Below are 143,015 nucleotides of genomic sequence, written 5' to 3'. Positions count from 1 at the left end.
TCACCGGCCTGTGCCTTTGTGCATGGCCCACAAATTTTTTGCAGGTGAAACATCTGGAACCCAGGAGCAGGACCAAAAAGACCCACCTGCTAAATTTATCTGGGTCAGGAAGCTGTGGAAGACCCAGAAGCGTAAAAAGTAACAACGAGAGCACCTCCGTACCACCAGGTAGACTTTGTCCTACATACCTTATCCTGGCTCGGATCCCAGTTTCTAACATCCTCCGCCCTCCCGTCCACAGTCTCGCTCTTACTTTCTCTTCCCCCTCGCTTTCCTCTCGCCATTTTCCATCACAGTTTGAAGGGCGAGAACGTGCTCTATATAATTAAGGAGGCCGGGTGGAAAACGAGGTTCCTTGGTGTAGGCAGAGGTCTACAAACACAACATCGCGGCCTCGTAAACAGTTTCTACAGCTGCAGCGCCGCACACTTTCCTGGGAGTAGGCCCCGTTTTACTCAGCGGGGCTGACGTTGTCTTATGCCTACCTAGTTCTAGGTGTGGCCTCAGCGTGGGACCCAGGTTACTTAGAATCACTGAATCCCAGAATTGGAAGGGACCCCCAGAGGTCATCCAGCTCAACCCCCTTTACCCCATATATGCCCACTTGATTGCGTCAGTCTACAGAACTGGTGCTGCTACCGATGCCAAGTAATACCTGTTCTGCCCTTGCAATAAACCAGTATTTTATTTTACAGTTTGGAACTCCATCAAGCAGGCATCTTCCCCATACGCATCTCACCAACTGCTTTAAACATTTCTGCCTGCCTATCCAGACTGATAAGTGCTTTATCCTCATTTTAGCTTTCTGTTAATTTTAACTATATTTTGATATATTTTTTTGAAATACCTGGTTTTTCAAACGGTCTTTCATGGACAATGTTAATATCGGGTGTTTGTTTTTTGTTGGTAAACTGCTTAAGCGTTCTGTTTGCAGTCAAGCAGCAGGTAAATTTTATCGAACAAGAAATAAACGAGAGCGTGTATAGGGTTACGTGGCGCGGGAGGTTTAGCGTGCAATTGTGCCCTGCGTTGTTCAAGCACTTGTGGGACCTTCGTTCAATGGGAGGGCAGAAATTAAGCACCCAAGAGGCGGTCAGGATGCCCTGCGATTCCAAAACACACAACAAAAAAAGCTGCAAAATGCGGTATAGTTTGAAGAATTAAGAATCTCGCCTTTCATAGCAACGTGCAAACAACCTCGCCAAGTTTCTATCCCTTAGAGTTGCAACAATATGATTTGAACGTGCTTCATAAAATGTAAGGAAAAGGAAGGTTTACTTTTTACCATACCTGTATGTGGTGGACATATAAAGAGGTAAAAGCTTTCTGGGAAATGATATATAATGAGTTAAAGAAAACGTTTGAAAACACCTTTGTTAAAAAAAACAACCAGAAGTTTTTTTTATTGGGCGTAGTGGGTAGAGAGATACCGAGACAAGATTAAATAATTGTTCTTATATGTAACGACGGCAGCAAGAATTATGTTAGCCCAACGATGGAAACAACAGGAGTTACCAAAAAAGAGTGGCAGGTGAAGCTGGTGGACTTTGCGGAACTGTCGAAACCGACGGGAATAATTCGGAACCAGCGAGACCAAGCATTCCAAAAGGACTGGAACAAATTTATATTATATTTGAAAGACAACTGTAAGCAATTACCAACATTAGCAGGGTTATGTGAAGATTTGTAAGATGAAACTGCTACCTATTCAGGTTGAGTAATAAAATATTTAGGCAATGATAGGAAACAAAGTGAAATGTAAAGATGTAAAGTTTAGTTTTGTAAACCATCAGACAAGAGGGAGGGAAGTCATTAGGCTCAGCTGAGCCAAAAAGATTAAATAAATAAATTATTTATTTATTTATTATTTGTACCCCGCCCATCTGGCTGGGTCTCCCCAGACACTCTGGGCGGCTTCCAACAAATATTAAAATACATTAAAATATCACAGATTAAAATAAGAGGGTACGATGTTACGTAATGTGATTATATGTAAAATCAATAAAAGTCATTAATTAAAAAAAAATGAATGTGCTTCATAAAAAATCCGTGTGTAAAAACTCAGGGCAGTTGCTAAATGCGGTGTAGCAGTTCTGGTGATGGGATTATCACCAGGCATGAAGAATCTAAGACCCTGGGGCCAAATGAGACTCTCCATGCCCCTCCGTCTGATCTTTGGGACCCACCCTGGCCATGCCATTCCCCAGTCCTGCTCTGCACGCCTCACAAATGCTTTCCCACCTTGCAGAAAAACATCCTTCAACCGCGACAATGCCTCTTAGTTGCCTGGATGGAGATAGGTAAGAATGTGTGTGTCAAAAGGAAGAGTCACAGCTGTTGCTCCACACACTATTTTTCGCTGGTCCAACTCACCAGCATGCGGCCCCCAGAATTTTCCCGCATGGGGAAGGATGCTGCTTTTGGGGCTGCAAAGGGTCCCCCACTCCTGGACCAGATCTAGGAGATCCAGGTTCAAATTCTCAGGCAGCCATGAATCTCAAAATGGGTGACCTTTGGCCAGCCGGTCTTTCTCAGTCTAACTTACCTCGCCGGGGTTATTGTGAGAATCAAGTGGGAGGGAAAACAAGTGTGCTGCCCTGAGCGCCTTGGAGGAACAGCAAGATAAGAATCAACGCAAACAAACTTTGCAGCAGGAGGAGTTTCAGCACATTGGGCCTGATCGGACCAATGGCTAGTAAATGCGGAATTGTGCAAAACGGAGAAGAGGAGGAATGAGCTGCTCAAATTTAGAAGCAATCTGGTGATTTCTTTAATTCAAATCTGCACCCAGAAAGATCTGGCTTTCTTTGGTGTGGAATTTGGATGTTGTTGTTGTTGTTGTTGTTGTTGTTGTTTTAGAATTCTGGCCAATGTTGGATTTTCTATTACAAAGAAGTTTAGGCAGGGAAGAATCTGCAAAATCAAGTCCTTTCGCTTTCATATAAGAAAACGTCGTAAGAAGTCATCTTCTCTTAGTCCCTTAAAGCAGAGGTGGACAGGCTTCAGTCTTGCACAATCTACTTTGGGATTATTATTATTTTTACTAGAACCTTGCAAAAGGCATGCCATTAAAATTAAAGAACTCTCAGCCCAAGAATCTGCCGACAATCAGACATGAACTGAGATGATACAAAAATCAACCACTCCTCATTGCCTCCTGCCTGCCTGTCCATTTTCCACACCTGCCCTGCATTCTTCCTCTCAGCAGTTACCGATAATTGTGCGGGAGGGGGAAGAAATTGGGAATCGGAAATCCCTTCCAATCTACCGGTACTTCAGATCACTCAGAGATCTTACCAGCAGAACCTGATCTGCATTCAATGCCGTGGGAGGCTACTGAAATAGCTTTCCCGGTGCTATTTCTGACCCAAAAGTCTTCTGGCTTCTATCACCTGCAGGAAAGGCCTACGCTTGAATCCCGAAGAGATGCTGCAAATATGGACGGTAGAAATTTGTCTCCATCGCTGAATTTGGATACTGAAAAAAAGCTTCACCTATTGTTGAGTGGGTTTCAGGTTATTGAAGGCTCTAAGGCCAAATTTGGCCCTTCAGATGTTTTGGGACTGCAACTCCCATCATCCTTAGCTAACAGGACCAGTGGTCAGGGATGATGGGAATTGTAGTCCCAAAACAGCTGGCGGGCCAAGTTTGGCCATCACTGCTCTAAGGCACATTGTCCAACCTATCATATTGCTCTGACTGGGTAGGAAGGGATAGCTAACTTCTGGTTCTCCAAATATTGCTGGATTACAACTCGCGTCATCCCCAGCCAAAATGGCAAACGGTCAGAGACAATGGGGGCGGCAGTCCAAGAGTATCTGAAGGACTACAGGGTAGCCACTCCTGACTTACATACAGCACAGTCTGGGGACTGAGAAGGAATGTGGGTGACGTCACCGGCACTAGCCAATGCGGCCCCTTCTATAGCTGGCCTTTCCTCGGTTTGTTGAACTGAACCACTCTGAAAACTTGTGGAATTGGATCAGGATACAAAAGAAGAAGCACATTTGTACGGAACACCACAAGGCTGTCTCCAGACCAGATACACGGATCTCCAAAATGAAACACCGGCCTTCATCCCAGCACGTGAGACTTGCAGGAAAAGTAATGGACTCGGCATCTACAACAACCAATGCACTGGGTGGCAAAGTAAGGGATGCCTCACGGCAGGAACAGGTGTGAAATCATTTGTCCATAAGAAGCCAACTTCTCTTTTGCCGCTCGAAAACACGCCGCCTTCCTTTGACTTCCCTTGAAGCGATTCTGAGCGCAGCGTGATTAGTCATTTTGGCCTACGCTTCTTTAGATGAACAACGGGGGTTTGCGGGAAAGCCGCAGCCAGGCCCCGCTTTGGGATCAGCAGCCTACGTATCGCTTTCTGAGAAAAGCAAACATCATGTCTGGAGTTTCTGCGCAAAGAAAATAACTGAGATGAATCCCATATTTCCTCCCGGGGCTCACATAATCTATTTTCCAGAACACGTGGTGAACAGAAAAGACATTCAGTCTGATTCTCGTGGAAGGGGAAAGTTTGCAATTTAATCGCACACAAGGTTTCCATCGCTACAAAACGCCCCGGGAACAGAGGCCGCTCGGTAAAACTCCAAAGCCGTATTTCGCCAGCTCAGCTTTATGGGATACGGAACCCCGAGAGAAGAACAGGAGAAACTCTTGGTGGCCTCGTTCCCTTCTGGGCAACATCCCAGAGGCTACATGCCATGGTTTGGCACAGTCAGAGGCAAAGGTGAGTGCAGCAAGGGATGAAGATTCTCTCTTTGTGCAGGGGACTAGCGTCAACACATTCACACATCCCTCTGAAGCCTCCATCCAGGGAAGCAAGAAGCATTAAGTAGAAGAAGAAGAGTTTGGATTTGATATCCCGCTTTATCACTACCCGAAGGCGTCTCAAAGTGGCTCACATTCTCCTTTCCCTTCCTCCCCCACAACAAACACTCTGTGAGGTGAGTGGGGCTGAGAGACTTCAGAGAAGTGTGACGAGCCCAAGGTCACCCAGCAGCTGCATGTGGAGGAGCGGAGACACGAACCCGGTTCCCCAGATTACGAGTATACCACTCTTAACCACACCACCACACTGGCTCTCAAGTGACTTCAACTTGGGCACATTCAATGTTTAAAAAAATGGGCTCTGTGCATAGGCACACAGACAAGACCTACACTGTCCTTACTTCTCAAAATGGCGGGATATAGGGTGATTATTATTACTATTAAATTTCTATACCGACCATCATCTGAGGCAGTTTGGAATATGAAAACACCAAGTAGGTACCATAATATCAAAAGCAACACACACACACCCTGTTTCAAAGGCCACAGATGGTTTTATTAGTCAAAGGCCTGGGAGAAGAGGAGTGGTTTTGCCTAAAGATATGCAGTGAAGGTGCCAGGCGAGCCTCCCTGGGGAGAGCATTCCACAAACAGGGAGCCACCACAGAAAAGGCCCCGTTCTCGTGTTGCCGCCTTCTGGAGCTCTCGCAAAGGGGGCACACAAAGAATGTGTACATGGCAGCTCAGCACAGTGGATTCTGTGTGTGTATCTCGGTGGTAGGGATTGGCAGGAGAAAAAATGGTTTGTTTCACATTTTTTAATATGAACTTACCTAATTTGCACTTTGCAAACTGGCCTTATACCATTTAGGGCTTAAAAAAAAAAAGTACCACCAACCAGCATTTGGGACAAGTGTGCACAGGGGATTTCCCCTCTGCTGCTTGTGTGTCACTTAACATCCAGAGTCTTGGATGGGATGCTTCAAAATTCTGTGTTTGTTGCAACCCAACACACACAAGCCCCATGAAAACATTTGCATGTGTGTCAGAAGCGGGACGTTTCAGCCGAGGAGGGGAAATCCAGGCGTAGTTTCAAACCCATGAAATAACACACAGCCCGGGGGGGGGGGGAAATGCCTGCAATCGGCACGTAACAACGTCAACCTCTGTTTGACAGACCGCAGAAGGGCCCACGTCCCAAGCTAGTCCAGCGGCTATTAAGAGAGCCTTTCCCTCTTTGCTTCAGGTTTCAAGTTCAGTCAGCCTTCTGCCCCCACCGCTGTCTGAGTGGATGCATGTCTCCGCAAAACAGCTCCAATGGCCTACAACATAAAGCATCTCTTTTTAGCACTTGCAAAACACAGCGCCAGTTGTGGCTTTCTGAGCACTGAAAACCAAGACACATCGAGGTGGAGCGGGGCGAGGGGGGGGGGAGAAAGACCCAAAAGACACCACTTTAATGGAGAGGTATATAAAGGAGCCTTTGAAATCGACAGCAGCACATTCTCCTGGAAGCCGCAGGAATCCCACCGAGCTCAGAGACGCCTTCCACCGAAGAGGTTTATTTTTCTGCGTTTCCAACACAGTCCAAATCAATTCTCGCTTTGGCACAACGCAGGCGAAACTCGTCGCGGCACGTCCGTCCGCTGGCCAAGCAGCGACTATATTTAACTGTTTCGGAAGTCCAACCTGCCCCTCGTGTGTCCCTAGGGCCAGGAGGCGGTCTTAAAACACACATACAAAGAAACAGCTCTGGGAAGAAGCTGGTCAGGTGTGTCACATGTGCGAAGCAGAAGCCTTGCAGGTCAGAAAAAATGATCCCCTGCTACGGGAAAGAAGCTGGAGAAAGGAGCCGCAAGCAATTGAACCTGGGATGCCACCATCACATCCCAGAATCCTCCCAATGCTGTCAATCACTGCCCAGAGAGCCAATCTGGCCCAACCTGTGTTCTACTCGTTCTGCTTTTGGACTGTCTGCTGGCCAGCCATCAACTCTGGCCCAGTTTTCACACGCTAATACCCCATCCTGTAAAGGTGAAAAGGTAAAGGACCCCTGGACAGTTACGTCCAGTCAAAGACGACTATGGGGTTGCAGCGCTCATCTCGCTTTCAGGCCGAGGGAGCCGGCGTTTGTCCGCAGACAGCTTTCCAGGTCATATGGCCAGCATGACTAAACCGCTTCTGGCGCAACGGGACACCGTGATGGAAACCAGAGCGCACGGAAATGCTATTTACCTTCCCACCACAGCGGTACCTATTTATCTACTTGCACTGGCATGCTTTCGAACTGCTAGGTTGGCAGGAGCTGGGAAAGAGCAGCGGAAACTCGCCCCGTCGTGGGGATTCGAACCGCCAACCTTCCGATCGGCAAGCCTAAGAGGCTCAGTGGTTTAGACCATAGCGTGTAGAATTCTATCAGTTATATTTTATCTTCACAACTGGAATGAATTTCAGGAACCAAAATGCTTTCTCTGTGCAGCCTGAGCAGGAGCTGTCACCATTAGGAAAAAGAGGTCGGAATTAATAATAATAATAATAATAATAATAATAATAATAATAATAATACCACCTTTATTGTCAATGTACAACCTGTGTACAATGAAATTAACCGAAATTACTACTACTACTACTATTACCCCACCAGATGGGTTTCCCCAACCACTCTGGGCAGTTTCCGGTGCATATAAAAACATAATAGGTTAATATATATGTGGATTTTCCCTGGACAAGTGACTTTTCTTCTTTAAGCTCTCAAGGTTCTTAACCTAGCTCGAGGTTGCCATCTGCTTAACTATCCAGATGCTTAACTGATAATCCATCACAGTCAGTCCATCGTTGGAAAAATAAGACTTTAGAGCCATCTTACCCCAAAATGACAACTAGAAAGTCCGTTTGGGCGACTATAACTTTGGTTGAAGGAGCCATTTGGCAACTTGCTCATATATCCGAGTTTCTAACACTGGGAGAACACCAATGACGTGGAGAAACGGAGAAACCCTCAATAATCCCAAGGGAGCCCACCCCTCCAATAAGCTCCTCTCCTAGCCTCAAGAGTGAAGGGGCCAGGAGACCCGGGAGGAAGCACAGAATTGCTTTAGGAATTCCCAGTTGGCTTCCAGAGGAGGGTCTGCAGAGGAGGGGAAGGAAAGTCCAGTTGCAAAAAATGACCCAGCAGCTCATCAGAGAGAGAAGATGCCGCTGGTGAGAATATAAGTCTGGGTAGGGAAGTTGTTTCAGCCTAGGGACCACATTTCCTCGCTGTCAAATTTCCATGGTCCACGTAACAATGGTGCTTGGGGTGAGAGGCAAAAAAATAGGGCAAGAAGCAAAAGTGGGCAGAGCAATTGATGTGACTTTAACCTTTGTACAGTTGACAGTTTTGAAAAACACGCAGCCCTCTCTGTCGCCAATCCAGGCAAGCAAGGGGTTCCAACAGGGTCGGGACTCCACCTGGGTCTTGTACACCTTCCCTACAATTGGGTCCACAACCGACTGAGATCAGAAACAGCGTCCTCACTCAGGAGAAACCCAAAAAACAAGCGTATCCGTATAGCTGAGGTCAGCAGCCCAATGACACAGCCCAAGAAGCAAGGTCTTTGAAAGGTCAGTAGTACAGAAGATCAGTCAATGAAATTGAAGCACGGCTCAGAAGAGCCTTGTGACCTGAAAGACATTCGTTCCAACAGCTAGCAGGCTTCAACTGAGAGGCACAGGCTGCAATCCTAAGGCCACTGACATGGGAGCTTGCCCGGAAAGTGTCAAAATCCAGTGTATTCTGAAGGACTTCCGAGTTGACACGGTTAGGACTGCTCTGCCCTATAGTCTGGTGCCTCAGGCCCCACCCAAAAACAGCTGCAAGCACTTAATTCTGCTTTCATCAGTCCTTTCCTCCCAAGGAATCCCTTACTCATGAGTCGCTCCGTCCCCTTGGGCTTCAAGACACACGTTCCTTCATGATGTGGCCAATTGACTTTGGCCTCTGTGGCATCTACATTCTCTGAAGCTGGGAGGGATTTTTTTCTGCCACAGGTGAGTCATAGACCCCCCCCCCCCCCGGTCCATGGGTCCTTCCACAGCAACAGGCTTGATGAGAGCCAGTGTGGTGTAGTGGTTAAGAGCGGTAGACTCATAATCTGGGGAACCGGGTTCGCGTCTCCGTTCCTCCACATGCAGCTGCTGGGTGACCTTGGGCTAGTCACACTTCTCTGAAGTCTCTCAGCCCCACTCACCTCACAGAGGGTTTGTTGTGGGGGAGGAAGGGAAAGGAGAATGTTAGCCGCTTTGAGACTCCTTCGGGTAGTGAAAAGTGGGATATCAAATCCAAACTCTTCTTCTTCTTCTTCTTCTTCTTCATCCGGCTGCAAACCATCCTCAGTGCCAGAGTTGGGGGACACCATCTGTTCCCCCAGGATCTCCTGGCTCTGTGATCATTCTGGGTCTTTGGACAGAAGAAGAGTTTGGGGTCAGGCCAGGGCCTGGCAGTCTCCTCTGGACCCATGCAAGGTTAACAGCTCCTATTGACCTCTAAGACATCGAGCTTGCTTGCTCCGGTTCCCACATGGACATCCCAAAAGCTGAGAAACAGCACATGACTGGCAACTCAAGAACGTAAGAGGAGCCTGCAGGATCAGGCCAATAGTCCGTCTAGCGCAGCATCCTGTTCTCACAGCAGCCAGCCAGATGCCCCGAAGAGAAACCCACAAGCCGGGTGAGAGCACAAGAGCACTCCCACTGAGCCCAGTGGTTTCCGGCAACTGGTCTTCAGAAGCGCTGTTGCCTCCAACCGTGGAGGCAGAGCATAACCATCATGGCTAGCAGCCATTGATAGTCTTCCCCTTCATGAACTTGTCCAGTCCTCTTTTAAAGCCATCCAAGTTGGTGGCCCATCACTGCTTCCTGTGGCAGGGAGTTCCATAGTTTACCTAGGTGCTTCATGAAGAAGCCCTTTCTTTTATCTGTCCTGAATCTTCCAGCATTCCGCTTCATGAGATGTCCCTCAGTTCCAGCGTTACGTGGGGGGGGGGAGTCTTCTCTACCCAACTTTCTCCAGGCCATGAATAATTTTGTAACAAAAAAGGGCCTTCCCGGTGGTGGCCCCTTGCTTGTGGAATGACTTCCCCAGGGAGGTCTTCCTGGTGCTTAATTTAATGTCTTTTCCCCCCTACACCAGCCATATAGACTTGTTTATTCTCACCAACCTTTTAGTTCTGATCCTTTCACCCTTCAGCTGTTTGACTTTGTGATCCAATGTTGTTGGCATGGTTTTCATCAACCCCCCCCCCCAGGGTTTACACTGACCATTTCAGTGCTGTGTTGTAGACTTAACACCCTACGGGTTGCATTATATCTTGCCCAGAAAATGCTCTTTTTTTTAGGTGACTTATAAATACAGTTTTTAGAAAGCAGGTGGGGTGGGGATAGGGTAGCCTAGAATCTTTGTTGGACTGAGATGAACCAAAAGGGTGCAGAAGTTTCCATCCTCTGTTGCAGGAGCTTACAATGAAACCAATTCCTATTACAGGGCTGGTACCAAGATTCCAGCAGGATTCTTCCCTAGTGCCCCACAGAAGCTCCTTTCTGCTGAAACAAGTTCCGATGCAGAACTGAAGGGGTGTGTGTGTGTGTTTGTAGCACTAAGAATCCAAGGTTTTAAAATGCTCTTTTCATACTGTGTACGGAGGTTTCGTGTGTCAGCTACTGAGTAAGAGATCACCTGCGAAGCCCAGCACCCCCACCTCGATTAGAGGAAGGTGGGATATAAAGGCAACCAATAGATATAAACCAAGCAACAGCTACCCGAGTGCCATACCCTCAGCCATTGGCTGAGCTGCTGTGATGTCACAGAATGCCCACCCTCAAACTAAATATCCATATTCTAAGCGAATGTGCTGTTTTGTGTGGCGAACTGCCCTACGATCTTTGGGTGGAGGGCGGCGTACGAATTTAATTAAATCAATGCTATTCTTAATTCTTATTACTTCATTTGCATGCCGCCCTAGTTTGCAGCATAAATAAATAAAATGTAGCCGTTCCAGCTATTTTTTTTCCTCTCCTATGCCCACAAAGGGATCATGGTGGTTATATATATATATTTGGGTGTGTGTTCAAAAACGACTCCCTGCTACACTATTTTCTGCATTTGTAATGGATTTTAGCCAAATGCAGTAAATGAATTGATTGGAATCAACCACTATTCTCAGAAATGTTTGCGAGCATCTGGTTTTATATCTTCTTATGTTCTGCCCTCTAAAAAGGGAGGGACTTGTCGATGTACCTCTTAAGAATGTAAGGAGAGTCTGTCTCCTGGATCAGGCCAATGGCTCTTCAGGTCCAGCATCCTGTTCTCACAGTGGCCAACCCGATAGGTGCCTTTGTGAAACTCGCAAGCAGAATCCGGCCACAAGAGCACTCTCTCCTCCTGCAGCTTCTAGGTCGTTTCTCTCCCATATATTGTAGCGTGGTCACTCACTTTTAGTTTTGGGGAAATGGGGAAAATGGGAGCTAATTCTGATCCTCATTTGTTCCCCCCTCATTGATCCAGAATAACTCCCACCAAACACTGCTAGTCCCTCCCCAGCACCTTCATTAAAAAGCAGATTAAGACTCTCCAGCCAATACTTACATATCACGAACTGAAAAGCACAGTTTCCCTGCCCTTCCTTGACTTCCCTGGCTTATTTTGTTGCTTTAAAAGGTATCCGCGATATGCCACAAAGCAATCAAACGTGTGTTAAATTATCCGGAAGCTGCATCCAGCTGAACTAATAATGGAGTTTGAAGTCTTTAGTGCTGCTGTCCAGATTATCTAATTGCTTTGACTTCTTTTCCTTGAGTTATGTCAAAAATCCGTGGGAAATGGCAAGAAAACAAACAAGCAAGCAAGCAAACCCTCAGCAAATTCAAAGCCAGATTTTTCTCGTTCCAATTTTCCCAGACCTGTGCAGGAGATGGGATTTGTAGATAATCGATGCACAAGAGTGGGGAGTGGTTTTGATTACAAGTGCTATATATATATCAAGAGTGAGGGGTGTGAGTTGAGGGCCACACCCCCTATTTCCATCCTCCCTGTGTTGTCAGGTTGACACCCAACAGATTATCCACAAAATTGGTGTTGGCTGGGCTGGGATATTACATGCCAAGGCTCACGAGCATGTCTGAAATTGACCCGCAGTCTTTTGTTTTAAATCCAGATCTGTGCAGGAGTTGGGGAAAGAATTCTGCACACGGGCAGGAAAAGCGCTCTCTCTTCTATTTTTATTATCATCACTCCCCTGTCACAGGGCTGGATTCCAGCCTTCAGGACAGGTTCGGAGGCTCCTATTCAAAACGAATTTCCTGGACTGGTCCCAGCTGCAAACGCAACACCTGCCGCAGCAATGCCAAGCTCTGCAGCAAACCACTTTCGAACACATCTAAAGTGATATATAAATAAATAAATAAATAAATAAAACCCTCGGAAGCACGTCAGCCTGGTTTGCAGGAAACGGTGCAGCCCCAAAGTCTCTCTTGCATACTGCTGTGTATGCAGATTAACTAAAGTTACTTCCCGGAACGCCCAAAAGTGAAACTTTAAGTAAATACTGTATAACAGACAATTCACACACACACACACACACACGTTTAAAATGTAAAAAAAAAAGTGTTCTGGTCTAAGCCAGAACTTTCCCCCAAGTTTAGAATACTTTGTGCTAAGCAAAATACACTCTGTACATGCACAATGGGCACACACTTAAAAAAAAAATATTTCATCAGAATTTTCAGAATTGAACCTGGAACTTCTGGATAGGGGCTAAGGGGTTCCAGAGCAAACAAAGTTACTCATATTTTAAAATCCTGCTTTCATAGGATTAAAAAAAAAATCATGGATGCAACCTTTATAGAGTTTTAGACAGGACTCTGGAAGCTTGTGCCACCGATCGCTATAGTTAATCCCAAAATTTTGCAGCTCTCGGACTCGATCTCAGCCACCATCACTGACTTAGCATTTCATAACCCAAAAGGTCACTGAATTACGGTGAATCAGGAGAGGGCTGGGTGGCTGATCGCGGAATATCTGGCAAGCTTTTTTTTCGGAGCGGCGCGCGTTAAGAAAACTATGCTGTACTATAGTCTTAGGAGCCAACAACACGAAACAGGAAACGCGGGACGAGGAGAGGAGGAAAAAAAATAGTTTTCAGAAGAAGCAGAAGGTGGAGTCCCAACAAACTTCGCTCGATCCCGCAGCACTAAAACCCCCCTCCCAAAAAAACCCCACACACAACCAAAATCAACCACCCCTCCATCAAAGTAGATTGTGCAATGGGTGGCAGAGGAAAGATATTAAGCCCCTATCCCCTCCATGAAAAGGTGCAATAAAGAAAATAAATCTTGCCTTTTTTTCCTTTTTGCAAGAAGCGGAGGGAAATTCTTACGAGGTCGTCCTCGCTTCCGAGGGCTCCATATCCGATGCCTTTTCCCCCGCTGCCAAATTTGGAGAGGAGGCGCGGAGGGAAATCGACTGAGACGGGGGGGGGGAGGTCCCCACTCCGCACACCAGGATGGGGAGGGAGGGGGCGCCGGATCGTGACTTCTTTTCGCCTCCAAGTCCCCTCAGAGGTCCACGACGGATGAACACCACACCCCAGGAAAAGAAGAAAATCCAGAACTTGAGTGCCTTGCCTTCCCCAGCTGCAAAATCCTGATGCAATATGTCCGTGCGCACCTCTTCGCGGAAAGAGGCGGCGGGGGGGGAGAGAGAAACTCCGCTGCAACAAGTTTCCTGCTTGTACGCAAAGAAAAGAAAATGAAACACTGGAGAGAAGGTGGAGGGGTTAAATAGCACACACACACCCCGTGGATCAAGCCCGGGTGGGTGCAAAAAAAAAAAAAAAAAAGATGCGAGGATTTAATAGCCAAGCGCCTGGAAACTTTTCGCTCTCCCGGGTTCGTCCCGCACAGCTGCAGAGCGCAGCTCTCGGCAAAGGGCTCGGGGACAAAAGCTACAGGAAGAGATGACGGCAAAGGCGAAGGCAGCCAATAGGAACCCAGGAGGCTTCTGCGGGGTCGGAGCTTTTCGGATCCGGGCGCTGGACCCATTCCCCCCCCCCCCTTCTTCTTTCTTTTTGCAAGTTCTGGAGTGAGAGATCACGCTGCTCAGGTGGCGCCCACGCAAAGCTGGGATTCTCTTTTTGGGCACCCCTCTAAAACCTGTAGATATTTATTATTATTATTTCAATCATCATCATAACAATTTTTTATTATTTACTACACCGTCTGCCTGGGTTTCCCCAGCTTCTGGGCGGCTTACAACAAAACACAGAGGGAAAAGGGGGAAATAAAAAAATAAATCAATACACATAATTGTCATCAAACATTAAAAGCTTCCCTAAACAGAGCTGCCTTCAGATTATTATTATTATTATTATTATTTCTACCCCGCCCACTCTGGGCGGCTTCCAACAAAAGATTAAAAATACATTAAAACATCAGTCATTAAAAACTTCCCTAAGAAGGGCTACCTTCAGATGTCTTCTAAATGTCAGATAGTTGTTTATTTCCTTGACATCTGATGGGAGGGCGTTCCACAGGGCGGGTGCCACTACCAAGAAGGCCCTTTGCCTGGCTCCCTGTAACCTCACTTCTCGCAGGGAGGGAACCGCCAGAACGATGGGGGTGGAGGAGACGCTCCTTCAGGTATATAGGGCCGAGAGGCCGTTTAGGGTTTTAAAGGTCAGCACCAGTACTTTGTATTGTGCTCAGAAATGTACCAGGAGCCAATGTAGATATCGTAGAATCCTATATTTGAAGAGTTGGAAGGGACCACAAGGGTCATCTGAGAACCTTTTTTGTGCAATGTATGCTTTAAATAACAATAATCATAGCTAATAAATCCAAATCTTATTTATTTATTTGCATTTGTGTCCCGCCTTTTTCCTCCAAGGACCTCAAGGCGGCAGCACACACAGTTCTCCTGCTCCCTGTTTTGTCCTCCACAACAACCCTGTGAGGTAGGGTTAGGCTGAGAATGAATGAGGGTTATCCTAGGTCACCCAATGAGCTTCATTCCGGGAGCCTAGTGTTGTTTGGGAAAGCTGCTCTCCTAGGTCAACACTTCTCTGCACTGGCTCTCCTAAATGCTCCGAATGTAGGTGAGTTAATCAAGATTGAAAGCGGAGTTAGATGGCTTTTACTAGGAACCAGTGAAAGAGGCTTAGACAAGTTCGTGGGGTTTAAAGGCTATGGCTGGACTGTTCCTCCAAGGCGGAAGGAAGTCATGCTCCTGAATTCCAGTTGCTGGAAGCCGCAGGTGAGAGTCCTGCTGCTCTCAGGTGCTGATTGAAGACTTTGCACAGGTATCTGGTTGGCCGCTGTGAAAACAGGATCCAGCAGGGATTTTCTTGTGCTATTCTCTGCATGGCTACTCAAAAGTAGGAGACTTTTGGGAGGCGCAAGCTTAGGAGCATCTGGATCGTGCGAAACAAAACCTCTTCTTTGTTTTCTCAACGAAAGTAGAATGTTGCTGAAATTTTAGCATTGGTAAAAAAATAATAATATTCCTATTAAATAGTGGGTGGACATAGCAGACGACACAGCGATTCTCCAAGCAGCTCTGTTTATTCTCAGGCTGGAACAGAACTGAACTGAAGGGCTCAGTAGCCTGTTTATATAGAACTCAGCTACAAGCAACAGTAACAACTTTCTGTAGTTACCCAATCCCTGAACGTCACTTTTCAATCCCACATTTGCATGTGTGGACCTGAGTGAGAACTGCAGCAGATTGAACTACATGCACACACCCCTAGTGGCCTAGGGTGAGAACTTCAATACATAACAATTCCTTTAAGATTTGTAACCTTTAATAAGTTTACAAAAGTATGGACATTCATGCAGAACATTCATAGGGGAAATCAGAGCTGTGTTATAACAGAGTCGGAACAGTTTCTTTCGAGCTCTTCAAAATCATTCCTTTGATCACAGCTTTTCGCAACCTGGAAATAAGCATTATCGCTTAATTTTGCAGCTCACACGACTGTTACAGGCACCGGGGGGGGGGGAGTGAACAGAACAGGCTGCTGTAGGTTTTGGTGAGCTGGCCATTGCAAAGATATATGACGCTGTGCCTTTAATGCAAAACCTTTTCTTTTCTGCAGGAAGTGCCTGTCCCAGCCCAGCAAGGTTCCTGTCCCTGTCAGTTGCATCTGGCCAAATATTGCACAGTCCCACAGTTTATTCTTTCAGATTTCGCTGCTTGAAAATTCAGACAAGGGTCCAGGAAGATCCTTGCTCCCAGAGGCCCCCTCCTCTCCCGGTGCCTCTGGCCTCAGAGGAAGCACAACTCGCGTTTCCTTTCCCGCAGCTCCTTTAGAATGGCTTTTCCGGTATTGTTTGGGGTCTGAGTTTAGTGGTGCGAATGCCACGTATGTGGAGACGACTGGTGGTTGGCTGCAATACACTCTGCCTTGCTCCACCTGGCCTTTTGGGAAGTAGCAACAATGCTGGAACACACAGCTGGGTTGCAATAAGCTTCTGGTCCCCTCCTGCCTCTGCAGTGGGGGTGGGGGTGGGTGGGATTGCAGCATTGGGCCATATCACCGGGGCTTAGCAAAATCTATTATTATTAACATGGACCACTTATAGAGAACAAGACGTACGTATAACAATGTGATAACATAATATTGAATATAAACAGCAGAATGTATCATCTGATGTAATAAACCAGAAATGGTAGCTGAGGGAAGTCAACAGGGAGGGGGGGGGACTGGCAAATGTATGTTTAACAATAATATTGGATCAGTTACAGGTGGGTAGCCGTGTTGGTCTGCCATAGTCAAAACAAAATAAAAAATTCTTTCCAGTAGCACCTTAGAGACCAACTAAGTTTGTTCTTGGTATGAGCTTTCTTGTGCGCACACTCGGCCCCTGAAGCTAAATGTGGCCCTCCAGCCTCATCTATCTGGCCCTTGGGAACTCTCTTTGGCCATGCCCCCTCAGCAGCCCTGCTTGGTGGCCCCTGCAGAGCTTTCGCCTGCTTCAATCACATCCTTGAACTGCGATGAAGCCTCTTGCTTGCCTGGTTGGAGAGATTCTGGGGCACAGGGAAGGAACCGCTGACTTTCGCATTGGTGGGATGTAGCCTTAACTGTAGTCTCGTCCATTGCTCTGCCCGATTTTGGCTGCGCACGCAGCCCAGGAGGAAATCCCTCCCTGGGCTGAAGAAAGTTGCCTGGCCCGGCCCTACTGTAAGAAATGTACAGTGCAATTTTAAAGGACACCCCCCCTCTCTCTCTACACACACACACACACACACACAAATATCTGAAACAAAAAAAAAAATTCCTTCCAGTAGCACCTTAGAGACCAACTAAGTTTGTTATTGGTGTGAGCTTTCGTGTGCATGCACACTTCTTCAGATACACCAAATACGTGGTTTGAAAAGAGCACAAACTTCTCCGCTGCAGCTCCTCCTTTGACATTGGCCCGGAAAATACGTTTCCGCCAAATCACAACGGCGGCAAAGTCCTCGGTTTCCGATTTGTCTCCTGCGCGTTGCTGCCTGTCCTTCCTTCTGGCTAAGCCCTCTTTCTGAGAAGGTAGAGCTAAGCTTTCAAAGACAAACGGCAGATGCAGTCTGCGGACGAAAGGAGTGCCGGAGAATCGTCTCCTTTTCTTGTGGCGGCTCATTTCTCAAAGGGAGAGAGACAAGCCCTGGACATGGGGTAAAGAGGCCTTTGAGCTTGTTTTAAAGGCCCCCAATCTGCATGCTTAAGTTTCGTGAGGTTTTGCAGCAGCAGAGGAGGTATAAACTTGCATAGGAAGTCTGTTCTGGGGCAAGAAGCCAGCACACTGGTTTAGGCAAAAGCCAGAACTGATCAGAGAAGTGAGTAGTTGCTTGTGATACCACCTTCTCTCTCTCTCTCTCTCTCTCTCTCTCTCTCTCTCTCTCTCTCTCACCCTTTCAGGGCATCTGTGCTCCCAACAGCTTCAGTGTTTAAGACCTTCTGCAGAGTTCCTGGAAGTTTTTGAACAGAGGTTGGAAGGCCACCAGTCAGGGATGAGAAGGATGCTCAGCCTGCACATTTGTAAATAAACTGAAGTATTACCAGTGGCTTATAACCCTTCAGCACCCTCTTTCCAAAGGAAACCATGCCTGGGTAGGCATTGCACCTCTGGAACTCCTCGCCCCTTGAAAAATTGTGAGTCTCAGACGATATCCCTAAAGACAAGGTCAGAGTCTTTTTTTATACGCAACAGCGGCCACAAGAGTACTCGTGGCCAAAAGTTGGAAGAGCGAGGAGACGCCCTCAATGTCAGAGTGGCAAATTAAATTCTGCGAATATACTGAACTAGCCAAGATGACAGCGTCAATTAGAATGCAATCAAAACAAGAATTAAGGAAGGAATGGAAGTGTGTGGAAGAATATATGGTACAATATGACTTCAGTGGAAATCTTTGGATAAGTACTGATCGAATTCATTAAGCTAAGATGCAGTGATTCTAGAATACAGGACTGATTAATGTGATGAATAAATACGAACACAATGATAGAGTTTTAATGTAGTGAGAAGGATATCATGCAAGTGGGTCGGGGAAGTCACATGGGTATTTGGGTAAATGGTGAATAGGGTATAGCAAGGGGTCAGCAAACTTTTTCAGCAGGGGGCCGGTCCACTGTCCATCAGACCTTGTGGGGGGCTGGACTATATTTTGAAAAAATAAATAAATGAACGAATTCCTATGCCCCACAAAGAACCCAGAGATGCATTTTAAATAAAAACATACATTCTACTCATGTAAAAACAACAGGAAGGCCCCACAAATAACCCAGAGATGCATTTCAAATAAAAGGACACATTCTACTCATGTAAAAACACGCTGATTCCCGGACCGTCCGCGGGCCGGATTGAGAAGGCGATTGAGGCCTCCGGGCCTTAGTTTGCCTACCCATGGGGTATAGGGTTAGATGTGGGGAATCTGTAAACTTAATATACAGTGGACCCTCGGGTTGCAAACGTGATGTGTGCAGGAGGCACGTTCGCAACCCGCAGCGTTCGCAACTCGCAGCGCCGCGTCTGTGCCCGCGCAGGTCGCAATTCGGCGCTTCTGTGCAAAGTGTGATTTAGTGCTTCTGCGTATCCGCGAGCGCCGAAACCCGGAAGCAACCCATTCCGGTACTTCCGGGTTCGGCGCGTCCCTAACCCGAAAACGCGCAACCCGCAGCGAGCGCAACCCGAGGTATGACTGTAATATATGTTATGTACAGTGCTGAAATTGTACGGTAACTAACATGTAATATGAATTTAATAATAAATACAGGGGGGGAGGAAAATTGGAGTGAGCATTAATAGTGCCGTTATTTGTAATACTTTTAAAAACATAGTTGCAGGCCCTCCAAGCAGTCCCAGTTTCTGATTTGAGCCCGGAATGTCCCTATTTTCACTGGTAAATTATTGGAGGGTATGGAATTATGCGACCCTGAGTCGAGATGAGTAACTATACAACCTTTATAAGACTTCCAAAGGCAGCCCCGTATAGGGAAGTTTTTTATTTTTTTATGTTTTTTTCCTATAATAAATTTTTATTGTTTTTTTCAAATATATCAAATTACAGCCAATTTAACATCTAACACAAATTACATTATCCATTGCTCTGCCGAGCTACGACTCCCCTCCCTCTCGTCAGCAGGTTTTCTAGTCCATTCTCATCGCGCAGTTTTTACCACTTCCCTATTAAACTATGTCAAAGGTTTATTCCAGTCCTACTAGTGTTTTTAAACTTCCTCGGTTCAATCTTAAGTATTCCACAAATTTACTCCAATCTCTTCGAAACCTCGAGTCATCCTGGTTTCTGACCCTGCCGGTCAGTTTTGCCAATTCAGCATATTCCACCATCTTCGTCTGCCACTCATCAATCGTTGGTAATTTCTGTAATTTCCACTTTTGGGCAAGCAATATTCTTGCTGCAGTTGTCGCATACATGAACAATCTTTTTGTCCTTCTTAGCTATTTCTTCTCCCATCAAACCCAACAAAAAGGCCTCAGGCTTTTTTGGAAAAAGTATATTTAAACATCTTCTTAAGTTTGTTTATATATGTTGCAAACCGCCCAGAGTGGGCTGGGGCAAGCCAGTCATATGGGCAGAGTATAAACGTTAAAATATTATTCTTATGGAACAGGCCATCCCAATTTTCATCAGAGAAATGTTGGAGGGTTATGTAGTTACTAGGTAAATTTCACAGATAATTATATTTAAGCTCCCAGAGTTTCAGTGGTAGGTGGCTTTCCCTTGGCTGTTTTTCCAAGTATTGTCCCTCCCCCCCCCCCAACTCTCCTCTTTCTCCTTGTAAAAAAAATAAATAAATTGTTGGATAGAGGAACAAACCCTTTGCCCCCTTAATTAAAACCAGTGTTCTCTAAGTACCTCCGTCTTCTGCTGACCACTTCTGCCTCTTGATTCCAAACCAGAGTGGCTCTTATTTTACCTCCCAGCGAGGAAGTGGGAACATATGGCTTCTGAGATAAGAGATTTATGTGTGCCGTCTGTGGAGCAGAGCGGCCACTTTCCACACAAATCCATTTATAAACTAAATTGTGCGTAAGCGGCCCGTCGGCTTGTGATTGTTTTCTGTGGTTTTTCCGTACCGCCACTCGGTTCCCCCCATAGCACACATACACACACACCCCCTTCACCATCCTATTTACAAAGGGAAAACCTCCAAATTTCCTGCGGGGAGATCATTTGGAAGCAAAGGGGGATTTGTTGCAAGTGAGCTGGACGTCAGGTGCTCGGGTTAGTTAAAAAAGAGCAGGCCAGAGTCAAAAGTGTAAGCAGCGAGTTGTAGGACGCAAAAAACCCCGGAGAGGCTACAAAGTTTAGGGCTTTATACAGGAGATGCAAATCCTGGTCCTTTAATAAGGGTCTCTGTGGGGCAACCAAATGACAGCAGTGATCGCAGTTGTAATATAATTGCACTAACTACTTTCCCCACACACCCTAAACAGTCTTTAACATTGCATTTTAGTGAGCTATGTCCCGTGTGCAGGGGCGCCTTAGCCATAGAGGCACCATGTTCTGGAGGGCGCCAGGGAAGAGGTCCGGGGGCCACGTCGGCGGCTCGGTAGGGGCGGCAGCCTGCCCACTGCCAAGGGGAAGGCAGGAGGAGGCAATCGGTGGCGGAGAGCCGGGCGATCAGCCCTCCATCCTTCCCTCCCTCCACCCGCCCCTCTCTGGGAGGCGGGCGCGATCCCCGGTGGCCGCCCCTCCTCTCGGCGCCACAATTGGTCACCGGAGCGCTTCTCCAGCCTGCCACTGCACAGGACTGGAGGAGGGCGTGGGGCGGCTGGGAAGGAGCCCGAGGGGTCCCCGTGGACAGGACCAGTGCTAGAGTTTCTTGCGCCCTAGGCAGACCACCTTCTGGCACCCCCCGCCGCCTGCCCCCCGCCAAAGAATGCTTTGGCGGGAGGTGGGGGGTGGTGGAGAGGCAAGCAGCAGTTTCTCCGCTGTAGCGGAGAAGCTGCTGCTCGTCCGTCCTGCCCCCGCCAAAGCCTGCTTTAGTGAGAGCTGGGGGGTGGTGTAGGGGGCAAGCAGCACCTCTCCGCTACAGCGGAGAAGCTGCTGCTAGCCTGTCCCGCCCCCCCAAGCCTGGCCAGCACCCCCTCCATTTTGGCGCCCTAGGCAATTGCCTAGTTCGCCTTAATGGATGTACCAGCCCTGCCCGTGGAAGGGATCCACGCGGAACGCGAGCAGCAATCAATGCTGGCACCTATTCTCCGTGCCCGCCGCACGCCCAGCTTTACACCTGGAACGAGATCCTGTGTGGAGAGGGGGAGGTGCAGACCTCCTTGCCGGAGGAGTCGCGCTCCAGCTGCTGCCCACCCGGAGGGAAAGGTGAGCATGGGGGGCACCGGAGGGATCCTTGCACCATGGCGCCAGATAGGCTAAAGACGGCCCTGCCCATGTGTCCAGATTCTACATGCAGATTATTCTGGATTCCGCAATGTGCAAAATCTTGTGCAAAACTGCACGTCTCCTGTTAAGCGCAGATCGTGAATGCTACTTCTGCTGGCAATGGGAGAGGTGAGGAGTTAACACAAGGTTTTTAAACTCCGCCTTCTGAGTGCTGCCCCTCTCTCGCTTCTTAGATCTCACTAGGCACTGCACACATTTTCAATCAAGCCTCTCCACAGGCAAAGGAGCTGGAAAGGAACTTGGTTTGTGTGTGTGTTTTATGCTAAGGCCTCCACTAGACTGTGGGTTTGTTTGTTTTTTTGTAAATGCATTCTGCAACATCTGATGCAATAAAAGTGCGCACCATCCACGTATCATTCCACTTTGTTAGCTGTTCTGCAAGACTCCCCCCAAAGTCCAGAGGGACACTCTTGGATTCTATTGCAGCAAAAACAGGAGAACCTTGAACATTTGTGGTATAAATGGATTTCAGCAGGAAAATATGGGGCATGCACTGCTTGGGAAAAAAGAAGTGTGCATGCACATGAAAGCTCATACCAATAACAAACTTAGTTGGTCTCTAAGGTGCTACTGGAAGGAATTTTTTAAATTTTGCTTGGCCCTGAAAGTTTTGGAGCTGCAAGTAGCAGCGAAAATCGCACTTAACCACCCTGAGCACAAATAATCGTGAATCATTTCTAATGCAGGTTTAAGATCGTCAAGATGCGGTGAGGGGGGATGCAAAGGAATGAAAAACACACAGCCTTGATACGAGATGGTTAGTATTTAAATCTTGCAAAACAAAGACATTGCTCCAAAAAAGGGGGTATTGCTTGTCCTTCTTGACAGCGAAGCCTGCAGAAAGAAAGGACCTAAAACCCAGAAATGAAATTGCATCCTTCAGCGACACCTACTGGTGATTGCCTTTTGACAAAACTTAACCCGTAAACCACTTCTTTGAGCCAGTTCACATATGAGGTTTTTTGCTGCCTCTTCATTTTGGGCTGCAGTCAGACATATTGGGAAGCAGCTAAGAGGAATGTGTTGCCAAAGTGTGTTATTGTGGTTAAAATGGGCACGTCCACCTTTTCTACAAACTATACCCCAGGCATAGCTGTCAACCTTCCTTATTTTTGCGGGAAATTCCCCTAACAGTACTATACCATAGACTATAGTACTGATAGGGGAATTTCCCGCAAAAAAGGGGAAGGTTGACAGCTATGACCCCACAGAGCCTAGGGCTTGCTGATCAGAAGGTCGGCGGTTCGAATCCCCGCGACAGGGTGAGCTCCCATTGCTCGGTCCCTGCTTCTGCCAACCTAGCAGTTCGAAAGCACGTCAAAGTGCAAGTAGATAAATAGGTACTGCTCCGTTGGGAAGGTAAACGGCGTTTCCATGCGCTGCTCTGGTTTGCCAGAAGCGGCTTAGTCATGCTGGCCACATGACCCGGAAGCTGTACGCTGGCTCCCTCGGCCAATAAAGCGAGATGATTAAAGATTCCTGCTCTTATGCTATCTCATAATGATAGAATTGTAGAGTTGGGAGGGACCCTGAGGAATATGCAGTTGTCCCACACAGGGATAGAAGAAGAGGAGTTTGGATTTGATATCCCGCTTTATCACTACCCGAAGGAGCCTCAAAGCGGCTGACATTCTCCTTTCCCTTCCTTCCCCACAACAAGCACTCCGTGAGGTGAGTGGGGCTGAGAGACTTCAGAGAAGTGTGACTAGGCCAAGGTCACCCAGCAGCTGCATGTGGAGGAGCGGAGACGCGAACCCGGTTCACCAGATTACAAGTCTACCACTCTCAACCACTACACCACACTCAGCAGAGAGGAGCCTTTCTGAGCGTCCTTGGGCTAAAGGCCCCCAATCATTAGTGCAATGTCAGAGGTGATGGCCTTAATTTCCCCCGTGGTTGTTGTCCAAATGAACCTTCCTAGCCTTCCCACAATCACGCACACAGTTACATTGCCCAAATCAGGCTGTTTTATGGTAAGTCATTAGTCAAACCACCTTACGTCAGATGTGAAAAGCGAGTGAACAAAGGCAGACTTTTAAGATGAGACAATTACCTCCCCGATGAACAATACAAATATGGTAGAAGTGTTAAATATAGCTCCGTTGCAAATAGGAAGTCTAATAAATCAACAGGGATAGAGGAAACATGAATAATTTTTGGTTTTTTTTTTTTAAAAAAAAGAATGCTTAAACTTACTCTGTGGCATTTTGCAAGAGGGTGGATGTTCAGACCCATAGAAGAATGAGGACAATATCTAGGATTTAAACAATACCAAAATTTTGGTTAACGATTTGGCATTTGACATATCCATTCATGGCAAGAGATTTACGGTGAGCAGCTTCCAGCAAGGCAGTTGTGATAGTCTTTAAGGTGCCAAGAGACTGTTCCTCGTTTTTGCTGCAACAGACTGACACCATTTATTATGGCGTAATCTTGCCATGTAATCATTGAATGTTACCTTGAGTAGACAGGGGTATGAGGCTCCATCCAGACAGCACTTTATTCCATTTTCGTGACATTTCCTCCCTCAAATAATTTTAACATTTTATGTGATCTTTCACATGGCGGAAAATCTAGCAGAATCTGGTACACATTCTGTGTTAACTGCTTCTCGGGGGGAAACCCCATTAACCCAGAAAATTGTGGGGCGGAATTGGGGGCAGGATTCCAGAATGCAGCTCTTTCCTGCCTTCTTCCTGGGGGAACAGAAGAAGCATGCATGTACCTAGAGAGCCAGTGTGGTGTAGTAGTTAAGAGCGGTAGACTCATAATCTGGTGAACCGGGTTCGCATCTCCGCTCCTCCGCATGCAGCTGCTGGGTGACCTTGGGCTAGTCACACTTCTCTGAAGTCTCTCAGCCCCACTCATCTCACAGAGTGTTTGTTGTGGGGGAGGAAGAGAAAGGAGAATGTGAGCAGCTTTGAGACTCCTTTGGGTAGTGATAAAGCGGGATATCAAATCCAAACTCTTCTTCTTCTTCCTGAAGGGCAGTGACACGCCCAACGACGTCTGATGTGTTGTCACACCACAAACACTGCTGCGAATGAAACTCAGCGCAACTTGGTGGCACGTTGATCAAAAAGTCACATTCCCAAACACAAGTAACACAGTACAAAAGAAATATGAGAAACTGCATCAGAATTGAGAGAGGCACAGTCCTTGCCATCTTCTTCAAAATGGTCAAAGGCCTGGAAACGATGCCTTATGAGGAATGGCTTAGGGAGCTGGGTATGTTTACCCTGGAGAAGAGAAGGTTAAGGGGTGATCTGATAGCCATGTTCAAATATATCAAAGGATGTCATATAGAGGAGGGTGAAAGGTTGTTTTCTGCTGCTCCAGAGAAGCGGACACGGGGCAATGGATTCAAACTACAAGAAAGAAGATTCCACCTAAACATTAGGAAGAACTTCCTGACAGTAAGAGCTGTTCGACAGTGGAATTTGCTGTCAAGGAGTGTGGTGGAGTCTCCTTCTTTGGAGGTCTTTAAGCAGAGGCTTGACAGCCATCTGTCAGGAATGCTTTGATGGTGTTTCCTGCTTGGCAGAGGGTTGGACTGGATGGCCCTTGTGGTCTCTTCCAACTCTAAGATTCTATTCTATTCTATTCTATGATTCATTCTATTCTATGATTCTTCCTATTAGTCCATCGGGTAAGCTTATTCAAGCAGCTAAGTATAGGAAGGCCCAGGTAAGCTTTTTCAAACAGGTAAATATAGGGAAGGCCCAGTTACTTAACTGGAGGGCTGAGTTACACAAAGGCTTCATAAAGCTGTCAGACTGCATTAGTTTAGCTCCGCAGTGCAACCAACACTGTAACATTGTCCATCGTTGTAGGATAACAGGGACAGCTGTCGCTTGATGGTAAATGCCAACATGCATGCAAAAGTATCCACGCTGGGCATTGCTTCCCATGTCCAAACATGACTAAATATAAAACTTCATTGTGCAACCATAGGCTCTCGAGGCCGGCTTGAATGAACCAAATCAGCGTCTGACTAGCTGGTGAGTCACCCAGTTGCTCTGAACATTTTAATTATAGGAACAATAGAATGGAAATCAAGGAAGCTCTGAACTCCCAAAGGCTCTCTGAGCTGCCATACTTTGGATAGCTGAGCCACACCTCACTCTTTAGCCCCTCAAAAAGGTTTCTTTGGGGAACATGTGTGAGTGAATTATCTGCCTTGGTGGAAGCTGTTCTCTGTGTTTCAGGAAACGTGCAGAGTTGCAGCAGGCACCTGCCCCTGCAGGATGAGTAATCTCGGCTCACAGAAGTCTTTCCCTATTTAATGGGAATTTATTTCCGGTGACAGCACACAATTTGAGAGGAAACCGTGCCGCAACTTATTTAAGCAACCCAGCTGCAGCCACCAAAGCATCGGTCTGCATACCAGTGAAGGCAGCATAAACTACCCCTCTCCTTTGTGTTTACACTCTGGTTGTGCAAACAGAATCCCTGGAATCCTTTGATCCAGGGATGGGGAGCTAGATCTGGCTGGCCCTAACCCTAATCTCCTACACTGGCCAAATTTGGCAGGTGGGTGGAGTCAAAGGTCTTCAGGTGGTAACACACTAAATAAATGAGGGGCCCCAGAAGTCCACCTTGCTTAACATTTTTGGGTTTGGTAGGCCCAGTTTCATCATTCTATGCTGCATCATGCATGTACAAAATTTTCCCTAATTTTCAGCCACCCACCCTTAACTTGGGAAATATAAGGAATTGGAATTTTTTTTTATTCACACCTGTTACTTGGACATGTGAGATAATCCAGCAGAGCAGTTCTAATCAAAATACGAGATGCAGCAGATATTTTAAAAATGTGATCTGTCGTGGAAACCCCATTGAGGATAAAAGGAGTCCCCATAGCAGCTCAAGCTTCAGGGGCCCCGAAATGTCGTCCGCCACTGCCCAAAAACGCACTCTTCCATTGTCTCCCGACGGATGCCAAGAAATGGGGCAAGTCATCCCTGCAGCCTTTGGGGACCCTCATGCTCATTCTGGTAGGTGCGTGGGGGGGGGTCCTAGACCTTTGCCCCGCCGTCCTGTCCGGAGGAGTCCCATCGCACAGCCCCACTTTGGCCTCTGAACGCGCCAGGCGCGCGGCTAAAGCACGCCACCCCACCATCCTGCGCCTCTCCAGGGAGTCCTGCAAAGGGTGCGCCGCTGAAAGAAGCCGGGTGCGGCTCCTCCCCTGTGGGCGGCGGGGCTTGTGCACCTCCCGCCCCCTCTCAGTGGAAGGCCGGGGCGCTACAGCAGGCTCCGATCGCCCCCATGGCCGCACTGAGGACAGCCCTGTGCGTTTTGCGGAACGACCTGCGCTACCACGATAACGAGGTATGGGTTTGGACAGTGCGCCCTAGGCGCAGCCAAGCAGCAGATCGCGGGGAGGGACCCCCCCACTTCAATAACGCCAGAGCAAAGCAATTGGGAGAGGCATGGGGAGTCTAGGAGGGGACCTCGGTGCGGGGGAAGGCGGGAAGGAATGGCCTTCGGCGGCCTTCAACGCGCCCCGCTGGGCCGCCAGAGCAGAACCTCTCCAAGAGCCTCGCCGGTCCGGCTTTTGCGCTCCGGATAGCGCGGCTCCGAAGTTTATGTAACTTTGCAGCGGGCGCTCGAAGCCCCGCCTCCCCCATGTGCTGCTTTTGAAGTGCCCGTGACGTCACGAGCTAAGTTATCAAACAGCGCGGGGGAGGAAACAGGGCGGGGCTTGTTAACAAGCGCCGGGACCAAGGAGGAGGCATAGCTGCGCTTCCACTGAGCAAAAGCATCTTTGAAGCGGAACCGGATAGGATGGGTGTGTTCATCTGCTGAAATCAGAAGCATAGGGTGCCGCCTTATACAAAGGCGGGCCCTTGGTCCAGCTAGCAGGGCAGTGTGGTGTAGTGGTTAGAGCATGGGTAGGCAAACTAAGGCCTGGATCAGGCCCTATTCCTTCTAAAACTAGCCCGCGGACGGTTCGGGAATCAGCGTGTTTTTACATGAGTAAAATGTGTGCTTTTATTTAAGATGCATCCTTGGGTTAATTGTGGGGCATAGGAATTCGTTCATCCCCCCCAAAAAAAAATAGTCCGGCCCCCCACAAGGTCTGAGGGACAGTGGACCAGCCCCCTGCTGGAAAAGTTTGCTGACCCCTGGGTTAGAGTGTCACACTAGGACCTAGGAGACCAGGGTTCAAATCCCCACTTGGCCATGATGCTCACCGTGTAACCTTGGGCCAGCCGCTGCTTTCCCACCATCCTAACCCTACCCCACAGGGTTGTTGTGGGGATAAAATGAGGAAGGGGAGAGCTGCTGCCAGTCAGTGTTGACAGTACTGAGCTAGATGGACCAATGGGCTTGAGTGTTCCTGTGTTTCTGACGCTAATCCCATCTGTCCCCGCAGGTTCTCCACTGGGCACACAGCAACGCAGACTTTGTCATTCCTTTATACTGCTTTGACGCCCGGCACTACGCAGAAACCCATTACTATCAATTCCCCAAGACTGGCCCCTATCGCCTTAAGTTTCTGCTGGAGAGCTTGGAAGATCTCAGGGAGACGCTCAAGAAAAAAGGCAGGTGTGTGCAGCCTCATCAGTGCAATTTTCGAAACCCGTTTTTGTATACAGCCATACCTCGGGTTGCAAACATGATCTGTGCGGGAGGCATGTTCGCAACCTGCAGTGCCACATCTGCACATGCGTGTGATGCGATTCGGTGCTTCTGCACATGCACATGACGTCGTTTTGCACTTCTGCGCAAGCGCCAAAACCCAAAAGTAACCCATTCCAGTACTTCCGGGTTCGGCGCGGAGCACAACCCGAAAACACACAGCCCGCAGCGTTCGCAACCCGAGATATGACTGTACTTCGTTTGATGCATTTTGCTGTTCCGCTGTCAGCTGCACTTCATCCGCTAAATGCTCTTTCTAGTACAGTGGCCAGCAGACCAGAGAGATAGGCAGCCTGGTCCACTCCTGCGCTCACAACTTTAATTTGATCTTCAGGATTTAACTGATGAAGCTTCACAGCATGGTAATGTCTGCAGGTGAAGCTGCTGTGGTCTAACAACCCTTCTTCCTAGGCAACTCTGGGTATTGTAGCTCTGTGAGAGGAATCGGGGTCTTCTGACAACTCTTAGCAGCCTCGACAAACTACAATCCCCAGGATTCCTTGGGGGAAGCCGTGGCTGTTTAAAGTGACACGGTGCCGCTTTCAGTGTCTTAAGTACAGATGTGGCCGCGTGGTTTCAGTGGGATCGTGCTGCTGTTTAATTTTCTGCTGGCTTCCTACTTCCTCCGTAGTAATCTGGTGGTGCGAAAAGGGAAGCCGGAAGATGTCGTCTGCGATCTGATTGCCCAGCTCGGTTCCGTGGCTGCCGTGGTATTCCACGAAGAGGTAAGGAAAGATCTCCCAGAGCTTAAAACCAGTGATGGAGTATCTCTGGCCTTGGGACTCCAACTCCCATCAGCCCCCAGCCAGAATAGCCAATATAGTGGTACCTTGGTTCTCAAACTTAATCCGTTCTGGAACTCGGTTCCAAAACCAAAGCTTTCCAAAACCAAGGCACGCTTTCCCATAGAAAGTGATGCAAAATGGATTAATTCATTCCAGACTTTTAAAAACAACCCCTAAAACAGCAATTTAACATGAATTTTACTATCTAACGAGACCGTTGATCCATAAAAGGAAAGCAATAATCAATGTACTGTACTATAAAATAAATAAAACAGTATTGTAGATGATAATTATTATTTTTTAAAAAAATCTTACCTGCACTGATGATAGTCATTGTTTGAATAGGGGGCTTTTATCCATTTCCGCAGTCACACAATCAATCAATCAATCAATCAATCACCATCCACACAGTCACAAAAGCAAATTAACTGAAAAAGCCTCAAAACCAAAAACGCAAAATAAATAGCAAAAACAAAAGCACCAAATATAAGCTCCAATGCCACCTCGGAACACTGCCATCTGAATCTGAATTACAATGGGGGGGGGAATGCAAATTAGCAGCGCAACAGGAAACACAGCATGCTTGTTAACTGATGTGGTTAAACGATATGGGGGGGGAACTTAGACTGAGTTTTAGCACACATGAGAAACTTAAAACAAATCCTTATTTCCTCCAACATGCACAGTGTGATTTATTGCTGGCTCGCTCCTGCAGTTGTTGCACAGATGGGAGACTGTCTCTCTCTTTTGCTTCCTGCTTGGCTCTAGGCGACAAAGGAAGAGCTGGATGTGGAGAAGGCGCTGCTGCAGGTGTGCTCTGAGCGGGGGGTGGTGGCCCAGAAGTTCTGGGGGTCAACGCTCTATCACCGGGACGACCTGCCCTACAAGCACATTTCCAGGTGAGCTGAGCCCCCAGCCCTGACCTTATAGTCGTGACAGGGAACCTGTAGCCCTCGATATGTGAGTGGGGTTCTGTTTTGCAGGTTGCCCGATGTGTACACCCAGTTCCGGAAAGCCGTGGAGTCCCAGGTGAAGGTCCGGCCTCTTCTGCAAATGGCCACTCAGCTGAAGCCGTTGCCTCCAGGGGTGGAAGAAGGCAGCATCCCCAAAGTGGAAGATTTTGGGATGCAAGGTAGGGATGGTTCCGCCCAGGATTTTTCACTGTCCTGGGATACTCTTCCACCAGTGTTTATGGTAGAATTTGCACTTTTCATGGACTTCATAGAATCATAGAATAGTAGAGCTGGATGGGACCCAAAGGGTCCTCTAGTCTTACCCCCAAAGGGTCCTCTAGTCTGACCCCCAAAGGGTCCTCTAGTCTGACTCCCTAGAGTGCAGGAATCACCGCTAAATCTCCCCAAGTCAGCATCTCCATGATATCATTAGAATGGTTTGTCGGGGACAGGGACACGGCTGAAGAACTAAACGGGAGAACTGCAACATTTTGTTGCAAATCCTGCTTTGTCTGACTGGGTAACCAATTCCTGAAGGAGCGTCTCCACCCCCCATCGTTCAACCCAGACACCAAGGTCCAGCTCTGAGGGCCTTCTGGCAGTTCCCTCACTGCGAGAAGCGAGGTTACAGGGAACCAGGCAGAGGGCCTTCTCAGGAGTGGCACCCGCCCTGTGGAACGCCCTCCCATCGGATGTCAAGGAAATGAACAACTATCTGACATTTAGAAGACATCTGAAGGCAGCCTTGCTTAGGGAAGTTTTTAATGACTGATGTTTTAATGTATTTTTAATCTTTTGTTGGAAGCCGCCCAGAGTGGCTGGGGAGACCCAGCCAGATGGGCAGGGTAGAAATAATAAATTATTTTATTTTATTTTATTTTATTTTATTTTATTCCATCCGTCCCCCCCATTGCAGGATTTGGAGGGTGTTTTCAGGGCAGCAATCCCACTCTTCCCCCCCCCCCCCGCTTTTTGCTCAAGTTGATTCTTCCCCCTTCCCCGGCAGATCCGTTGACCGATCCCCGCACTGCCTTCCCTTGCGGCGGCGGAGAGACCCAGGCCTTAAGGAGGCTGCAGTATTACTTCTGGGACACGGTAATTCATAGAATTGTAGAGTTGGGAGGGGGCTTGTTTTGGTTTTGGGAGGAGGGCAGTGGGAGAGACACTGCTTTGCATTCGGGAAGGGGGGGAGGCAGCCTGGCTTAGCCCCCAATATCTCTAGCTGGAAAGTCCATGTTAGCAAGGTTGCAGAACAGTCCTGATCTGGAACCCTGGAAAGATGCTGCCAGCCCGTGCAGAGAATACTGGGCTCGGTGGAACGATGCCCTGACTCGGCGCAAGAGAGCTTTACCTGCTCATCCGCCCGTCTGTCAGGGTTGTGTGTGTGTGTGTGTGTGTGTGTACGCATACACACATGGAGCGTAACTTTTAGTCGGGGATTACAGAGCCCCGTTCAGCCCAAGGGCCGCATTCCCTTCTCTGGGCGATCTTCTGAGGGCCAGAGGCAACAGAGGAAGACTAGCTTGAAAAGCCGGCTAGTTTCTATGCACACCTCTCTGTCCTTCAAGAGGCACGATTCGAATTCATGGACACATTTCGGCGGGGCCAAAACTCTTGAGGCATGAGTCCAGTGGAAGGTAGTGGTCAGGGGAGAGTTTTGAGGGCCAGATTGTGGCCCTCAGGGCCTCTCTATCGCACCTCCCCCCGGCCTGAGATTCTTCACCTCTGGTTTCGTGAAACGCAGTGGTGTTTACTGGCTGCGGGTGCCAGCTTTTGGGGACCCTGGTACTGCAATTGTTTTACCGTATTAGTTTTGTTCTTCTTGACATTTTACTGTTGCAAATTACCATGGCGTTTATTTTTTAAATGAAAAAAATGGCGCAGAGATTACCTGTTTAACTATCATTGAGATCTTGGTCACGCAACACACACACACCCCCAATTAATCAGGCTGCAAATTGTGTATGTGTTAAAAAAATGATTTTTATTTAATAAAGGCAATATGAAAGTGGTGTCATAGAAGAGGCATCTCCCTCTTCTTTCTCAGACAGGCAGGAATGCCTCTCCTAAGATGGTCTGGCCTGGACAAAGCAAACAGGGAAGGCTTTCCCTGAGGTTGAAGTTTTGCTAACTCACTTGCACATTTCTGCAGATTTATTCGATCAGTTAGTTAGCTAACTGAAGACCTTATGGCTTTTGCCGATCTCATTTACACAAACCTGCCCGCCCACCCCATACAGTGGTACCTCAACTTACGATTTTTTCGACTTACGAATGAAAAAAGTGCCCGCACGCCTACGAATTTTTCGACATCCGAAGGACATCTGTTGGCGGTTTTAGATGGGGTTTACTCGACTTACGAATTTTTTTGAATTTTTCGTTTCCAATGCATTCATTCCTATGGGGAAATCGCTTTTTTCGACTTAACGAATTTTTCGACCTACGAAGTCGAGGTACCACTGTATAAATAAATATTGTAATGGAAGCCTCCAAGTTTCCCACTGCGTAACTCCTGATCCCGGCCACTAGAGGGCTGTCTTAGATGTGGAAATCTCTGCCTCAGAGGTTATATTCATAGGTTCGATTTGTCCTACGCTATTCATTTTGCAATCTCTTGCGTTTATAGAAAAAGTGTTGTTGTTGTTTTTAAAGCACTTTTATGTTTCCTTTCCTTTGAAATGCCTGGCTGTGTACGCCCATTTGCACAGAACCTAGTCGCTTCGTACAAGGAGACCCGGAACGGATTGATAGGAGTGGATTATTCGACCAAGTTTGCGCCCTGGTAAATGTCTTCACGCGCTTAGGATCGGGTAATCCTGTTTCAGCGACATCCGCCTTTTCGGTGGGCAGCGCTCAGCGTGCATCAAAAGGTGGCTTTGGACAGAGAGCAGCCTGATTGCCTATAGATATTGCCTTTTTTTGCCTGCATCCATGTCAGTGTTGTACGAAAGGCCACAGGAAGGTCTGCTTTGCGTAACCTCACAGCTCAGAGTCACGTGATATGCAAGTAACAGAATGCCAATCGTGGTTTTCGGAGTTCATTTAATTAAATATGAACTGGGATTTAATCAATGTGAGTGGGTGGTGGTAATTGAGCATGTTTAATGCCTCACATTAAACACTGGGTGTTCTGAGTTCAGGTCCACCACCCAAATGATGGCATTCCTCAGAGATCACGTTCCCTCATGACATCCTTGATTTGTCTTCTAGGCTGGCTCTGGGCTGCATCTCGCCCCGGTATATTTACGAGCAGATCCAGAAATATGAAAAAGAGAGGACAGCAAATCAGAGCACCTATTGGTAGGATATGAACGACATGGCCTGCTTTGGAAACATTAACACGGGAGAGAGAAAATTATCCTCTTGTGCATGTTCTGCCTTCCGACTCCCCCTCCCTCTCCCACCCTCTGTTTCTTAGACACACACATACACCACCCTGCTGCCATTGGCTGAGTTTCTGTGATGTCACGGAATGAGATAACGGACATTCCGACAGTGCGGAATGTGGGTAGTGCAGGTTCTGGGAGGGAAGTGAAAAAAATCAGTTTTAAAGAAAACCCTCACACAAGATGCCCGCCCCTGATGCATTGGAGGTTTTAAAACAGAAGTTTAAAAATGTAACGTTTATAATTTGTTGGAAACCGCTCATAGTGGCTGGGCAACACAGTCAGATGGGCAGCATATAAATAAAAAATATATATAATTATTATTATAGGTTGGATGGCTGTCTGCCAGGAATTATTTAGCCGAGATTCCTGCATTGCAGGAAGTTGTATTACCTGTGTGTGTTTGTGTGTATTTTTTCTCTCCCAGGGTGCTTTTTGAACTGGTGTGGAGGGATTACTTCCGATTTGTGGCCCTGAAATACGGCAGGAGGATTTTCTTTGTGAGAGGTAAGTGAGTGAATTGCCTTTTCCGGTCAATATGGTGGAAAGGAGCCAGGCCTCTTTCTTGCCTGGATGGAGAACAGAAACCTCTTGACTCGCAAATGGCTGGCACCTGCCACATCCGTGGCCACGCCCACTTTTGCTTGTGCCACGCCCACTTCCTGCAACTGGCCCCTCCCACCAGGGGCATGTGGCCTCCCAGAAGGTTGGCCAAGAGGGGAAGCTACCCTCGGGATGGATAAGGTCCCTCATCCCTGATCCAAACACAAGGAAAGAATGCTTCCTTCCCGTTTATTCCTACCGTGTTTCTCCTAAAATAAGACACCGTCTTATTTTTTTTTTTGCTCAAAAAAACACAGTATGGCTTATTTTCAGGGGATGTCTTATTTTAACCGTGTTGCATCGGTACGCTGCATAGCCACGCCTCTCCAGGCTGTTTTAATGGGAGGTACCACGTCACTATGGCTTATTTTTGGGGTATGGCTTATTTTTGGGGAACGGCTTATATTTCGCAAATGCATAGAAATCCTGCTATGGCTTATTTTATGGCTATGTCTTATTTTAGGAGAAACAGGGTAGGCAAATATCTTATCAGTTAAAAGAGCAATTAAGACCCACATGTTTTTAATCCCCCAAGGAAATGCAAGGTTTGCAGTGCAGTCCCATGGCTGCCTATACATCTGTCTCCATTAGTTCCTGCTCTCGGGTTAAGTGTGTTTTGCATTGCAGCCTAAGTGTCAGTGCTGTGCCTGAACAGGATTCCTTGAAGATGGGAAATCCCAGCTGCCACTTCTGGAATAGAAACCCCTTGCCATCAGACAATGCCCCCTAATGCCCAGCAAATCCTGTCTCCCCCACATAGGGCTCCAGGATAAAGATGTTCCCTGGAAGAAGGACCCCAAACTGTTTGACTCTTGGAAAGGTCAGTAAACCATTGAGGGGCGGAAGACCTTCCTGCTGCCACCTTTGCCATCGCCTGCTTCTCCTCCATCATCATCTACCCCGCTCATTCCAATGCTGATAATCGCTTTCTCCTTTAATTCCGATTTTCACTCCCCTCTTCTCATCTCAACTGGCAGGGGGAGGTGCCATTTTGTGGTTCGCCTCAGGTGCCAAAATGTCTTGAGCCGGCTCTGGCCAGCCCCTACCATTAGGCAGAATGAAACCAGTGGAGGTTGGTCCATTAGAGAGTAGGTTGGTCAGAGTGAGACCTCCAGCATCTCTCCCCACACCTGCCTGCCTTCTTACATACAATCAGTCCAGGGGGCGGCCACGGACCCTCAGCTTCCTCCTCCTTGATCCATGTAGGAAGAAAGGAAGGGAGGAAGATGGGGGAAATCCACTTCTGGTAATGCAGAGGGAGCTTGGCATTCATTTCCTTGTTGATTTGTTCCCATTAAAACAGGCATAGGCAAACTCGGCCCTCCAGGTGTTTTGGGACTACAACTCCCATCATCCCTGACCACTGGTCCTGCTAGCTAGGGATGATGGGAGTTGTAGTCCCAAAACACCTGGAGGGCCGAGTTTGCCTATGCCTGCATTAAAAAGCCTGTTTGCAACCCTGTTAACTCAGGACTTTTGCGTTGCAATTCCGCACGATGGAATCTGGGGCAGCCTGCCGTTCATACAGTTATGTACTGCAGGTTAGAATTTAACACGGCATGGTGGTATATCGATCAAAAGGCTGGAGGGCAACCTTTTCCATAGCGCAACAGGTACTGCAGTGTAAACAGAACGTTAGAAAACAGTGTTATTACCAGTAAAATGGAGGCAATAAGCCTAGTGTTTGTTGCAGCCTGAGTTGGCTCCGCCCACCGTTGGCTGTGGCTCCACCCACCGTTGGCCTCCTTATCTCCGGCCCTACCAGACCCAATTGGCACCAGCCACCACAGAGTGAGACAACTGCCTTGGGGAGGGCAAATGCTGCAGAGCAGCGGGTGGGTGGCATTCGTGCCCCCATTTCTCCTGAGCGCCCCTTAAGCTAGGCTACCCTCAGGTGGCTGGTCCAACACCATCTTTCAAGTAAGATTTGAAGTGTTGGTTCGTTCAGATTATGTAGGTGGGGAAACCAAAATGTTAAGGCCAGACTATAGCACAAAAGCCTTCTTTCATACAGAACAAAGCAGTATCTCTGTCCAGTCATAACTTTGGCTGCGTTTGCTACGGGTTACGAACGCGCCGAATCTGGAAGTACTGGAACGGGTTACTTCCGGGTTTCGGCGCATGCACAGAAGCACTAAACCGCGCTTTGCGCATGCTCAGAAGCGCTGAATTGCGCCGTGCACATGCGCAGATATGGCGCTTCAGGTTGCACTCTTTTCATGTTGAGAACGGGCCTCCAGAACGGATCACGTTCGCAACCAGAGGTACCACTGCATTTATACAAGGGTGTCTGTGTGACTTCTTGCTCCCGCAGAAGGAAAGACGGGAGTTCCCTTTGTCGACGCCAACATGCGTGAGCTGGCTGCCACGGGCTTCATGTCGAACAGAGGGCGCCAGAACGTGGCCAGTTTTTTGACCAAGGATTTGGGTTTGGACTGGAGGATGGGAGCCGAATGGTTTGAGTCCCTGCTGGTGAGATGGGAGCAACTTCGTTTATAATAGTTTAAGTCCAGCTGGTTGCTGGAATTTGCCCTGGGTTTTGAGACGTATGCAGGATCGGAATAAGTTCCCAGGGGTCGTAGAATGGTAGAGTTGGAAAAGGGACCCTGGAAGATGGTGAGGAGGGGGGTGGGGTAAAGGGATTTATGAGACTTTTTAGGAAGGCTTACCATGATACTCCGACGTCAGAGGGTAAAAAGGATTTGGAGAATGGAAGAAATATTTAGGTTTTATGAAAATGAGTTGATTATAATATGTTTGAAGTTGGAATTAGAAGTAATAATAGCAACAGCTTTACTGAGTTAAGAGAAGAAAGGATATAAGAAGTTAAGATTTGGAATGTGATGTTTTATTTGATAAGAATAAGTTTTGTGATATAAGATTTGTTGATTATAATTGCCAGATTAAGATTAGTTATAAGGAGTTAGATTTTACAATGTTACAAAGTTACTAAAGAAGATTCGAAATGAACGCATAAGGGAGGGCGAGAGGAGGTCCAAAGTAAGATTTGGAAGAATTGAAGGATTTTAAGTAATTGTGTTGTTTTTGTGTGTTGGTGTATTATGTTGTTTTGTATGGGATGTGGGTATTTGTAATTGGTTTAATTTGGAAAATCCAATAAATTTTTGTTTTTTTAAAAAAGGAAAGGGGACCCTGATGGTCATCTAGTCTAACCCACATGAGTCTTTGGAGGAAGTATTGTGGAGTGTGCACAGCCTCACAGGCACCGTGGAGATATAGTTGTGTGTGGTTTATTTTTTTATTTATCTATTAGAATACTGTATTATAAACGGCTTAATAAAGATAATAAGACAGGCTTCCTCAAACTCAGCCCTCCAGATGTTTTGAGACTACAATTCCCATCATCCCTGGACACTGGTCCTGCTAGCTAGGGATCATGGGAGTTGTAGGCCAAAAACATCTGGAGGGCCGAGTTTGAAGAAGCGTGTTCTAAGCGGTAGCCACCCAACTGGGGTAAAGCCGGGGCGGAGGATGTTTTATTCAAAGAACTGCATAAAACATATCCTCAGCTGAGCACCTCATGTCATGCACAACTGAGAGGTCAAGATACCTTCCCAAAATCCCTTGGAATCATCAATGCAACTTTAGCAAATTGGGAGTCGTCTCAGAAAAGGAAGAGGATTGCATTGAATATCTGATCAAGCCCCTTTTAACAAGTCATTGTGATATATATAGATATATATACATATGCATATATCTGTTTTCTAAATTCAAGGTGGATTATGATGTCTGCAGCAACTATGGCAACTGGTTGTACAGCGCTGGAGTCGGCAATGACCCGAGGGAGAACCGGAAATTCAACATGATTAAACAAGGCTTGGATTACGACAGCAACGTAGGTTCTTGCAGGGAAACCCTAACACTGAACACCACACATTATCCTGCTTCCTTTGTTGCATTAGGCTGAAGCCCAGCTTTATGGGATACCACCAGGAGTAATGGGGGGAATTTGGTATGTGAGAGGCGTGTTCTCTTAAACAGCCCAGCAAAACTGGGGAGGGGCAGTTAGGAAGAGAAGGAAGACCTCCGTGGCAGGGCATCTTTTTGGAAGCGTGTGAAAGGCCCCAAGTCCAACCTGTGACATCTCTTAAGTAAGACTGACAGTGAGAAAGCCAGCATCTCAGGATGAAGGCTAGGTTAAAACCCTGGAAGGCTAGCTTTCCATTTGCAAGGAAGTGTTGTTGTTTTTTTTACTTAATGGGCAGAGTACTCAAATAATGTGATTCCACTTTCCTAGCCAGTTTGCACTCTGGCACAGAGCAATCCGGGAAAGTTTATACCGGGTATTTTTCTCTGTGTGGCTGCTCTCTGGTGGTAAGCGCAGAGGAGCGTAAAATAGAGCATCTCTGATGGCTGCGAACGTACTGGTGGCTGATAGCCTTGCTGCCGTTATAAGGAGCTAACATACTGATAGAAATTATCTCTCCAAAGCCTGGCCCTATCTGTGGACCTAAAATCTTTTAACTGCAGGTGCCAGGGGGCGGATTTGAGACCTTTGTGTGTACTCTCCTGCTGAGCAACGTAGAGTCTGAGTGAATGAGCGTGTGCTGGCCTTGAGTTGGGGGCTAATGCCCCCTGATCTTATGAGCCCAATACATGTGTCCGTGCATCGGCTAACGGGCTCACATCCTTTAGGATGCTGGGTGCAGATCGTTAGATCTTTCAACATAGTGTTATGAGTTTGGGGTGGGGCAGGAGGGAGTGGACTGTATACAGCAGGCACCCCCAAACTCGGCCCTCCAGATGTTTTGGGACTACAACTCCCATCATCCCTGACCACTGATCCTGTTCGCTAGGGATGGTGGGAGTTGTAGTCCCAAAACATCTGGAGGGCCGAGTTTGGGGGTGCCTGGTATACAGACACCCTTCTAACCCCTGGATCCAGCAAGGGTTAAAAGGTGAACCGGGCTAGTTTCCTGGGTTCAGGCGATAGCCTGGGCAATGGGCCATTAAGGGAAACAGATGTGTGTGGCTCTCCATCAACTGGCTGGTTGTTAAAGGGTAAAGGTAAAAGGACCCCTGACCGTTAGGTCCAGTCGCGGACGACTCTGGGGTTGCAGCGCTCATCTTGCTTTATTGGCCGAGGGAGCCGGCGTACAGCTTCTGGGTCATGTGGCCAGCATGACTAAGCCGCTTCTGGCGAACCAGAGCAGCAAACGGAAACGCCGTTTACCTTCCTGACGGAGCGGTACCTATTTATCTACTTGCACTTTGAAGTGCTTTCAAACTGCTAGGTGGGCAGGAGCAGGGACCGAGCAACGGGAGCTCACCCCTTCGCGGGGATTCGAACCTCCGACCTTCTGATCAACAAGCCCTAGGCTCTGTGGTTTAACCCACAGCGCCACCCGCATCCCCTGGTAGTTAGAAGACGGCAAAAGCAGGAGTTGAGAGTTGGCAGTGATGTGACCCAGAAGTAAAGCAGAAACCAGGAGAGAGAGTCAGAACATGATGTTTGATTTGTTTGAATTCACGGCTGTGACTAGGGGAGAAACAAGACCCATTTGGTGATGCTGTGAACCCCTTCATCATAGGCTCAGGTTTTTTGTGTGTGTGTGTGTGTGTTTATTATGATTATATTTATTCAATTTGTGTATACCCGTAGATCTCGGGCGGTTCACAACATAAAAGTACAATATAAAAAAAAACACAAAATATTCAATAAAAATAAGAGCCAAAACAAACCAACAACCAACCCCCACTCCCACAACACATTTTTAAAAGAGCATCTGATGTCATTCAGCCAAAGGCCTGGTTGAAGAGGAACGTTTTCGCCTGGCACCTAAAGGTGGATAATGAAGGTGCCGGGAGAGCCATCCCACAAACGGGGAGCCACTGCAGAAAAGGCCCGTTCTCATGTTGCCACCCTCTAGACCTCTTGTGGAGGAGGCACATGAAGGAGGACGATGGGTCGGTTCGTATGGGGGAAAGGCAGTCCTTGAGGTTATCGCGGTCCTGAGCCATTTAAGGCTTTATAGGTCAAATCCAGCCCCTTTAATTTTACTGAATAACCCATCTATCCTAAAGACACTACGGTCTCCGCTGTTCCTCATTCCCAAAGGAAATGCGAACCCTGGGTAAGCGCTTGGTACCCCGGAATCTCACACCTCTGAGATTGGGGTGGTGGCGTGGTCCATTCAGTTCAGTGCTATGTCTCTGGCCCTCCAGGGTTTCCCAAAGGCGACATTCCCAGCCCTACTGAAAGACGCCAGAGATTGAACCAGGGACCTTCTGCCTGCCAAGCAGGTGTTCTGTCACTGAGCTGCAATCCTTGCCTCGCCAATAGGCAAGGACCGGGCTGAATTGTTTGCCTCTGCAGGGAGACTACGTCCGACTGTGGGTTCCGGAATTGCAGGGCATAAAAGGAGGAGACGTACACACCCCTTGGGCGCTGAGCACCGCTGCCCTTTCTCAGGCTGGCGTGAGCCTCGGGGCCACCTATCCTCTGCCAGTCATCATGGCCCGGGAGTGGAGCAGGCACATCAACCAGAAACCGGTATGTGCTAAGTTAGTCTAAATCTTAGAGAGCCAGTGTGGTGTAGTGGTTAAGAGCGGTAGACTCGTAATCTGGTGAACCGGGTTCGCGTCTCCGCTCCTCCACATGCAGCTGCTGGGTGACCTTGGGCTAGTCACACTTCTCTGAAGTCTCTCATCCTCACTCACCTCACAGAGTGTTTGTTGTGGGGGAGGAAGGGAAAGGAGAATGTTAGCCGCTTTGAGACTCCTTCGGGTAGTGATAAAGCGGGATATCAAATCCAAACTCTTCTTCTTCTTCCTTGCCTTGCCCTATGCATGGCTGAAAACCGCCCTGTGATCTTCGGATGAAGGGCAGTCACAGTCTATATTAACTTTTGAAAAGACCCACCCTATTCTAGTGACTGCAAATTGTTTTACCTGATTTTTAATATTTCTCACATTTGCATATCACCTTTTACTCCAAGGAGCACCAAGTGGTGTACGTGGTTCTGCCCTTTTATTCACAACTGCCCTGTGAGGTAGGTTAGGCGGAGAGGCAGGGAATGGCCCAAGCTGTCATCCAGTGAGCTTTGTGGCTGAGTGGGGATTCGAACCCTGGTCTCCCAGGTCCTAGTCCAGTACTTTTAACCATTTTACATTGCTGTAACGTGCTTTAGGACTTTCTGGTGCAGGGCGGGTAAGAAACCAAATTAAATAATAATAATAATGGTAAAAAATATAACAATTCCTGACTGTTTCCCTCTTTCTTGTAGAACAGCCAAGGTCCCTCTCTGAAGGGAAAGAAAGGTCCTTCATACACCCCAAAGCAGCACAAAGACAGAGGAGTGGATTTTTATTTTTCTCGGAACAAAGACTTGTCTTGAGGAGAGTGGCTGCGGTTCCCTGGGGAAATGACCCGGAGGCGAAGGGTCCCAACGGGCATCTGCTACTGGGTATAGCTGGTAGCCCTTTTTGGACCTTCAGGGGCTGGGAAACCTGTGCTGTGGTAGGCAAAGCTATGTGTGTAACTTGAAGGCTTGCAGAGGCAAAAGCTACATCAACTGAAAATATGGCTTTCCCTGGAATCTTGCTATTTTGTCAAACTTAATATGGCTGCCCCTTTGTAAAACAAACCGAGGGTGTCCCTCCGACTGATTTGTGGGAGGGATTCCTGTGCACTCTGGGAAATTTAGGGTTGCACCATTAAAGTCGATTGAAGTGCTCTGTAGTCCTTGTGCCACAAAACCGCTTTAAGAAAGAAACAGACTTTTGCAGTTAGGAAAGTGACAGGGAAATGCACTGAAAAATGTGGGGGGAAAGGATTAGCAGGAAGATGTACTAACACCCTGCAAGCAAATCAGAACAACTGCTCAATAAAGCCTGGATATATTCTAACCCCTGCATAAACGTCGTGCAAGCGAATCAGTATGAATGATGGAAGAAAAAGGTTGTTTGGAGGAGTCCAAAGTTACAAAAAAAGTTGTGCTAAAAGCTGTGCTAGCTTTGGGGGAAAGCATGGGATTCAGAAAATAGTTTTTGATATTAGTGTGGGCTTTGTTTTCTTACGCAAAAATGGTTTGGGCTATTAAAAAATGATTATGACAAATAAACTTGCTTTCGGCATCAAGATTTTCCTGAGTTTCTTTCCGTTTTCTTTTACCATCCATTGATAAACATTTTGCAAACTAAACAATGAAGCTTGCTGGCAGTGCAGTCAGTCCCAGAGTTCAATGGGGTGGGGAGGTTTTTTCAGTAGCCATGGATCACCCTCTCCTCTATAAATAATAACAGTGTGTTCAAGGGAAGGGGGGGGGTACTGGTTTATCTTTGTTTTGTATTTTGTGTTCTATTTTCTTGTTGCAATCTTTGGGCTAAGGCAGAACCTTCCAAACTTTTCCTGCTGGTGACATGCTTTTTAGACATGCATCATTTCACAACACAGTAATTCAGTTTTACTTGCAAATTGGGGAGTTAAACTAACCCCTTTCCAATCCCCGGGAGGAACGTGGGGAGGAGCATTCGCGCGACAAACCTACACACTGCAGCCGAGCCGACACACCTGTAACGACAGTTTGGAAAGCTCTGGGCTAAGGACAACACTCAAATTTTAATAACTAATAATAACAATTTTAGAGCCATCTAGCTTGGCGTGGCCATCCTTGCCTCTCCTGGGAGCGTGTGCCCCATAGCTTTAACCACTAGACGCATCTATTCTGAAGCTTCCAGTTTGCTGGACGGATGCATCCCGCAACTGAGCCAGCACCAAAAGCGAAACCGGTTTGGAGGCTCATCATCTCCTCCTCCTGCTCCGCCCCGTCGGGGAGGTTGCGAAAGCGGCCGCGGGGACAGGAAAGGGAAGGCGGCGAGGCGAGAGAGAGCCAGGCGTGCGATGGCGGGGGTCGCTGCTGTTGCCGCGTCTCCGTGCGCCCCGGCGAAGGAGTCCTCCCCGTCGGAAGACGACTCGGTGCCGCTGGTGGCGCTCAACTACTCGGTGCGCCGCCGCCTGGGGCTGTTTCTGAACCCGCGCGCCCCGGTGGCCTCCGACTGGACGGCGCTGGCCGAGGAGCTGGGCTACGACTACCTGGAGATCAAGCACTTCGAAGGCAAGGCCGACCCCACCGAGAGCCTCTTGGCCGACTGGCAGAAGCGCTGCCCCGGCGGCGCCACCGTGGGCCGCCTCCTGGGGCTGCTGCGCCACCTCGGCCGCCGAGACGTCCTGGCCGACCTGGGGATCAGCATCGGTGAGCAAACAGGGCCCGGGCCGGGGGTGCCCCAGATTCTCCCCCTCCCTCCCGTCCCGTCGATGCCCCCTCCGGCCCATTCCAAGGGGGACACCTCCCGCGCCCCGTTTTACGCACGGCCTCTCCTGAATGAGCGCCTTTCTGTTGCGCCCCAATACCCAGTTCCCAACAGAGGAGGCATTGCGCCCATCCTCGTAGCAGCCGGGGCGTCGCCGGTTGAATTTCTGCCTGTAAGGGACGGCGCACGCGAGCAGTTTCCCGGACAGAGAGAGGAAATGGCTACCGATATTCTTCCTCCCTCTTGTCTTCTTCCTAATTTCTTTGTTTTGTTTCCTTCTTGATGCTTCCTCGTTGTTTAGCACTCCTATTTGAAGCTGTTTTGGTTCCGGGTGTGTTACTGCAATGTTGTTGCCTTTTTTTTTTAACTTAAAAACATTGCATTGGAGCATAGAATTATAGAGTTGGAAGGGGCACCGAGGGTCATCTAGTCCAACCCCCTGCAGTGCAGGAATCCCAACTATGACAGATGGCCATCCAACCTCATGCTTCAAAAAACCTCCATTAAAGGAGAGTCCACTCCCAAACAGCTCTTACTGGAAGACCTTTCAGTGGGTGTTTGACCTCTGCTCTTAGCATCAGAAAGTTCCTTGTGATGTTTAGCCGGAATCTCCTTTCTTGTAACTTGAATCCATTGGTCCCAGTCCTACCAGAAGAAAACAAGCTTGCACCAAGAGAAAACAACCCTTCCTTCCTTCCTTCATTCCTTCCATTCTTTCTGGAGCTGAAGAGTTTTTAGGGAGCTGTACAGCTGAATAAGCTTCCCGAGTGCCTCTACCCGGCTAGCTCTCAATTTGTCCATCCTTACAAAAACAACAACAGTAGCACTGAGGAATGAGAGCCCAAACTAGCGACTGATATTTGAAGCAGCAACAAAATCTAAAGTTTGGCGTCATTTTCTTATTTGTTTACTGCAGGGGTCAGCAACCTTTTTCAGCCGTGGGCCGGTCCACTGTCCCTCAGACCTTGTGGGGGGCCGGACTATTTTTTTTTGGGGGGGGGGGGGGGATGAACGAATTCCTATGCCCCACAAATAACCCAGAGATGCATTTTAAATAAAAGACACATTCTACTCATGTGAAAACATGCTGGTTCCCGGACTGTCCGTGGGCCGGATTTAGAAGGCGATTGGGCCGGCTCTGGCTCCCGGGCCTTAGTTTGCCTACCCATGGTTTATTGCATTTATATCATGCCTTTTTCTGCCCCTTCTGTGCTCTGCTCCCCCTCTTTTAATCCCAACAACAACCCTGTGGGGTAGGTTAGGCCAAACGACAACTGTGACTGGCCCACGGCCACCCAGTGAACTTCATTCCCCGGGTGGGAATTTGAACCCTGGTCTCCCAGGTCCTAATCCTGCACTCTAACCTCTGCACCACACTGCCTCTCTTGCATAGCTGTAGGTTGTACTTGCTCCTGCAATCCTTGGTATGCATGTCCTTTTTAAGATGGTGTTGCACTCTGTTTCCCACAGGGTAGATTTGATTTAAATTAAATTGATTTAAATCACCATTTAAATCACTAGTCAGTAAGACTTGATTTAAATCACCTTTTTTTACAGAAAGACTCATTCTTGTTGGTATAATCTTAATATTTACAACCAAATGAAGGTTTCACTTTTGGAAAAAATAAATTTTCAGAGTAGTTTTTACAGATAGTTATGAAATTATTGTGAGGTTTAATAAGTTAACTGTTTATATTTGCACAACTTTTCTGCTGTACTTTATTGGAAGGAGAAAAATAATCAATTTTATTATTTAAACAATTTATTTAACTAAGACAATAACATAGCATATGTATCCATGTTTGTTAACTGATGTGGTTAAACAATTTTTTTTTAAAAAAAACAAACCTTGAGACTTGAGTTTTAGCACACATGAAAAACAAAACAAATCCTTATTTCCTAATGAATAGTCTTTGGACTTTAATGTAACTTCAGTAGAAAACTATCTTTAGAAATATTTTTTCCTCCAAAAGCATTTTATTTTAAAAATCCAATTTAAATTTTAAAAAAATCTGATTTAAATTTAAAAAAATATTTTTATTTTTTAAAATCATTGATTTTTATCCACCCTGGTTTCCCATCAGCCCCAACCGCCACGGCCAATGGCCAGGGATAGTGGAAGATGCAGTTCAATAGCACCTGGGGAGCCCAGGCTCCTTATCCTTCCCCCAGTGCCTAACAAATCCAAACCCCTCTGTCTGTCCCCAGTGGCAACCTAGTGTTTGCTCCAAGAATGTTCCCAACCAGGGCAGGTGGAGATCTGCACCCTCTCCATTGCTGCTCCCAAGATCTTGCAAATCTGAGGTATATTGCCCCAGTACATGGAGGCTCCACTTTCATGTAATACTCACCAGGGGCGTACCCAGGATCAAAACTAGGGGGGGGGGGGGGCAACCCATGGTTGTTCAGGTTCAAAAACAAAACCAGCTTCAAAAAACAAAAACAGCTTCAAAAAAACAAAACAGCTTCAAAAAACAGAACCCCCCCCCCCCAACAGAAAGACCCAAATGGCTGAAAAACTCAGTTTCCCAGGATCCTCAGTCCTCGCAAAGGAACTACTCACCACGCAAGGGAACTCAGTTTGCCAAGCTCCCTTGCAACGATGAATCCCGGCAACGATGAATTCGCCCCCTGACACTGCCCAAGTCTCAGCCTGCATCCCCATTTGACCAAGAAGGGTGCAGGCTAGGATCCGGTCTCTGATAGGTACGCCAGCTCTTTGTCGGCATGAGAGAGGGGGAAACAGCCGGCGCAACACACTCACACACACAGAGTGGCCAACTGCCTCGGCAAGAGCGGAAGAGCTCAATTGTTATTGAGATTTTGGGAGGGGGAGAAAGACCAGTCTTGAGCTTTTTTTCCCTTTTAGGCTGCTGATAACCATTTAATTTTTTTTGCTTCTGGGGGGGCAGTTGCCCCCCCTGCTCCCCTTGGGTACGCCCATGTCACCTGACCTCTGCATGTTAGTTGCATGTGGTGGAGCTGATTCAGGGTCAGTTTGGGCTTGCGAGTTCCCATCATTGGCTTTAGGGTATTGGCCCAGGAAGAGAGATTTAGCCTCCTCCTGCTCCCTCCAGCCCATGTTTCCTGTGTTTGTGGTTTAGCACTATAGCACTGAGCACAGGAGGCTGTCGTGCGGACAGGCCCCAAGCCGCAGATGAAGCATACGCAGAAACAGGACTTTTAATATTATATTTTGTTCAATGACTCTTTGCAGAAGAAGATTGCAAGAAGTACCTGCGGAGGAAACAGGAGGAGGCGGCGGAGAGGCCCGTTCAGGTCCCGGCGGTAGACAGCAGCATCCCAAGGTCATCTGAACTGCAGGGCATCACTACGCGAGATGATCCCCTTGGTAAAAGAAAAGAAAAAGACCATAAGATTATTTGATTCAGAAAAGATGGTATGGGTAAGAGAGAGAGAGAGAACAGTGTTTATGCAGCCACTGAAAGGAAGAGGAATTAAGGTGGCTTACCCACCTTTTGTGGCTAGGGTTGATGGGCACCTAATTTTCTGGCAGGGCTCCAGAACCTTTAACGGTTTTACAGCACAGGCAGAAATTCAATAGGTAGAGCTCCCGGCCTCGCACAAATTGCACCTCTTTGAAGCGCACCTGTTGAATTTGCTTGTTGTGCAGCTGTTCGAGAGCACCAGGCAAAATGCCATATACAACACTATAATCTCTCATGTTAAATGTAACTGACCTGCAGAAAAGACTTTATAACCTGGAAAAAAGAGAGATCGATGCACATACTTTTGCAAACAGAGAAAAACCTTTAATAAGAAACAAAAAACAAAGAGAACAGCACCGGATAAAATGAGCACAATTTATCACACTCTTTTAGAAAATAAATAAATATCATGGTAGCTAATGATTATTATTCAGAAATTAATAACACTCTTGGGGGGGAAAAGAAACAATTAAAATGCTTCATTTTGGGAAACCAGTGTAACCCTTGAGCACAGCAACACAATGATAAATGTGCAGCTAAACTAAGAAGGAAGGCGTGTGTAAGCAAGTTTTTCTTTGGCCTCGATGTTACCGCCCATGGAGGCGCCTGCATAGCTCATCAGCCTGCCTAGAATTCTTCCTGGAGGAGGTTGCTTTGTAGAGCAATGTGCTAAATGGATTTTGAGCTACATGGAATTGCCAAGCATCTGTTACAACCGGGATAGTTTACATCCGGTTTGCAAGCAGCTACTTTCCTGCTCTCCTGTGGCGAGCGGTTAAGATCCTCCAGGTGACTAGCAGGGAAGGTTTACAGCAATTTTCTTTTAAGTCTGAGGACGTTTCACCGCTCTATGTGAGCCGGGGGACGGTAATTTTTGAGAACTTGTGTGCAAGGCTGGCTCAGACAGGTAACACTTCCCCGCTCCCTCCATTCGCGCCAGTGTGGTGTAGTGGTTAGCGCACTGGGCTAGGACCCGAGAGACCAGGGTTCAAATCTGCGCTCGGCCATGAAGCTCACTGGGTGGCCTTGGGCCAGTCTCTGCTTCTCAGCCTCACCAACCTCACAAGGTTGTTGTGGGGTTTAAATGAGATGGGGTGGTGGTGGTGGTCCATGTTTGCCACCTTGGAGAAAAAGGTGGCATATTAATGGAATGAAGGCATGAATGAATGCATAATCTCATCCGTGTTGTTCCCGTTGTTGTTTTAATTCAGGACAAACGGTCGAGATGTTTGATGCCTTCATCTGTTACTGCCCGAACGACATTCACTTTGTGCAAGAGATGATCCAAGAGCTGGAACAGACAGAGCACAAGTTGAAGCTCTGTGTGTTCGACCGGGATGTCCTCCCCGGAACGTGCGTCTGGTCCATCACCAGCGAACTTATAGAGACGCGGTGAGTTGAGGAATATGCACCCAGGGGTGAGAGAGCAGGTGGGCAGCAACGGAAAGATCCACCGTGCTTCCCGCAGCTCTCTGGGTTTGTTCCCAGCTAAGTTCTACTCAAGAGCAGACTCTTGATTTGTAACGAGCTTATTATATCTGGCTGCCGAGTGCATTTTCACAATGTATTTTTATGATATCTACTTGTTTCTAAAGTTTGATATTTACTGGTATTTTAAATAATATTTTGTGCTTTTTATGTGAATCAGAGTTTTCATTTCTTTTTGATCAAGTGGTCTATAAGCTTTGTTGAATAAAAATAAAACACTAACCCTAAAAAAAAAAACTGCAAAGTAAAAATAGCAGTGATAAAAAGGAATTGGCAGCATAAAACAGCCCAGAAAAAAACAGAGAGTTAAATCGGTGCTGAAAAGGCTGTAATTTAATGGATTTTATCGTTGGAGCATAAGAACCTGGTCTATGCAGTCCAGTATCCTGTTCTCACAGCGGCCAGCTGGATGCCTGTTATTTATTTATTTTGTTTATGAATTGCTTCCAGTGAGGCATCCCAAAGCAATTTAGGATATAAGTTTTTCTTAAGTGAAACGGTTACTGTATATTCTGGCGTATAAGACTACTTCTCAAAATCTAAAGGTAAATCTTCTCAAAAGTCGGGGGTTGTCTTATATGCCGGGTGGAGAATCTGCGGTCGAGTATATCTCAAACTGTATATTATAACTGGAAAAGTTGGGGGTCGTCTTATACGCCCAGTCGTCTTATACACCGGAAAATACGGTACATTAAAAAAACAATAAAACCCACCTGCATGTGTCGTATATAAAATAAATTGTAAGGCTGTCGTCATGCTGCAGTTCACATGGCTGCCTGTTGGTGGCTGTAGCAACTCCAGCATGATGAAAAAACGGCAGGCAGGCAAGTCAGCCAGCAGTGTAGGTGGAGCATAAAACCAATGAAATCCTATAGAAATACCAAGTGGAATGAAGATCTCAATTTAGAAGACTTCCTATGGCAAGCCCACAAGCAGGACCAGAGCACAACAGCACTCCCTGACACACACACACACCCCGGCAATTGGCGGCAATTGATTCCTTACTGTATGCCATTCCCAGGGGCCAACCGGGATTTTTAAATAAATGAATGGTCTTTAAAGCCCAGTGATATTTAAGATAGAGACAGCCAGAGGGAGGAGCTTTTCCTAAATCTGTGTAACAGTAAGCCGGAGATTTGGGATCCCCATCCACCTTTGCATATGGTCACAGAGGAGAATAAGAAGAGGAGGAGAGTCTGACAAATACTCTACAGTCAAAAAGTTACAGGTAGGTAGCTGTGTTGGTCTGCCGTAGTCAAAACAAAATAAAAAATAAAAAAAATCCTTCCAGTAGCATCTTAGAAACCAACTAAGTTTGTTCTTAGTACGAGCTTTCGTGTGCATGCACACTTCTTCAGATACACTGAAATAGAAGTCACCCGACCCTTATATATAGTGAGAGAGTGAACAAAGACATTGGATTCTTATCTCATTATACATGGCAGCCATCTCACCCCTTGCTTTTTCCTGTAAGACCAATTGCAGTCGTTAACAGTCGTCAACAGGTTTTCCACACCTATCAGCTAATCACCCATTCCCACCACCCTTCTGAGTAATACCCCTCCCCACTCTCTCACTATATATAAAAGGGTCTGGTGACTTCTGTTTCAGTGTATCTGAAGAAGTGTGCATGCACACGAAAGCTCATACCAAGAACAAACTTAGTTGGTCTCTAAGGTGCTACTGGAAGGAATTTTGTTTTGTTTTGTTTTGTCTGCAGTCAAAATTAGTATAGTCAGGCTCTGCTTTGCAGTTTGGGTTGGATGCAGTTTTAGGGCTGTATTAAGATGTTTCTTGCCACTTCAAAGTATTGGGACTAGGCAGATGCAGAGAGGGAAGGCAGGTGTGCGGGCCCTTAAGATGTGCAGATGGCGGGGAGAAAATGGAGTGCCTCGTGCCCTTTGACCCCACATCTTTCAGGCTCCCCTTTACCCACTAGGCCAGAGGTCCTTAATCTTTTTTCTCTGGGCCACGCTTTCAGAACAAAAGTTTGCTTGCGCCACACCAAATATTTTATCGATAAGAAATACACTGAGAAGCAAAAAGAAACCAACTAGCAAGGCTTGATTTAAGGCATACAACACAGCCACTTTATAATGTGACCACGGGGCATCCAGGAAGTATAAAACAACACAGAAGAACAGGAGTCATTCTCAAAATAGAATATTGATTGTCCTTGAATCTTCCCGCCGTTCTTGCCATCCTCTCCTTTGAGGACCACTGCACTAGGCAGAACTAGAAGGACAGATCCTGAAGTTGAGGCTCCAGTACTTTGGCCACCTCATGAGAAGAGAAGACTCCCTAGAAAAGACCCTGATGTTGGGAAAGATGGAGGGCACAAGGAGAAGGGGACGACAGAGGATGAGATGGTTGGACAGTGTTCTTGAAGCTACTAGCATGAGTTTGGCCAAACTGCGGGAGGCAGTGAAGGATAGGCGTGCCTGGCGTGCTCTGGTCCATGGGGTCACGAAGAGTCGGACACGACTGAACAACAAGCACTAGGCCATATCTAGAGCTCTGAAAACGCCCTGTTCCCTGTTGGTCAGAACGCTCCCAGGTGCCTGGGCTCCATCCTCCCCTTTGTCCGCTCGTTTTTCACAAACATGTTTTCTCTGTTGTTGTTTTTTAATTAACTTCAGGTGCCGGAAAATGGTGGTAGTGATTTCGGATGACTACCTAGATAGCGAAGCCTGCGACTTCCAGACAAAGTTTGCCCTCAGCCTCTCCCCAGGTAAACACCTGCATGGCCTACCTGGTCCATATTGTTGCTACTTAATTTGTTAAATTTATGATCCGCTTCCCATGAGGCACCCTGGAGCCTGTGTGTGTGTGTGTGTGTGTGTGTAGGGGGGGATGGAGAGGAAGGGGTAAAAGGGAAATTCTCAGAAAAATGTTTTCTGAGAAATTTTGACTCGGCTCTGACGCAGAGCCTCGTCGGAGCTCAGAAAGGAAAGTGAGGGGGGGCAGCTGTTTCCTGCCTCTCCGCGAAAGAGCTAGGAAGAAGGTGCTCAGGCCATCTCTTGTTATGCCACATTCCCATGTCGGCTTCCTCTTTCAGGAGCTCGCCTCAAGCGCCTCATTCCAGTTAAGTGCAAAAGCATGAAGAAAGAGTTCCCCAGCATCCTCAGGTTCATCACGGTTTGCGACTACACCAACCCCTGCACCAAGAAATGGTTCTGGATGCGGCTGGCCAAGTCCCTGTTGCTCCCATGATGCAAAGCCGCGAGGCCAAGTGTCTAGCGCCGTGACTTGAACTGCGTCCTGAGGAAGGGAAGTTGGGGGGTGGGGTGCGCTAAGTCTTTCTTAGCCTTTGCCACGAAACCGACTTCTGCTAAACCCTCGCCTCACCAAGTCTCCAAAACAACCCCGTGGCTCGGAAGCCAGTCTTGTTTTAAAAAGGAGGGCAAGAAAGTATTGAGAACTGCAGCTGCTCCTGAGGTTTTGGGTCGACGTTTCCTGATTTCAGCCGATTTCCTCCTTGTGAAACGGGGGAATTGAGAAAGAATGAACACGAGCGGGAGAAAGCTTTCAACAGCTGCGGCGCGCAAAATGGCGGTTATCTTCTGCAGAGTGTTCAGCGTCCTCTCTTTCTGACAATTCAACAGCAACCTTTTTTTTTTACTAACACAAACCAACAAATGGACCAGTATCCTGTTTCTGACAAGCTGTGAGTTCCTGGTGCCTTAAAATAGAGATGGATCATTCCATCCACAACTTAAACCTGCTGCTGTACAAAAGGATAACCAGATTCTGCACCTCTCACTGCCATTTGCCTTGGGGTGTAGAATTGTTTTAAGTGCATGTGGTGGGCATTCCTAAGGAGGGGTTTAAGTTTGAGGTGGGCATTTCTAAAGGATCTTAGGCAGCTGCCAGGGGGTGTATCCATGTGTGTTTGGTCCCGCCTTCTCCCCAACTGCATGTCTGGAATTGGACCAAGAGCCTGCCAATCCAATCCATTCTCTCTTTAATCATAGCACTGCCGGAATCTGGGTGCCACAGCACTTCTCAACATTATATAACGGCCAGTGGGTTGAAACTGGTCTCTGTTTTCTTTCAAACTTTCTGCTTCCTAAACCTTGCCCAAGCACTTTTAAAAGCACGTTGGGATTTTCTGCTCTTTGGGCCTGTCGAGTTTCCCAAGAAACTGCCTGCAAAGCTGTGGATAGGAAGGAACCCTTACAATTCAAACAATATGTTTGCGTTGCAATATGTTTGCAATGGTCATTTGCATTCTTTGCATAAAGGTAAAGGGACTCCTGACCATTAGGTCCAGTCGCAGACGACTCTGGAGTTGCTCATTTCGTTTTACTGGCCGAGGGAGCCAGCGTACAGCTTCCGGGTCATGTGGCCAGCATGACTAAGCCGCTTCTGGCGAACCAGAGCAGCGCACGGAAACGCCGTTTACCTTCCTGCCGGAGTGGTACCTATTTATCTACTTGCACTTTGTGCTTTTGAACTGCTAGGTTGGCAGGAGCAAGGACCGAGCAACGGGAGCAAGCCTTATATTGAGGAATTGCCATCTGGCGGTGCTAATGCACAGGGGCGCTCGTCCTTTTTAGATACCACACTTTGTTTTAGAGAGTGTTTTGCAATCCCCATGGAAAGGCAGAAAGACTAGTGGTTATCTGACACAACCCATTCTCCATGCTCATAAATGCACTCATCCTGTCTGGTGGCAGAAGAGAATGCTGCTCAGTCCACCTTTTAAAGCGACGTGGCCTGATTTCACAGTCCCTGACCTATGTTGACTGTAATGCAGTTATCAGTCAGATTGCTCACTTATCTGAATTTCTTTTAAAGGAGGTGGGGAGCTGCGTGGAAAAGCGTAACGTACATGATTTGGAGGGAAGCGCAAAATGTGTATTTTGTGAGAAGTGCATACGGCCAAAATTGCAAGCCCCTAGGACAGGACAGATACAGGACGGTGCTCGTGAAATTGACACAGACCTAGAATTGGCTCATCCATCCGTAATTTGTTCCTTCCACCCGCATCCATGTTTGCAATCTGGACCACACTCTGCCACAGCTTAAGAATTCCTTGCCGGAATTCTGAAAAGTAAGTTGCAATTGCTTCCATTGTACACATGGGGGTGTTGAGACTTTCAGGAGGCAACAACCAGCCCACCCACCCCCAGCCCACCGAATGAGTCCATGGCAGAAGTGAGACCTTTAGGTCTTCTCTAGATCCATTAATCTACCAGCAGTGGTGAGGACCTTCTTCCCCCATAGGCCAAGTATGGGGTGGGATGAATGCTACATAAATTGCATACTCTTTAGTGCTTCATTGGTAGATGGTACAGAGTCAATCACATTTAACGGCAAACCATGGTTTGGTGTTACATGCTTGAGCCTTGGCTCTCGAGTTCCTTCTCCATGCTCCCCCCACGTACTCTGCTTAATTAGTGAATTCCTGGTTTGCAACAAACCATAATTCGCCATTGCCATCTGAACCAGCAAACTATGGCTTGTGCTTGTTCCGCAAAACTAGAGCTCAAGCAATGGTTTGCAGGGGAAGCACAAGCCATCGTTTATGGAATCATAGAGTTGAAAGGAAGCAAGATGGTCACCTGGTCCAACCCCCTGCAGTGCAGGAATCTCAACTGAAGCATCCCTGACGGATGGCCATCCAGGTTTGCTGCAAACGAGGAAGTAACTGACTAACTGGATCTTGCGAGGGGAGGAATGAGTGTGTGAGCGCTGAGTTGAGGACCAGAGGCTAGCCAGTCTTCTACTATTATAAAAGCACAAAAAGAGATCTCATAGATGTGTCCCATGCTGGGCCAAACATTTCTGAGAGTTCTAGCCCAGCTATCAATATTGACAATAGCTCAATAGGAATAAGGGCATTTTCAGAAAAAGATAGGTGGTGGATATTATATGGAAAACAAAATAAAAGTGCCTTAGTTTCATTGGGGCATATTGAGTTAAGAGAACAGTTCTGCTGCATTTCCTAGTTGATGTGTCTTGAGTTTGCATCTGGGAGGCTGACCTCGGGAGACAATAGGATGTGGGGCTCATGATCAGAGTTCATTGAGGCTCTTTTTTTAAAAAAAATAAAAAAATTCTGATTGATCTACCTCTCCTTGCGTGTTTACACAGGCTGGATTTGGCAGGGTATTCTAACCGCACCCTGTTGCTCACCATTTCCAGTTCAACTCAGCCCACTGCGTGCTTGCTTTCAAATTTTTTGAACTCCACTCAACCCTGCCACCCTGAAAATGTTTCCCCTGTGACCTCCAGAAATGAAAGACTGGGAGGAATGGGTGCTCGGTTAATCCTTGGATTTTTCTCTGGGTGTGCATTCCGTATCCATCTATGTACAGAGACATGTCCGAGGATGAGGATATATTATGTGCCCAAACAGAATAATTATAAGCCACGGTAGCTGAATGGAACCTCCATAGAGAGGGGCAGTTTACCTCTGCAATACCAAATACTGTGGGGGAAAAGAAGGGCAGGCTGGCCCTGGAGTTGCTTGTGGTATTCAGGCTCTTTGTGGTGGTTTGCAAATAATAATAAGAATCCTATATAATAAAGTCCAAGTGTCTCTGCGTCCAGTCCGTGTGTCCGTGGGTTTGCGCTACTGCGCATGTGCCCCACGGACAGCCGTTGGGACTTGGAACGCAGAGACACTTTGGGACATGCCAGCTGCGGAGGCTGCGCCGGCGCTGGGCACGCGAGAGAGCAGGAGACTGAGCAGCCACTGCGGCATCGCGCTGCCAGGGACTCGCAGCCACTTGCGGGCAGCTCTCCCCTTGCCGCCTTTTCTCCCGCTCCCGGGGGAGACGCAGCTTCCATCCCCTGTTGCCAAGGAAACGGTCCGGGGGAGAAACGCCAGAGTAGAGGCGTCCCCTGCCCGCGGATCCCGCACGCCGCCCGGCGAAAACAGCAATGCTTAGCCCCTCCCCCCTGCGCGAGAGGGAGTAACATCGTCCGCTGGCCTGGAGCGAGAGGGAGGTGGTGGTGGGCGTGGCCGCGGAGAGGCCACACCTCTCCTCTGGGGATCCCCGCCCACTTTCTTTCCCCATCTTGAGGGCCTGTGAGGGGGCTTTGAGGGCAGGGGAAATGGGGGTGAGGAGCGGGGTGGGGGGAGCCCTGTTCTAGCGCCCGTTAATTTAACGGGTTTAAACCACTAGTTTATAATAATAATAATTTATACTCTCGCCTATCTGGCTGGGTTTCCCCAGCCACTCAGGGCAGCTCCCAACAGAATATTAAAAACACGATAAAACAGCAAACATTAAAAACTTCCATAAGCAGGGCTGCTTTCAGGTGTCTTCTAAAATTCAGATCGTTGTTTATTTCCTTGACATCTGATGGGAGGGTGTTCCACAGGGCGGACTATCATTAGACTATATATGAACAAGAGAGACCGCGACAGCTACTTAAAAAACAGGGAACTGTGTTTTCAGAGAAAATAATGACTGGAAACTGCAGCTGGGTATGCACTTAAACCACATAACTCAGTGGAACTAACTTCTGAGTAACAGCACTGCACAGTCATCCCCTCCCCTCACGATTGCATGGTTCAGTTCTGCAATCCTAAATGGTTTATACTCTTTCCCCCACTTCTTCACATGTTAAACTGTGGATCCTACAAGGTGTAAGGATGGCCACTAAAAATTCATGGAAGCTTCCCATAAAGCAACTGTAAGAACAGGACGGAGGAGGAGATGAGCCTTTGGTCTGATTCTTGTTCCTAAATTCACTGCTGAATTTCTGAATGATGAGGCACTTTCTTGTATATTTACCTTTGAGCATACATTTAAATAATCCAGCCCCGGGTTGACCTATCGTTGGCAGAGTGCTGCCTTTGAGGAATTCAAGTTCAAATGTAGGTCTAGGGTGGCCCCTGGGCAAGCTGCTTGCTCTTGTGTGTCTCTGTCTCTCTCTCGGCTTAAACCAACCACGCAGGTTTGTGATGTGAGGACCCAGCACTATTCTGAGCTCTTAAGAAAAAAGAGATGGATGTAAATGTATTTTTAAGATTAAGGTCAAGGAGAATGCTTTGTATTAAAACATTTGTTTAGCCACTTTGAAAATACTGGTAATAAACTGGTTTAGTTTGGTTTAGTTGTTTGCCTTTGGGGGGGAAACTGCTTGTGGTTTAGAAAATGCTTACTAGCAATTGTAAGATGGGTGCAGAGTTGTACATACTTTATAGCAGCCCTCGGTAGCCATGTTTTTTGGGAGGAAACAATGGCTCATGCTGGCTGCTGCTGATGGGATTTGTAATCCAGAGCATCTAGAGGACACAGAAATGAAAAACCAGTGTGCTCCGAAATGAACCAGAAGCCACCGTGGCTGTTTTAAAATGGGCAAGGTAAGTCTACGTATCCAGCAATCTAGCTGCAACATTTAACAGCCTCAACTGTTTCTAGTAAAAGGCAGCCCCATATATAATTCAGTGCAGTAGCCAAAACAAGAGGTTACCAATAAAAGGTAAAGGGACCCCTGACCATTAGGTCCAGTCGTGTCTGACTCTGGGGTTGCGGCGCTCATCTCGCTCTATAGGCCAAGGGAGCCGGCGTTTGTCCGCAGACAGCTTCCGGGTCATGTGGCCAGCATGACAAAGCCGCTTTCTGGCGAACCAGAGCAGCGCCCGGAAACGCCGTTTACCTTCCCGCCGGAGCGGTCCCTATTTATCTACTTGCACTTTGACATGCTTTTGAACTGCTAGGTGGGCAGGAGCTGGGACCGAACAACAGGAGCTCACCCCATCGCAGGGATTCGAACCGCCGACCTTCTGATTGGCAAGCCCTAGACTCTGTGGTTTAACCCACAGTGCCACCTGGGTCCCCACCAGGTTACCAATACACGTCCTCAAAAAGAACACACTAGAGTTGGAAAGGGTTCGAGAAAGGACAGTCGGAATGATAAAGGGAATGCAGCGACTCCCTGGAAAGAAAAGGTTGCAGCATTTGAGCAGGGTTTCCCAAACTTGGTTTCCAGCTGCTTTGGGACTACAATTCCCATTATCCCTGATCAGTGGTCCTGTTATCTAGGGATGGTGGGAGTTGCAGCCCCAAAACAGCTGGAGACCAAAGTTTGGTTTAGAGTGAAGGCAAGTATGGTGACATGAGAGAAGTTAAAAAAATTATGTATGCCATGGGGGTAAATGGGTGCAAAAAAAAAAAAATCCTCCCTTTTTGGGGACTCGTGGACACCCAGTGAAGCGGAATACTGGGAGATTCAGGACGGATAAAGTACTTGATTCACTAAGAAGTTTGGTCCCACAGGAGGCAGTGTTTGCTCACAGCTTGGATGGTTTCAAAAGAAGATTGGACACCTCCAGGGGGATAAGGCTATCTGTGGTGGCTACTACAGTATTCATGATGGCTATGTTCTGTTTCCACAATTGAGACTGAATGCTTCTGAAACCACCTTTTGCTCGGAATAACAGGTGGGGAGAGTGGCTCTTGTGTTCGAATCCTGCTTGCAGGCTTCCCACAGGCATCTTGACCGGCCACTGTGATAACAGGATGCTTGGACTAGATTGCAGGGCTGTTCTTATAACATTTTGTCATATAGCAAATGTCGGCCGATCTCTTATTACACGGGACTTAATCATTTGGCTGTTTCATCCTGCTTCTCTTGGGGTAAAGCCAGCCCTAGTTGGGTGTAGCCTGCATGCTCATACAACATGCTCAGAAAGGCATAAACGTTGACTGCAATAGCCGAGAGGTACACATTCTTGGATGTATCAGGAGCAGCTTCGGCCTTATTGGAGGACGGGATCCCTTTCTTCCTAATATAGTCATTCGTTTTAAAACCTCGGCTGCTGTGAAGCTCTTCCATAACTATCCAGAGGTTGGTTCCATCCTCAGCCTGGGGGAGTAGGTTTTGCACCCAAACCTGAAAAGGGGGGGCTGTAGTGTGGGGATGGAGGGGGGGAATTAGTTTGCGTTTAAAGGCAAACAGACTTAATGTGCGCTTTCCAAAACAGTATGCAAAGAGAAAGACAGCCATCTTTCAAGATTTATCCAAAATTTGGCAATGCAGTTCTCTGGCTGAGCTGTGTGTAGAAAAATGTGTGTGCTAAAGAATAAAGCATGCATAGAATAGTAACAATATACAAAAATTCATTATAGCAGGGGAAGTTGCAGAACTGCATTATACACACACACACACAATATATTATTGTGTATGTGTGTATATACACACACACACAATTGTATCTGAAGAAGTGTGCATGCACACGAAAGTTCATACCAAGAACAAACTTAGTTGGTCTCTAAGGTGCTACTGGAAGGATTTTTTTAAAAAAAATTTTTTACTGGCAGACCAACACGGCTACCTACCTGTAACTGCATATATTAGGCAAGCTTGCATACATACATGTTAGGAGAAATGTGAAGTTAAAAGGTGAGGAATTTTCAGGCAAAGTTTTTTAAAAAATAATCACAAAGTAGTAGTAGTAGTAGTAGTAGTAGTAGTAGTATCAGACCAACCACTGACCCAGAATGGTGCTAGATGTGATTTAAAAAGCCAAGACAACAATTTCTGAAAGCTATTATAATCGGGGGCAGGGGAACCTTGTAGTTCTCCCAATGCTGTTGGACTGCGACTTCTATCAGCTCCTTCCAACGTGGCCACTGATCAGGAATGATGGGAGTTGTAGCCCAGCAATGGGTGAGCTCCCGTTGCTCGGTCCCAGCTCCTGCCCACCTAGCAGTTTGAAAGTACGTCAAAGTGCAAGTAGATAAATAGGTACCGCTCCGGCGGGAAGGTAAACGGCGTTTCCGTGCGCTGCTCTGGTTCGCCAGAAGCGGCTTAGTCATGCTGGCCACATGACCCGGAAGCTGTATGCCAGCTCCCTTGGCCAGTAAAGCAAGATGAGCACCGCAACCCCAGTCGTCTGCGACTGGACCTAATGGTCAGGGGTCCCTTTACCTTTACCTAAAAACTTTTGGAGGGGAAAATAAGGCACCAGGGCCATGCAGTCAGAGTTCCCTTATTGGCGTTTATGAAATACAATTTCTATAGTCTCCATCCTACCGCTCACCTTTCAGGCGCAACTTTAAAAAACTAAGTAATTTTTAAATGGGTGGGTTTTTTTCCTTTTTTGTTTCCTTCCCCCACCCCAACATGCACTGCAGTAGAAAGTCTTCTAATAGGTGGGTTGTCCTTCTTTTGCTTTTTTGGCAATGCACCCAAATTTCATTATTAGCCCTTTTTTCCTGCTTCTCTCCTGCATGCCAGGTCTCTCTCTCCCTCCCCCCATCCCCCCCATGTGTTTGATTCTTATCCTTGCTCAGTTTTTCTATACACAGAAATGCACCTATTTTTAGCAGCCGTCACTCAGCTCAGTGACATTGTCCTTGGCCTTTAAGCAACAGCCACATCATAAGGGGGGGGGGAGCTTTCTGCAGTGTGCAAATTTGCTGAGAAGGCACTAAGAGAGGAGATCCTCCAGCAAACCCAAATGAATTGATGAGATGAAAGCGAGATCGCTATTCCCGCAGGGAAGGCTGAAGATCAACCAGAGGTCAACAAGAAGCTCGGGGGTGTTTTGCCAATGTCTCAGGGATATTGTCCCATCATCCAGAAAATGGTCTCCTTTATTTAGATCCGGGGAGTGGGGGGCTACTATATGACCTTCCAGGTGCAGCTGGAACTGCAAGCACCGCCATTGCTGACCATTGGTGATGCTGGCTGGGGCTAATGGGAGTGGGGGGGGGGCACAGGTTTGTTGTTGTTTAGTCGTGTCCGACTCTTCGTGACCCCATGGACCAGAGCATGCCAGGCACTCCTGTCTTCCACTGCCTCCTGCAGTTTGGTCAGACTCCTGTTGGTAGTTTCGAGAACAATGTCCAACCATCTCGTCCTCTGTCGTCCCCTTCTCCTTGTGCCCTCCATCTTTCCCAACATCAGGGTCTTTGCCAGGGAGTCTTCTCTTCTCATGAGGTGGCCAAAGTCTTGGAGCCTCAGCTTCAGGATCTGTCCTTCCAGTGAGCACTCAGGCCTGATTTCCTTCAAAATGGGTAGGTTTTATCTTCTTGCATGGGACTCTCAAGAGTCTTCTCCAGCACCATAATTCAAAAGCATCAATTCTTGGGCGATCAGCCTTCTTTATGGTCCAGCTCTCAATTCCATACATCTCTACTGGGAAAACCATAGCTTGAACTATACGGACCTTTGTTGGCAAGGTGATGCCTCTGCTTTTTAAGATGCCACAGGTTAGCCACCTGGATTTAGGTTTTCAAGCTCCCCTAACTTCAGAATTGTCAGCCTGTGGCTTAAAAAATATCTGGTCTGTGTACAGAACCAATGAAGAAGTCAGGACAGTGACTCCTTTCTCTTCGGCATTGGATGTTTCTGTCGGGAGCAAGCCAGCAATAAACCACAGAATAAGCGAAGTTAACTCTTTATTAGAAGAAACAGGATCTCTACACAGGAGTGCCAGGTCTAATGAGCACAGCAACTCTTCTTGGTAGATCGTAACCCCATGAAGAAGTTGCGGAGACTGAAGGTCCCCAACTTTCCTAAGTCTCCTCCTCTTGTGAGTCTTTTCCAAACAATCTGAGATTACATCTGCCTTTGTTCCTACCATTTCATACCTCTCCTGGTCCTGGGAGATGAGGAGGGCAGGGATTTAGTTGCAGCCGGAGGGGGAGACACCCTTGCTTCTTCAGCAGCCTGAGTCATCTCTGCCCCTTGGCCTCCCTCCTCTCCTGCTTCTGATTCCGAACTTCTCTCTGCCACAGACTCTCTTCCCTCACTAAGCCCTGTTACCTCTTTATCTTCTGGCACCTCCTCCTCCTCCCATTCTGCTCTCGCTGACCTCTCCTTGTCCCACCACCACTCCCTGGGCTCTGAGCCGTCTTCCCTTGGGGGTTCCCCAGTTGGTGCCTCCCACCATTCCTCTGTGTCCAACTAGTTCATGACAGCTGTCACACACACACACACACACCCTTGGGTCCCTCCAGCTCAGTATTATTGGCATTCTGGGGACTGAACAGAACATTCTGCCTGCAAACAGATGCTCTACCACCAAACAATGGCAACCAGGAGATCACGCAGTTGGTTAGAGTATGGTGTCGACAACACCAAGGTTGCAGGTTCGATCCCTGTATGGGGCAGCTGCATTTTCCTGCCTTGCAAGGGTTTGGACTAGATGATCCTTAGGATCCCTTCCTATTCTAAAATTCTATGGTTCTATAAGTACAAGAAGTGCCAGGGTTACAATTGGTGCCGGACCTTTACTAGGGCATGGACATTGGAAGAGTTGCTGTTGCCGCCGCTCTCTTCCTTGAAAATAAAAAAATGCCAACGTTTCAGGATAAAAGCACACACAAATAAAATACAGCCTTCATGCAGAAATGCATTTGGTGGCTGTGGGGAAAGGCCTGCGAGAAATGAATGGAAAAATAACCTGGCAGGCTAACAGAGAGAGAAGAAGGAGCAGCCGGCCTGAAGGGCTCAACATTACAGAGAATAATTGGTGCAGGAAACCTCCTTGGCAGAGATTATGCTCAGCGTTGGCTCCCTTTTTGGAAGCCTTGCCCTGCGAGCTGATGGCTGAGCAAAACCCCGAAAGTCAAGGGAGAACTCAAAGGCGCTGCTCTGAACACTGAGGTGGGGCTTTATAGTGTGTTTTAGTGTTTCATTAAGCACAGAGCGGGGTCGGGGTGTGTGAGAAGCAAAACAAAAAACCCCAGAGTCCACCAGCTTCTTGCAGGATTCATTGGGCTGCGAGTGCAGATTGACCCCTCTTGTTTAACAAGCCTGCAAATATCCCCTTCAATGGAAAGCAGGAGGCCCAGCGACAAGGTCAGGCGTCCTGCTTGCCAAAACCCGCTTGCTCTTTTTGTGTGAGCGGAATAACAGGGGCAGGCATTGTTCGCTGGGGAAAGAGTGGCTGCCACAGCCAGCGCCTTAAGCCCACAAACTGAAGGTTGCTAAGTTCAAATCCCAAGCGTGTTCCAGAAACTTTAAGGGTTATCCGAGGAGGGAAAATACCATCTGGAGCAGCAGCTTCTTCTTCTTCACGTGGTCAGTGATCCTAAGAGCATGGGGCACAGGGGAGGAGAGCGATCTGGTCCTGTTCACTTGCATGCTCCAGCATGGGGACTGATGCACACACAGGCAGTGTCTCAGAACAATGCGCCCTGGAAAATGGTACCAGCCACTGCTTCCTATTTTACTTAGTTGTTCTATTGGGGCAGTTGCCTCATGTGACGAAGTGGGGAAACTTCAGGCCTTCATTGATGGGCTACAATTCCCATCATCTCTGATCACCAACCACGCTAATGGGGGTGGCGTCTGGGAGAGCCACAGGCTCTCCCCCATAAATGGATGATACATTACAAAACAAACATTAAACATATCGGTGTGCGAACAAAATACAAACAATTCAAAGTAGCCCAGCCAGCCGACGAATAAAAAGCAAACAAGCACACCAACACAGCACATTAAAAAAAAAACTGAACCCCCCCAAGTGCAAACTAAACCCCCAAATGCAAAGCAAAACCAATTGCTGCATGGGGGCAGGTGTGTGTTCACAAAGCACAGTGTTCCCAGGGCTTTCAAGTGCAACATTGCCCTACAAATGCTGCAAACACCTCCCACGTGCCTCTGTGGTACTCACACATGCACACAACTTGCAAGAACCACACTGCTGCATTGGCATTTGCAGCGTGCCAGAGACGCTCTCAGTGGATCGCTGTTCAGATCTCCCCCAGATAACCTATTTGTTCAGCGTTTTTCCTGATTTGTTTCCACCAAGAGACGGTTCAGCAGTGTCCGATGGGTTGTTGTTTTTAGCATTTGTCCTGATTTGTTCGCAGGAAGATTATGTGACAATGAGCATTCGTCTGGATTTGTTTGTAGGCTGTTTTACACGTCTTGCTGTTTTCCACCCGCCCTACATTTTTCAATGCATTTCCCTGTTATTTTCCAAACCTCAAAATGTTGTTGGTTTTTAAAATGTGAATCTGCTGTGCTAGGATGAGAGAGAGCTTTAACTAAAGGGATCCCTGACCATTAGGTCCAGTCGTGTCCGACTCTGGGGTTGTGGCTGTGGCACACAGCTTCTGGGTCATGTGGCCAGCATGACTAAGCTGGTTCTGGCGAACCAGAGCAGCTCACAGAAATGCCATTTACCTTCCCGCTGTAGCGGTACCTATTTATCTACTTGCACTTTGACGTGCTTTCAAACTGCTAGGTGGGCAGGAGCTGGGACCGAGCAATGGGAGCTCACCCCGTCACGGGGATTCGAACCACCAACCTTCTGATCAGCAAGGCCTAGGCTCTGTGGTTTAACCCACAGTGCCACCCGCTTCCTGAGAGCTTTAACTACACATACCTAAAATTCAGATATGTGCGCCCTCCTGAAAAATGCTGCGTCTTGAGGCCCCCCAAAGACTCTCTGACTACCTGAAGGTGAATCCAACTATTTCTATAACTAATAGAGAGAAAAAACACATTTGAGACTGAGGGAAACAGGGAGAAAGAACCAAGAAAACAGTATTTGATTTCCAGCCAGTGATAACTCAAAGCCAGTGGTAACTGGTCCTCTCTGCCAGACTAGCTGGTCTTTCCAGCTATGCTGGTGTGACATAAACAATCACAAGTCTTGAAACAAATGCAAGCAGGACAGATCAGGTTCGGTTGCCTGGGATTCTTGCAGCCCAGCAATGATTACTTAGGGAACGTACATACTTCTATTGTGTTTGTATTATTATAGGGTTTCTTTGGGGGGGCGGACTCCCCTAAACCCTAGAAATTAATAAATGGTAGGATTCTGATTATTTGGGATGTGAAGGGAGAAATACAAGCTGCAGAGGAATACCTGAGCTAGCCAATGCAAACAAAGAAACAAAGAAACAAACAAAAAATCCACAACACACAACCTGACCGGGCCAAGCTAGGGCCATTAAGAAACAATTTAGGGCTTTTTAGAGCCATTGGCAATGCAAGAGAACTGTCCTCCCTGCCTGAGGTGTGAACTGGGGGTTTGGAAGGTCGCCAGGTGGTAACATTTGCAAGAACAGGGATATGGAGTGAAAGAACATTTGCAAGAACAGGGGTATTTAATTACAGGTAGGAAGCCGTGTTGGTCTGCCGTAGTCGAAACAAAATAAAAAAAATTCTTCCAGTAGCACCTTAGAGACCAACTACGTTTGTTATTGGTATGAGCTTTCATGTTTGTCTCTAATGTGCTACTGGGAGGGGTATTTAAGGCAGAGCAGGTTGCCTTGATAGCTGGCCTAGCAGGAGCAATCCCACTTTAGTCTAGCTGGGTCTACTCTGAATTTTATGAAGCCCCCCCCCAAGTGGAACCAGACACAAAATGGTCACTTAAGGTGGGGAGGCAGAGCGAGATGCAAAAACAATGGCTCAATGGATGGACTGGGCTATCCGTTTTGTTTATTATTTTTATCTGTTTATTTCGTGTGGGGATTTTACAACTGCCATCGTTTATACTCTTCTACACCTGTAGGAATCTGGTTCTCCACTGTGAAAACAGGATGCTAATCCAACAGGGCTCCTCTTATATTGATACTGGGGTAGTAGGCAGCATACGTGTATTTTTAAAAAATACATTGGAATACGCTACCTGTGCAGGTATACCTTGCCCCATGAAATGTGCCGCCTTCCTCACTGTTCCTCACATTATTGTTAAATACCTTTTCAATCCAGAAGGCTTTTAGTTTATGAGGCAGACAATGCCTTAGTGATCTTTTTAAACTGCTGGGGTTTTTTTGTAATAGTTTTAAGAAAATGGTGAGTATTGCAATATATCAATATATTTGTATACAGTATAAGCAAGCAAGCACACACACACACACACACACACACACACTGGCATTACTACAGTTCAAGGATCCTAACATAAAAGCCTAAAGTTGGCCAGGAATCTACCCAAAATATGTGGGCAAAGGCAATGCAAATATTTTTCAGGTGAGGAAAAAGTGAGGCATAAGTGAGACATTACCACAAGGTAGGCCAAGTCAGATTATTTTTTTTTATTTTTATTTTTATTGCTATTGTTAAACTATTGTGAGTCAAAAATCCTTGCCTACCTGCCCAAAGATACCAGTAGATCCAGATCTACTTCCTGTCTGCCCAGGTACAGAGTGATTTATTTATTTAGATGATTTATATGCCACCATTTGTACTGGCCACAGGGTGCTTTGCAAGAAAAACAAGCAGGCAAGAATACATAAAATCCATAAGAATAGCACAGCCCATTAAGAAATGCACAACTATTCACTGAATGATAGTTACTAGTAGCAGCAGTTGCTCCTTCCCCATAAGCATCTTTTAACCAACCACATGAAGCAATACGGAGATGAAGCCAGACGCACCTCAGTAGGGAGAGATTTCCATATGCAAGGAGCCACCACTGAAAAGGCCCTTCTCTGGGCACTCATATCATCACCATTATTGGTTACATATATTTGTTGGTTGCTTACTACAAAAAAAAAAAAGTTTCAAAGTGACTTATAATAAAAAAACACCAAAATTTCAAAATACATAATTATAAGAGCTCATCCTGCAATAACATAAAAAGGATAAATGGATTAATGGATAAATAAAAACATATTCACCCAGCACCTAGAGGTTGACTGTGATGGTGCCAGGCACATCTCACTGGGGAGAGCATTCCATAATCGGGAAGCCACCACCGAGAAGGCCTGATCTTGTCTTGGCACTCTCTGCACTTTCCTCAAAGGGGATCATGTACCTCTTCATACCTAGGGATCACCAGGAAAGCCTCTTATGCTCAATTTAAAGAAAGGGCAGGGTGATGTGTGAAAAGGTTGTCTTGCAGATATTTGGGTCCTAAACTGTGACATGAATAATGTTATTATGTACAACACTTAAGAGAGTTTTCTGACTAAGCAGACTATACATTTATCTAAATAACTATAGTAAGTACAAAAATAAATAGGAATACCAGCACACTAAACATCACAATCTGGCCAGATCATACATACTGACAGTGGAACTCTTCATCACTCCCTTAGACCTAATTTGCACTGTACATTTAAAGCTGTATCATATCATCTTGTACTGTCCTGGCTTCCCCCAAAGAATCCTGGGAAATGTAGTTCTTTGAGGGGAACAAGGCTCTCCTAAAAATTCTTGGCACCCTTAACAAACTACACTTCCTACACTAGGGCCTTGTTTATTTCTATTTTAATTTAAACAAATATTTATAAACAGCTGATATAAAATACCAAAGTAGTGTACAAAAAAATATTGCGAGTGAAAATAATAATGTGTCAGAAAAATGATATAATAATACCGGCAATCATTTTTTAAATGGCTGGCTCATCTGAACAGGCCTCTTGGGATGAACAGACACCTGAAAACTAGGCTTGTGCCAAACTTCAGATTTTTAATGGAAGTCTTGGCAGAAGTTGTTCAAAGCTCTGCAAATTATTTCCTGCACACAAGGAAGTTTGCATGGAGAAAAGGAGATAGAAAATAGGGTTACAATACAACAGGGTTGCCAATCGCAGGGAGAAGCTATGCACATTCAACAGGCTTCCCTTTTACAGAGATTTAAAATATATATGAGAAAAGCACTCTGTGCATGCTCAGAGACACCTTTGCCCAAGTGGCAGCATCTGAAATACTGAGCAAAAATTTGCGAACTTCCGAGCTACAGTTCCTAGCTTGGCAGATGCTTTGCATTCCTACCCAACCCAGCTCAACTCTTCCTCCTTTCCTGAAAAAGCCAACATGAAGCCAAACCCTCCTCTGCTCATCTCAGTCCTCCTCCCCAGCAACCAAGTCCTGCCAAGGGACAAAGGCGGGAACGAAGCGTAACGGACACCCACGCAAGCCAATGCCCGGCACGCTATCCATCCCCACCTCGCCCACTCACCAATCAGAGCCGCCCAGCCCCACAGGGGCGGGGTTCCTTCACGGCTCGTTCGAGACGAGCGAAGACGAAGAATACGCCTTCCGCCATCTTGGGTGCGGCGCCCATCGCCTCAGCCTCCTTTTCCGCACTCGTGGTACAACCGAGCGCCGGTCGGGAGAATGGGAATAGTTGGGCATGTTCGTGGAGTATATACTATATACTATATATATACAGAAAAAACCCCACACACAACCCGAAGTCATGCCCTTGTTTCATACTATACTGTAAGCTTCTGTCAGCCCGACAACTCAAGCGGACGCCACACTCAAGATGACGTCGGCGTCCTCCCCACCTCGTGCGGGAGACGCGCGCCGTGCGGGGTGACGTCACCGCGCGCTTCTGGGCATGGGCAGGTGGGAAGAGCAGGCTAAGTTTGGCCCCTGTTAGGAGGAGGGAAGCGGGAGCAGGAGGCAGGCTGCTGTGCGTGGGAAAACTCAAGGCAGGCTCCAGTCTCCTTCTTCTCCCTCCCCCCTTCTCTCCCCCACTTCCCTGCCTTTGGGGGCCAGGCCTGCCAGCCTTCCCCCCCCTTTTTTTTTGCCTGCTGGTGTGCTGGGGGGAAGCAGCTCCTGGTGCCATGGCTGCTGAAGACTCCAGCTCCCTGCCCTGGTCCATCAACAAGGATGATTACGAGCTGCAGGAGGTGATTGGTGAGTGGGGCCGGGCACTTGGGGGGTGGGAAGGACGAGGAGGACGGGGGTGCTGCTCCTTCCCCGGCTCCATCCAGCTAGGCCTGGCGTGGCCAAAATGCAAGGAAGAGGAGGGTGGTTCTTTCTTTTTCTTCTTTTTAGGGGGGCTGCACTTTTGCACCGTGTGTGTGCGCGCGCGTGCCTAGGAGTTGCTTCTCCTCCCTCTCCCTCTCCCTCTCTCTCTGTGTTGGGACTCCCGTGTGCAGCATATAATCCTGCCTTTCAGCTGCAGGAGAGGAGCACAAGGGGGTGTGCCGCTCCCTGGCATTTTCGCGTGTGCACTTGGGAGTGCGTGGGTCTGGAAAGGGCTGGCCTCTCTGGGTCTGTGTCAGTGCATCTGACACTATTTCTGCTCCGCTCTTTCCCCGAAATCTTGGGCCAAAGGGCCCAGGTGGGTGACAGTGACTATTTTGTGTCGACAGGGTGGCCTCTCCCTTGTGAAATGGAGTCCTCTGCCCCTGGGGAGGAAGCACTTCTGAGCCAAGCATTGTGGGCACCTTATATGTAGTACTTGCAGAGTGCAAATTATATCTGTGATGTGTGTATGTGTGTATAAATATATGTATGGCATACCTTGACCCCTATCTTAAATGTCCTTTTGTGGCTGCAAGTCTTGCCGAGGTCAAAGGGGTTGTGAATAGTGCTCTGGGTCGCAGCCCGGAAAGAACCAAATTAATGTGGGGAAAAGGACAGAGTGGGCATTGTGTGCTTATGGGTGTGTGCAGGTTGTGTATATATGTGAGGATGTGTGTCCGGCAGCTCCTAGTGGTGACAGGCAAGCCTCTTTCTTGTAGCTGTGTGGGTGGTGCTGGGTGGCGGTGCTTTGGAGGTGGGGGCCTTGCATGTGTTGTGCCTGCCGCACGTGTGCTTTGGTGCTGGCGGGTGACCCAGTTCCGGAAATAATAGTTTTCTGGATGCCTTTTTTCATTAATCTGGAGGACCGTGTGTGTCTCCTGGTAGCTCCTGGTGTATGTCAGTTGCATTTGGGGAAAGCTTTTGTATTGGCATTCTTGCTTTTTTAAATATTGTAGAGCTTGCTGCTTCTTAGCTAGTTGGGAGAGTCATGCGTTCTCATGCGAAGTCGGGACTAAGGTGTTTGTGCATGTGTGAACATGTGTGCCCTGAGCTGCTTGGCTGTGGTAGATGTATGAGATTTTGTGGTTACCGTGGACCTGAGAGATCAGTGCTTAAATCCCTACTCAGCCTTGAAGCTCTCTGGCTAACCCCGGGCCAGTCACCATTTCTTAGCCTAACCCACCTCACAGGGTTGTTGTGAATATAAAAGGGGGAGAGCAGAGCCATATATACCTCCTTGAGTTCCTTGGTGGAAAGGTGGGATATGAACGTAATAAATAAACCTGTGCCTGATTTGGAGGTGAAGGAGCACTTGAGTCAAGCCTTCTCATGCATAATACAATTGTATGCACCCCATTTTGTACAAAATTAAAGGACCTGGATCTTATTTTGCAGGCACACAGCTATAGTTCCATGCTACCAGTTCAGTATGTTCCTGCATGTGCGTGTTCCTGTACAAAGCTCTGCAGATGATATCTGTTGGCGTTAGTGCTGTAGGCTTTTGTGGGATCTCTTGTCTTCTCCGAGGGGAATGGTGTGTTGTGACTTTGTACTGGGTTGTAGGTATCTGCAGGCCTGCAGCTACTCTCCCTGTTAATGATGCTAGAGGGATGAGGTGGTTTGAATACCTGTGGTTTGAAAGCTCTGGGGGTGTGGCTCTGCTATCATTTAAGGTTTTTGTAACTGGATCCTTGCTCTCCGTCAAACTTTCTCTTGCTAGAGATGTGGAAATACAGTGTGCACAATAGAATTTTCATTTTTTTATATTTCCTCTTTGCATCTTTAGTTTGCTGTAACAGACGCTCTCGCATTTCAGCACTCGGAGGTGCATCTGTGAAGCTCAGGAAGAGGTCAGAACTCTTGAGGAGGTGTTAGCTGCTGGAGATTTGGGGGTCTGTTGCATTGTGGAATTCATTGTGGGCTTGCAAAGTAAGCATTTAGTGTTGCTGCAGCCTTGCAAATTTATATTGTATTGCTGAAACAGTGTTTGTCGCCCTTCATCCTGACACCTACTCTTGTGTGGTGACTCCTCTCCTGCCCCCTTGGGTGTGAGTTCATTGGGAGGACATCAATGTTTGTGACCTTGGAATGGATGGTGGGTCCATAGAGTTGGTGCCCAAAGCTAAAGGAAGCCCTAGTCCCAAGTCCAAGGAAGTTTGCTGTGTATTTGTGACACCTCTGTACTTCTCATCAACCAAGTCATCTGGTTTTACCAAAATCAGCATAAAGTCAGTTTTAAAAAAGTGATTGGACACAAAGCAATCTAAAAATATATATAAAAGCATCCTGTAGCCCAGCATGGATTAGTGCCAATGATCTGAAATGTCCCTCCTCAAAACTATATAATTAAAAGTTATGGGATTAAAAAAAAAAAAAGATGTTTAGTTGGCACTGGAAAGACCATAACAGAAGTATCAGATGAGCTTCTCTAAGAAAAATAATATGCAACTGGGGTGCCAACACTGTAAAAGTCCCTCCTATTGGTGACCTCTCACCTTGACTCATTAGGATGGGAACCTGGAGAAGCACCTCTGCTGAAGATCTATTCTTAAGGGCCAGAGAGGGATACCTGACTGCTTTGAATTGGGCTTGGAAAGCAGGGGTGTGGGTTTTCCAGAAATCTGTGAATTGTAAAATTCTCCTGTGAATTTTTATCAACATTTTCAGTTTGCATTGGAAAATGTTACAGTGCCCACAAGAGTGATCTGATTCAGCGCGTTTGTTCCACTTGCATTGTTTTAAAAAGCTGAACTTTTCTGAAACTGCCCTGCTTGCCTAATTTTTTTTTTTTTTAATTTGAAGTTGGCATCTCTTCTTTGTTACAAACGAACATATAAGTTGGAATTTCCCCCGTGAGATTTTTTCCGTCCCATATCCCTGACTGGAAGCCAGTGCAGGTCATGGAGCCTGGTGTGATCATATCTGCCAGCCCCCTTTACGATAACCCTGGTGCCCCATACTCTAGGCCTGTTGAAGTTTCCAGACCATTTTCAAAGGCAGCTCCGTGCATATCATTGTGTTGCTGTAAATAATCCCACTAGGAGGTTACCAGAACCTCATTAACCGTTGTAAGGCTATCTCTGCCCAACTAAAGTTGTGGTTGGCCTGCCTGCCAAAGCTGATAAAAGTGACTGGGCTGAATCTAAGAGCACCCCCAGTTGTCAAACCTTCTCCTTTGGATGGATGGAGCAGAATGCCAACCATTAAATGAGCAGATGAACCACCCACTAGTTCCGCTTCTTAAGACCAACTTGGCAAAGGCTGCACTAACAGCTCCCCTGCCTTGCGGAGATTGAGGCTCCATTCATTGGCACTCATTCATTCATTCCATTTCCATGCCAAAGCTGTGGTTCAGAACACCCACTGAGTTACCTGGATTAGATGAAAAGGAGATATACAGCTGGGTTTCACCCGCATATTGGTGACACACCAGAACCCACCCCTGGGTGACCTCTCCCAGTGGTTTCATGTAGGTGTTAGATAGCCTGGGGGGATAAAACGGAGCCCTTGTTGAACAACTCCATGGCACAATTGAGATAGGTCAGGGCAATAGCCCCCCCCCCCCCCCCGGTAGTAATTCCTTGAATCAATCATCCAAGTGAGAGCACCATCATTGTCATGTAGGGCCTCTGGGCCCCAAACCAGGCAACAAGTAACCAGACAGATACTGTGATTGGTGGTATCAAAAGCCACTGAGAGGTCCAAGAGAATCAACAGGCACTTTGGTGATACTGGGAGATCTCTGGGAAATATGCAGCAGGGTGAAGTATTTGGGATGGTACCGGTAGCTGATTACAGGGCCAGAAGGGAATAGACAGGGGAATGGTGCTGCAAGAGGGTGCATGCAAAAATCCAGTAGAACGTGAAGGCAGGATAGATGGGAAGTGAAGACAATGGAAGGCCCACAAGAGCAGTGTGTAGCAAGCACATTAGGCTCGTGAGCATGGGTAGCCAACATAGTGCTCTCCAGATTTTGTTGGACTGCACCTCTTATAATTCCTGGCCATTGCTGGCTGAGATTGATGGGAGTTGGAGACTTTCAACATCTGGGGAGTATTCTGTTGGACTAGAATATGGCTTTCCAGGAAAGGCCAGGGATGGAACCACCCTCGTTGCGAGAGTCTTCGTCCATGGTAGTGTTGGAGGTCTTTACATTTCTTGGAGGTAGCTTGAGGACAGATTGGGCATTCTAAGCCCACCTATTGGTTTGTTTGGCTACGGTAGCTGCTGTCATGCATCATAGTTGTGGAAGAATGGCCTCTTGGAAAATACTGGTGACACGGTCTCTGTTTTGAAGACTTCTGAATTCAGGGCTTAGCCTTCTGATATAGTTGGTTGGTTCCTCTGTTGGCTGTCCCATGTCACCCCCTTTGTCTCTTTCCCCTGCAAAACAGTGAGTGACTGCAAACTCTCTCCTGGCTGCCATGTTTATGTGATCCATACCTTGGAGATAAGGAATTGTGTCACATTCAGTCAGGCTAGTAGTTTGACAAATAACCCCACACAAGTTAACTGTCCCGTTTTCATCATTCAGAAAAGCTCCCATGTGCATCGTTGCTGGGCGTTGGGGTGTCAGCCCTGGCAGGCTCTCATAAGCAAATGAGTCACTTAAAGGTCAAACTCCACCACTGAGACCCGTTGCTGTGCTATCTGTCTGTCCTGTTCCTCAGGTGATGGTCTGGAGTTTGCATGTGTGTGCCTGCTGTCCAATCCATGCTGTTTATTTTTAGTGGAGGCGGCAGCAGGTGAATAGGGCTGGTGCCCTTTGTCTGGCTTCTCCAGCAATCACAAGTAACATGACTCATTTAAGAGGTGGGGGGGGGGGGAGGAAGAGGAGAAAGAGCCCATAAGTTCAAATTTTAGAAGAAGGGAAAAGAGCACTTAAATGTTCCTTTTCCAGCAGCTTTCAAATGCTTTCATTCCCAGATCCACGTTGGACAGCTGCACCATGTCTGTGAGTTAGGTTGAGGAAACTTGGGAGCCAGAGATTCCGCTCTTAAACGTGGACAAGATGCTGGTCTTTTGGAAATCGCTTTTGATCAAATGCCGTCCATACTGTAATAGGGGAGTAGGAGCACAAACCTGCCAAAGAGGCTTGCTTCTGTTTAAGCATAGTTGGTCTCTGACATGAATGTTGCAGGCTTGCGCAGACATCGCATGAAAAGGGGGCAAGTCCCCTGGAGCCAATGTCTGATGCAAAGATGCTGAGCTTTATGATGCCATCATTGGTTAGGGAAGGCGTACAATGTGATGCCACGTTCTGCTTCTCTGCTGCCTGCACGGGGGATCGAATGAAGTGGAGCGGGAGGCAGGGAGACCCTGAGTAAGATTGGATGGCTTGGCTGCTTCAGCTAAGTACTACTGAAGAGGCTTCGGCTGGTGGTAGCTTGCATTTCCCATGTAATATGTAGTTTGGTCGTAAGTGGTTGCTGTTGAGTTGGGTCCTGTTTCCTTTAATTTTATTTGTGTAGCTGAAGCCATTACAAAACAAGATGCACGAAACAAAGCAAAATACACTATTACCCAGTTCAAATTGTCGTTAAAACTGGACATTCTGTCAAGTAGAAAATTGCACCACTGAAGAATTTGACTTGTTGTTCCCTCCTTAAAAGTGCTACTCTAAAGGCAAAGCAGGCCACCTTTTCAGAAGTGTGTCCCCTTAAAAAAGTTAATTAAGTGCCCCGGCGGTCTTTCAGCTGATAGATTTAAATCTTTGGACAAGGCTGCTCTTAGGTCCTCGTAAATGGGTCAAACAAATAAGTAGCTAGGTAAATTTTCAGGCGTATTTCCCCACCCCCCCATGGACATGCTCTGTCCCCATACAGAATCCAGCGATGGCGTCCTTCAGCTATAGCAAAGTACATAAGTTGGAATCACAGAGTTGTAGAAACATTTCTCCATTTAAACATTTGTCATTTTGGTTACGTAGTGGGGATAAGGAGTCTGAATCGGGACTGATTATTTTGATGTGTGTTTGCTCTTTTTTATGTAATGAAGGTTAATGCAATAATTAGTAGGGGAAGAATCATATTAATTTATTTCTCCTGTAGACTATCTCCCTTGCAAGTGGCTGCTGGTCTTCAAAGATTGCTTCAGGATTTTGGACTGCGTGTTAAAACACATGTTGACAATTGGGCGAGAAGAATGGGCTTGTTCTTATTTTCGTCCTTCTTACCTTCTCCCCCTCCCCTCTTGACCCTCGAATTCCTGAAAGCACTGAAATACTCAACCATTGCAGGCTGTGACTAAAAGCTCTGCAAAGAACTCACGTAATTCATAGGAGGAAAGGTGAGAGGTCATGGATCTTGCAGGTGAGATAGGGCAGAAAAATTCCAAGGGCTTTTTCCATGGGAAAAAAAAACCATTTTGTAAATTTGTTAGTAACAATGAATGGATACTAATTGGAAATATGACACGAGCTTGGCGGTTCCAAATGGTTTTGCTTTGTCTAATAAATGCAAGTAAAGTAACCTGGCTGAATTGGATAACACTCTAAGGCAAGTGGTTCTCGAAGGGTGTGGCAGGAGACAGTGTTAGAAACTCAGATTTTTTTGTTTTCCAATGTATTTCTTATCAATAAAAAACTCAGTGTAGCCCAAGCAATCTTCTGTTCTGTAGCTCAGAGAAAATGGCTTGAGCACCACGGTTCTAGAAATTACCAGTTTTGCCATTCAGAATTTTCTAGGAAACCCACATTCCTGGGTGTTGTGTTTCTTTTCCCTTCCACTGTCTTTTTGTTATGCTCAGTTATGTGTGGGAGAAAACCACTTTCACTCTACCCACTCACCACTTCCCGCCCTCCTCCCATCCTTGTCCTGCAGCTTGTACAGTATATCTAACTGCCAATAGTGGTTTTTTTTGGGGGTGGCGACCTCTTTGAGTTGTCATATTGGAGTTCTTAGTGAAAGGTCTTAAACTTTGCACCAGTATGCAAATGGAGAATCGGCCACCTTTAAGTTGGCAAACTGCTAATGTCGCTGCTCCGAATCACATTGATACAAAACACTATTAATAGGAAACTACTTCGTGGTTTCTCTCCCCCCCCCTTTTTTTTGGTTTAAAAAACACACTTCCTCATGCTGATTCTTTGCCTGAAAACCACCCACGAAAAACTCTTGAGTTACTCTAGTGGGCATTGTGCCATCCTGCCACCGCTGTTTGCTGAATGCTTTAAAGAGAGAGAGAGAGAGAGAGAGAGAGAGAGAGAGAGAGAGAGGAAATCCCCTTGTGAAATGTCCTTGCTTTATCTAGGGCCCAAAAGCGGAAAAAAAATCTATTACTCAGCACGGGTCTGATTCATTCCATTTACAAGGTATGCATTATATCTGTGTCATGATCTGGGATTAGCCTGGAGTGACTAACAGCTGCAGCGTCTCTGTGGACTTAGGTCGGAGATCCTCTGCATGTGAAGACAGCAGCTGTTGGTAGAGGCAAAGATTACAGCCTGGGTTGTGTCTATTCCTTTCCCTGTATGGTTTAGTGCAGGGGTCAGCAAACCTTTTTAGCAGGGGGCCGGGCCACTGTCCCTCAGACCTTGTGGGGGGCCGGACTATGTATTTTTTTGGGGGGGGGGGAGGAACGAATTCCTATGCCCCACAAATAACCCAGAGATGCATTTTAAATAAAAGGGCACATTCTACTCATGAAAAAACACGCTGATTCCCAGACCGTCTGCGGGCCGGATTTAGAAGGCGATTGGGCCGGATCTGGCCCCTGGGCCTTAGTTTCCCAACCCATGGTTTAGTGAATGCATTAGGGCAGTGTGCAACACACACACACACACACACACACACACACACACCTGCTTATTTGTTTGAGCCATCACTAGTCTGTAAGAGATCAGCTTTTTCTATGCAAATCGATATGTGATCTTTAAATTGTTTCCATTCTTTATTTATTTTGCCTTCATTTATTCCTTTAATTTCCCCTATTTTTGTCGCCAAATTAAAATAAGATACCATTTTAGTTTGCCAATCTTCTTTACTAGGTGTTCTTTGACTTTTCCAATTTATTGCCCCGAGGAGTCTGGCTGCTGTTGTAGCATACATTACTATACCTCTGTCCTTTGCTTGAATCTTGTCATCTAACATTCCAAGTAGAAATAGTTCTGGATTTTACTTGAATGAATATTTTAGCATCTTTTAAAGTTCTTGGTAAATTGTCTCCCAAAATTCCTTAAATTCTCTGCAGTGCCACCAAATATGTATATATGTCCCAATTTCCTTCTGACATCTCCAACACTGGTTATTACTGCCTTTATACATTTTTGCTAATTTTGCGGGTGTCAAATGCCATCTATATTGCATTTTTATTAAATTTTCTTTTAAATCATAATTTGGTGTAAATTTGCTATTTCTTTTCCACAGATTTTCCCATTTTATTAACATAATTGTTTTCCCTAGATCTTGACCTCATCTTATCATTGATTCCTTTATTTGCTCATCTTTTGTTTCCCATTCCAATAATAAATTATATAATTTTTTTATATATTTTTACTGTTGTCAAGGTGGAAACATGCATGATTTTGTTCAGTCAATGTTAGAAATTCAATATATAAGTTAGGCGCCAAATGGCTCCTTAAAGCAAGGTTGCAGCTGCCAAAACGGAATGTTTAGTTGCCATTTTGGACAAGGCAGCTCCAAAGTCTTATTTTTCAAATGGTGCGCTGACTGTGATTGCTGATCAATTTAACATCTGGCTGGTTCAGAGGACAACTTTGAGAATTTCAAGAAGAAAAGTCACTTGATCCAGGGACACTCTGCATATATATTTGCCTATTCTGACTTGTTTTTCTTAATGGTGACACAGACCATTCATAACGTAAGAATGCTCTTCACAATATATTGGAGAATATGAGCAGGGCCATGGGGTAAGTGGAGGCAAGCTGCAACAATAACGTTTGTTCACTGCTGCTGCTCAGGCTGCACAGAAAAAGCATTTTGATCCCCAAAATTCATTCCACATGTGCAGATACAATATAGCTGATAGAATTCTGCAGGATGTGATATTAGTGTGTGAAAACAGTCAAGATCCAATGATTGCCAGGCACGCACCTCCAGATGGCGGAGATGTCAAGTCGCAAGTGGCCGATAGGTAAAGGGACCCCTGACCGTTAGGTCCAGTCGTGGACGACTCTGGGGTTGCGGCGCTCAACTCGCTTTACTGGCCGAGGGAGCCGGCGTACAGTTTCCGGGTCATGTGGCCAGCATGACTAAGCCGCTTCTGGTGAACCAGAGCAGTGCACAGAAACGCCGTTTACCTTACTGCTGGAGCGGTACCTATTTATCTACTTGCACTTTTGACGTGCTTTCAAACTGCTACGTTGGCAGGAGCTGGGACCGAGCAACGGGAGCTCACCCCATCGCGGGGATTCGAACCGCCGACCTTCTGATAGTGGCCGCTAGCCAGGTGCAAAATGCGCCTGGGTAATTTTGAACACTGCCTCCAGCCCATTTTACCTTTACCGTAAGCTCTGTGGGGTAGATTAGGTTCATTGGCCTAAGGTCACCCAGTGAATCTTCGCGGTTGAGGCAGGATTCAAATCTTGATCTCCCCATACGTACTACTTTCATGATAACAAACTGAGCAAGGACAGTGTCTGATACGGGGAGAAAATAATTTTGCCTTTCTTAGGTCAGGTGCCTTCAGAACCACTTAACCCTTTACTGAATGGCCTGGCTGTTGCACTTGAGTAGCAGCCCGGAGTGATACGAGCTTTGACGACTTTAGAAAGTTATTGTTTGTGCAGATCAAAGACCTGAATTTTTAACTTCCTTAAAAAAACAATAGTAGCAAGAACTTGTTACAATTCTGCATATTTCCTTGACCTTTGCAAGAAATAGCTACTGTGTTTCCCCGAAAATAAGACACTGTCTTATATTTTTTTTCCCCTCAAGAAAACACACTGGCTTATTTTCGGGGGATGTCTTATTTTAACTGCTCCGTGTTGGTACACTGCATAGCCACGCCTATCCAGGCCGTCTTAAGAGAGGCGCCGCGTCACTATGTCTTATTTTCGGGGTATGGCTTATATTGCGGAAATGCATAGAAATCCAGCTACGGCTTATTTTCGGGAAAACACAGTAGGCAGAAATGCACAAAATAATTGGAAGTGTAGAATACATTATAATAAATTTGCAGAATTTAAGTTTACCTCACAGGTAGCAGAATTATTATTTTGCTTTTGCACTTGAAACTTGTGAGCACAGTTTTGGATATGTAACACTGCATTTTAGTTGGGTTCAGATTTCTCCTTTGTGGTGAAGTCAGCGCTGCTTTGCTTTAAGGTTTCCAGAATCAGGGCTGAATGAAGCATTGCAAGGCAGGGAAGCAAGGTGTCTGAGCTGCTCTGGTGCAAGCCAGAATAGCCAGACCAGCTGTAGCCTGAGGTAGAACTGTCTTGCCTAGGGGTTCCCAAACTAAGGCCCGGGGGCTGGATGTAGCCCAATCACCTTCTAAATCCGGCCTGTGGATGTTCCGGGAATCAGCATGTTTTTCCATGAGTGGAATGTGTCCTTTATACATAGTCCGGTCCCCCACAAGGTCTGAGGGACAGTGGACCGGCCCCCTGCTGAAAAAGTTTGCTGACCCCTGGTTTTGCCTATGAGTGGAAGTGGGAGGGACCTTTTTCGCTAGTGCACCGCCTCAACCTTATTGATGCTTTGCCTATGGAGTGCCTTGCAGTCGAATAACGAAGAATGCTAGTTGCTGGAGCAGCAGAGACTTTCCATGCTTTAGCCCCAAGAAAATTGCAAGGATTTTATGATCTGGCATTCTTTTGTTTCCTTTCTTGAAATCAAGACAGCTATTCGTGCCAATTAAAAGGACATAAAGCATTAACATTTTTTTTTAAAAAAAATCAGTGACTAACAATCTTCAGCTACTGTCATGAGATTTGTGGCTTTATGTTGCTTAATCTTATTTGATCAAGGCTTGTTTCCTTCAGTTACTCAACAAGTAAGATTTGCCTCTTGATGTAGCAACTTAAATACCAGGTGTGTGCATTCTGTGTGCTGCATCTCTAACTGGATGATCTGTGCATATGCATTTCAGCATTCTTCGTGTAGTCATTTCCCTTCTTTCAGTGTCCTTACAGAAGATCTCTGCTGTAAATGGACACAAGAATGTCAATTTGCACCAGCCTTCTGGTGTAGTGGTTAAGAGCGGTAGTCTCGTAATCTGGTGAACCGGGTTCGCGTCTCCGCTCCTCCACATGCAGCTGCTGGGTGACCTTGGGCTAGTCACACTTCTTTGAAGTCTCTCAGCCCCACTCACCTCACAGAGTGTTTGTTGTGGGGGAGGAAGGGAAAGGAGAATGTTAGCCGCTTTGAGACTCCTTTGGGTAGTGATAAAGCGGGATATCAAATCCAAACTCTTCTTCTGTTCCTCACGGTGGCCGGCCAGGTGCATCTGGGAAGTCCACAACCAGGATATGAAAGCAATAACCTCCTCTGGTTGCTCCCCAGCTCCCAATATTTAAGAGGTACACTGCTTTTGAGCCAGGAGGTTTTGCTTAATCATCATGGCCAGTAGCTACTGTGCTCCCATGTATGTTTTCTTCGTCTTCTTATCTCAAAGCCATCCATTTTTTGTGGCCCTCGCCACAAAGTACCTTTTTTTTGTTTGTTTTTTAGGAACAGTTTGTTAAGGCTTTCCATATCAAAGAAATACAGACAACAAAAACCGGGGGCATATACACCTATACACTTGGTTACAGCGAACGTAACACCAAAGCAAGCAGACAGCAGAAAATCTCCCACAAATATACAATACATAAACACATGAACAAACACTCAGTGAAGCAATAAAAGGAGCTGTCTTTTATGTAATTAACTAGCCAAGCATAACAAGAAGGGAAAATAATTAACTCAGCCAGCCTGTAATAATAAAGCAGTACGAGTTGATGGAGGAAGCCAATCACCCTCTTTGACCGAAAAATATTTAATAAACCAAAACCATTTCACATAAGACTTTTTCCCTCCGTGGACTCTTCCGTTCCCTCAATTGACAAGTTTTTACATAAGGGCCACCAACTAAATATGAGAATACCACTCCCGTATCAAATTTGCTGTTACTAATCTCAAATATTGTGGTTACAGGTGGGTAGCCGTGTTGGTCTGCCATAGTCAAAACAAAATAAGAAATTCTTTTCAGTAGCACCTTAGAGACCAACTGTGTTTGTTCTTGGTATGAGCTTTCGTGTGCATGCACACTTCTTCAGATACACTGAAACAGAAGTCACCAGACCCTTAAATATAGTGAGGGAGTGGGGAGGGGTATTACTCAGAAGGGTGGTGGGAATGGGTGATCAGCTGATAGGTGTGGAAAACCTGTTGACTACTCTTAACGGCTGCAATTATCTTGCAGGGAAAGGCAAGGGGTGAGATGGCTAAAGATAGCTTTGTCAGGTATAATGAGATAAGAATCCAATGTCTTTGTTCAGACCAGGTTTCTCCATGGTTTTAAGTTTGGTGATTAGTTGCAATTCAGCCACTTCTCTTTCCAGTCTATTTCTGAAATTTCTTTGTATTAAGACAGCTGCTTTGAGATCTTTTATAGAATGTCCTGGGAGATTGAAGTGTTCTCCTACTGGTTTCTCTGTCTTGTGATTCCTGATATCAGATTTATGTCCATTTATCCTTTGGCGTAGGGTTTGGCCTGTTTGTCCAATATAGAGAGCTGAAGGGCACTGTTGGCATTTGATTGCATACACAATGTTGGAAGATGAGCAATTACCGGTAAATAGTCCTGAGATGGTATGTTTGATGTTGTTGGGGCCAGTAATGGTGTTGTCCGGGTTTATGTGACAGCAAAATTGGCATCTGGGTTTATTGCAGGCTCTGGTACCAGTGTCCATGTTGAGTCCTGTTGTTGTATTATTGTGGGTGAGGAGCTGTTTGAGATTGGGTGGCTGTCTGTAGGCGATGAAGGGTCTTCCTCCCAGGGCTTGAGAAAGAGAGCTGTCATTGTCTAGGAGAGGGTGTAGATCTCTGATGATGCGTTGTACTGTTTTAATTTGGGAGTTGTATGTGATTACTAGTGGTGTTCTGTTATTTTCTTTTTTGGGTCTGTCTTGCAGCAAGTTCTCTCTGGGTATCAGTCTGGCTCTGTTGATCTGTTGTTTAACTTCATCAGGTGGATATTTTAGTTCTAAAAAGGTTTGCTGTAGATCTCTTAGGTGAGAGTCTCTGTCTGTAGAGTTGGAACAGATGCGGCTGTAACGTACTACAGGCTGCAATTACAAAGGGAAATGATAATAAAAGTAAAGATGGAAACAAATAAACCAATAAATTCTTATCACCACATAGTTGAGAAGGCTTCCCTCCTTATATGCTAACAGAAGCCTCAGTGTCTGCTGAGTGACACCTTTGGATGCAGCTCCACGTGGATGATGCTTACCAGATTGCCCCTGCCTACGTATTTCACACTCTCACAGAATTCTTCCTTGTCATACTGTTGCTGCCTTTGTATTCATGGATTTTGAATTGAGTTTGTGCGGTTGGCATGCATAGTCTCTACCAAGAATTGAGGCGCACTCATTCATGTTTTGTACAGCATATCAAATTGGCTGCCATGTTTGGTTGAGATTCTCACTCATCAACTTATGCCAAAAATATAAGAAGCCGTATTCTATAGCTAAAGCCAGCAGGCTTATGCCTTCAAGTCCAATATTCCATTGTAATTGCTTACATTTATATGGTGTCTCCCTTTTGCCATGGAACCAAATATGACATGGGGTTCCCAGGTAGTCACTCAACCAGGTGCTGTATCAAAACACAGGCTTGTTTAGCTTCGGTGTGGCCATTGCTTCATGTTCCTTTAGACTGTACCCTTACACTGACCTAGAACCTAAGGAGAGCCCTGCTAGACCAGTCTAGAGGCTGATCTAGTCTAATATCCTGTTCTTTCAGTGGCCTATGGGAAGCTCACGAGCTAAATACACATCTGTTAGCCTTTAAGGTGCCACAGGGCCTTGTTATAGCCAAAATGCAATGATACTCTTGTTGATCACTCCCACAAAATGATCTTTTTTGCCCCATTGGTCCCGTCCCACTTGGGTAGAGCATTGTGTGAAAACCCAATGTACGTGGGCCTGAACAGCAGATTGATATTTGGCAATCATCCCTGGGCCTGTCACTGTGCATGGTGGATTTTGTGTGTCCTATTGATACATTAAGCCTGTAGAATCAGAGTGGAGCAGCATGTTGGGTAGTTGGGAAGCAGGGGGAGGGTACATAAGTCCTGGGCATGTGGAGAAGGGAGGTGGGTATGTTTAGGCTGGAGAAGAGAAGACTGAAAGGTGGTATCGTAGCCATCTTCAAATGTCTAAAGGGCTGTCTCATGGAAAATGAAGCAAATTTGTTTTCTTCTGCTCCAGAGGTAGGACCTGAAGCAATGGATTCAAATTACAGGAAAAGGGGTTCCAACTACAGTGGTACCTTGGTTCTCAAACACCTTGGTACTCAAACCAACTTGGAACCCAAACACTGCAAACCCAGAAGTGAGTGTTCCGGTTTGCGAATGTTTTTTGGAAGCCAAACATGCTCCGTTTTGAGTGTTACACTTCTGATTTGAGTGCCACACTTCCGTTTTGGGTGTTATGCTGAGGTCTGCCTATTTTTTCCCATTTATTTTGCGTTTGTGGCTCTTTTGTTTTTCTTTTTGTGACTGTGCGGAACCCAGTTCAGCTACTGATTGATTGACTGATTGTGTGACTGCAGTACATTGTTTATTGCTTTCATTTTATGGACCAATGGTATTGTTAGATAGTAAAATTCATGTTAAATTGCTGTTTTAGGGGTTGTTTTTAAAAGTCTGGGACGGATTAGTCCATTTTGCATTACGGTACTTTCTATGGGAAAGAGTGCCTTGGTTTTGGAACGGACTTCAAGTTCTGTACGGTGCCACTGTACAGAACTTTCCGATGGTAGGAGTTGCTCGATGGTGGAGCAGATTCCCTCGGAAGGCAATGGACCCTCCTTCCTTGGAGGTTTCCAAGCAGAGGTTTGATGGCCATCTTGTCAGGCATTATTTAGCTGCGATTCCATGCATTGGAGGGGGATGGATCTTTGGGTCTCTTCCAACTCTACAATTCTGTTCTTCTATTATTCATTTTCTCTTGCTGTGGGGGAGCCATCGGGTAAGAGCATCATTTGAATCGGGCCTAAATTGCTGCAGACTAGCACAGCTATCTCTCTGGAATTAAAGTAGGAAATGGTTCAGCTCTCCGATCAATTAATCAAATTGAGGCTATTGCACAAGGGAATACAGAGAAGAACTTCATTGACTGATACTTCAGAAACCTGAACATTAGAGGCGGGAGTTAGTGAGTAAGCTTGAACTAATATATTACCCCTTTCCTTCTGCTTGTTCTTATTTGATTTAAAGTGAAATCTATATTAATATATTTAATATCTGCTATGCAGTGTAAGGGTTTGCAACCTTTGGAGACTTGTGGAGACAATTCTATGAGCACAATTGCCTTCCCTCCATGCAAGTCTTTGCTTATATGTTTCTATGCAATACATTGTCCATTCAAGAAATATTTATTATATCTGGTGGGTTTATTTAATCTCTCCCCTTCCTTAACCTGCTAGGTCATTAATAGGTGGTTCAATTTATACTTCAACTGGTGGTTTAATTTATGTGAAACATGACTAAAATCATTAGGTGTAATTGCATTTTTTTAAAAAAAGTTATCAGGCATGTGGTAGTTTTAAAAAAAATGGAATAGGATGGAAGCAAGGTACACCTAGGGATGCAGCGCTGAGGAAATTCGGGGTGTCTTTGAGTTTGGAAAGAAGACACGTAAAGCAGGGGATATGATAGATAGAGGTGTAAAAAATGATGCATGGGTGTAAAGAAAGCAGATAGGGTATAATTTTTCTCTTCCTCTTATAATACTAGAACTCAGGGCATTCAGCGAAGTTGAATCTAACAGAGCTGCTCTTAATTTCCTACAGCAATGTATTTGCCTAGTTGGAAGAACCGGGAAAACTAGCATCGTTTGGAAGAGAAGAATCGCTAATGAAAAAAATAACAGGATTTATGTATAACAGCTGAATCTAGTAAAGGAAATTAGGCACTAGAACTCTTGCATCATATTTTGAAATACTTGTGTACTAAACCCAAGCATTTTGCAGCTTGTGACAGGCCAGGAAAATTATTAGCTCATATGCTGGCAAAGAGGTTTTGGAAAGATTCAGTTCCCCCCTGTCAAGAAAAGTACATAATGCACAGGCTATGAGCAATAAAGAAAACTGCGCAATATATGCTGGAATATTAATAACACCCCACAAAGGTGCCAGAGAATAGCCATATTATTTCATAAGCTTCTGCTTTTCACGTGGACCTTACAAAGAGGTTTATTGACGGTCATTGTTACAAGAATGTCAAATAGAAAAGACAAATTTTTCTGTTTTTAAACGAAGCCGGTATCTGTTTCTTCTATTTCCTCAGGGCAAAGAGAGCTCTTCAAAAGCTTCTGTAGTGGAAGTTGGGGAAGGCAGGAGCTACTCTTGGGAGCTGGATGATGGCAGCTCACCCAGGAGGCTTCTACTTTTTCTCTGTGCTTCTCAGGGCGAGGTGATGTCTATTAAAAAAAAGCAGCCATATTAACAGTTTCTTAGGCTGCCTACACACCATACATTTAAGGCACAGTTAAAGTGCACCCCCCTCAAAGAATCTTGGGAACTGTAGTTTAGGGGGTGCTGGGAATTGTAGATCTGTGAGGGGTTCCCAAGATCCTTTGAGGAGGGCTGTAAAGACATGGATCATGTTCACACATCTTAAATAACATGGCTTAAATAACCACAATTAAGAGAGGACTCTTGAAGAGCTTATGGAATCCATTCAGCAAAAATAATGTCTGTATTAAAAATACTTCAAGGCTTCTGGCCCTGATGGTTTTAAACTATGGTTACCATGAAGTGTGTGTTTGATGAAACTCCACTTAATGGAAGTAGGTGAGCATAGTAGTAAATACGAAAGGAAATTTCTAAAAGAGAGCCTCCCTCAACATGGTGCTGTTTGGATAATGTTGGACTCCCAACTTCCCTCAGCCCCGGCCAGCATGGCCAGGGATGATGGGAATTATAGTTTGACAATATCTGAAAGGTGCCAGGTTGGGGAAGGCTGGCCTAGGATCATGGACAGGAATTTGAATAATAGCGACAGTGAAGCTAGGGAAAGAGAGAGGTCATGTGGCGTTTTATTGTCCTGTTTCTCTGAAGTCATGGCTATAAAATGGTGGCAGCCATCTTGGATGGACGGAAGGGCCTTCAGCCCGAGAGATGAAATTTCCACACTTTCAAAAATTAAGGGCAGAGGGCTAAATGAGGATTTTAGAGAAGTGAGGAGTGAATTAAGGGCCAGTCCTGGAAAACATTTACAGAGAAGCATTTCCTCTTCTGCGCGTACATAAAGCAACTCATCGAGAGAACTAAGGGTTGAGAATTTTTTTCAGGAATTCCTTCCTGCCCCCAACACAAATCTGTGCGATTCTGCCAGTCACATACTGTTAAGAAATAATGCGACTCATATTATTTCTTAACAGTGTGGCACAGTGACACATATGTTGTGACAAGACAGAGGGAGAGATTTGTGTCACAGTCTGTCAACTGAAATATGGAAACTTTACAAGAGGGTTGCAGTTCTCGGGACCAAACCTGAGGAGAAATTGACATAAAATAACACCCCAGTGTCGTTTGACTCCTTGAAAAGTCCACACAGATAATTGTAGCTTTTTTATGGGGGGTGGGGTGGGGAGTTGTGTAAGGATTTTATCCTACATCTAAGGAAAAGTATGAGAGATTGGAGAGCCTTTGCAAAATGGCGCAAATCTGATTAACCTGCTCCTATATCTTCAGAATGACATAAAACTTGAAATCCCTGAAGGATATGCTGGGTTTCTGTGGCATTTAGAAACACAACAAGCAGAGTCCTAGTATGTTAACATATTAGAATATGATATAGAATCTGTACGAGGTCTGTCATTAAAAAATGAAAACATCTTAATTTCAGTTGAAAGATACTTTCTCGGTGATACGTCTTGATACGTTGCCATGGTCAAAAATGATGAAATGGTTACGGACTTCAAACCAGTTTTGGACGAGATATCACCCAGCCCTATTGGATATATGTAGCCACAGTACAAGTATGTGGAAGGAGGTCTTCTGCAAAGTTATTTGGGAATTTGCTTTATCTCATGGTTTGCCCTGAAGTTGCAGGTTTATGATTTTATAAGGTAACCCTCCGAAAAAGTAGATTGAATGACTCCCAGCTGCTTAAATCTCTTTACTGAAAAGAGACATTGGCTCTTAAACCATTGCTTTCGACTAACCCACCTGCCCACCTGCAACACAGCAAGGAACAGCATTTATTGTTTTAATAGCATTTTTTAGAAGGCAAAGTACTCTATTATTTTTCTCTCTTAGCCCAATGAGATATGGTCACAAGTTCCTGCTTTACTAATCTGCATCCAGAGGTGTTCATCCAGTCCTGACCACTACAAATTTAGTTTTACTCTGGTGCAGGTTTGTCAGCCCTTTGCCTGGACAGCTCTTGGCAATTGAGAAGTGTCTTCAGGCGACACAGTTTTGAAAACTGCTGGGGTAGTGGCACACTAGCCAATTAAAATATTATTTATAACTGGCCAGTAATATTTGGAGAAAGGGCAGTTCAGAGGCAAAGGAGGAATGGGGATACCATTTGACTGCAGCAGTTCATGTTTAATAATAAAAATAATAAAAAAGCATTGAGACACAGTAAGATGAGAAGTGGATACAGTGATCGTAGCGTTTATTATGGCATCTTCCATCAAGACAGCTGCAGGCGATTAAGGAGGAATGGTGTACCATTCTGATCTGGTCGCTGTGTGCTGGAAATGGGACTGCAGAATTGCTTTCCCTCCATCCCAGGGAATTAACACTGAATAGTTTGGGTGCCCTTTAAATTGGCCCAGGAGGGAGCCTGGCTGAAGGGAAAGGAAGGAATATAATTGCTCATTTTCAAATGGCAAATCTAATTTGAACATGTTAATAGTGCTGCGAGTAAATAAACACACGTGGCAAAAGGCACACGGCTCTTGTCACTCTCTCACTCGCTCCTTTCCAGAGCTGTCAGTAGGTAGGGGGCACATGTAGAGGGTTATGTTGCGGTGGGGGGGGGTACCTAGGTCATCTCTCAGATACTAGAGTTCTTAATAGGCATGGATAAAAACAGCTTTAAAGCCAGTGCAGCCACTCTCAGTCCTGTGTCCAGAATAAAAATTAGCGAAATAAATGAATGCTTTTCAAGACCTGAGGTTTTGCAAATGATATAAAGGTGGGCTGGAAGCGTTTTGGGGTGGAGAGGGGAATACAGCAGAAGAAAGTTCAAGAGGGAGAGAAATATTTTGACGGTTGGGGTGAGGAACATGAAGGACTGTTGCTAGGGGTTTTCAGAGTTAAGTTTCTGGGCTTTGTGTTGGCTTCAGTCATGAGAGCTAGTAACACCGCTCAGGTTCTGATGACGCCAAATCCTATGTTAGTTTGCATTGGGAGATTTGCGCATTGCATTTCCTCTGTGTTGGGCTCCTTTGCTAAAGTGCCTTGATGGGTGACCATCTGGGAAGTATATAAAAGTCAGGACTGGTTAGCTTCAGCAGCAAAACTGTTGTCAAGTCTGCTTGGCCTTGTAAAGGGTGAGAGAGAAGACTTTGGGAAGCTTCACCTCCCCTTTCAAAAAATTGTTCCTTGCCTCACAACAGCTTCCTCATTGTCTCCTCATTGTAACCTTTCACTCTTCTTGCTGTTAGCTTTGTGGTTTTGGTATGCTGTGTCTGTAGTGATACCTTCAAACTTGTTCTGCCTCTCCTGAGGAATGTTACAATTTAAATTCCACAGCAGCTCAGCCATCCCAGGAATTGCAGCTATGCCTTTATTAACGTTTTTCTTAAGGCAGCCTGGCGATCCGCCTTAAGTTTGGTCTGGAAAATCCATGGTGTTCCACAGTCGCTGCCAAAGTGAGAATTCACCTGTGTGTCTTGTTGCATTATTTTATATATATACACTTTGGAGAAAGTCATCCCTAGCAAGTCTCCTTGTTTGCTCTGCAACCTAATAGTTGGGGGGGTATGAATGGATGTAGTGGGGAGCAAGTGAGATCTGGAGCCTTGCATTTAAATCAGGCATGGACAAACTTGGCCCTCCAGATGTTTTGGGACTACAATGTCCATCATCCCTAGCTAACAGGACCAGTGGTCAGGGATGATGGGAATTGTAGTGTCAAAACATCTGGAGGTGTGAGTTTGCCCATGCCTGATTTAAATTCTGGCCTGGTAGTCATAGCTGAAAAAGCAATTGTATGCTGACATTTGAGCTGGCCACTGGAGAAGAAATGGAGGGCCCATCAGAGAAGTGCAACTGGCTTCTGCAAGAGGGGTGGAGTTACTGGCAGGCTAGTAAATTTTTTTTTTAAGCAGGACTATGGGATTCCTGTAAATTTGTAGGCAGAGTATGCAATTTGAATATGCCAACAGTGTTCAAAAGCAGCACTATTTATGAATGTATTTATACAAAGAAAACCAGTGTGGCTTATTGGCTAAGAGTGTTGGACCAAGACCTGGAAGGGCAGGGTTCTAATCCCCACTCTGTCATGAAGACCTCAGCCTGACCTAACCTCACAGGGTTGTTGTGAGGATAAATTGCAGGGAGGGAGAAGCACGCACACCACCTTGAGATCCTTGGGAGAAAGAAGGGCAATAAATGAAATAAATAAATAGAATTTAAAAATGTAGTTGTCAGTATTTCAGACCTTTCTTCGCAAAGAGATGCTACTTTGGCAGCATCCTTAGCAGCTTCTTCCTAACTTTGTATTTTTATGTGTTTTCTCTGCCAGGCAGTGGAGCAACAGCAGTGGTGCAAGCAGCCTATTGCAGTCCGAAGAAAGAAAAGGTGGCAATCAAGCGGATCAACCTTGAGAAATGCCAGACCAGCATGGATGAGCTTCTGGTACAAAAATCCCATCCATCTTCTTCCACAATTCATTTTAGGGTCTATAAATCACCGTTGCTCTATGTTGGCGGAGGAGTTCCCCCCTGTGCAGGCAATTTGTTAGACTCTCTGTGACTGTGCTGGGTTTTTGTGTTGTTGTTGTTTTTGTTTTAAGGAAAAAGTTGAAGACCTCATGACTAAGCAACATTTGAAAAACAGTGTTAAAATCTTGTGGTTGCGCTCTCTTTCTCTCTCTCTCTCTCTCTCTCTCTCTCTCTCTGTGTGTGTAGGTTTCCTGGATTTGTGGGTAGGATTTCACCCTTGGATTGCATAGGAGAAAGTTGTACAATTGTGGGAAACAAAAAGATGGAGAGGGGAGACTTGATCAATGGTAGGAAACCATTTTCATGTTGAGGGCCACTTTCCATCGTGAGCAGCCTTATGTTGGCTGTGTGGCATGGGTATGAGTGGCCAGAGGCAAACACCAGCATGGCAGTGGATGTGGCTCTTACATCCAAACTAGGGCTGGGTGATACGAGGTTTTCAGCATCACAATACAGTCATACCTTGGTTCTCGAAAATAATCTGTTCTGGAAGTCAGTTCAACTTCCAAAACGTTTGAAAACCAAGGCGTGGCTTCTGATTGGCACAGGCAACCCGGAAATAATAGCCGTCAGCCGCATTGGCTATTTCGCTTCTGAAAAACGTTCAAAAACCGGAACACTTCAGGTGTTCGGTGTTCAGGAGCCAAAATGTATGAGTACCAAGGCCTTTGGGAACCAAGGTACAACTGTATAACACCAGCTAAACATCACATTATACTGATATATTACGAAGTCTGAAATAAATATGGGACTATATAGAGGCGAACATCTGGTTTTCAACATTGTGATATACCACCAGCTAAACATCACAATATACTAATCTGTCACAATGTCTGAAATAAGGATGGAGCTATGTAGAGGTGTTGACCGGCTTCACGGTTTTCCTTGCATCATGATTTTTGCATAGCGCACACACACAAACCATGATTTGCCATATATTTCCTGGACAAAGAATTATGAAACTCCTTTCATGATATGAACTTCAAACCGGCTTTGAATGATATATTGATATATCACCCAGCCTTAATCCTACCCACGGATAAGGGTTCTGCACCCCTACCCCATCTTAGCAAGTAAGAAACATTATCATAATTCAAAGACACATCGCAGCCAGGAAAAAGAACTTGAGAGTGTGGAACAGGGCCTGTGAAAGGTTGCAAGGCCAAATGGAGGGGCCTGGAGGGACACATTCCTTCCCCCAGACTGTGAAGTGTTTCCTGCACTTCCTCTTGCTCTCAGGGAGTCAGACCACTCAGTTTTGTGAGCTTTAGTTCCACTTCAACTGTGAAATAAGTTGTTACGGGTCAGATCTGGTTCAGGTGTATACAGGTTTGGGAAGTGATTCAATCCCTTAAAGATGAATCACATTTGCAGTGCCCGTAGAGGTGGGGGGGGCACGATGCCACCGGTAGAAAGGCTGCTGAGAGCAGCTTGCCCAGAGCCACGCCACCCCCACCCAGGCACCCGAAACCTAGAGGCCGAGCCTGTGTGTCTGAATGCCTTTCGCATCCGTTGTACCATTCGGCCCCATCCCTTCCTCTCTTTAGTCCCTTCCTGCTAAAGTAGTCACACATACTGTTGGAACTTGGGCACTTGCCAGCTCAGGGCTCAAAGAACCATTCAGAAAGCTCTGCAGCAGAAAACACAGATAAAACTCCTAATTAAATAATTTAATCTCCAGCTGACCCAGTCCTCCATAACAGCCCCCTATTTCATTGGCTAATGAATGGGGCAGCAATGAATCGCTTCATTTTCTTCTCAAGAGGTCCCAATTAGGTGACCTGATGGGCAGTCGCGCTTTGTTTACCGGGCTTTTCGTTGGGGGAAGGAGCCTCGTGCTTTTCTTCCCCCAGCAACTTAAACATAACAAACAGAGTTTTAATATTGCATCCGAGCTGCACCCTGTCAGGGTCAGGAAGGCGGGAATTTTCCACCTTCAATAGTCTCTTGCGTCTCTTCTCTCAGCCAGTCAGTCCTCCTTCTGATAATGGATGGTGGTGGTGAAATAATCAAGACAAACGCAGATTTTAAAAAAAAGATCTGCCCAGTTTTCTTTCTCCAGCAGTGCTTGGACAGATGCCTCCAAGAAATCCAGATCTGGCAATCGTGATGGTGCAGAATGCTTATTGCAGGACTTAGTTTGAGCTGGGGCTAAGCCTGATCCCCAGCACATGTGAACGAAAATTGGTGCCACCATCTTGAGCATGTGCAGAGTGTTTTTATTGCTGAGCAACCAGACAGCTGTGACGTATTTGGCAAAGAATGGACAAAGTTTCCACACTACTACTTAACTGCTCCTGCTGTTTTTTAGTATTCCCATTTAGCAGCCTTCCCCAAAGCCACTTGGTTTGCTGTGAGTGTATTTAAGCATATCTAAACCGCTCTTGCCAGCTGGGCCAGAGAAACTGCCCTTCATGATGGAATGGTTAATTAGTCTCCAGTGTTGTGGGTTTTCCAGAAAGCTTTCCTTAGTATATTATAGTAATTTGCATTGGAAATTTTGAGTTTGAATTAAAAACAAAACAAAACATTCTGATGCCTTGTGTTTAGTAAACAATGCTTAAAACTCTGAGACTGCCTGGCTTGCCTAATTTTCACTTGCAATAGAGCAGGCATGTCCAACAGATAGATTGTGATCCACCAGTACACTGGACGTCTGTGGTAGATCACCGGTAGATCAGTGGCTGCCCCCAAAGAAGCTAAAAAAACTTTGGCTCCCCTAAAAAATGCTCAACATCTTTGCCCTGCACCCCTAAAATGACCTGAACCACCAAAAATTGGGCTTTCCTTCCTAAAAAGAAAAGCTCTAATGTCGCTTTCCTCTTCCCCAAAGAAGCTCAATAACTTTTACATGAACCCCCCAAAAGGGGGTAGATCACTGTCAGTTTTTAACTCTGTGAGTAGATCACAGTCTCTTGGAAGTTGGCCACCCCTGCAATAGAGGAAATTGGAGTTCTTGGTAGAATAATGCAGGAAAAGAAAAGGACACCAAAGACTCGGGCCAAAATAACGATTTGATAGATATAAATATAAATCATACAAATCTCTTGTAGGTTTAATTCCTTTATGTTTGTAATACAAATGAGATGAAAATAATTCAAAATAATTGGTACATTTTGAGCTGAAAACTCTTGACACTAGTAGCTGAGGAAGAATACCGAAACAAGGTCTTGTTCTGGCGTTTTCATCTCATTTGTATTACAAACCTCAAGGAATTAAACCTACAAGAGACTTGTATAATTTATATCTATATCTATCAAATCGTTATTTTGGCCTGAGTCCTTGGTGTCCTTTTCACCTAATTTTCACTTGCAGCTGACATCCTTTCATAATTATTAATGAATTTATGGAGTGGAACATTTTCCATGGGAAAATAAAGTGCTGGAAAATTTTCCACTGCAGCATTTAATTGCCTGGTTACACTGATTAAAAATAGTTTGCTTGGAAACGTTTGCATAATTGATTGAGCAATGGATCTTAAAGTTTTTTTTTTCAAAAAAAAGCACACACACACACACAGGTACTCCTTAACTACTACAGATGGTCACTGCTCTTGATTAAACATACGAGCAGGAATGATTATTCTAACATGGTGCGGACTTCAATTTAACTCGTGTGCAGATTTAAGCAGGTGACTCACTTCGTCACCCAAATGTTTCTTTAATCAAGTGACTGCCCTAATGCATTCTAAAGACTATTTTGCCTTGAAGAAACACCAACTTAGTAGAGCAATCAAGTTAACTCTGGAAAAAGAGAGAGAGAGAGAGAGAGAGTGATGAATTGAGAGGGGTTAATTGGTCCCTCTTCCACAGCCCAGCCATTCTTGCACACTCTGAGTGCTGCTCCCCTTGCTTATTCTGCTGATTGAGGGGGGAATCCAAGCCCAGTTGCCAGCTTGCAACACATTCCATCCAGTTTCTAGGCAACACAATCCTAGCTTTTGTGCCACATCAAACGCCCTGGCCTTTCCACCTTGGTGGTGCTGGGGGTGTGTGGAGCAGAGAATAATATATTGGGGAGGTCAAATACACCAAAAGGTGGGGGGGGAGCCATAGGCAGATTTTGTGTTGGGGTGCGTTAACTCTTGTTATGGGTGGAGGCACAAAAGCTTTGATGCCCTCCATCTCCCTCCCCAGTCAGCTGAGCAGCTAAGGCTCCCTTACTATTGCCGGCTGCCCCAAGTTAATGCAACCACAGCAGGCATGGCTCTCTTCAGTTTTGACTTTGCTTGATCTTCTGGCACTTTGTACATTTCCCCCTAACTTTCTTAAGAACTCTGCCCCCTTACTGGGTTTGTTTGGGCTGCACTTCCATCCAGAATTTGTGGGGTGCAAGGAAGGATAGGTAGATAGCTGCAGTTTCTCACCACTGTTGCAAGGCAGGCATAGATTTGAAACTATAAAAAATTCTTGCTTATAACTGAGTTAACTGATGGGTTAGGCCTTGGGGGTGTTGATCATGCTGCAAGTATGATGCAGAAGAGGGGTGGTTTTTTTACGGGGGTAACTGAGTTTGAAAAGGCATCCTCCTTCAAATTGCTTGGAACAGCCTTCCTTAGAACACCTATATGTCAGCAAGAGTTGTTTGACAATGGGGCAGGCTCCTTCGGAAGGTGGTTGACTCCCCTTCACTTTAAAACAGGTTGGTTGGCCGTCTGTCCAGGATTCCTTAGCTGTGGTTCCTGCATTGCAGGGGGTTGGACTAGATGACACTCAGGGTCCCTTCCAACTCTGCAGTTCTCAGATTCATCCCAGGGCACTTCAGATGTTGCTGGACTCCAAATTCCCCATCATCCCTGACCATTGGCCATGGTGGCTCGGTCTGATAGGAGTTTCAGCCCATAATCCCTGTGGGGGAACCAGGTTGTAAAAGCCTGCCTGGGAATGATAATTCGCCCCCCTCCCCTAGAAAAGAGTTTGCTGGGCATTCTTGGAAGCACTTAACTTGCCATTAAAGTCTCAAAATATACTAGAGGGGCTGCGTGGCCTCATGTGACCCTCACACCTTGTTGTCATGTGGCGGTTTGCGATGGCGACGTGTTTATAATTAACAGGCGTGCATTTCTAGATGAATGCCATCTTCATACACAGTGACAGTGTTTTAAATTTAGAAAGCTGGGGCTTGCCCACACCAGGGATTAGCGTGGGGGATTTAGTATGGAAATATGCACGCAGTAACTCAAGGACACCTTGGCTGTTAGGCAGAGCAAGGGAAAAAAGGGAAGAAGAAGAAGAAAAGACCATTGAGATGTAGGCAGGATCTTCCACAAAATGGCAGACACTTGTGGAATATAATAGACAGGATGTGAAGCTAGGGATTGCAGGTGGGCAGGCTAGTTGAGTGGCATTCAGGCTGATGTTGGGAATGTGCGTAATTCCTGGGAGCCAGAACACAGGAAGCATCCTTATACTGAATCAAGACAATATTGTCGACACTGACTGGCAGCGGCTCTCCAGGGTTCCAGGCTGGATCGTGCCCAGTGTCCAAAGAAGAGCATTGGAAAAGGGAGCTTTTGACTTGTATTACTAGAGCAGCAACTCCTCCATCCTGATGTCTCATGCTGTATAGCAATGGTTCCCCCCCAAAAAAGCCAAGCCATGGACCACCTACTTTTGAAAAAGTTTGGTCTCTCTGTGGTAGTTTTTGTTGTGTGAATGGTGCCACCATACCCTCCAGCAAGTCCCAGTGCAAATGTGGGATGTGCATCTTTCAGGCTGCGCCCTTGCATGAGTCGTGGCTCCCCAAATTGGGACGTCCTGGGCAGTTGATGGGCATTAGACACCCCAGTTGGGAACCATTGCTATATAGCAGTGAAATGGCTTTTAAAATGCAGCGTTTGATGTGGCATTGGGGTCTGATATTCAAAGGGAAAAAACCCTGCTTGATTATTCCCATGCTCTAGGGTGCACCTGAAGCAGAAGATTGGATCTTTGTAAGGACTGCTGAGATTATGTACTAATGCGTATAAATAGTGGTCCAACTGTTGGTCTCTTTGGGATGGCGGTGGGGATGGTGGGAAGTATTCAGCAAATGCTTTTGGATTGCACAGACTTTCCCACAAAAGAACTGAAATTCCTAGAAAGAGAGCCCCCAAGTTCCTCATCCGTGTCTGGCGGACGTGGGCGACTTGTGCATCCCTGAGCACAACAGTAGATTTCATGTTGCTTTTTCATTTCGGAGGAGCTGTTACATCTGGGCCTCTGGAGATGGAAAGGTAGAAACCCTGAGATCCCTTGCGTGCAACCCTGCAGAGAGATTCCTTGGGATTCGAGTCTGCCGAAGCTTATGGCTGAGCAGTCTTAATTACTCTGCGGGTTGATGTATGCTCTTATTATAGCTCAGCCTCGACATCTGGGCTGGAGGAAAAGCCCCGACTGCTGCAAGGAAGCAGCGTTCTACATTTGCCTCTTCCTTCTGTCCGGAAGGAGCAGGTCCTGCCAGGGTGCCTGGGAGGCAGGCAGTAGGACCCAGAAAGCTGCGATATATGAATCAGTATATCAATCCCCCTAAATCCGTATTGTCTTTATTGATGGCGTCTTTCCAGTGTTTCAGGCAGGGGCCATTCTCAGCCCTGCTTGGAGATGCTGGGGATTGAACCTGGAACCTTCTGTGTGCAGATCAGATTCTCTACTTCTGACCTGCAGCCTTTCAGATAGTCAGCCGATGACAGCAATTGTATTAGCTGATGGACTGATAACAATTTTTTGTGCCAGTAAAAACATAAGCTTTTGTGGTACAGGTGTGTTGTAAAAGGCACGCTCCTGAGAGGCGTTCTCCTCCTTTCTCATGCACGAGGTGATGTCTCTTCCAAGATAGTCCTTGCAATCTGAAGCCTTTTAATTGTGCAGATTTTTATTTTTATTTTAAAGAAAGCTAATGCTCAGTTAGTCAGGACACCTTTTTCCAGTATGTCAAAAGTTTTAGGTGTTTTTATATAAAAATAATATTCTATTTACCCGATTGATTTTTAAAAGATGCAATCCTCTAGGTGTAGTAAGCTTGAGATTTTGATTATCTGAAGCCTCATTCTGGCTGGTTAAGAAGAGTGAATATCACCCATGATGCAGTGTAACTCACTAGTGTTTGTGGTAGCTGTGTTCTAGGACCATTCTAGGAGCACGAACCCTATCTGCCTTCAAGAGTTGTCTGTTTGAGGAAAGTTGTTTTTGGAGAGTCTCGCCTCGCTAGGTTGGCTGTGACAAGTTACAGCCTGAAATAGACGAGGCAACATTTGCACGCTTTTCCGATCTCATTGTTTGCGGGGGGTCAGAAGAATGGTTAGCTCTGGAGCCAACAATTTCTCCCTCTGACTGCTGCCCTTCTGCTAATAGATGATGGGAGTTGTCATCCAACAACATCTGGGGACCCAAGGTTGAGGAAGCCTGCTTTATATGATCCTCGGGACCCTTGCAAGATTTGTAACTTTCGTGAGGGGAGACCGAAAGAATTGAGAGCTGTGAAAGCTTTGCCCTGTGTGTTCAGCTCTGTCAGTCTTGCAGAAATAAAGGAAGGCAGCATCCTTTCCATTAATAATTCATATATTTACTTCTCCATTTTACAGATTTTTTTTTTGTATCCTCTGCCTTCCATTATTGAATCAGCCTTATTGCAGATGGCTAAGTGCCTCTTCCTTCCTAATAGCCACAGTATTTCCCCCACTTATTCTGTCAACCTAGCTGTGATCTTGAAATCTGGAGAAGACTGTCAATAATTCAAGGTTGTTTCATGCATCTCTTGCCTTTCCAACGAGAAGCTTGTGCCGGAGTATGTGGTCATCCCTCCCACCGTAGAAGAAATCAGGCCTGAAAGGAGAAAATAGGTTGTGGTGTGTGCTTGGTTGAGGGGCACATGCGTGGCACCCACAACAGCGCCTCTGGTTTACAAACATGCCATGGGCCCAAAAATGTTGGTGACCATGGGATCGTGGGAAGTGTAGTTTGTTAAAGGTGGAGAGATTTGTGCTGAGAGGTACTAGGAGACTCCCCTACTCCCCTCATAGAGCTACAATTCCCTGAGTGGTTTAAGAGTCTGGGAATTGTTCCCAGGGAATTCTGGGAAGTGTAGCCCTGTGAGGGGAATGGGGGAATTAACTCCCCAGCTCTCAGCACCTTGAGCAAACTACACTTCCCAGAATCCTTTGGGTGAAGTGATGAATGCTTTAAGTTGCATTATACTCCTTTAAAGGTACAGGCCAGATGGGGCCTGGGGTGTGTGTGTCCCTGGTTACAGCACATCACCAACTTCTCTGAAAAGAGATGCTGTTGGCACTTGTAGAGCAGATGTCTCACTGGCTGGTTAAAAGCTCATCTGTTCACACGGGCGTTCCCAGCCACTTGACCCTTAATATAAATCCTTGGTGGGAAATCTGTCTGTGTATATTAGTATTTTTTTCATTATTTTATCGTATTGGTTTTGTTTTGTAAACAACCTTGCTTGTTTTGTTTTAAATTCCGCTTCTTCTAAGTTCTTGGCACCTCAAAGGAAAACTGAATGGAAACAGTAAAATAAAATAAAAAAACCAATAGAAGAGAACAATATCACAAAGAATCCAAGCACCATACATAGTATATGTTAATAGCAACCTTAGTTCTTGGCAGGCGCTTCTCTTTATGGAGCCAAAATGGCACCACTCTTGCACACGAAGGAGGTGTTGGCATGTGAGGAGATGGGAACACAAGATTTGCAGAAGTATATACTTAAAGTGGTGGTGGTGGTGGGAATCCAATGTGGGGGGAGGGGAAAATAGTTGTGCTCATACTGGGATATGAATGAAATAGGAAACTGGAAGGGGCAGATGGGGAAATGCAATGGAGTATTTAGGTAACAGGCAGGCATCTTGCACAGCAGCACTGTACACTGCAACACTTTGTTGCAGCCACACACACCCTGCACAAAACATTTCCAAATGAGCATACTTTAAATATGTATAATCTCAGCACCATATTTCTAGAATTCTGAAGACAAGCTCATTCAAGCAGGTGGGCCTTGTGCTGTTGTTCCTCTCAGTGCCTTAAAATACCATCCCTACAGATTGTGCATAGCATCAGGCTAAATCCGAAAGGATTCTGTCTCTGTTCTTCTCGACTTGCATTCCTCACCCAGATTCTCCACCTTCAAAGACTCAGATGAATTTTCTCCCTCAGTTTATATAATAGGGTTGCCATACATCTGGATTTCCCAGACACAGCTGGGATTCAACCATCAGTGTCCAGGTGTATAGCATTTCTTGCAATTTTGCCAAGAAGCTCAACAGCTTCGCCCAAAAAAGGCTCAACAATTTTCTGTCTGGATTTTAGCTTTTTGAAATATGGCAACCCTACCCTAGGAGTTGGCTCCTATTCTTCTTAATATACTAGTTTTTCTACATCCAGGGATCCTTTTTTAAAACACTGTTGAGCCTTCAGACATGCAGCAGCCTACCTGCAACCTGGAGCACTAGAGCAGGGTTTCCCAAACTTGCGTCTCCCAGCTGTTTGGGGCTACAGTTCCTCTCATCCCTGATAACTGGTTCTGCTAGCTAGTGATGCTGGGAGTTGTAGTCCAAGCTTGGAGACAACCCTGCACTGGAGTATAGCAAGGGCTGTGTCTTGTGTTTTGTGCTGACTCTGCAACTCAGCTCTTATGGCCAGTTCCTGACCCCCTCACTCGCTCACCATGACTGGGTTCATCTTACACGTGTCTTAAGCACTCTGTCCCAAAATTGGGCACTCCTCCACTTCTGCACAGAGCACTCAGCACATGGGGGTGTTTTTTTATTATAAAAAACCCAATAGTAACAGCAATTTTCTCTGCCTCTTCCCCCCCCCTTCTTTAGAAAGAAATTCAAGCCATGAGTCAGTGCCATCATCCGAACATCGTATCTTACTATACTTCCTTCGTAGTGAAAGATGAACTCTGGTTAGTGATGAAGCTTCTCAGTGGAGGTAAGTATAAGGTTATTAGGTGTGTCTGTGTGCGCTTTCAGGTTGTTTTGGTTCCAGTCTAGTAAAAGGGACTTTTGAAACATTCAAAGAGGTATTGTTGTTTCTGACATTGAGAAGCAATTTTCACTTTTTAAAATAAAACATATCCTACCCTTTTTCAAAAAGGCATCTAAATAGAGCTTTAAAAAATAATCTGATAATTTTATTTGTCAGATTTTATTTATTGTATCCAGAGTGATTCCCGAATACAGTTGCTTGGCTCACATTTAATGGCAAAGCCATAGCTAGGGTTGGACGATACCTGGTTTTCAACATCGTGATATAGCACTAGCTAAACATCGTGTTATACTGATATTTCAGACAGGATGGAGCTATGTAGAGGCATCAGCTGGCTTCACGGTTTTCCCTGCATTGTCATTTTTGCACAGCACACAAACACATCATGATTCACAACATATTGCCAGGTCAAAAGTTATGAAACTGACATCACAATATGGACTTCAAACCGGTTTTAGACAATATATGGACATATCACCCAGCCCTAGTCATAGCTTGGGTATCATGATTATTATGCCTGAGGCCTGCAAACATACCACGAGACTTGGAGGTTCCTTCACTTCCTGGTTTGGCACACTATAGTTTGTTTTGACATCCATAATCGACAATTTGTAGCTTGCCTACTAACTAGAATTAGAAAACAAACTATGGGTTGCGCCAAAGTTTGACCTATTTGGATGTCATAAAGTATGGTTTAGCTTAACCAGGAAGTGATTTGGAAATGTGTGAATGCAGTGCATGGCCACAGCTACATGGTACAAGGACCCCTTATTTGAGCAGAACTTCTGTTCTTGCTCCTCCCATCCACCCCTGACACTAGCAGCACCCTAACCCTCAGGAATGGCTCTTGGCAGAGGGGGGAGCAGCTGGTTCTAGCAGGAAAAATGGAGAGGTTGCAAAGCCCTGTTTGAACACAACTCCTCCAGATGCTCTTTGGATCTAGGCCAATTGCCTTTTTTGGGGGAGTAGAAATTAAAAGCATGGCTTGTGTTCACTTTGCAGACATTAATAATACCCTAGCTAAACCTACCCACTCAACCCTGCCAGAGACATCTTGTGAAATAGCAGGAATATTAATAGATTACTTGATAATCCAGAAATCTTGAGGAAGGTGACTGAGGAGGGAGAATCTGTTTTACCTGGTTGGGGTGAGGGGGACCTGATGCTCTTTCATACCTGACTTTTCTTCACATCTTCAAAGGATGAAGAAAGCAGGCTAGCGTGGAGATTTCAAGGACCACTTTTTATTTTTGGTCGACTACCTGTTTCTTGGTATGCATTTAAACTTGATTTGTTAAAAGGAACAAGTTTAGTTGGCGAAAATGGCCTCAATCAGTCGGCAGCCCTATTCTTGGACCCTCTTTCTTTTTTGTTTTGTTGCTGCTTTGGTGTTCAGACCTGCTACTTGGGATCCTTGGTGTAGCTGTGATTTGTCAAGATTCCACGAGGTTGAGCTGGCAGCCTCCCTGCATGCAGCAACTTCAGATTCCACCTCCCTTTTCTGAGGAACGTTGCTGCCTGTCTTTGGAGAGAGTGCAGTTCTTATTTACGCACGCAAGGCTCTTCCAGCATGTGTCATAAATCAGCTCTTTATTGACCTTTTCCTCTCCCTTAATTATCTCGTTAAGTCTCTTTTACCTGGCATTTGAAGAGGGAGGGGTAAAAGAAGGGAAGGGAAAGGGACTGTGCGTCTTTCATCTCTCTCTCTCTCTCTCTCTCTCTCCCTCCCTCCTGCTGCAAAACTCTAATGCCTAGCAATGAGGAACACCAATTGATTCCTTTGGAATTTGTGTTCAAGCCAGTCATTTTCATCCCACCCTACTTTGCGTTGACTTGTCTGCTGAGGAACCTTTGCCCATTACAGACAACTTCTTGATGTCAGGGCAGTCTGACAATGGACTGATTAATCTGAAGGGGTCGGTAGGCTCTCCCTCCCTGGTGGTCTCAAGCAAAGGCTAGGACAGCCAACTGTTGGAGATGCTCATGCTGTGGACCTCCTGCATCCAGCAAAGGGGTTGGGGAATGTGGCTTGCAAGCCATCCCCTCAACTCAGATTCTAACCCAGATATCCTTGAATATTAGTTCCTTCAGATCATTTCCTGGTTTAAAAGTAATCTGTATAAGAAATAGTGTGTAACTGGTGTGCAGGTTGAAGTGCCATGGTCTACACATAAGTTTCATACTACATATTTCCCTACATCAAAGTGCCTTCTGTGTAGGATTTTTGCTACGGGTGAAGCAGCCTTCAGCAAAGTGCTTGAGGAAGGGAATTGTCTTGGGGGTCCCAAAGCTTTGGAGCTGAATGCCTCTTGAGTTTTATAAGCAGGGTAGTTTTCTGGAATAGCTTTCGCAACCGAGATTCTTCTGCCAATTGAGGAAAGCTTCTACAAGTCTATGATTCTATGAAACTTCCAAGTCAGTGGATGACTTCATAACCAAGGAGGAAGTCATTGAAGGCCAAAGCAGTGTTTTGCTCTCAGTCTGCAGACTTTCTCTAAATCACATTTCTTTCCCCATGTGTCTTGTTAACTGCAATCATCTCTTTCCCACAGGGAGTTCAGGGTGTGTCACTTCCTCTCCTTGGAAAAGAATTTTAACTACTCCATTAAACTCCCTCTTTCTAGGGCCAGAAAGGTGAAGCCTCTCTGGATTGATATATGGACAAGTAAAGAATGGCTCAACAAAATTAAGTTGAAGTATGTCTTGAGCTGGGGCGCGATAGGTTCTGCTTTACAATAAACTTGCTGGATAGATCTGGGTTAGTAGATATGTTCGCACGTGGCTGTTTGTTGAGCTTCATAGCTTAATTTGTACTTATATCCCCATTACGTTTTCACTTTTTGGAAATGCCACTCCATTCTGTTCTGGAAGAAGTTTTAACAAATAAATAAATAATTGCGATTCACGAGGACCAGAAACTTTTATGTCATTGCTGTTGGTTGGCTTTAGAAAGGAGAAACCCATTTCAAGCACAGCTTTGCACAGATTAATAGCATTGAAGTGCCTATAATTGGACCACTGAAAATGAACAACCTTCAGGGAGCATTATTAAGGGGGCTGAAGGTGGCTTAATGAAGTTCATCGAGAGAAGATGAGAAGCGCTTTTGAGAGTGAGTCTTGGTACGGCTACATAATGTCTAGACGCACCTTTGCAAGGCTGTTTGCATATTAATCAGGGCAGGTTGCCTTAGTGAAAAGCAGGTATGGAAGCCAGGATCCTGATCATTCATTCATTCATTATAGCTACCAGTGCCTGTTGCATTCTATGGCCGTGTCTCAACATTTGCACATCCTAACCCAAACAGTTCTTTTTTTTTCTTTTCTTTTTTTGGGGGAGCTGGGAGTCTCCAGCCTCTCCCATTTCTCATTCTACTCACGACTTGCTTTCCTGCTGAGTGGGTCCATGAATACCCACTTAGGTCTACACACACACACACTCCCCCTTCTCGCTGCCTCTTGCCCTATTTTATTTCCAACATACGTCTGCAACCGGAGGCTAACTAGCAATTTCAGTGATGCATGAGGCAGCATAAATACGCCTTTTCAGATGTTATTGTGGGTCCTGGAGGCATAAACATTTATCTCTTGGTGATTCACATGCCATTTGCCATGGCAAGGAGGTGGCTTTTTGGAAATTCCATTATCTTGTCAGCTCCCCCAAAACAGTGAAGAACATGTCAGAGGCTCTTGCTCCTCGCTTGTGCCTTTAAATCTTTTTTCTAGGGACCACTCTTGCCGATGCTTCCATTACATCTTAAGCATCTAAACCTTAAACCTGGATGCTTCCAAATACCTAGGAGAGGCTGGGTTTGATACCAGCACTGCATCACATGGCCTGCCTTGGTTATCTTCCCCTTCAATCTATATTTGTATCTTCCCTTTAAAATGCTTTTAATGATGCCTGCTTTATTTGCTTCTTGCAAGGTTGAGGCATTACCCTCTTTGGAAGCTATTATTTTTGAAGGGTGGATGGTTTGAGGGCTGAGTAGTTCCACTATGGAAACTCAATGGGGGTACAGCCCCATTGAACCGGAATACAAAGAGGCTGCTTTGTAGCGAATTAGCTATTGTTACTTCCAGCTATGAATTATGTACATAGTGCCCTCCAGATGCTGTAGGACTACAAATCCCATTATTCTTGACCATTGGCAGTGCTGGCTGGTGCTTATGGGAGTTGTAGTCCTACATTTGTTGGCTGCCCTTGATCTACACACTCAGAGCGGCTTAAGACATTTTGTAGAGTTGCTAAAGATTCAGAAAAAAGCGCAGCCAAAACATCAAGAGCATGGCCAACGAGGCTGATGGAGTTGTAGTCATACAGCACCTGGAGGGGCATCGGATTGGGGACAACTAGTGCAGTGGATCGTGGTGCACTTGAACCCTCTTCCTCCTTCAGGAAGTTCAACGTGGCACATGTGGGGATTATCCCATATTCATCCTCTCGACAATACTGGGAGGCAGGTTGGGCTTAGAAATAGTGAATTAGCCCAGTGTCCCCTGCCAGCCTTCATGACTGGGCAATAATTTCTACCCAGATCTTGCTGCTCCAAACCCAGCATAGTTCATTATACCAGGCTTGCTCCTAGCTCACCAACTTCAGGAGCTGTTGGTCATTCTAAGTATGGGATGATTTCAGAGCCTCCTCCCAAGCAAGGCATCAGCTGGAGTTTTCCTGCTTAAATACAATGTGTTCCCATATATCCCTGTTTCCCCGGCTGGAGGAAGGGAATGTCTTTTCCAAGAAGAAAGTGGAGGAAGGGAGAGGATATGGTTTGTTTGTGCTGCTACTACTAGTTATGTCTAAGAATGCAGTAATCAGCCCAGAAACTGGTTGTTGGATTAACACATAAATATTGCAAATAAAATTAAGGAATAAAATAGGTTTGGACAATTGGCAGAAACAAACACCCCCATTTGTGATTTTTTTAAAGGTGGTTTCCTGCTGCTTCAGCTCACTGATTTTAAAACATTCTGCAAAGTGAAAAGCACAGGAGCAAGTCAGGAAGTTTTCTTGGGTCAGTTGGCAGCACCATGTGGTAGTCCTGCCACAGTCCTGAGCCGCTGATGAACATTTGGGGGTCAAGGGGGTGTGTGGGTGCTTATGTGAAAGCACTAAGGCAGTCTTGTCTATACTATACCTTTGACACACATTTCCTCACACCCAAATAATTTGGGGCACTGTAGTAGTTTGTTAAGAGTTGCTGGGAATTATAGTTGCTGTAAGGGGCAAACTACAGTGCCCAGAATTCTGGGAGGGAAATAATGTGCTTCATATGTATTTTAAAAGTTGTGTGTGTGTGTGTGTAGATGTACACAACCTCGGTGCGTAGCCTAGAGTGCTATGTGGTTTTCTGGGTTTTGGTTGAGGATAGGCAGGAATTCCTCAGCAGTCAAAAGGAGGTAGGGGAAAAAATCACCCCAAGGTAGAAAGTTTAGGAGGAGGCCAGGTTGGTTCCAGACTGAGCCACCTCCCCTTCCTGCATACGTGTTTATTGGGTCTTAGTGGTGCTAACTGTCATTCTGGATTAATCGGCAATTCAAAATAAATACTGTTTAAACTTAATTTTCAATGGGGGTAAGTCTTAAGGATTCTAGGCTTTTGAAACTCCCTGAAACAAGCCTGGGCAGGCAGTCTCCTCCACCATGCAACGTTAATCCCTAGGCTAAGCACAATGAACTCTCTGTAACTTTTATTCCAAATTAAATTGCTGCTGCAATATCTGAGGCCTATAAGCACCCTAAGGTTTTTTAATGACCTTTAAAATATATATATATATATATATTTTAAAAGCTAGATTAGGACCAACTCTTGGCATGCTTTGGGGATGGTGACTGGATTTCCTAAATCCTTTCCACAAATTACTGTTGCCAACACTTTGATTTAGTAGCATTGGCACATAAGTTGCATGCAAGTGAAAGAGAGAGGGGGGGGGGGAGAGAGAGAGAGAGAGAGAGAGAGAGAGATGGGACGTATTGGGCAGAACTGGTAGCTCAGCCCTAAGTCTACCTGCTTAAATGTCTCACGCAAGATGCTTTATTTGGAGGGCTGCAGAACTGGTGCTTCTGCAGGTATAGTGGGATACCCAGTTCCAAAAATACCTGCCCATGAGCTGTGCTAGGTTCAGCTGATGGGAGCTGAGAATCCCACAGTAGCTGGAGAGCCACAAGTTCCCCACCCCTACTTTCCTTTCTAACAGCCTTTCCTTGCTCCTTTTACTCTTTCGATAGTGTGGTCCAGCCACTACAGTCCAAGGGAAAGCTAAGCTATGGTTTAGCATTATGTCCAAACCATAGTTTAATATCCTTGCCAGTGTGGTGTAGTGGTTAAGAGTGGTAGACTCATAATCTGGTCAACTGGGTTTGCGTCTCCGCTCCTCCACATGCAGCTGCTGGGTGACCTTGGGCTGGTCACACTTCTCTGAAGTCTCTCAGCCCCACTCACCTCACAGAGTGTTTGTTGTGGGCGAGGAAGGGAAAGGAGAATGATAGCTGCTTTGAGACTTCTTTGAGTAGTGATAAAGCGGGATATCAAATCCAAACTCTTCTTGCTCTCACACTTGGGTGTGTGCACACACCTGTGCTGGGATCATACTTACAAGGCTAAACCATAGTTAAACTCAAATGTCCAAATGCAGGCAATGCAAAAATATAGCAAGCAGTAGTTTGTATACTCCCATTGTTCAGCACTCAAACCATGGTTTGAGCACATATAACCGGCAGATCATGGTTTGGAGCTGCTTATTTGCCTTTCTTCTCAGCCCTTTCTTCATTCAGCATTCAATAAATGGGAGGCAAAGCAATGGCAGGAACACCGGCTTGGCAGAATGTTTGAACAGAACAAACCACACTTGGCACATGCCACAGTTTGCCAACCTACATGGTTTCTGAATCTGGCTTCCCAGCTAACTGCAAGCTATTCATCTGTTCAGAAATTACACCAAACTGCAGGCAAAGCTTCCTTGAACTATGGTTTCACTGATGTTCTGGAACTGAGCCATGACACAAGTAACTTAACAGGACTTGCCAATGCAAACTGGCAGCCATGCAGAAACTCTGTTCTGTGGGGGCTTTCTCTCTCAGTGCTGGGGATAAAGAGGTAAGCCCATTGAAAGGCATTCAAGAGCATTCATTAAGTGAGGTGCAAATACCATTAGGTGGCTTACGAGTCACCCATTCCCTATCAACCGCGTGAAGCTGGACGCAAATGAGAGGATGATTATCTTGAGATAACTGGTGGTGTAATCAAGCGCTCCCCCCCCCCCCGGCCCTCAACTTTACTAACACGTTTCTTCCCTTCCATATAGGGTCTGTTCTGGATGTTATTAAGCACATTGTGGCAAAAGGAGAACACAAAAGCGGAGTGCTGGATGAACCTGTGATAGCCACGATCCTGAAGGAGGTGCTGGAAGGACTGGAATACCTGCATAAAAACGGACAAATCCACAGGTGGATCTCTTACTGCATTTATAACGCACTCTCTTATATCGTGCTTCTTGTGGGATCAACGTGTCTCCCAGTCTGCTCCTTTTGTGTGTGTGAGGCAGGTCACATTTGTTTTCATCTGACATGTTTAGAGCAGTAGCAGAGGCAAACCTCCCCCCCCCCTCTCTCTGTGTGTGTGTGTCTGTCTCCAGAACAGGACCCAGTGTTCTGTTGTTGTTAGTCCAGAATTAATATCCAGCCATTTACAGCACCCGTACACTTCCCTCCTGAAGTTTGAAGGCTTATTTTTTATTAATATCCTCTCTGCTTTTAAAAAATAAAATGCTGAATTGGTCCATCAAGCTCAGCACTGTCTACACTGACTAGCAGTGGCTCCCCACTGAGCAACAGCCTTTTCCGCCACTGACTACAACCTGCATTGCAAAATACCGGTAATTCTATGAAATAATGCCTTTCTGAAACTTGAAGATGTTTCCACCCTCTCATTTTCCGCCGGTCAGGCCATTCTTTTGATCATTTCTGGATTCCCCCTCTCCCAGCCTTTTGCATGCTGAGAAGTACTGCCAATTGCATTCACGATTGCCAGGTTTATGTGTTAAGTTTTCAATGCACGGGTGCCCCCAAAGACAGCTGTCACCGTATAGAGACTTTTTTCCCCTCTTGCGGACCAGCTCTAAACAGACGTTGTTCTTGGGGTGCATCTGCTTGCCTGCTTAGAGGTGGAGCTGAATCGGAAGAGGAATCTCAAGACTTTGTGGAAGAAATAAGCTCCAAGCAGCTTATCCAAGTTAGCACAATAAAACGATTGTTCGGGGCCTGTGCAGCGGAAGGCCTGAGTCATAGCTCACACCTTTAGTAGAAAAGCAGCCCAGTACCATTGGAGCCATGGCGTGGAGGCAGGACATCTGTGGAGGCCTTTAGTACATCTGTCCAAATTTGGTGCCCAGCTTATTGGCGGAGTAAGAAGGGAGTGTCTTTCTGGAATGGAGCCTGCCTTCCCCCTTAGTTATCGTATGTTTTGAGAGGAGACGGTGGGAAGAACAGGTCAAGCTGTTAAAGTAGTGCATCGGCAGAGAACTCCTGACGTGTTTGTGTGTGAGAGGGAGGGACACAAAGAGACATTAGACCCTGCAGATGAGTATTAATTTAAACACTCTCCTTTCTTTTAAAATATAAGTTTATGGAGTAAATGGCTGCATGTGTCTTTCTTGTCTTAACATTTTCAAAGATTAAGCCACATTTGCTTTTTTTTTTTTAACCCTTAATAATGTACTGGTTTCACTATCCTCCCTCAAGCCTTCAAGGGCAGGAGAAGTATAAGTTCTACCTACTACAAGCTTAAAGGTGTAGGTGTGTAGGACCCAATACACTTTATAGCATATTGCATTAGCTAGTTACTTGATTGGCCTCCTACAGGAGTTCTGAGTATTTTTTTTAAAAAAGGAGGGGAGGCGAATTTGGGTATTTGTTTGCTGTCTTTGAGGACTTTTTTGCCTTCTCAAGGCAGTTCATGTCACGAAACAAAGAATAACATATGACGTTCACAATAAAAATAATTCAGTTAAAAACCAAAAAACAAAACCTGCAGCAGCAAATGAAATAATGCGTAAAAGTTCAGAGCGGCCTCAAATTTAATCAGTTAAATCTTGCTGGGCCTGTGGGTGTAATTAGGCCTAGTCTGGGTCCAACTGGTCCACCAGGTTGTTTTCCCCAAACCGTGGCCACCTGCCCCTAACCCAACAACAGATTCTGAGCAGGCAATCTGAGTGGCTACAAAGAAACGACTAGTAGCTTAAAGTGAGCACCCGATCTTTCCTTTGCAAGCTCGCTGTCAGTTGCAGCCAGCTGATTGGCGCTGTCAGCAAGTGCCTTTGAAGGTGTGCTTTCTTGGACAGAGGCATCCTCAAGGGGAATCGCTGTGAGCTCCTTTGAAGTTCACTTTCAGGTGCAGTTTGGATTCCAGCCACACCTGCAAGTGGACTTCAGAAAGGCTTGTAGTTGCTGCCAATCAACTGCCAAAGTTGGCCTTTGGTGGGTGGGGGAATCAATGACCTGGCCAATTGGCCCAGTTCAGTTCCCCCACATCTGAGATAAAGTAGGGCTGGGCGATACCTGGTTTTCAACATCGCAATAGATCACCAGCTAAACATTGCAGTACAGTATACTGATATGTTGCAATGTCCGAAATATTTATGTAGAAGCATTGACTGGGTTCATGGTTTCCCCCACGTTGTGATTTTTGCAGAGCACACGCACACAATGATTCACACTACATTGTCCATTCAAAAATTATGAAACCAATATCATGACAAGGACTTGAAACTGGTTTTTGGACGATATATCGCCCACCCCCAAACACATCATGATTCACGATATATTGCCAGGTCAAAAGCTATGATATCACAAATATGGACTTCAAAATGGTTTTGGATGATATATTGATATATTGCCCAGCCCTGAACAGGATAAGGGAGAATTATTTCTCTTCCTTAACACTGGGCTTCTTGCCATGAAAACAATTCCCCCAAGCTTCTTTGGCAAGGGTTTAGGGGAGATTTGGCCTTGGAACTTTTGTTTGCTGTGGAAGACAGCCCAGTTGGGAAGCTGCCATGCATGCAGGAAGTTCTAGGTTCAATCCCCAGTATTTCTGGGTAGGACTGGGGAAAACTCACTGCTTGAAACCCCAAAGAGCTGCTGCCAGCCAGTGTAAGCAGTCCTGACCTAGGTGATCCAAAGATCTGACTCAGATGAAGGCAGCACCCTATGTTCCTGTGTAAAGTGCTGCAGGTGAGCAATCCCTGTTGAGCATCCAGGTAATGCACTCTGTACCACCTGCAAACTCTTCCACGGTCTTCGAAGGTTGCCCTGGTGTGCTAGAGGTGTGTTGCACTGCGGTTGATCCCACAGAACTGAGTGTGTTCTGTGACTAAGGAGGAAAAAAAGGAGACCCACTCCCAGGCCTGAGTGACAAGAGTCAGTTGATGTGTTAAATATTTTGCACCACTCCCAATTCTGGACACTTGACTTGCCTTCGCATTTGTTCATGGATTATCATGTGTCCAGTTGCTTGATGGATGATCCTCTATAATCTGTAACCAAAGCAAATGGGAGAGCTCTGGGAAGTTACTGGGCAGAGTTTGAAACTTAAGCCCTTTCAGGTGCTGCTGCCTTTTCTTTTTTAAATAGCTTTCTGACAAGCCAGTCATGGTCAGCTTAACTGGATGGAAGTTCTTGTTCCCTCTCCCTCCCTCCCCCCCCCCTCTCTCGTGGATGCCTTTGAGCTTATGATCAGCTCTTGTGTAACTGAATATTTTGACAAGCTTGGAGAGGAAGCAATAATACTATGTGTGTTGTTGTTGTTTTTTAAAAATGCAGCTTAGCTTCAGGAGGTTTTCCTTTTTGGCATGTCAGGTCGTTGGGCTGCACACAGGTGCTCTCTAAAGTCGGTTGACATGACTGAAATATAAAGGTTTGCTTTGGACATTCTGAAAGCTGACCGGGTACCATTGAAAGTGAGCAAACGTAGACTCAGGGCCTAAATCTCTTGCAGCAGGGGAAGCAGGATCCTGTGGCTGCTCCAGATGTTGTTGGACTCCTGCTGCAATTGGACTCTGGCGCCCATCAGTTCCATGCAGCATGGCCAGTGTCCAGGCACGGCAGAAGCTGTAGCCCAACAACACCTGGAGGGCCACAGCTCCCCCACCTTGTCCTACAACTGCGTTTTGGTAGCTTGGATCCAGCTGTGCTTGGTGGTGAAACAGCCTCTCTGCTCTAGAAATGTCTCACGTGGAGGGACAGTTTCACACATTCCTTAGTGGCGCGCCCAGTGTTTGACATTCACCAGGCGTCAAGCGAATTTTGCACCTGGCTATCGGCCACTTGAAACCAAGCGAACATGGCCAGGAGCCAAGATGGCGCTGGATGTCTCCATCACCTGGAGGTGCATGTCTGGGGATCCTTGGATCTTTCCTGTTTTCACACACCAGCAGCACACCCTGTAGAATTCTATCTGTGGCATTTTATCTGCACAAAAAGAACAAATCTCAAGAACCAAAAATTTGTATTGAAAAATACGACTTTCAAGTCGCCTGGCCCCAAAATGGCAACTAGGCATTCCGTTTTGGTGGCTGTAACCCTGGTTTAATGAGCCATTTGGCACCTTAGCTTATATATCAAGAGTTTTTAACACTGGGCGCACCCAGCCCTGGCAATGGCACATGTTAGCCCATCCTACCTCATCAACATGCGTGGCTGTAGGAGACGCACATCTGCAAGCCTGTGTTTTTCTTGCTTTCGTGTTATTCATAAGGCACGGCAGTGATCACCAGCTCATATGGTACGTTGGAAAGGATTGGGATTAGGTACAGTTGCTTTGTGCCCTGTTTGGACAGAGGCAGCATATTTCTGCCTAATGGGTGCTGAAGACCACTAGGGATGGCTGCTTCCCCCTTGCTCTGCTTTGGAGATTCCCATAGTGGCACATAGGATGCTGCCTTCCACAGAGTCAGACCAATTGGCCCAGTCAGCTCACCGGCTTTCCAGGTTTTGGGGCAGGGAGCATTCCCAGTCCTGTGTGCTGGCCTGTGTTCTGATCCCACAGGGCTGCTTTTCTGTTTTATATTTTCCCTAAGTCTGGCTATCCCTGGTGATCCCAGGAAAACTCTTCCTGACTTCATACATACACCTCCCAAGAACATAGTTTTCAGAATCTGGGAAATTCAAGACGTCGCAATTCTCGCTCCATTCTGCTCTATGAAGTTTCCTGTTGTAATAAAGTGTTGACATTTAAGCATACTATTTTAATTGTTTGGTTTTTAAAAAAATCCTTCCCTTTCCCCCAAAGAGCCCTGCAGGGATATATATTTTCCCAATGCTTAAATGTGCTCCTTTCTCCAGTCTCTCCTCTTTGCATGTCAGAAATTCCAAATCTGAGCTGTACAAAATTGGAAAAATGTCGGCTGTAATATTTGATTCCTCAAAAGATTGGTCAAGGCCCCTGGAAGCGTAGGAACAAAACCTGGCTCTTCCCCTGCTGGATGCCGACTCATATTTCTGGGATCCTGAGTAATGCTTTGACAAGATTGCTCACAGATGCTGCAGTTGGGAGTGTGTGTGTTTTTAATTTTGAAGAAGAGGAAAATCCATTCTCCACAGAATTGCTATGGAGACTATCAAGGACTGCAACTCTTGTGTTAACCATTGTCTCCTGTGCGATTCTTTTCTTTTCCCCATCCTCTTTCTGGCATCAGATGGTTTTTGCTTCGGTGGAGTTATAAGAGGAGAAATCCAGTGGGAACAAGGAGGTCAGGAGAAAAGATTAGTGGGGAGGTTGGCATAAGAATGTGGAACCCGGTCTCTCCTCTCCTCTTGGTCTCCCGGGCCTCAAGGAGATTAGACTGGCCTTGACCAGTGCCAAGGCCTTTTCGGCTGTGGCCCCAGCCTGGTGGAATGCTCTGTCACAAGAGACCAGGGCCCTACGGGATCTGACATCTTTCCGCAGGGCCTGTAAGACGGAGCTGTTCCGCCAGGCCTTTGGCCAGCGTCCAGTCTGACTCCCCCCCCCTCTCCTTTTAAGAACTTGCATGAAAGTGGCCCCCCGACTTTTCTCACAGGCTCATATAAGAGCAGTATAAACAGTTAGGCCTGGTGAGCATTTAAGGTCCCCATCCCTAATTTGCGGGTTGCCATCTGATTAGATTTCACTTTGATTCTGATTTGATTTTAGGATGTATTTTAATTGGTTGCTTGGTTTTATGGTAATATGTTACATATTTGATGTTAGCCGCTCTGAGCCCGTTTTTGGCCAGGGGGGCGGGGTATAAATAAAATTATTATTATTATTATTATTATTATTATTATTATTATTATTAGTGTTGCTTAAAGGTCTCTGGAGCTTAGAATTGATTGAAACTTGTTGCTGGTTAATATCCTCACTCTTGCCCTTGTGAAATGTAGGGGCTGCTGCAGGCACACACTGTTAACCATGATGAAATGATTTAAGGGTTCATGGGGTTATTTGTTTCTAGCCCACTCTTGTCTTGGGGAGTGGATTTCCACCCTCCCCTTGGGCTGCATTGGCATCAACCTGAACTGTGGATAAGGCCAACCAAGTTTGCTCTTCGACTGTGGAAAGACCATACCTCAGAGTCAGAGCAGTTCATTCAGAAGGTCGCAGGTTCAGTCCCTGGCACTTCCAGTTGCAATGGCAGGTGATCTGCCGAGACCCCCAGCGCAGGGATCACTAACGTGGTTTCCTCTACATATAATAAAGATAATAATAATTTTATTATTTGTACCCTGCCCATTTGATTGGGTTTCCCTAGCCACACTGGACTCAGTCTCCCACCAGTGTGGTGAAGAATTGGTCACCCTTGGGTTGGATACGTGCAGAGGCAAAGGATGTCTGTGGCATGGAAGCCAATGCTCAGTTGGATAGTTGGCTCCACTGCAACACTGCCCCAGGTGTAGCTCTTTCCTGTTCCTTGTAGGAATAAATGGCTGCCATTCAGTTACGTGGGGGAAAGCGAAAGGGTGCGCATGCAGGCGCCATTGGGGTGATGGAAGTGGCAGGGCTGCTCCTGCCACTAGTGACCCAGCCATCGAGAATCACATCTGCTTCTGGGGTGGCAAAATTGGCATGCTTAATAAGAGAAAAGTCATTGTTAACATTTACTAATTGTTTGATTTTTGTGTTTTTAATGTATTTTATATATTTGGTGTTAGCCGCCCTGAGCCCAGTCTCGGTCGGGGAGGGCGGGGTATAAATAAAATTTATTATTATTATTACTAAAGGTTAGAGACCTCTCATAGACTTTTTGTGTGGAAAAGAAAAAGAAATAATGACATTTGGATTTGAGAATTGAAGATAATTTTTTATAGAAAGTGGCTTTATTAGGTGTCATACTGGAATGGATGAAGTGAATAATGTTTATATATAGTGGACAAATGAAGAATTGGAAGTTCTTTACTTTCTTAACTTACCTCATTTTTCTCTCTTTTTCTCTCTTTTCCACTTTCTTTCTTTTAATTCCTTTACAATTCCTTTTTCTTTATCTCTTCTTCTTTCTCTCCCCCCCCCCCGCTCTGTTTTGCCTCTGGATTAATGTTTTAGTTTGGACAACAACAACAACAACAAAATTTCACGATAATCTCTTGCATTTTTCTTTATAAACTCTAATAAAATTTATATTAAAAATATATCAAGTTTGCTCCAGTGTCCATCCAGAGTTCTGTGTCGTGGTCACACACAAGTGCAACCGGATATTCTGATAGTCAGCCCAGCAAGTTAGGAGCTGTCTTTAGCATGTTCTTTCTCAAACAGACAACGGTAATTAACGTGTGTTTCTGTGTATAGATCCTTGGCATCCTTTCCTCTGGCCAAATTAAGAGTTAGGCCATTGGAAATTTATAGTTTACAGTTCAGATACATTAGCCATTATGCCCGGATGACTCTACCCCACTTTGACAGCCATCTGTTTGTACTAAGCGCTCAGACAATGCACAGGAAAGATGGATGGCGTATGTCTAGGTTTACTGTAATTGGAAAGAGCCTAACAAGCTTTTGCTACTTTGGCAGTAATGTTTGGAGTTGGAGGGGGCCAATTACTCAGCCATTAAGAATGCAGCGGAACATATTATCTCTCCTTGGTCTATAAATAGCATTGAAAAAGAAAAAGAAAAGAAACTGACGTCCTGCATTTGTGTTGTGGAGAAAACAAGTAAATGGGTTTTATTGGAAGTGTGGAGTGGTTGGTTGCAGTCTGATTTGGGTACATGGGTTTTTATTGAACACCAGTTGCCGGAAACCGCAGGATGGGAGTGTGCTCTTGTGCTTAGGCCCTGCTTGTGGACATCTTCACTTAGACATCCGATTGACCGCTGTGAGAACAGGATGATGGACTAAATTGCCTGCTGGCCTGATCCAGCACACTCTTCTTACATCAAAATATATTTTAAAAATTGTCCAGTAGCACCATAGAGACCAACTAAGTTTGTTCTGGGTATAAGCTTTCGTGTGTGCACGCACACACGAAAGCTTATACCCAGAACAAACTTAGTTGGTCTCTAAGGTGCTACTGGACAATTTTTTAATTTTTTTAATATATTTTGACTGCGTCAGACCAACACAGCTATCTACCTGACCCTTCTTATGTCTTGGGGAAATGCTCATGGAGAGAGAGAGAGAGAGAGAGAGAGTGCTTTGTGACTTCTGGCCTCATATTCTGGAGCTCAAACAAAGCCATTAGTTAGGGTCCAGCTCGATTTCCTCATTAAAATATTGGCACACCGTCTCTCATACTGTAAGCGTCGTTTACACATCATGAAAAGCAAAGCAAAACCCATCTGCAATAAGAAGCACCAAAAGTTGTTTGTTACAATGCAGGAAAACCTGAAATAAACTGTTAGAAATAATAATAATGATAATGATAATAATAATAATAATAATAATAATAATAATAATAATAATAATAATATAAAGTAAAACAGCAGAGCAGATGATAAAAGTCAACACACCATTAAGCAACGTTTAAAAATGGTTGTGATAAATTGTACCAGTAGTTAAAAACAACCCCTGCAGCCAGTATGCCATGCTGGGGGAAAAGCAAATAGTGGTTCCAGAGTTTTGAAGATGGGTGTCTTCACCTCTTAGGGAAGATTTGTGGTGAGCTGGGACATCGCCGGTGCTCCCTCAAGAATTCTGAAGCGTTCAATGGAAATTCCCTTTTGTTTTGGAGAGGAACCAAGCTCTCCCCCTCTCCCTGGGTTATGAAACAAAATGAAAACAAATAATAGAGCCATTATTCTGAGGACAAAAGCTTTTGCTACTCTTTGGCACTTGCTGGAAGTAAATAGATGGGCCGCGGACAAAGAGATCTCAATGAAGTTTCCTTCTGTGTAATATTAAGCAAGCTGTTTCATGTGGTTTTTTTATTTATTTAAAAAAAGCTCGTTGGAGTGTGGTTTGTGTCGTTTAATTTGTACACAGTGAATTTTGCTGCAAGTTCTGGAAGCTCTTTTGGCATTACGTTGGCCATAAATGCGTCTTTAAACCTATGGAGGGAAGGCCAGGCGTTTCATCAGCTTCACATCCAAATGAGCAAGAAGGCATTTTGGGATCCCGGGATCAGTGTTAGAAACTCAGATATATAAGCTAGGTGCCAAATGGCTCCTTAAACCAAGGCTACAGTCACTAAAACGGAATGCCTAGTTGCGATTTTGGGGCCAAGTGGCTTGAAAGTTTCATTTTTCAATGTGACTTTTTAGTCCTGTAATTCATTATGACTGCATAGATTAAATATAATGACCAGAATGTGTTGCTTTTCAAGATCCAATAATTCCCAGGCAGGCACTTCCAGATGGTGGAGACATCCGGCACCATCCAGGCGCCCAGGCATCTTCCCATGGTCGCAAGTGACCAATAGCCAGGTGCAAAATGTGCCTGGTGAATTTCGAACACTGCGCAGGATTACTAGAGGAGAAGTCACAGGAGATGGCGCTGAACTATCCCAGCCCCCACCGCCCCAGGGCCCTGCAGATGTTTCGAGCTATGCTTCCCACCAGCAAGTTGATGGGAGTTGTAGCTGGAAACATCTGGAGGTTGCCAGGTTGCTAAAGTTGGACCAGCTGTTTCTCTGTGCGTAAGACGGCTTCTCTGAGCTCACAAAAGGAGCATTCAGTGGTTGGGAGGGGATAGGGTTCTGTAAGAAACCAGCTTCTCACGTTTTGCAGAATAATTCCAGATCAGAATCAAATGAATGTCATGGTTGCTTGTATATTTAATCCTAAAGTGTGTTTGATTGGTGGGGTAGATTTTACGCACTTTCTGTTTGTTTGTTTTCCTATGCCACCTTGGGGTTTTTTTTTCTTTTTAAAGGTGGGGCAAAAGTATTTATGAAAATTAATTAAATTTTTGTGACTGTGAATGAATGGATACATGATCATCAGGCATGCATGAAGACAGGTCTCTGCTCCAACGGCCATGACTGCTTGATCTCAGAAGAAAAAACATCCCAGTTAGGAGAGGGAAGCAGAGACAAACGATGGGAGTTGGAGTCTATCAGCAACTAGATGACGCTATATTGGGTAGCCCTTGACCTAGAGCAGCCTTTCCCAAACGTAGGACCTCAGATGCCCCATCACCTCTGACCATTGCTGGGGCTGGCTGGGGCTGATGACAGTTGTAGACCAACAACCTCCAGGGGTCCAAGGTTGAGAAAGGCTGGCCTCTGGAGCACTGTTTTCAACTGAGGGCTTCTGATGCAGCTATCCAGGTAATGAAAGTTCGGAAGGTGGTGAAAGTTTGGAAGGAGGCATATTTCCTTGCTCCCCGAAGGGGCTCCAGAGCTACAGGGTGTTGAGGAAATGGGGCTCAGTGGTTTTATGCCTATGGGGCAGGGGGGGCAGCCTTATTTCATATAAACCAGTTGAGCATTATTTGCCGAGCTATAAGCAGAACAGACCTTATCAAATAGGTAAACTTGTTGCACGTGCTTTCCATAATTTTCACAGGTTTACCAAATTTAGGTCCCTCCCCCTTTCTTTCTTTCTCTCTCTCTCTCTCTCTCTCTCTCTCTCTCTCTCTCCCTCCCTCCCTCTCTGCAGGTGGAACTTTAATTTGAGTATTTACATCCGCAGCAATAGCCTTTTGCATTGAGAAGATAATGTTTGATCATGAAGCAGAGTGTGGCACTTCACAGCTTGTACTCACTGTGTATATCATTTTGTTTTGTCTCTTCCTCTGTCTCCCCGCTCCTCAAAAGGGACGTGAAAGCTGGAAACATCCTTCTAGGAGAAGATGGCTCGGTCCAGATTGCAGGTGAAACTTTTTATTATTATCATTATCATTATCATTGTTATTATTATTTGCCATGTGGTTTGCTCTCTGCTTCCATGCCAGAGAGAGAGGACCCTGAGGACAGCCATATTTCAGTGTCACATGGAAGAGGGAACAAGCTTGTTTTCTCCTGCTCTGGAGGGTAGGACACGAACCAATGGCTTCAAGGTATAAGAAAGGAGATTGCAACTAAACATCAGGAAGAACTTTCTGACAGTAAGAGCAATTCAACAGTGGAATGGACTCCCTTGGGAGGTTGTGGACTCTCCTTCCTTGGAGGTTTTTAAGCAGAGGTTGGATGGCCATCTGTCATGGGTACTTTAGCTAAGATTCCTGCATTGCAGAGGGTTGGACTAGATGACTCTCGGGGTCCCTTCCAACTCTTAACTTGTAGCTCCACCATAATTAATTGGTTGTTAATTGCCTTCCACATATGTCCCAAGGCGATGTACAAAATATAATAAAAACAGCTTAAAAACCCGTGGGGTCCCTTCCAGCTCTAAGATTCTATGACCCTGAAGACCATGGCATGGGGAGGAAGGGGGAAGCAATGTGCCATAGGTGTCTGGTTCCCCCTCCAACGCAGGGAGTCAGTGGTGTGTGTGTGTGTGTGTGTGTGTGTGTGTGTGTGTGTACGTGTACATCATGCCCAACCTTTAAGGGCATTGCATAAGCCCCTCCTATCCTAAGAGTTGGTTGTCAAGGATGGGCATGGAGCAGCTTTGTTAGGATGAACCAGGGGTGGAGAGCCTCTAGACTTGGAGTCTGAATGTGGCCCTCCATCCCCTCTATCTGGCCCTTGGGAAGTCTCCCCAGGCTGTGTCCCACACAGGCTGTGCTTCACACCTCAATCCTTTCCCCCTGGCTGGAATATGTCTTTGAACTTCAGTAATGCCCAAACAAAATCAAAAATTCTTTCCAGTAGCACCTTAGAGACCAACTGAGTTTGTTCCTGGTATGAGCTTTCGTGTGCATGCACACTTCTTCAGATACACAAGTGTATCTGAAGAAGTGTGCATGCACACGAAAGCTCATACCAGGAACAAACTCAGTTGGTCTCTAAGGTGCTACTGGAAAGAATTTTTGATTTTGTTTTGACTATGGCAGACCAACACGGCTACCCACCTGTTTCAGTAATGCCCCTTACTCGCCTGGATGAAGGGTACAGAGAGGTGTGTTGAGTGTATGTATAAACTAACTTACCAGGTAAGGGTAACAATGAACATTTACTGCTCTGCCCACTTTTCCCATAGCCCTGCCCACCACTAGGATGTGGCCCCCGGAAGGCTCCCCAGAAGGGAATGTGGCCCTTGGACCGAAAACGTTTTCCCACTCCTGCTGTGCCATCACACCCTCGAACTGCAAAATCTCAAGTGGCTTGCTTGCTGTCTGATTCTGCTGTTGTCTAGGAAGCCTCGTCAAGAGCAGTTTGGGTCCATCTAGTTCCTTGCTCTGTCTGCACTGCCTGTGTCAGACCTCTCCCTCCTCAGGTCCCCCTTTGCTCACCTTGTCCGGCAAGAGTTTTCTTTGTGTTCTTGCCAGTAAACAAGCTTGGGAGGCAAGATAGTGAGGCAAGGAGAAGAGAAATAAAAAAGGAGCCTGTCCCCCAAAACTCGCTTGTATTGCCCGGTTTCCTGTGTTGAAAGATTTGGGTGGGAGGTCCTCCTCTCCGTAGAATTCCAATAAAGGAAAGGAAGGCTCCTCTCACTGCAGGGATTTTGAGGGGTGGGTATGAACCAAGTCTTTGTCTTGCACCTCTTTGATCCCCGAATCTATGGCCCTTCTGTGGTTTATTACAACAGAGCTCTTTCAAGGATTCTTCTGAATGGGGGCGTTTTGCTCCCCCCTTTTATCTGCAGAGGTTTATCAATTTACACTCAGTGGGCACTGGCTGCAGTATAAATTAAGGCTGCCTGCCTCTTTGTTTCATCCTCTTCCAGAATCACTTAGCCGTGTGAGATCATCTCAATATCAAAATGATTGTACAAGTAACTAGATTTGCCTTTTAAGCAACCTCCTGAATCCTTAATGATGCTTTGACCGGAAATCTATTGCCTATGCCCTAGAAGGGTCTTTGTGTTGAGAGTTAATAACTCTATCCTTACCCATGTCCTTTGATAATCTTATCTAAAACAGTCATGTGCCCCATTCATGTTGTATTTGGATAAAGGCAGAACTTACTGAAGGGTCTGTTTGTATTGGATTAAACAGCTGTGCGAGTGCCACAATAGAACCTAAGGTCAGGAAAGCCACAGAATTGAGTCCTGATCATTTTTCTCCTTTTCTCCCCCATTTTTGAATTTATTTATTTTACATTTCATGGCTGCAAAGATAATGTATGTCAGCAGTGGAAAAAAATAAGAGTATGGACATTTGTTCATACTGGTTGCAAAATTCATTTAGCATGAATTGTGTTTCTGTCTGAATACACAAAACTACGGAACTAGGCTTGTTCACACAAAGGGCAGGTGAGGGGGTTAGTGTAGGATTATCGAATCATAGAATTGTAGAGTTGGAAGGGACCCCGAGGGTCATCTAGTTTGACCACCCTTCAGTGCAGGAATCTCAGCTGAAGCATCAGTGACAGATGGCCCCCCCAACCTCTGCAGACCTCCAGAGGTTGTTAGGGCTCCAACTCCCATCATCCTAGCAAACATAGTCAATAGACAGGGGTGATGAGGCAACTTCTGGAAGGCCAGAGGTTCCCCATTCCTATTTTAGAGCATCCTCCAGTTTAAAGATGTGGATGTGGCAGGCACCATATTGCATGTGTCTCTGCAGAGGATTTGAACACAACCCTTTGGTTTTCCAAAGTTACTGTTTGTAATGGGACATTTTAATTCAGAGCGAAGCAAGTTCATTCAGCTTCTTGGCTACATACCTGGGGGTCTAAAGGAGTGGTGGGCCAAAGATACATTAGCTGTAGAATGTAAGCTAAGCTCTCCTTGATGGGGCAATGGACTCTGGTCTGCAACTTGATTTTCCAGCCCTTGGCAAAATGCTTAGGGCACAGATTGTAAGATGCTGATATCTTGCTACTGCCTTCGAGGCCCACAGCCTTTGAATTCCAATTCACCATCATGGTTGGAAGACATCTGTGGATCCCTAGAAATAAAGAATGTACAAGATTCCACTACGGGCAGGCCCTCCGAGAGGGGCTACATAAACGTAGGAAGCTGCCTTGTGCAAAGACGGCACCAGGCAACTTCACTGGAAAAAAAGCATCCGACGCTGTAAAATATGACTTCCACTCTTGGAACTGCCCAATCTACAGATTGAGTTTCTTCAGCTCTTTTCCAAGGATATATTGCTTTTGCAACAGATTTTCCTTCTCAGTGGCAATTCAAAAGCCAGTATACCCCAGGTAAGGATGGGAATGTCTGCTGCCTGAAACCTTGGAGAGGTGTAGCCTGTCAGTGTAGACGGCCCTGAGCTGGATGGGCCAATAGTCTGACTCTGTGTAAGTTAGCTTCCTTTGTTCCTCTGAGTTACTGGATTGACAAGCTGTCTCCATCATTCTCAGGCATTCGAGATGAACAGTTTTAAATTGTATGCTTCCTCCGCCTGGAATAAAAGTTGATTACTTGTGCTGTCAAAGTGATCTTACGTTTAGACAGTTTAAATGTGCAAATATTAGGAAGCTGTTCTGCATTGAAGACATCCCCGTAAATGCAGGGCCACACTTCAGGGAGAAGTGAGTTAATTATTTCCTATAAAAAGACTTCATGCATAATACTTAGTTTTTTTTGGGGGGGGGGATTCTGTGCAAAGCATCGAGTTATCTCCTTGACAGTTTTGCTTGTAGTATCCACAACGGCAAATTCGTTCATTGTAGTGAGCCGTCTGCTAAACGATGAAAACTTTGTATGGTAGATTTGGGAGTGGGCATCTAGAGAGCTGAGTAGCTGCCAATGTCACCGGTGAACCTCTGGCATTTTCCTTTTTTTTTAACATTACAATGATGGGCTTCTAGTCCTCATGGTTGATGTTATGGTGTTGACCATTGTAGCTCCAAGCACGGAAGGCTGCAGCTCTCCTGGGGGAGTGAACAGAAATGTGGAACCCCAGTTAAGATCCTCCAAACTTCATAGTGTAGTGTGTTAGCTTTTTAGTGGCTCAGGTAGAACTTGGCCTAAATCAGAGAGAGAATTTGCCTAGCGAGGTCAAGGGGAAAGGCCTGACTCTGGCCACCTGCTTTTCCACGCAGGAAGTCCCCTTATCGCCAGCCGGGGCTGAGAGGACCCACTTCCTGGGTTACGCCCTCTCCTTTGCAACTGAAGGTGGCACCGCAGTATTCTGCCGCATTTCCCCTTGGTTTGGAAATACTTTGTAAAACATATTGACTTGCCCTCTCTTTCATCCTGCAACTGGCTGTAAAGAAGTATGACAGGATAATTAGTATGCTGCAGTTGTGATGTGTGGCTGCTTAAAATGCGTGCATTCCATGCAAGGCAGATTTGTCTCAGAACAAGATATCTGACTCCTCCCCCTCTCTTTGTTCTTAGAAACAATAGAAGCTTCATAAATCTGTGCGTAATCGGAGGAGCAACAGTGCAAAAATCTTGTGACGGGATGATGTGGGGTTTCTGGGGTGACACTAAGGGGTAGGATCTGAAGGTCTGCAGGGTCCTGACATTATTGCCAGGGCTGTTGGTACTTTGTGCCCCAAACTCAGTTTTTACATCCTGCTTTCACCAAGTAAAAGCTTTGAATTTTTGCCACCTCTGCAAACATGCAAGCTCGCAAACTTCCCCCTACTGCTTCTGATAGGGATTTCGTAATTGTGAGATGGGGGCTGCAACAAAACGTTGCAGTGCGAAGTGCCCCCTGTTCAGGATTCCAGCTGCTCGGTTCTGATTTCTGCCCCCCTCACCCCAACCAATCATCATACTGTGGCCACTGAGCACGGCCAGATCTCATTAGGCTGCTTTGTGGAGCTCCAAGTATGTTTTTGTACTTCTGAAGATCTTGGCATCCCCCCCCCCCCGCTCCAAGCCTGTTGATACCCTGTGTGTGTGGTGAGTGTCTGTGTGCGCACACTATTTTAGTTACATAAGCAGCGGCACACATGGGATTGTAGCATTGGAAGGGACACCCGGGGGTCATCCAGTACAACCCCCTGAAATGCAGGAATCTCAACTAAAGCATCCATGACAGGTGGCCATCCAACCTCTGCTTAAACACCTCCAGTGTAGGAGAGTTCACACAGCAACTTACCTGAATCGGAGGGAATGCTCTGGCATACTTGCATTCTAATTGTTCATTGGGTGAGGCAAGTAGCTGTGCTGGGTGCTGAAATCCAATCCCTGCCCACTGGAAAGCATTTACAGCAAGCCCTTCAGCTCTTGATAATTCATTCAGGCATTGTCGGTATATTTCCAATCCTGTCTCCAGAATCATAAGGTATGGAAACTTTTTCTTTCTTTTTAAAAACCAAAACCTTTGTTGACAAAGCTGAATTCTCCTAAACTCACAAATGGTGGGTTTCCCTCCATCTCACACTGACAAGGCACCTACACACAGTTTAATGATTTGCCACTCTTGTGTTTTTTCTTGCAACTGATAATGATTTGCATGGCCTGATCCAGTAGGGGTTCTTCTTATGTTCTTGACATCTGGTACATTTTAAAATGCTTGCTTGAATCACAAATCTTGGCCACCTTAAAATTTGTAAAAGTGCATCCTGTCTGTCTCCTAAATCTGTTGGTGGCTTGTTCATTCTATGGTGGTACTTTAGCTGGGTGCCCGTGCATTGAAAGAGATTGTTTGTTTGTTTGTTTGTTTGTTTGTTTGTTTGTTTGTTTTGGCTTCCTACGTTTTTATCATTGTCGCAAGTCGCCATGTTTCACTTCAGACTAGAGTACTGCCTGAGAGCAGACAGCAATACTATGCAGCTAAAGCAAAAGACATGAATTTGTTCCCTGGCCCAGCCACACTTGGCTTGACAAACTTAACAATTGGGTAACTTCTCAGCACTTGTGATTTTGTTCTGCCCCATTCGCAGATCAAGCGGAGCGACGGCTGGGAAGCACGCAGTGCGAATGGTCAGGGGGTGCCGTGTGTCATTCAGAAACGCCTCCTTAAAACTTAATTATTTTTCAACATTTCAGATTTTGGTGTTAGTGCTTTTTTAGCCACTGGCGGCGACATCACCCGCAACAAAGTGAGGAAAACCTTCGTGGGCACCCCTTGCTGGATGGCACCTGAAGTCATGGAGCAGGTAGGGAAGAAAAGGGGAAAAGCCTTGTTCAGAATGATTGATCTGCAACATCTGCCTAAGGATTTTTGGTAGACAAGTGGATAGCTCAGTTCGCTGGGGCGTGGTGCTGAAAACACCAAAGTTGCAGGTTCTGTCCCCATATGGGACAACTGTGTGTTCCTGCATTGCTGGGGGTCGAATGAGATCAGTGTTTCCTAAACTTGGGTCTCCAGATGCTTTTGGACTACAATTCCCATCATCCCTGGCCCCTGGTCTTGCTAGCTAGCGGTGCCTGGGAGAATAAAGGAAATAAAGATGATAAAGCGCATACGATACGTTTCCAAGCACAATTCCAAGTGTTGGTGCTGACCTTTAAAGCCCTAAATGGCCTCGGTCCTGAAGGAGCATCTCCACCCCCAACTTTCCAACTTTTAGAAAACATCCACTGCCTTCAGATGTTTTCTAAAAGTTGGAAAGTTGTTAATTTCTTTGACATCTGATGGGAGGGTGTTCCACAGGGTGGGCGCCACTACCGAGAAGGCCATTTGCCTGGTTCCCTGTAACTTTGCTTCTCGCAGTGAGGGAACCTCCAGAAGGCCCAGGTCCAGCTCCGAGGGCCTTCTGGAGGTTCCCTCACTGCGAGAAGCAAAGTTACAGGGAACCAGGCAAATGGCCTTCTCGGTAGTGGCGCCCACCCTGTGGAACACCCTCCCATCAGATGTCAAAGAAATTAACAACTTTCCAACTTTTAGAAAACATCTGAAGGCAGTCCTGTTTAGGGAAGTTTTTAATATCTGATGAATTTTTGTATTTTAATGTTTTGTTGGAAGCCACCCAGGGTGACTAGGGAAACCCAGCCAGATGGGCGAGGTATAAATAAAAAATGTTGTTGTTGTTATTATTATTATTATTATTATTATTATTATTATTATTATTATTAGAAGCTTATTGAAGGTGCTGTGTTAATATTTCTTCAGAAGAATCTGGGATCATTTCCCTATATTTGGGGCAGTTCTCTCCCCCCCTCCTTTCCCCCCCCCTTGCCCGCCCTTTCCAGCTGCATAGTACAATATGAAGCCACCACTCTTTAAGTGAAAGAAATAGCTTTTTTCTTCCAGAGCAATGCTGAGTTAGTGAAGCAACACACTCCTGTGGCATTTGCAAAGATGTCAATTTTTCGACAGGTCCTGGGACAGTTAATTCCTCCCGTTTGGCCAAAACTCTTGAAGTATAGAGAATACGCAGTGTTTTTTCTCTGCCGTTGGGAGAGAAATTCAATGTTCTGGATAAGATGCCTGGCAATAACTCATTGGCAGAAAGGGAATGGCTTTCTTGGGGTGTGGATTCTCTCTGCTTGGTGATAGTGAGCAGAGCAGAGCTTCTAGGTATGATTCCAATCTACCATTAGCATGGAGTTGGATCAGGAAAAGCCTGGAGGCCTGTGTAGGTTAACTGAAAAGAAATGCCTTGTTAACTGTCTCTTCACTTCCTAGGTGAGAGGTTATGATTTCAAGGCGGACATCTGGAGTTTTGGAATCACGGCAATCGAGTTCGCGACAGGGGCAGCTCCTTACCACAAATACCCACCCATGAAGGTGAGTCACTGATTGACTAGTTCAGACAACTGTGTTGGTTCCTAGGAATCTCCTGTGCTCCCTGTCCCCCAAGCAGCACCCTAGAACGTGCTGCTTCTGGAAGTAAGCGATAACCTGCAGGGATGGCAGTAGGGAGAGCTTCGGAACTCTGGGTTTTGTCAATGAGGAAGGAAGTTGGCAAGCATGAAGCAAAACTGTATTATCAGAATGCAGAGCGAACATCACTTTACCAACAGAAAACCCCGAGGCTTCCCAGAAACTAATCTGGAGTCCCTCAATGAGATGATTTGTGATGGTGGATCAAATTCCTGAAAAAAAAATGCCTGCCTGCTGCTGATCTTCTCTTCTGAGCACTTGCTTTTGAGTCACTCAGCAGCTCAACCCTTCTGAATCAACTCCCCATGCCAAGCCCTTGATTTCTCATTGGATTCCCGTTTAGACTCTTCCGCAACACCCCCCTTTCCTTTTCTTGAAACCTTCCTTTTATCCAGCATCTCCAAATGGTCCCTCCCAGGCTGCATCTAGAATTCTTGCCTCAATAATTAATGCAATCATTAATATTTCAATTTATATGCTGCTTTTTGACCTTCAGGAAAACCTCAAAGCAGTGAGCTTGAGGAACGATACATATAGCCCTATTAAGAGAAAACTATAAAATCAAACAATTTAAAAGCAGGAGGTGACCTAGCTTTTACCCCAAAAGCTTGCAGTAGTCCTCAAACCCTCGACCAACTGAGGCTTTTGATGAAACTAAGAAGGCAAAACAAAGTGAACTGCAGTAACATTAGCAGGAGCACCCCCTAATTCCATCACTGATGTCTGATGTTGTGGTTTCACCTGGCTGAGTTGGTTTCCCCCATTTTCCCCATCCTTAACACTATGTCTTTTTTCCCCCTTTCCAAAAGCATAATTTCTATTAAAAAAAACGGGGGGGGAGCTTTAATCCCAAACATGTGTTCATCTAATTGCAGCTTATTTTTAATCTAATTGCAGCATTTTGAGCTGGGACCTCTCTTTTTGGAAACTATCGGATAGACGTTTTGGGTGCTAAATTATAAATTAAGGAAGTCATTCCTGCTGCTCACTCCAGTGTTCAGAGTGAGATGCCTGGAGTTGAGGAGGACAGTTGCTTTCAAGCCTCCCTGGAGATTTTCCAGAATAACCTCTCAGTGGTTTGGGAATTGGGATGCTGAACTAGACATCACCCTAGCAGAATCCAGCAAGTCTTTTTTATGTACCTATTGTTCATCCACAACCTTTCGCCTACCTTGTTTCTCTGCTGAAGGCTATAGGCTACTTGCCACCTTCCTTTTGGTCAAAGAGGCCATGGCATCTTTTTCAAAGTTACATCGCCTGCTTAATGAACTTGAGGTTTGTCTTGGTGCTTCTAACGGGTGCAATTGTTTCACAGAGAGCCAGTGTGGTGTAGTGGTTAAGAGCGGTAGACTCGCAATCTGGAGAACCGGGTTCACGTCTCCGCTCCTCCACATGCAGCTGCTGGGCTAGTCACACTTCTCTGAAGTCTCTCAGCCCCACTCACCTCACAGAGTGTTTGTTATGGGGGAGGAAGGGAAAGGGGAATGTTAGCCACTTTGAGACTCCTTCGGATAGTGATAAAGCGGGATATCAAATCCAAACTCTTCTTCTCCTTCTTCTTTCAGGTCTTAATGTTGACGCTACAGAATGATCCGCCCTCGCTGGAGACAGGTGTGCAGGATAAGGAGATGCTGAAGAAGTATGGAAAGTCTTTTAGGAAGATGATTTCACTGTGCTTGCAAAAAGACCCCGAGAAAAGGTGCACGGCAAACCGTCTTGTTTCCACCCCTTGTGAACCAGCATTGCTTGATGAAAGCTTATTGTGAGAGTGGGAGACAGAGTAATGCAAAGAATGCAGAAAAGCAATTTTCGACACCACTATTAATTTTTAATGTACATTTTCTTCTTATTTTTAATTCGGCCACTTGTGATCAGTGGGTACCAGTTACATATCCGTCCCCTTAGCAAAGCTCATTGAGTTCAGATCTTAGGAGCTTCTGTTAATATTGTCAACATCTGAACTAAGATGTACACATTGGCAGGAAACAGCAGTCTCTGCCATAACCCAAGTTCTCACCTTTTGTCTCTTCTATCAGAGATGGCGCCCAGCTCTTTAAAGATTCCTACAATCTTGTTTTGGCGTAGCAAGAAAAAGCAACTCTTGCAACGTCTTCTAATGACACCTGCCTTTTCTTTTTTTTAATAGACCAACAGCTGCTGAACTTCTAAGGCACAAATTTTTCCAGAAAGCAAAGGTAGGAACTTAGCTTGACCTGTTAAATAAATGAAAAAAAATCAATAAATAATATATTTGAAGAGAGGAGCAGTTTACTGGTGTGCAGGTAATAAGAGCTCATTGCAGCAGAGATTCCTCCCAGGTTTTATTCACCAGTGGAATTTCGTCTGCCTTGAGATTTCCGGGACTCACTGCTGAGTTGTGGCCTGATCTCAGGTGGGTCACACCAGCAGCACTAGCAGCATAAAAATAAATTGGGTGTATGGGGGGGGGGGAGAGAAATGGGACCCCAAATGAATGTTTAAGTCTGAAATTAGGTCTGCATTAGGCCTTTCCTGGTGCAGAAGTCAGAATGCCTTGATTATGAAACTACTGAGCTGGAATCTGTTGGCAAATCTGACTGAGTTTCTTTTGGCTTTGATTGAGACTTAACACTCAAGGCAATTTACAGTTATTCAAAATGAAGTAACCCAAATAGGAGCATCAAAACAGTTAGCAGGTCTGTTTCCTGTACAACATAGAAAAATGTATGAAGTCAACAGTGCAGAATTTAGAAATGGGGGAAGTATTTTCACCTGAAGGCTAGTAATTTTGTGAGGCAGAATGGGTTACCTTGCAAATTGTGGTGTACATCGGGGCAGAGAAGACCTTGCCCCAGGCCTCACTAGGTTTTGCTTCACATACAGAAGCAAGAATTCTCCCACAGTTTGCGAAGAGCTAGGAGGTTTATGTCAGAGCAAATGGTCCTGCAGTCAAGACACAATGAGCTCGGGCATTTAAAACAGGGGTAGGCCTGCGGTCTCCTGGCAGCTGCATATGGATTTTGAAAACTCTTGTGGTGAAGTTGAAACCTTGATGCACTCTCCTCTCCGCAACCACCTCAGGATAATTTCTAAGGAGTGTGGCACGGACTACTCTTAGGAAGAATCTAATGTGTTGGCTTACCAACACTTGTATCAAAGGACCCTTTCGTTCCCTTTCAAGTAACTCGAGAGCTTTTCTCTCTCACACACACATAAGCAGGGACGCTTGAGCCAAACTCTGGCCTTCGAGGAACAGGAGTTGCAAAGTGTCGATTTGATTCCCCTCCCTTTCTTTTCCAGAATAAAGAATTTTTGCAAGAAAAAATGCTGCAGAGAGCCCCAACCATCACGGAAAGAGCCAAAAAGGTACTAGTTAAAACAGTTTAAAGTTGGAATCTGCACACTGCCTTTCTTAAATTTTCTATTGACCAGCAATCCGGTTGCACTAGAAAGGCCACGCTAGAATTCTCTGTATGAAATTCTGTCGGCGACTTTAATGGTGGCTTTGTTGAAATACAGGTCCGAAGAGTCCCTGGCTCCAGCGGGCGCCTTCATAAGACGGAAGATGGCGACTGGGAGTGGAGCGACGATGAGCTCGATGAAGAGAGCGAGGAAGGCAAAGCGGCAATTTCACAGCTCAGGGTGGGCACCACAGTCACTGTTTGCCTCTTAAAATCAGCCCCGGAATTGAAAGGCGGTCTCTGTTGTGAAAGCTGTTTTAAGGGTGCAGTTAATGCATTGATGGCATTGCAAGAGCGTTTCTCAGTAAAAAAATATAAATAAATAAAAATTATTTATTTATTTGGTTTTTCAACTTAAAATTTTACAGAGATATATCACACATAAATCATAAAAACAAGATTCCAAGGAATCTCCTGGACTTCCATCCTCCCCTTTGTGGTTCCTATTATTAATCATTTCCTCCCGCGTCTTTTATGATACTCCAAATCCTTTGCCTCTTCCATTATGTCCAGAATTCAGCCTTAAACTACAAGTGATATTCCGATCCTACTAACAATTTTAACTCTTTACAGTGGCCTTAAAAATAAGTTATTAAATTTCCCCATTCCTTATTAAAATTTTGGTCTTCCTGATTTCTGACACTTCCGGTCATTTTAGCCATTTCAGCATAGTCCATCAACTTCATCTACCATTCTTCTCTGGTAGGAACTTAATCTTCTTTTCATCTTGGGCCAGTAACATCTGTGCAGCCATGGTCGCACGTTTCTCGGTAAATTTGAGCAGTGGAGTGCAGGAGTGCTGCGGCCAAGAAGGCTCAGGCATATCTTGGCTTATTAAGAGGGCTTTTTTCTGCGTAACTCTCCTGGAGCTCTGTGGGTAAATGGAGCGACTGATGCTCCAGAAGAACATTTGCACAGATAACAACCGGTTCTGATAGAGCTTATGATCTCAATGCCCGGCTTCTGCAAATGCCTGGCACTTGCTTAGGGCACCCTTACATTGGTACCTGCTAGATTTCTGGACTGTAATTCCCATCAGTACAACAAACTCTAACCCACCTCAGCACTTCTTACTTGGTTTCAGGATAGATAAAAATCAATGCTTTAAAAAATAATTGAAATTTAAAAATTGCTTTTTTAATTTACAGTAAATCAGATTTTTTAAAAATTTAAATCGGATTTATTTTTTTAAAATATGCTTTTGGAGGTAAAATCTTTCAAAAGATAGTTTTCTATTTCAGTTACATTATACTCCAAAGGCTGTTTTTCATGTGTGCTAAAACTCAGTCGTTTAAAAAAAATTGTTTAACCACATCAGTTAAGAAACATGGATACATATGCTATAATGTTATTGTTTTAGTTAAATAAATTGTTTAAATGTTTTATTAAGGAAATGATTATTTTTCTCCTTCCAATAAAGTACAGCAGAAAAGTTGTCCAAATATAAACAATAATTTCATAATTACCTGTCTTTGAATTTCTAATAGTATAACCAAATCAGTAATTTTTGATATAAGTGTAAAAACTACTCTGCATTTCTGAAAGATAAATTTCCAAAGCAGCTAGAGCAGGGATGGGGGAGCACATGGTCCTGCAGATTTTGCGGCACCATATTTCCCATCAGTCCTGACCGTTCTGCACATTGGCTATGGCTACTGGAAGATGAACTTGGGCAACATATGGGGAGACGCATGCCACCTCTCTAAGGACAGGAGAATCTCTCTCTTCGAAAGAGCGCTTCTCTGCCATTTTAGTCTTTGTAGCCACTGCCAATGCTTTGCTTACTCAGCAGAGTCTTGCTCCTGCATTTTGAACAGAAGGCACTCCTGTTATTTATTAAAAACAAATGGTAAACCATTTTGACACCCAAGGTGCAACACCCTCACCAGCTTAAGACCTCTGAGCTCCTCCGTTGCAAAGATCTTCTGGGATCTAAGAACTACTGCCCGCAGTTAGACCTTGAACACATTAAAATGAAATTGTGCCGAAAGCTGCCGTTTTCACCATGTTTCAAGGGCACGAGATCCGTTGTGGCGTTGCATGCTAATTGCAGTTGTCTGTGTCTTCCTCTTTTAGTCGCCCAGAGTGAAAGAATCATCACAAAATTCCGAGGTGAGTTATTAACCAGTCATGCATCTTGAAGCACCGGCTTGAAGTCTTCTGTTTTGGGGAGTGCCAAGTTCATTATGCGCACACAAATAATAGTAACAATTAAGGTAATGTTTTAGTTCTCTGTTAACAGAACGCTGACCTACAGACTGACTTCTGCTGGCTTGAAAAGTGGGGCGGCCGCGTTGCAGGACAATAAAATAAGTGTTGCTAGCTTGAAGCAATTGCCAGGCAGCATTTTATATACAAAGATACACGCAACGTGCAATTTTTGCAAACTAACCTCAACTTTTAAGTAATGGAACGAAAACTGCTGAAGCCAGTTACAGTCATACCTCGGGTTACGGCTGCTTCAGGTTGCGCGATTCCGGGTTGCACACTGTGCCGAACCCGGAAGTACCGGAATGGGTTACTTCCGGGTTTTGGCACTCGCACATTTGCAGAAGCACTAAATCGTGCTTTGCGCATGCGCAGAAGCACCAAATTGCGACCCGCATGTGCGCAGATGCGGCGCTGCGGGTTGCTAATGTGCCTCCCGCACGGATCATGTTCGCAACCTGAGTGTCCACTGTAAAATATTGTCATTTTCAAATTATGGTTCATAACAAAATCCAGAGCATGGGCTGAAGGTTCATGGAAATCCACCAGCTTGTTGAAGCTGAAGCAGGTCTGGGTGTAGGTGCCTGGATGTGTGAGTGCCTATGAACCACACCGCCTTGGGTTGTGTGACAGAGGAGAGGTGGGGTGTGAATGTAAGACAGTAATAAATTGTGGCACTTAATCCTACTGGCAAGTGCTCAAGGTGGGGCATGGGCTGGTGAATGTATTTTCCCCTTCCAATGGGAGGATGGAAATCATAGGCATAAGCCTACGAGGGCTGTGGATTTGGCCAGTATAGTACGCAGCATACTAATGCACTGAAACATAGGAATGTATGAATTGCTATAAGCGGCAAGGAGTTGCTATATAAACGGCAAGAACTCGTAAAGAAACTTTTTGGAATAATAATTGAGTTATCTTTGCTTCATTCCGTCACAAATTCGTAGCTGATTTATATCTTTTGTTGTGTTGAATTTATTTAATTTTATTTATTTATTGAATTTATACCCCACCTTTCTCTCCAAGGAGCTCAAAGGCAGCATATGGGGTTTTCCTCATTCAATCCCCACAACAACAAACTTGTGAGGTAGGCTAGGCTGACAACCAGTGGCTCAGTGAGCCTCATGGCCGAGTGGGGACTGGAACCCTGGTCTCCCAGGTCCTAGTCTGACACTCTAACCACTAAACCACCACTGGCTCTTAGTTAGTTAGTTAGTTAGTTACTTACTTACTTACTTGCTTACTTACTTACACAATGCTCTTAGTTACTTGTACACCGCTTAGGGACAATTGTAGTTAGGCGGTAAAAGAAATTGCCTGAATAAGTCAACAAACAAGCAGCTCATCATCGGTATTTCTGGCAGGTGTGCCACCCTCATTCTCCCATACCCATCTCCTGTCCTTTCTGATTCGCAGCTCTTTCCGCCAGCGGAGCAGCCGGCAAGCCCTTTGCTCAACGTCCCGGCCCAGCCGCCTCAACTACCTCAGCCTGCAGGACAAGCACCCGCACAAACTTCTCCCGCTGTCCCTGCTCCAGCTTCTCAGGCACCTTCAGCAGCAGCTCTACCACCTGCGCAGGTAAGGCCAGGAGCCTCCGGGGAAGACCCACCAGAAGCGAAAACAGTTTATTTTTGCATTTATACCCCACTTTTTCCTCTAAGGAGCTCGAGGGCTGTCTTCCTTCACAGTGTATCCCCTATGAAGTAGGCTAGGCTGAGAGGCAGTGGCTGGCCCAAGGTCACTGGCCCAGGCAAGTGGGAATTTGAACCCTTGTCTGCCAGGTCCTACTTTGGCACTCTAACCCATGGGTAGGCAAACTAAGGCCCGGGGGCTGGATCTGGCCCAATCGCCTTCTGAATCTGGCCCACAGACGGTCCAGGAATTAGTGTGTTTTTACATGAATAGAATGTGTCCTTTTATTTAAAATGCATCTCTGGGTTATTTGTGAGGCATTGGAATTTGTTACCCCCCCCCAAAAAAAAATACAATCCGGTCCCCCACAAGGTCTGAAGGACAGTGGACTGGCCCCCTGCTGAAAATGTTTGCTGACCCCTGAGTCACTAAACCACACCATAGGACCAGTGGGGAAAGGGGGTTAAGCAGCTGCTGGCCATGCAGCCTCCTCCAGACTGCTTTGGCTATAAAACAAGTAAATGCATTCTCTCCCCCCCCCCCACACCCTTCTCTCTGGTGAAGAGGCAATGAATTGCAAAGTTCCTGGCCGATATGTCCCTTCAGCCGTGAGCAAAGTAGGTGGTCTGGCCGTCCCATCCCCCCTAGTCTCCCGGTCTGTGATACAGGATCGAGAGCAGCTGACCTACCCTATAGGGCTGCTTGGAGAGATGGAGCCCTTAGGACCTTTCTGCCGCAAAAAACCATCGCCACCCCGATACCCTCTGCTTTTCAGGGGATGGAGTGTTTTAATGCAAGGCCTGCCTTTTGCAGAGGGAATGGAACTCAGCAGAGGAGCAGCCAATGAGATGGCTTTCCTCACCCAGGGTGAACTCCTGCCAGAACCAGCTCGTTCTGGAGTGTGTCCCACAAGCTTGCGGGTGCTCTGGAGGCAGTCGGACGGCGATTGCTCACGTATTATAACAAATAGCTGTCCTTGTAGCCGGGGTGAGGCCTGCAAGGCTGGATGGGCGGGGGAAGCTTCCTCACCCCGTGATCCTAATAGGCCTGCTGGGAATGGTTCGGCGGTGATTTGTGGCCAGAGCAACACTCGAGGGCTTCAGCGTTTTTCCTAGAAACGTTTTCATGGGTTTTTGGGAAGAAGGCTATATATAAACGCCTCTGGGCTCACAGGGCTCCTGTTCTCTCCCTGACAGCCCATTAATCTTGGGGAGACGAACCTTGGTGCCCTACGTTGCTGGATTCCAGCTGGATGAAATTAAATAGGACTGACTTGGCTTAGGGTCTGCAGATGTTCTCTATGTGAGCAGACCCAGCAATTAAACGCTTGAGGGAGCCCCTGGCCTCCACTTTGAAACAATCCCTCAATGTGCGTGGTTGTGCTTTTCTGCCACTTCCCAGCAGCTGGAAGGTACGGCAGCTGTGGCTTCGCTGACGTCAAGGGAGCGTGATGTGGATCCCCAGTGCAGGATTTCAGGGAATCTCTTAATCTCATCTCCATTGTGACCTAGGCGGCCATTTGTGGGTTGCAGCTGACCCGTGTCCCGCTCCGTTTATGGCTCCTGTATATCAGGGAACCACTTGTAGGCACCTCTCCTGTTGTGGTGCTAGGCTGGACCAGGGGTTGCGGGACCACCCTGGGAGATCCTGAGCTCAAAAGTATTTGTCCACTTGGCCTGTGTATTTATCTGCTCTGACTGGCCATGCCTTTCAAACTAAGCCTTATGAGGAACGTTTGAAGGAGCTGGGTATGTTTAGCCTGGAAAACAAAACATCAGGAATAACTTTCTGACAGTAAGAGCTGTTCAAGAGTGAAATAGTCGCCCTTGGGAGGTTGTGGACTCTCCTTCCTTGGAGGTTTTTAAGCAGAGGTTGGATGCCCATCTGTCATGGGTACTTTAGCTGAGATTCCTGCATTGCAGAGGGTTGGACTAGATGACTCTCGGGGTCCCTTCCAACTCTTAACTTGTAGCTCCACTATAATTAATTGGTTGTTAATCGCCTTCCACATATGTCCCAAGATGATGTACAAAATATAATAAAAACAGCTTAAAAACCCTTGGGATCCCTTTCAGCTCTATGATTCTACGACCCTGAAGACCGTGGTATGGGGAGGAAGGGGGAAGCAATGTGCCATAGGTGTTTGGTTCCCCCTCCAACACAGGGAGTCAGTGGTGTGTGTGTGTGTGTCTGTGTGTGTGAACACACCATGCCCAACCCTTAAGGGCATTGCATAAGCCCTTCTCACCCCAAGAGTTGCTTGTCAAGGGTGGGCATGGAACAGCTTTGTTAGGGTGAACCAGGGGTGGGGAGCCTCTAGACCTGGAGTCTGAATGTGGCCCTCCATCGCCTCTATCTGGCCCTTGGGAAGTCTCCCCAGGCTGTGCTTAACACTAGATGTCCCTCGGAGTCCCTTTTAACTCTACAATTCTGCAATTTTCTGGATCTTAGGAAGAGGTGTTCTCTATCAGCTGCTCCCTGAGATCCATAGACTGCAGGCACCAGATATTGCACCTGGAGCCTCCTGCATGCAGAGCATGTATCCTAGCGGTGGCCTGCAGCCTCTTCCCCTTAAGTTCAGGGATGGGGAGACTGTGACCCTCTAGGTGCTGCTCGGTTCCGACTCCCTTTGTCCCTGAACGTTGGCTGCGCTGGGTGGCAGTTGGAGCCAACAACATCTGGAAGGCCATTTGTTCTCCATCCCTGAACTAAATAAACTGTTAAGCAAAGAGGGCACTGATGCCATAACAAGCACTTCAGGCCTATGTTGAAATGAATAGAGTTGGCAGATGCCTGAAAGTCTGAATTGCCCACATCTCCCTGCAAACAGGGGCAGCCACCCATCAGCCCCTGCCCCAGCGTACGAAGCTGAACATACTCAATCCATATTAGAATATAGCACCTGCAGTACGTGTGTACACTGCGGAAAGTATTGTTTACTCATTTTGATTTTATTTTCCTTGGTGAAGCAAAGGCTTCTGCTGCTGCTGCTGCTGCTGCTGCTGCTGCTGCTGCTGCTGCTTCTTCTTTTTAAGAAGACTGTCTTGCTCTGGGTTGGATCAATGCTGCACCGGATTTCTCTGTGCTTTAGTTCCTGAGAGAGCTGCAAACCATTGTGTGGGGAAATGGTTTAATAAAGGAAGAAACATTAAAAAAAAACCAGCAGGTTCCTTCGGAGCAAATGATTAAAACAAACGAAGCCACGTATTGCAATAAGACGCCAAAATAATAAGCAGTCATAAGTTAACCCCAGCGGATCAGTAGCCAGTGTGACTTGGGGCACAAGAGGCCCGTGTTTTGGGAATGGGCAGGGGGAGTGAGATGCCTTACGGAATATTGCTTGAGATATTGCCAATCGTGAAAGACTGAAGAAAATTCATCCAGCGAGTCGTCCCAAGGGAGTTTTTTTTAATCAGTTCCATCTTGGTGTCACCACATTTGTTTGCTCTCTGCCTGTCCAAAAGTGTCACATTTGCTGCCTGATCATCTTACAATGTTTTTGTGTGTTTTTAAAACACAAAACACACATTTATTTATTTAAAAATTGACCTTCTCTCTCTCTCTCTCTCTCTCTCTCTCTCTCTCTCTCTCTCTCTCTCTCTCTCTCTCTCTTTCAAAAGGCACCTCCTGCAACAGCCCCAGCGCAAGAGGAAATGAAAATCCCCATCAGCCTCGTTCTAAGGTTAAGGTAAGCATGTCGCTTTGGCTTGCAAACATCTCCAAGGCTTAAATCACCCGGCTGTTGTTCGACTCCATCCTTGACAGGAGAGGCTTTTTGGGTGGGGTTTCCAAGATGGCAGCCTCCATATGTTGTTGCACCACAACTCCCATCAGTCCCTCCCAACTAGCATTGCTGCTGGTTTAGGTTTGATGGGGAATTACATGACATCCACCCTTGCTCTCTCTGTGGTCCACTGGGTGGGACTTGACTTGTCCTCAAGGAGAGGTGGGTTCAAATCTCATGAACTTTCCATGGCCATGTATGACCTAAATTCTCCTCCCCTGTAAGTATATCATTGCTGTTAAAATAATAATAATAATAATAATAATAATAATAATAATAATAATAATAATATTTGTACCCCGCCCATCTGGCTGGGTCTCCCCAGCCACTCTGGGCAGCTTCCATCAAATATTAAAATACATTTAAAATATCACAGTTTAAAAACTTCCCTAAACAGGGCTGCCTTCAGGTATTTTCTGAATGTCAGGTAGTTGTTTATTCCCTTGACCTCTGATGGAAGGGCGTTCCACAGGGCAGGCGCCACTACCGAGAAGGCCCTCTGCCTGGTTCCCTGTAGCTTTGCTTCTCACAGTGAGGGAACCGACAGAAGGTCCTCGGCGCTGGATCTCAGTGTCCGGGCTGAATGATGGGGGTGGAGCTTTTCAGCACCCCACTCTAGGAAACGGCCCACCCCACTCTAGGAAATCTTGGGAGCTTTTCAGCACCCCACTCTAGGAAACGGCCTTAATACCTGGGACCTCTTTGTTGGAGCACAATATTTCTTTTTCGAGATTTCACACCAAGAAAATCCAATTAATTTGGCAAGACTCTTTGGTTGAGGCTTAATTTTTCCATCGGAAAAGCACACAGGTTATTAAAGTAAATATACACAGAGAACCGAGGTGCCTGTCAACAGACAGTGCCACTGATGAACCCAGTAATAGAACAACGTGGTGCATGTACCTAAAGATGTATCAAAGGCTTGAATGTATTTCGACCACAAGACTTCTGTGGGAAACCATGCAATTTAAAAACAAAACCACACCGTGGGGATGGTGGAAAAGTAAGTTTTTAAGCCAGCTGTGACCTGATGTGCACCACCCAGACTAATACACGAGATTGGAATGTAGATATCCTTTAGGATTCTGTGCTTCTTCGAATTTTGTAATAACAGCCCTCTGCTCAAAAACTGTACCGAAGTGTGTTTTTTTAAAACAAAAACAAAACACGTATTCTTGACTAAATACCGTTACAAATGTGTTTATCAAGGAAATATCTTATAGTTGTTTTTTTTCTTAAAAATCAGATTAATGTAGAAATGGGATGGAACAGACTTCTTCTGAAAGAACACATGGAGAATTGACATGGGCTGCAAACAGACGGTCCATGCATAGCCACACCTGCAGCCCAAAGAGTATAAATCCTTGTAATGTTCGTAGTGCTTAAAAAATGTATGGAAATATGTTCATTGCTCAGACCACTCAAAAGTAATCCTTAGAACATTTCATACTGAAATGGGTAATACTACCTAGAACCGTTTTCTGCTTCTTGTGCATGCCTGCGCCCAGGCCCATTCCATCCATGCGCTCAACACATTAATGAAAAGTGCTCAGGCCCCATAATGTATTTGCTCTAACATTAAGGACTTCAGCTAAAGAGCATATGCACTCAGGTATATGATTCGCTAGTAAATATTTGCATTTTCGTGTTACGTGAAAAATCCGAAAGTGATGCAAAGTTGAATTGTGGATCATCTTCTTACAGGATGTAAAAGCGTCCTTCTTCACAAACAAAACTGTGGGCAGACCTCCTTTTTATCCTGCTTGGCTATAATTTGGCATAGCATTGCTAGGGCCAGATAAAATGTGCCTGGGACCTGCAATCCAGGCTTTTCGTTCACCATCCTTGCTTTCGTTTACAGATTTATTTATTTTTAAAAAATGGCTTTGTGTTTCATCTCTCTTCTCTTCCCCTCAACAGGAATTCAAAGAAAGAACTCAACGACATTCGATTCGAGTTCACCCCTGGGAGAGGTGAGAAATGGGTACGGGAAAGATAAACATGCTGGAAGTTAGTGAGTAACCTTGGGCACAGAATGTTCTGGGTTGAATCTGCAGCACCGCCAAGTAGGAAAGATCCCTCACTTTAGGGAAGTTTTTAATGTTAGAAGTTTTATTGTTTTTAGTGTTCTGTTGGGAGCCGCCCAGAGTGGCTGGAGAAACCCAGCCAGATGGATGGGGTATTAATTATTATTATTATTATTATTATTATTATTATTATTATCATCATCATCATCATCATCATCATTATTGAAACAATACAACTATTGGCAGAAGATTAGTATTGTTTACTGAATGCCATTGTCCACTGCATAACAGGCAATCCCAAGCTAGATGAGCCACAGGTCTGCATGGTATAAGGCAGATTTCTATGTTTATGAGTTTCCCAGCACTAGGCTTCTGCACTAGTTGTTTTCAGAAACATTCCAAATAAGTAATGCTTTGGGCTTAATCAGAGTTGGGGTTCAGACTCCTCTGAGCGCACACAGAGCGCTTTTCCTTCCCAAATGAGAGATCCCACCTTGATGCTATGTAGTCTGGGATCAGGAGGTGGTACTTTTAGGTAGGATTGGATCCTTAGGAGCTCTGTTTTCAATTAAAGAAATTATTTTAACCCACCTATCTGCATACAACCCATTTGAGGCATCTTAAGTAAAATATAATGCAGAATGATGCATAATATAAAATCAATCTAAAAAGAAGAGGGGGGGAAAGGTTAAATGCTTGCAAATTGTGAACTCTGAATTTGTTTTAGACCACTTGTGTGCAGATATGATGGTCTCTTGATTATGATCTTTCCAGATACTGCGGATGGGGTATCCCAAGAACTCATCTCGGCTGGGCTTGTCGATGGCAGAGACTTAGTAATAGGTAATAGTGCGTATTTCATGTTCACTTTAATCCCATACTGGGTTTGTGGATATAAGTACAGTAGCTGTATTTCTTCCCAGGACAGGGAGGGGGAAACTCCTTCCTTGTTAACTAGGACGTCTCTTTCCAATATTTGTTCAGAATGAAAATGCTTAAGTACTCCGTCTTTGAGTGTGTCCACCCTCTGTCGTTTCAGTTGCTGCCAACTTACAAAAAATTGTGGAAGAGCCCCAGACGAATCGATCTGTCACTTTCAAACTGGTATATTTACTATTCCCCCCCCCCCTTATTAACCTGGTCTGTGTTAAAAGGGTGTGTCTGCTCTAGGCTTCTTTGGGGTGCTGATTCTTCAACAGTAATCCCTGGACAATGGGTATCTAGTGGGGGACCCATACAGTCATAGCAGAAATAATGCAGGGGCTCTATTTTCAGGGGCTTTAGGGATCAGTTGAGTTGCAATTAGTCTTCCTAATTTAGATACACCCAGATAAAAAAGTGGGGTTAAAATATCATTTCCTCTGCGAATGAAGCTTGGGGACATGTGCCAGTCCTTTTGTAGTCAGATTGGCATCATCCTTGCTCCAGGGTGGAAAGATCAGCTTGCCTGCGGGAATATCCCGAAATAGGCCATTGAGGGCTTGGAATGCCAAGTGTCTCTTGAGAAGAAAATCAGGGGGAGGGAGGTGATGAAATGGAGTGTCTGGAAGAGGGCATGGCTGGCTGGCTGGCAGGAATTCTGAACAGGAGCGTTCCATGCTGCTTTGGAAAAATGACTTTGAAAATTCAACTGGGACCTGGGACAAAATACTGCAAATGCCAAATTGAACTACATTCTGCACAACGGCACAGTTTAATGTAATGTGGTGGCTTTAGAGATGCTTAGTGGTGAGCACTTCTGACAAAGGAGGATTTGCTAAGTTCGGAGTGCTTGTCCCCCATATAGCCCTTTTCTCTGTGTCTCACATGTTCTCTTAAAGCTGCATCAGAATGCAGAAGGATGTGAGTTTTAATTATGGTCTGCAGAGAACATAAAAAAAGAAGTGGGGTCTGCCATGACGAGAGTCTCGCTTGCTGTTTTAGAGAATTGCTTCCTTGTCCATATGCACCAGGGTTTGCACCCGTGACAGTCTCCTCATCCATGCTCCCCACACCTCTGTACTTCACAAGGTGACTGTGCAACAGAAGCTCTGTCTCTGTCTCTGTCACTTTGGCGAAGTGCATGGGGGAGGGGGCACGGAGATATTTCCCACACTTCTGATTCTCACCGAGGCATCACTTGCACATATTCCAGCTGTTCTCTTTTTGCTTTGTTTTGTTTTGTTTAAAATTAAGGTTGCGGGCCTCATGTTTGCTCAAGGTAGTGGGTCTTTCCCCTTCTTTTTCTCCTCATTCTTTGTGGTCCCAGGCCACTCTTCTCCAAAGCTTTACCCCACAAGTGGCCTATATAGGAAGGCATAGGGAAGACTGGCCACCTAACTTTGCCAAATGGTTTTGCAAGTTCAGTTTTTGCAATAGTATCTTCAGAGGAGCTGCTGGTTCAACTTCCATCTTATACTGAAGCTTGATTTGCTTCTGTTAGAAACACCCCTTTGATTCCCTGGGACTCTTCATATAAAAACTGTGTTCAGGTTGCCTTCGCTACCTTTCTGTAAAGATTTGTTGACCGGCTACTGCTGCTGTTTTTGAACCGTTTTCTGATATATTTATCATTTTGCTACTATTTATATTTAAATATTTACAGGCCACGCTTCTCACAAAGCTACTGCAGGGGGCAGTGAGCAGTGCAGAAAGTTGCAGTGACATTGTTAAATCATCAGCAAAAAGCTGGTTACTTATATTTGACAGTTTCCACCGATTCTTAATTCTCTGTTTCCCATGGCTCTTTTCTTATTTTGGCAAGGGTTGCTATTCTTGTTTAATCGACAGCCACCTGTATTGCAGGGGGTTGGACTAAATGACCCTTGGGTCCCTTCCAACTCTGCACTTGTATGATTCTATGACCCACGACTGTCTGGCCCAGGTGCCAACTCTGCCTCAGCACTGCGAAATCCAGGCATTCTTCTTCACGTAGAATTATTCCAGGGTGTTGGGCTTTTGTTGTTGTTGTTAATGGTTTGGGATTTTTGAAAATGGTTTGTGGAAAGCTTCTCTCCTCCGTGATGCTTACCGCTGTTGGACTTCCCTGCCCCCTCTGTTCTCCAGGCATCTGGCGTCGAAGGCTCTGATATCCCCGATGACAGCAAGCTGATTGGGTTTGCCCAGCTCAGCATTAACTAAAAACGACACTCCCAGACGATGGTCCCCCCCCCCAACGGGTGCAGCCTTGAACGCTTCTGTCAGCCTGAAAAGCAAAACCACTACTGCCAAAGAACCAAACTACAGCTCCCTTTCTTAGAAGCTTTAACCTCATTTGTTTCCCGAGTCGCATCGCAGCGCCTCCCCGCCGACACCACCATTGCAGACAGCTGGCTTCTCGGCCACATTTCCTTCATCCCAGATGTGCAGACCCAGCCTTCCATTGCCTGCATGTTTGTAGTTTTTTATGATTATTATTATTGCCTTAACTATTTAAAGTACAAAAAAAGAAAGAAAGAGAAGGAGCCAGAAATACTACTGAGAGTACGACACAGGGCTTCCACTACTCTTAACAACTATCCCGGCGCGATTTGTGTGCCTGTCCGTTTCTCGATTCTATGTCGAATCAGGTTGCCCCCCCCCCCCCGTGTGGCTGTGTGGTTGTTGCTCCATTGCAAAAGGGGGGTTGCTTCACTTTTGGGTCCACTTTACCAGGCATTGGGGGGGGGGGACTTTAAAAACTACAGGAATGGCAAGCTATTCTAGCATGTCAGAAATCCGGATGGGCTCTTGCAAACCCAACAAAGTCTTAAGAGAGAGTCTTAAGCCTTAGGCTTAGCAATAAACCATTAAGGGATCTTATTTAATGGGTCTACGGCACGAAAGAAATGGATTAGCCTTAATTCCTCCTCGCCCCCTTCACATTAATGCAAAATATAGCATTTGGGAAGGGAGAACTATCAGGGTATCATTTTGTTGCTGCTGCTTTTTTTGTTACTTTTCACCATCCGCAATCTTGTCAGGCCACTTTCCAACATGTTTGTCTCTAGAGGAGGGGTGGTGGACCTGTTGCTGGACCCCCACCTCCCATCTGCCCTATCCAGCATGAGCAACAATCGGGGGGTGGGGGTGGAAGTTGTGGTCCAAAAGCACCCAGAGAAGGGTTGCGGGCTTCCCCACCCCTGCTCTAAAGCACCAAGTCAGAATTGCGCTGAGTCGAACCTCTGCGTACTTCTGCTGCTGTTGCCGCCATGCCCAAATCACCGCTGTCTGAAAAGCGTTGGCTGCTGGGAAGTTTGGGAAGGCTGGTCTTTGCAATCCCTGTTTTCCCATTGGGGGTGGTTTCCGTAACAACGTTTGTGATGGGCGTCCCTTGCTGAAAGGAGATTGGTTGGGGCAGTGGGACTGGATAGCCCTAAATATTGGGCTGCTTCGTAAAAAGAAGAAGAAGCTCCCCCACCCCCAGGAATTTTCCCGTGCTGTTAACAGACTTGCTGCGTCCCCCCAAATCCACACAGTCATTTGATGACAGCATTGTGTGAGTTTCAAACCTCCCGACTTTGGAATCCTGGGAATTGTAGTTGTGTGGTTAGGAATGCGTAGGGCGGCCTCTTCTAATTTTTTAACCCTCCAGTTGTTGCCAAACCACAACTCCCATTATCCTTGATCACTGTCTGGGGCTGAAGGGAGTTGGGAGTCCAATATTCCCTGGAGATGAGCATCTTGGTCTCTCTGGAGATGAGCATGTTGCCAAAAAAAAAAGGAAGGCAAGGGAAATCTCAGCTTGCTAAGCTGGTTGCAATTCCCAGAACTCTTTTGCAAAATTTGGG

At 45.9% G+C, this 143,015-nt stretch overlaps 3 protein-coding genes across 3 annotated transcripts; all 3 read left to right on the top strand.

Annotated features, from left to right (window-relative positions):
• The first annotated feature begins 26,921 nt into the window (after positions 1–26,921).
• LOC117055921 (cryptochrome DASH-like) lies at positions 26,922–42,211 on the top strand. The gene is made up of 14 exons (XM_033165867.1): positions 26,922–27,061; positions 28,110–28,282; positions 29,007–29,100; positions 29,929–30,059; positions 30,144–30,292; positions 31,120–31,208; positions 32,822–32,895; positions 33,324–33,413; positions 33,927–34,006; positions 34,863–34,922; positions 36,417–36,574; positions 37,839–37,958; positions 40,440–40,616; positions 41,350–42,211. The coding sequence occupies exons 1-14, from the start codon at positions 26,999–27,001 to the stop codon at positions 41,458–41,460; spliced, it is 1,569 nt and encodes a 522-aa protein (XP_033021758.1). The 5' UTR covers positions 26,922–26,998; the 3' UTR covers positions 41,461–42,211.
• Positions 42,212–42,950: 739 nt separating this feature from the next.
• Positions 42,951–51,594, top strand: MYD88 (MYD88 innate immune signal transduction adaptor). Its single transcript, XM_033165986.1, has 5 exons — positions 42,951–43,317; positions 46,593–46,727; positions 48,036–48,216; positions 50,952–51,043; positions 51,371–51,594. The coding sequence occupies exons 1-5, from the start codon at positions 42,966–42,968 to the stop codon at positions 51,523–51,525; spliced, it is 915 nt and encodes a 304-aa protein (XP_033021877.1). The 5' UTR covers positions 42,951–42,965; the 3' UTR covers positions 51,526–51,594.
• Positions 51,595–67,493: 15,899 nt separating this feature from the next.
• Positions 67,494–141,908, top strand: OXSR1 (oxidative stress responsive kinase 1). The gene is made up of 18 exons (XM_033164918.1): positions 67,494–67,839; positions 88,831–88,943; positions 98,844–98,952; positions 106,314–106,455; positions 117,213–117,268; positions 123,397–123,506; positions 124,979–125,080; positions 126,742–126,875; positions 127,323–127,371; positions 128,456–128,521; positions 128,675–128,797; positions 130,693–130,728; positions 132,241–132,402; positions 136,077–136,144; positions 138,161–138,213; positions 139,042–139,110; positions 139,307–139,371; positions 141,313–141,908. The coding sequence occupies exons 1-18, from the start codon at positions 67,767–67,769 to the stop codon at positions 141,385–141,387; spliced, it is 1,605 nt and encodes a 534-aa protein (XP_033020809.1). The 5' UTR covers positions 67,494–67,766; the 3' UTR covers positions 141,388–141,908.
• The last annotated feature ends 1,107 nt before the right edge of the window (positions 141,909–143,015 follow it).

The sequence above is a fragment of the Lacerta agilis genome, chromosome 12 (genome assembly GCF_009819535.1).
Source record: "Lacerta agilis isolate rLacAgi1 chromosome 12, rLacAgi1.pri, whole genome shotgun sequence".
NCBI classification, from domain to species: domain Eukaryota; kingdom Metazoa; phylum Chordata; class Lepidosauria; order Squamata; family Lacertidae; genus Lacerta; species Lacerta agilis.
This window is presented reverse-complemented; position numbering and strand designations above follow the sequence as displayed.

Coding starts and splice junctions, on each gene's coding strand:
- MYD88 (XM_033165986.1), top strand. CDS start 42,966: ATGGCGGGGGTCGCTGCTGTTGCCGCGTCTCCGTGCGCCCCGGCGAAG. Junction 46,728..48,035: donor TACGCGAGATGATCCCCTTG/GTAAAAGAAAAG, acceptor GTTTTAATTCAG/GACAAACGGTCGAGATGTTT. Junction 51,044..51,370: donor TGCCCTCAGCCTCTCCCCAG/GTAAACACCTGC, acceptor TTCCTCTTTCAG/GAGCTCGCCTCAAGCGCCTC.
- LOC117055921 (XM_033165867.1), top strand. CDS start 26,999: ATGGCCGCACTGAGGACAGCCCTGTGCGTTTTGCGGAACGACCTGCGC. Junction 28,283..29,006: donor ACGCTCAAGAAAAAAGGCAG/GTGTGTGCAGCC, acceptor CTTCCTCCGTAG/TAATCTGGTGGTGCGAAAAG. Junction 29,101..29,928: donor CCGTGGTATTCCACGAAGAG/GTAAGGAAAGAT, acceptor GCTTGGCTCTAG/GCGACAAAGGAAGAGCTGGA.
- OXSR1 (XM_033164918.1), top strand. CDS start 67,767: ATGGCTGCTGAAGACTCCAGCTCCCTGCCCTGGTCCATCAACAAGGAT. Junction 98,953..106,313: donor GATGAAGCTTCTCAGTGGAG/GTAAGTATAAGG, acceptor CCTTCCATATAG/GGTCTGTTCTGGATGTTATT. Junction 130,729..132,240: donor AATCATCACAAAATTCCGAG/GTGAGTTATTAA, acceptor TCTGATTCGCAG/CTCTTTCCGCCAGCGGAGCA.